General features: G+C 42.3%; 1 protein-coding gene across 1 annotated transcript; it reads right to left on the minus strand.

The window, feature by feature from the left end:
- Positions 1-10,231: 10,231 nt before the first annotated feature.
- LOC126151783 (allergen Cr-PI-like) lies at positions 10,232-89,943 on the minus strand. The gene is made up of 11 exons (XM_049915965.1): positions 89,939-89,943; positions 87,704-87,915; positions 70,739-70,869; positions 70,483-70,641; positions 44,972-45,149; positions 29,838-30,145; positions 29,600-29,755; positions 21,433-21,597; positions 21,217-21,345; positions 20,815-21,127; positions 10,232-10,958 (listed from the first exon to the last, which is right to left on the minus strand). The coding sequence occupies exons 1-11, from the start codon at positions 89,941-89,943 to the stop codon at positions 10,576-10,578; spliced, it is 2,139 nt and encodes a 712-aa protein (XP_049771922.1). The 3' UTR covers positions 10,232-10,575.
- Positions 89,944-144,179: the final 54,236 nt, after the last annotated feature.

Raw genomic sequence — 144,179 nt, forward strand, 5'->3', positions numbered from 1 at the left:
AGACCACTTTGGGGGTTGTGGAGACCTGGGTATTCAAAAGCCTCATAAAACTTTAAACCACGATTTCTCGAAAACACTTAACAAGTATACAAAAGTAGAGCAGCATTTATTAATCTAAATACGTCCTATAACCGTGTGAAAGATGAGCGAAAGCGGTGATCCGTTGAATGTATGCTACCCTTGATAGCATAAATGCTGTAACTGTCAGGTTGAAGATAGAGAAGATTGATGTAGATGTCTCCTAGCTACCAACTTACAATGACAACATCTTATACTAAGGATTAATTTACCATTAATTTGAAGAAATCATGTTGCGCTTTAGTCAAACAAACTGTCGTGACCTACAAGTTACAGATTCAGGCTCCTGCCACAAGCGCTTTCAGGAAACTGCTGAGAATTCATTTATTAAGTAAACATCTTGAAGCGACTCGAATAATCCTATTTTAGCGGAAGTATAAGCAGTATTGGATTTAGTCATGAGATGTACTTATTGCTCCATGGTTCCATAATAAGAAGATCCTGAAGGATGCAAAACTTGTCACCAAACGAGAACATATAACACTTATTTACAAAACATTAAGGGATACGTTAATTTCTTATGGATGTACAGTAAGCCAAAAAATTTAAACATACTGTGCCGATGGTGACAGAAGTAGTGCCGTCATGTCTGTGCAATCGATAGTAAACACAACCCATGAATATATAAATACAAACTCACAAGTTGGCGTAAGATACTGTGCAGTTTTTTTCTGTAGTAACATATGTAATTGTAGTTTGATAAAAATACATTAGTAGCTGGTAATACAATAACCCCCCCATGAACCATGGACCTTGCCGTTGGTGGGGAGGCTTGCGTGCCTCAACGATACAGATAGCCGTACCGTAAGTGCAATCACAACGGAGGGGTATCTGTTGAGAGGCCAGACAAACGTGTAGTTCCTGAAGAGGCGCAGCAGCCTTTTCAGTAGTTGCAGGGGCAATATTCTGGATGATTGACTGATCTGGCCCTGTAACACTAACCAAAATGCCCTTGCTGTTGTGGTACTGCGAACGGCTGAAAGCAAAGGGAAACTGCAGCCATAATTTTTTCCGAGGGCATGCAGCTTTGCCGTATGATTAAATGATGATGGCATCCTCTTGGGCAAAGTATTCCGGAGGTAAAATAGTCCTCCATTCGGATCTGCGGGCGGGGACTACTCAAGAGGATGTCGTTATCAGGAGAAATAAAACTGGCGTGGAATGTCAGATTCCTTAATCGGGCAGGTAGGTTAGAAAATTTAAAAAGGGAAATGGATAGCTTAAAGTTAGATATAGTGGGAATTAGTGAAGTTCGGTGGCAGGAGGAACAAGACTTCTGGTCACGTGAATAAAGGGTTATATATACAAAATCAAATAAGAGGATGCAGGAGTAGGTTTAATAATGAATAAAACAATAGGAGTGCGGGTAAGCTACTACAAACAGCATAGTGAACGATTTATTGTGGCCAAGATAGACACGAAGCCCACGCCTACTACAGTAGTACAAGTTTATATGCCAACTAGCTCTGCAGATGATGACGAAGTTGATGAAATGTATGATGTGATAAAAAAAATTATTCAGATAGTGAAGGGAGACGAAAATTTAATAGTCATGGATGACTGGAATTCGACAGTAGGAAAAGGAAGAGAAGGAAACGTAGTAGGTGAATATGGATTGGGGGTAAGAAATGAAAGAGGAAGCCGCCTGGTAGAATTCTGCATAGAGCATAACTTAATCATAGCTAACATTTGGTTCAAGAATCATGAAAGAAGGTTGTATACATGGAAGAACCCTGGAGATACTAAAAGGTTTCAGGTAGATTATATAATGGTAAGACAGAGATTTAGGAACCAGATTTTAAATTGTAAGACATTTCTAGGGCCAGATGTGGACTCTGACCACATTCTATTGGTTATGACCTGTAGATTAAAACTGAAGAAACTGCAAATGCGACCTGGATAAACCAAAAGAACCAGAGGCTGTACAGAGTTTCAGGAAAAGCATAAGGGAACAATTGACAGGAATGGTGGAAAGAAATACAGTAGAAGAAGAATGGGTAGCTTTGAGGAATGAAATAGTGAAGGCAACAGAGGATCAAGTAGGTAAAATGAAGACGGGTAGTAGAAATCCTTTGGTAACAGAAGAGATACTAAATTTAATTGATGAAAGGAGAAAATACAAAAATGCAGTAAGTGAAGCAGGCAAAAAGGAATAGAAAGGTCTCAAAAATGAGATCCACAGTAAGCGCAAAGTGGCTAAGCAGGGATGGCTAGAGGACAAATGCAAGGATGTAGAGGCTTATCTCACCAAGGGTAAGATAGATACTGCCGACAGGCAAATTAAAGAGACCTTTGGAGAAAAGAAAACCACTTGTATGAACATCAAGAGCTCAGATGGAAACCCAGTTCTAAGCAAAGAAGGGAAAGCAGAAAGGTGGAAGGAGTATATAGAGGGTCTATACAGGGGCAATGTTCTTGAGGACAATATTATGGAAATGGAAGAGGATGTTGATGAAGATGAAATGGGAGATATGATACTGCGTGGAGAGTTTGACAGAGCACTGAAAGACCTGAGTCGAAATAAGGCCCCGGGAGTAGACAACATTCCATTAGAACTACTGCAGCCTTGGGAGAGACAGTCCTGACAAACTCTACCATCTGGTGAGCAAGATGTATGAGACAGGCGAAATTCCCTCGGACTTCAAGAAGAATATAATAATTCCAATCCCAAAGAAAGCAGGTGTTGCCAGATGTGAAAATTACCGAAGTATTAGTTTAATAAGTCACAGCTGCAAAATTCTAACACGAATTCTTTACAGACAAATGGAAAAACTGGTAGAAGCCGACCTCGGGGAAGAGCAGTTTGGATTCTGTAGAAATGTTGCAACACGTGAGGCAATACTGACCCTAGACTTATCTTAGAAGAAAGATTAAGGAAAGACAAAACTTAGAATTCTAGCATTTGTAGACTTAGAGAAAGCTTTTGACAATGTTGACTGGAATACTCTCTTTCAAATTCTGAAGGTGGCAGGGGTAAAATACAGGGAGCAAAAGGCTATTTGCAATTTGTACAGAAACCAGATGGCAGTTATACGTGTCAAGGAACTTGAAAGTGAAGCAGTGGTTGGGAAGGGAGTGAGACAGGGTTGTAGCCTCTCCCCGATGCTATTCAATCTGTATATTGTGCAAGCAGTAAAGGAAACAAAAGAAAAGTTCGGAGTAGATATTAAAATCCATGGAGAAGAAATAAAAACTTTGATGTTCGCCGACGACATTGTAATTCTGTCAGAGACAGCAAAGGACTTGGAAGAGCAATTGAACAGAATGGACAGTGTCTTGAAAGGAGGATATAAGATGAACATCAACAAAAGCAAAACAAGGACAATGGAATGTAGGTGCTTAGGGATTTAGATTAGGAAATGAGACACTTAAAGTAGTAAAGGAGTTTTTCTATTTGGGCAGCAAAATAACTGATGGTGGTCGAAGTAGAGAGGATATAAATTGTAGACTGGCAATGGCAAGGAAAGCGTTTCTGAAGAAGAGAAATTTGTTAACATCGAATATTGATTTAAGTGTCAGGAAGTCGTTCCTGAAAGTATTGGTATGGAGTGTAGCCATCTATGGATGTGAAACATGGACGATAAATAGTTTAGACAAGAAGAGAATAGAAGCTTTCGAAATGTGGTGCTACAGAAGAATGCTAAAGATTAGATGGGTAGATCACATAACTAATGAGTGGGTATTGAATAGAATTGGGGAGAAGAGAAATTTGTGGCACAACTTGACTATAAGAAGGGATCGGTTTGTAGGACATGTGCTGAGGCATCAAGAGATCACCAATTTAGTACTGGAGGGCAGCGAGGAGGGTAAAAATCATAGAGGGAGACCAAGAGATGAATACACTAAGCAGATTCAGAGGGATGTAGGCTGCAGTAGGTACTGGGAGATGAAGACGCTTGCACAGGATAGAGTAGCATGGAGAGCTGCATCAAACCAGTCTCAGGACTGGAGACCACAACATCGACAACAACAACAACAACTATACAATAATAGGTTCATCCACAAAGATTTAGATTTCTCGATATTTTGCCGAGTCGCCCAGTAGTTGGATAGTTAATTACAATTACAATATCAAATTTTTAACATATGTTTGAAACCTGTACAGAATTATGTTGTCTCGATACTTACCGAGCTACACGCTAAATGGATGTCTATTAATGATGCAGAATACAAATGAACTCCTTGTGCATAATATGACCCCATGAACCATGACCCTTGCCAAAGTGTAGTGACTTTCGTGCCATAATTCGTAGGTGGAACCATAATCGAGGAATATCTGCGGAGATGCCAGACTCGGTTCCTGAAGAGGTACAAACAGCCTTTTCAGTAGCTCTACGAGTAAGTCTGGATTACTGACTGACCTGACCTTGTAATATTACCCAACATATCCTTACTGCACTGCTACTGAGAACAGCTGAAAGCAAGGGGAAACTACAGCCGTGACTTTTTTTTCGCAGATGCGTGTTGCTCTACTGTGTGGTTACAAGATAATGGCATCCTCTTGCGTATAATTAGCCAGAGGTAAAATAGTAGCCCATCCGGATCTTTGGGCTGGGACCACTCAGGAGGAGGTCATCAGGACAAACAACACTGGTATTCGATGGGTCGGAGCATGAAATATTTAATCCCTTAATCGAGTGGCAGGACAGAGAATTCAAAAACGGGAATGTAACGACCGAAGTTAGAAATAGAGGGAATTAGTTAAGTGTGGCGGCAGTAAGAACAGGACTTCTGGCGACGTTAGTACAGCGTTATCAATACAAAATCAAATAGAGGTAATGTAAGAGTAGGTCTAATAATGAATAAGGAATGTTGGTAAGTTATTATGCATAGCATAGTAAAAGCATTACCACAATCAAGACAGACCAAGAAGAAAACACCCACCGCAGTACTACAATTTTATATGGTAACTAGCTCCATAAATAATAAAGAGATTAATGTATTTGATGACACAAAGGAAATTATTAAGATAGTTAAATGAGTTCAAAATTTAACTGTTGGCTGATATGAATTCGGTAGTAGGAAAAGGAAGAGAAGAAAAAATTATTAGGAGAACATGACTATGGGAAAAGAATGGAAGAGGAAGCCATATAGTAGAATTTTGTAAAGAGCATAATTTAATCACGACTAACACTTGGTTTCAGAATCATGAAAGCAGAATGTATATTACCAAGAGACCTAGAGACACCGAAAGGTTTCAGATTGGTTATATGATGATAAGTCAGAGATTTCAAAACCACATTTTAAACTTAAGACATCTTTATGAACATAGGGAGTCAGGATAAACTAAAGGAATCAGAGTTTGTTGAAAGTTTCGGGAGGAAGCGTTAGGCAACGTCGGACAGAATCAGAAGGAAGGAATACAATAGAAGACGAATGGGTACCTTTGAGAAACGAAATGGGGATGGCAGCAGAGGAACATATGTATAAGGAAAAAGCCCCAGCAGAAACCGCGGATAACTCAGAAGATACTGAAACAGGAACAAACACAACATCAACAACTAACCAACTTTATTTGATTGCCACTGCCGGTTTTGGGCCATCATGCCTACCTTGAGATCGCTAGCGTTTCTGCTTGCATTAACGTTTATGTCGCCAGTACGTCGTCCTTACCCGCGCTGCACATGAATATTTGAATTGTAGCGCCACTTTCTAACTTGTTTCGATAGCTAAAACATGCTTATGTTCCTGTATTCTATTACATATGAAGGGTTTATTTCAATAGTGGTACAAGTCCACTTTTGTTCATTCTGAGATACAGAGTCCTGAAGTTAAATGAGCGCTGAAAAATCTGCAGTTGAGATACCAGAAATATTCAGGCATATGGTTTCTTGCTAGAGATGAACCTTTCTTTCTGTTTTTTGGACCATTAATGTCAGAAGCGTTATAGACAGAATACTGGAGGTAATGGATTTGTACAACTATTGAAATAAGCCCTTCATATAAAACATAACATAGTTGTATGCACTTATATATGTTCTGGTGGATGGCGTCTTATCTTGTTTTGGTCATGATGCATTTTCAGGACGATTTACAAAGTGCTGAGTGCAAACAGTACACATATTTTCAGTAAATCGCTGTGGCACACAGAAACTTGAAACTATTTTTCCTGTTAGTTTCAGTTTCCGAAAAGTGCTTTAAATTCGATGTTTTTGTTTATAACACAGAGCATCCATAAATCAAAGATATAATTCATTCCCTATTAAGAAATATCTAATTTAAGCTAAAGGCGTAGGAGTTGCGATCTTAATAACAGAAAAATGTAAATTCAAGGCCAAAAAGAAAACTTGTTTCAAAAAGCTTGTTTTTTCAACAAAACATTTCAGAGCTATCAGAGTCATAGTAATTGATACTACAAGTCAGACATGTATGCCCCACATGCACCCATCCACCCACCCACCCACCCACCCACCCACCCATACATGCACACACCCACACCAGACATGTATGCCCCCACATGCACCCATTCACCCACCCACCCACCCACCCACGCACACCCACACACCCACCCACACACCCACCCACACACCCACACACACACACACACACACACACACACACACACATATATATATATATATATATATATATATATATATATATATATATATATATATATGAGATCCTTGTAATTTAGAAGTTACTTGAGGACACAAAAATTTCAAAAAATGGGAGGGACAGCAACATATTTACTCTATATCACTTTACATTACTTATACTGACTTTATAAATAGATTCTCTCAAATATAAATATTTGAAAGTTACAATTAAATAATGTTCTACAAAAATTAAAAATGGATGGTTATATTATCATTGCTGGAGTATTTGTTATTACGCTATTCTGAGTGCCTGTCTAGAGTCTGATTTTGGTCTCTGTACCTTTTATTCTATGGTTTTTGTTAGCATGCTAAGTAATTTAGGAGCTGTTCTATTTTAGTGAAGATCTTGTTCTGATTTCAGACTCTTGTGGGTCGATATTGTGGTTAATTTTCTGTGAAGGGCCCAAGAATAACATGTAGAAATCGTTTGTTAGCGAACTCCAGTTGCTCATTTAGAAAATAATGTGATGAAAAGAAGGGGTGAATATACGTTTCAGGTTTTTTTCCTATGAGATTCATTATGTTGCCTTTGTTAACGATGTGTAATATCTGTAATGTATCTCTAATGTTAGAAAAAGAGTCCCCTTTGGTGGATGTGAGTTGCAATTGATGATACACTTAAATATTTTAGTCTTATTGCGTCTAGGGGTTTAATGTATCTTGTTGCAAAGTATGTGGCAGTCTGGCAAAGACGAAAGCTAGAGCAATTGTTAGAAACATCTTGTAAGTTCCTGAATTGTGTTTCGGAAGGAACCTTTAATTTTGTTATAAAAATTATCAACTATTTACGGTTATATCCATTATTTTTAGCTTTTCTTTTGATAGTATTGGTTTCTTTTTCCTTGGCAGATATACTGAGCAGAGTTTCATGCATGTAATCTAACATAGATCTTAAATAGTGCATTGCATTTAATTATTTCGATACTGTTATGGATAGTAATATTTTTTACATTTTCGCAATGTGCATGGATGCAATCAGCCATTGTGTGGTATGCGCACTTCAGCGATGTCATTGATAAATTCTTACAGAATTATCATGGAAAACTTAAATGTGTCTGTGTAAATCTTTAAGCTTCTTTGAGATCTAGTAAACAGGTCTGTTTCTTGAATTAACAGTGGGATGTGTTGTGCAATGAGGATTGTAAATTTTTAGTTGAAATCTTAGTTTAGGTGGTAAGGGGTTCGTGATTATGCTATGTTTGACATCGACGTCTTATAAAAAGTATCTGGAAATTTCTAAGATAGGCATTTAGATTTGTGGCCAGTTTTCGGTTCCTTTATGTTACTTTGAAAAAAGAACTGCAACTTTTTTTGTAATTGTTTGTATACATGATTATAACAAGAGCTTCATTATTCAAAATTGTGTATTTATTTTGAATCAGGACCAAAGACGACTGAAAATAATCGTTCAACGTGAGAGAAGAGCAACCCTTCCGCAAATTTCTGCAGATTCCATTGCTGAGCTATCAACAAGTGTCAGCGTGCGAATCATTCAACGCAACATCATCGATATGGACTTTCGGAGCCGAAAGCCGACTCTTGTATCCTTGATAACTGCATGACACAAAGCTTCGCGTCTCGCCTGGTCCCATCAACACCGACATTGGACTGTTGATGACTGGAAACATGTTGTCTGGTGGGACGAGTCTCGTTTCAAATTGTTTCGAGCGGATTGACGTGTACGGGTATGGAGATAACCTCATGAATCCATAGACCCTGCATCTCAGCAGGGGAATGTTGAAGCTGGTAGAGGCTCTGCAGTTAAAGTGGTACGGGACCCCTGATACGTCTAAATATGACTCTGGCAGGTGAAACGTACGTAAGCATCATGTCTGATCACCTGAATCCATTCATGTCCATTGTGCATTTTGACTGACTTGGCAATTCCAGCAGGACAATGTGACACCATACACGTCCCGAATTGCTACAGAGTGGCTCCAGGAAAACTCTTCTGGATTTAAACACTTCCGCTGGCCGCCAAACTCGCCAGAAATGAACATTGTTGAGTACAGCTGGGATGCATTGCAAAGTGCTATTCAGAAGAGATGTCCACCCTCTCGCATTCTTACAGATTTATGGACAGCCTTGCAGCATTCATGGTGACAATTCCCTTCAGTTCTACTTCAAACATTAGTCGAACCCATGCTAAGTCGTGTTGCGGCACTTCTGCGTGCCGTACACAATGTTAGGCAGGTGTACCACTTTATTTGGCTCTTCAGTGTGTATAATTTCACTCTTACATTAAAAGCATTTTTCCATTATTGATGTCTTGGAACTCCTACATTTTTTTCTTTGCTTAGTTTTAATCTTTGCTTAACAGAGAATGAATGATAACTTTGCTTTATGGGTGTTCTTTGCATTATAAACAAAAATATCGAATGTAAAGCGCATGCCACAGTTATCCATTTCAAAGATGTGTACTGTTGACTTGTCAACATTTTATACATTGTCCTGGAAAAGCACCAGGACCAAAACAAGATAAAAAGCCATCCACAGTAATGTATATAAGTACATACAAGTATTTCACGTTGTATCTAACAGAATACAGGAACTTTAGGAAGTTTTTGATATCGAAACGAAATGAAGGTGACGTGTACCTTTGTGCAGTGCAGGAGTGGGGGACACGTTGGTGACGAAAATATTAATGTAATCGGAAACGTAAGCCATTTCGAGATGAGCATGATGGAGTGAAATTGGTTATGGCATAGAAATAAAGCTTTGTGACCACTTGCGTTAATCAAGATTAATCCTCAATGGCTGGCGATTTTACCAGATCCAGCGTGGACTACATAAAGTTAATGAAGTCTTGTTTTATACATTTTGTTAAATTATACTGTATGAATTAATATTATTATTGTGTGAATAGAGAAACAAATTTTAAAAGAAGGTACTGTCATGTAAAGACTTTTTTACGTCATTGTCTTTGGGCCTCTGTCCCACTTCAACGTGGGGTCGGCCTTCTTACTATGGATTTGGCGATGTTAATGTCGGGGGGCGGCCGGATGCGCTCCTGTCGCCACCCCGTACCCCCTGGGACGAAATTAGTGGACTCCAGCTGTCTGCGTCTAGTGTAAGACATAACAGAGTGCGAACGTTTTCAAATGTCTGCGAGTCATGTTACTGAGGCGGGACATGGGAACCAGCCTGGTATTCACCTAGTGGGATGTGGAAAACCGACTAAACACCACATCTGGGCTGGCTGGCACAGTGGCCCTCGTCGTTAATCCGCATTTGTGCCCTCCGCTGACCTGGTGGGTCCATGTAGAGACTTTTCTACGTTATATGTTTATGTTCTGTATGGGTTTCTTTAGATTTACACGAGGGAATATTGCCAGAATGCAATAAGTAGGTATTTGAATATTGTTGTTTCAATATTTAGTATTTACTCCACGATTAGAGCTTCAGGTTTGAAAAGAAATATTTACAGAAAGTATATTCGTAGGGCGAGTGTCATTAAGGGGTTAAGATAGTGGAAGTTCAAACAACCAACAGCTCGTATTACACGCGTTTCTTGGGCAATCTACAGCAAAAACAAGTATCAAAATTACACAAAATTAACAACAATTAATTTTATTTTTCATTAAGAGTACAAACACAAACAGTCTTACTATCTGAAGTCTGTGAGTTGAAAAATTTTATTTTTTTAAAAAGTTACAAAGCAATCTTGCAGGGACACCCAAGTAACCATATGTAATCAATTCTTATGAATGTCTGCCAACACAACACGACTGAGAGGCAAGTTCATTAATCGCCTCTAGTCATACTATCACGGAATACAAACGGTGTGCGGTGCTCCATAATAACAACAATCGGGCAACACTCTGATACCTCACTGTCTGGTGTAGGAGCTCGGCGAAGGAGGCCACAGCGGCGAACTTCAATCCTCTGACACGTTGAGCTACTTCACGCTGCGATGGAAGATATTCACGTGCTCGACGTGCGCGTTCGGCACGGTCTCGAGCTCCCACATGAAGAGCCTCCGGTCCATGGGGAAGAAGGGGTCCCGGTGGTCGGTGATCCCGTGGTCCTCCCAGCCGCTGCCCTTGGAGTCGGTCACGACAGCGACCAGCGTGGCTGGCAGGCCGTTGCGGCGGCCCTGCGGCAGCAGCAGGCGGCGGGGGAAGCCGCCGTACTTCTCCTCGTCCGCCCCTGGCGACAGCTTCTCTCCGCCTTTCAGCGACGCCTCCACCTTGTTCAGCATCTGGCGGAAGTCCATTGCCTCTTCCGACACGAAGAACATTGGTCGCGAGCTGCGCTCGATACTGTTCTCACCACTATTCACTGTCGACAAAGAATGATCGGATTGGAGCAGAAACGCTCATCAACAGCACATGAAGGTACGAGTCAACACACACAACAGGGTGTTTCCATAAGAGCATGCAAAAATTTAAGAGGACATAGGGGATGGTCCACTGAACAATGTGAGGTGGGGAATTTGGGTTCGGACACGCCAGGAGGGATTAAGGAGGTACTTTTTTATTTACACTAGTTACACTTAACTGCATATACCATCATTGACACAATGAACGTACCATCTGTACCCTATCTTACAAAATGTGCTGAAACTGGCTACCACAAACTTCAATGCAAGCATGACATCGGCGAACAAGACTCTGACGCATCCTGTCAAACACCCCTGGTATGTTTCGAATCGCATCACAGGTAGCTACAATTCTGGCAACTAATTCTATGTCCGCATCCACTAGGGTCTCATACACAAGTGACTTCAGATATGCCCATAGGCAAGAATCAAGGGGATTCAGGGCATGTGACCTCCCCTTCCAATCCAGCGACCAGCAATGAGATGGTTGCGGACATCCACAATGAAGTGAGGCGGTGCACCGTCATGTTGAACGGGTCTGTGATTCATAATAGCACGTTCTGTCATGAGACAATGTAAATACGATAGAACAGAGCCACCTTATGGACAAGTAAAGTAAACAAAACCTGAATCATGACTTCCTAGCAATCAAGATCGTCCCCCTTGTTTCCTTGCAGGTAGTAAAGAATGTACCTTGTTGTTTCCTTGCAGGAAATAAAGAATGTGCATGTAAATAAACAGCACAATATGTGTAATACTGTACTTATATTAGTTGTAAATAAGCTGGAAAACAGTAATACTAGACAAAACGGTATACAAGTTTACTTCCGTATCTCCTAAAGTTGCACGACCCCAAGTTCCCTATGTTAAATTGTTCAGTGGAGCATTCTCTATGTCCTGTTACGTTTTTGTATGCTCGTACGAAAACGCCATACATTCAGGGTGAGGCATTTAAAACTGTTTATCGGAATATATGGTGAAATAGGCATCGGATTAAAAAAATGTGGTAATAAACATTGTTCACCTCGAAGATGGAAGCTGAGAGGGATGGTGACTTTGAAATCATAAATAGGAACCCCTATGTTTTACTGCAGATTTGGACTGGTGGTGAAGTCCCATACTCTTTGACAGAGCGTAGGGGAACGATGCGGGAGACCTGTACCGCTGTACTAGGCAAGGAGAGATTAGAGCCCACACAGAGGCATACCGACAATCCTTCTTTCCACGAACAGTACGACACTGCAATAGAAGGGAGAACCGATACAGGTACTCAAGGTACCCTCCTCCACACACCGTCAGGTGGCTTGCGGAGTATGGATGTAGATGTAGGTAGATGTCCTAATGGATGTGGTTTGCCATTGCCTTCCTCCGACCGTAATGATGATAAATCATGATCATGAAGACAACACAATAACACCCAGTCATCTCGCGGCAGGTGAAAATCCCTGACCCCGCCGGGAATCGAACCCGGGACCCTGTGCTCGGGAAGTGAGAATGCTAGCGCGAGACCACGAGCTGCGGACAGATTTGGATTATCCGTGAAAAAATATGTAACCCTTGTATAAAACATTTCTTTCGTTTCATGATAGATGGCGCTATAATCGGCAAACATGGATATGGGATGACAATTGTTCTGAAACGGTAGTATCTCACGAAAATACACATCCGATTACGAAAATCAAAGTAAGTTATTTGATATTTGGGAAAATTCTATCATGTGACACGAGCCCCTTACCTCTCACTATCTCAGGGTGCTTGGTTACTGTGAGTCCCGTCGCTTCTCACTACCTCGGGGTGCTCGATTACTGTGAGTCCCCTTGGCTCTCATAAGTGTTTCAGTGCAGCAAATATTCGAAATCTTGTCTATCGCGTTTAATGCGTATTGCTACTCTGTGTCTGAATGACAGTCCGACATGTATTAGTGTCTCTGCGCCAATTTTTGCACATTCATTGCGAATTCACTGCCGCATGTCTTCGGGGGTTCGTTCAATCCATCGACCTCAATAGTTTTGATTCAAAACTCCTCAAGCTAGTCGTGAATAATGCGCTAGGCATCCATCGTATTGAAACCATATATCCATTCTCGTTTGAAGTGAAACATCGTCCATTAGCCTGAGTAGCACATTATCCACAATGTCGCTGTACATTTGACCCGTCAGATTACCTCCTATGAAGTACTGGCCAATTACCTGCGTACCTAAAACACCGCACCAAACGTTGACACTCCATGAAAGTTGAAGTTCAACTTGTCTTACCCAGTGGGAATTCTCCACTGACTAATAATGAGTATTATGTCGATTCACTTGACCACGATTCGTAAAATTTGATTCACCGGGGAAAAGTATCTGTGAAACGAAATTATCGTTGCAGAACTTCAGGCGACTGTGAAAATTGTCACCATGCAGTTCTTGATGCAGCGATAAATGAAATGGGTGCCATTTGTGTATGCAGTATGCATAGGACACTTCTTTGTGAAATTCCTCACCCTCGCACAATTTTCAGAGAACTAATGTGAGGATTTGCAGCAACCACAACTAAAACATTCTCTGTGTTATTTTTGTTTGTCACAGGCCGTAGCCGGACTCTCTCTCTAGATTTAACATGCCCGTTTCAGTAAACAAGTGGACAATACTGCGAAACGTCGTTGCAGACGGAACATTTTTATCGGGGAACAGAGTAGCATACCTTTGACGAGCTCCATCAAAATTTCGACGAGCCTCAAAATACGCGGCAATTATATCGGCCCTCTCTGCAATCGTTAACATCGTGGAACAATTGTGAAGAGATGTGTACAGTCAGGGTCATTGAAGTAACATGCACAGTCTGACCGCGGACTGAGTGCATGATCACGGTCTGTACTTCATTTGATTGTGGGAGGTGACACACGACAGCATTACCAAAAATATCGAAAAAGTACTTCCATTGTATTAATCGGGTGTGTATTCGATTGAGACAGTACCGTTTTGCAACAATTTTCACCCCACATTCACGTGTACCGATTATTATCTATTATTAAACGAAATAAATGTTTCATGTAAAAGTTACATATCTTTTCACGGATAATCCAAATCTGCAATAAGAAATAGGGGGTTCCTATTTAACATTTCAAAGTCACTCCCTCCCCGTTCCCGGGGGTGATGTAAGTGGAGTCGAGCATTTTGTTAGGGATGTCCCTCTTCGAGGTGAACAACGTTTATTACCACTTTTTTCAATACGAAGTGTATGTATTCCGACAAACGAGTATATAAGATAAAAAAGTCTGTGCTTTACAAGCGTAGACGGTATGATTTGCATAGATTATTTTATCTTTAATTTAATTTTCATATTGTCCACAGACTGCAACACGTATTAAACTTTTTTCACAGCAGTTAAGACCATAGGAGCATAGTCTTTTCCGAATGTATTTGTGACCAAAGGCGACTCTTGCAGCTGGAGTCAGAGGTCTTTGTTAAACCTGCCTTTTGAATTTTTCTGGTGATACTTCCATAGAAACTATCATACCCTTACACATACCGCTTTAGAAGTCATATTACAGTTTTGATAGATTCAGCTTTAAAAATGTTTTAATATGACGAAATATTCTCATAAAAATTGCCATCTCCTATTTCACCCCCTTAGTGGTTGAATTTCCAAAACCACTGAGCCCCTATTTTTTATTTATTTATTTATCAAATACCTGTTTGCAGATATATAGCTTTAAAAATGCTTTTATAGTACTTTAATAATTATGTATTTCGAAAATAAACTTTCAGCTACTATTGTACATCCCTTAGTGGTTAAATTTCCAAAACTGCAGAAGCATGTATTTTTTTTATTTCTGACTCAGAAACCAAATACCAGTGTTCACCGATATACTTTCAGAATTACCTTAATAGCGCCATATTTTAAAAAAACTTTTCATTCCTTACTTCTCCCCCATAGGGATAAAATTTCAAACAGTCTCTTGCTAAACGGTGCCGACAGTATAAGCCCTCTCCAAACTTCAAGCTTCTATCCTTAGCCGTTTTGACATTGAGATGATCTGTCAGTGAACCAGTCAGGCCCTGTTTCACCCCCGTAGTGGTTGAATTTCGAAAAGCATTGAAACACAAAAATTCTTACTTGCAACAGACAAGCCAAATTCAGATATTCACAACTTTGAAATTGCTTCTATAATGTAGTATTTTCGTAAAGCGTTTCATCCTCTACTCCACACCCTTATGGGTGGAATTTCCAAAAATACTGAAATACTTACGGTATTTTTTGCATTTCTGATTGAAACGCCAAATATAAAATTTCATAGATTTGGCTTTAAAACGTTTTCATAATGAAAGATTTTCATAAGACTTGTCATCCCTTGTTGAACCTCTTACAGGGGGTTATTTTATTTCTGATTGAGATACCAAATTCCAATTTTCATAGTTCTAGCTTCAAAATTGCCTTAATAACGACATACTTCCAGAAAGCGTTTCAACCCTTATTTCAATCCCATAGGGTTGGAATATCCAAGAATCCCTCCTTAAAAGACGTTCACAGTGGAAGACCAAAATCCTCTGCAGATTTCAAGTTTCTATTCTTAGTGATCTGGTCTGTGCGATGATGAGTCAGTGGGTGAATCAGTCAGTCAGGACATTGACTTTTTATATTACACTGGGTGATTCACCTGCCCTACGATTGGTTTTATGCAATCCGCAACACCAATAAATAACACGCACAAGATTTTCATATTCTCTCTCTCGTTACGTGCACACTATTAGTCTTACAGAGAAACGAGCACGATCTTTTTGTAGGAAATTTAATGTAGTTAAGTTTTGTACTTGGATATGTTTTTTGGGCGAATGATTCAACAAAAGCGTACAGAAGTAACCCTCAGACGTATTTCTCTCGAATAACTCTGAATGACCCTGTTTCTTCTAAGAGACATCGGACGCATTTTCTCTGGTGTTTCAGGAGACATTCGCAATTTCGTTTTTGTATTGCATAGCTTGAGTCAGCCCAAATAATTACTGCTCATCACATTTGAGGCTTTGTTCAACAGAAAGTCAACTTGATGTTTTTTGTTCAGAATCATTAATACTATCACCCTTTAAAGTATTTTCCTTCTCTCCTGACCTACCCTGTATATACAGGGTGACCCACGCAACTCTGCCACCTCATATCTTACTTAAATGAAACAAAATGTGAGAAATGAAATTGGCGAGGGATGCACCTTTGTCATGGTCTCACATAATGGGCAGGTATGCGTAATCTATAGAGGTGAACGAATACCACTTTCAGCACAAGTTAGATTTTTTAAATGGCATATGTACGTTTTTCTGTACGACAATGAAAACTAGAGGTACGATTAGTGATAGCAGACTTGGTTGAAAAATATTAGACTATAAAGGTGGCAAAGACGCCACGATATCTGCCCTATAAGCAGGGAAAGGGTTTCTGCACTGTTATGCAGTAAAGAAACTTCTGACAATACGCAAGTTCTATCTACACCGTCCAGTTTAGAGGTTAAGCATTCCTGTCCATTATGTAAGCCGCTGACATAGGCGCATCACTAGCCAACAGCATTTTTTGCATTTTCTTTCTTTTCGGAAACGTACGAGGTTGTAGACTTACGTGGTGTATAAAATAATATACCAGTTATAAACGGCCATAGCTATTTAATACTTAGCCATACCAAAAATCTGAAAAGTAGCACAGGTCGCACAAATACTCAAGAAAGGAAATAGGTATAATCCGTTACATTACAGACCCATATCACTAACATCGATTTGCAGTATTATTTTGGAACTTCTAACATGTTAGAACATTACGTAATAACTCGAAGAGCTATTGACACATAACAAGCGAGAATTAGGAAAATACCGTCCTTGGTAAATGCATCAGGCTATATTTTTACGCTAAATAGTGAATGGTGCAGATAAGGGATCTTAGGTGATTCCATGTTTCTACACTTTCAGAGTTTTTTGTTACCGTTCCTCACAAGCGGCTTCTAATGAAATTACGTGTAGTATCATCTGAATTGTGCATATGGATTCACGATTTCCTGTCAAGAAGATAGATCGTGGTAACTGGTGAGAAGTGATATAGTGAAACCGAAGTTATACCAGATGCTTTCCAAGGGAGTGTTCAAGCCTCTCTTATTCCTAATCTACGTAAACGATTTAGGAGAGAATGTGAACAGACCATTTGTTTGCAGATGATGCAGTCGTTTACCGCCTAGTAAACTCACCAGAATATCAAAACAAATTGCAAAATGATTTAGAGAAGATAGCTGTATCGTGCGAAATGTGGCAATTGACACTAAACAATAAAATGTGTGAATTCCTCCATATGACTACTAAACAATTTCCATTAAATTTTGATTACGCGATAAGTCATAGAAATATAAGGATCGCTGTTTCTACTAGGATACATAGTGATTACAGTTACGTACAACTTAAACTGGAACCATCACACAGAAAATGTTGTTGGGAAGACGAAACAAAGACTGACGTTTGTTGCATCAAATCTGCTGAAGAGACAGCCAACAAAACGCGCTTCTGTGTCCTCTTCTGGAATAGTGCTGTGCAGTATGGAATCGTTTCCAGATAGGATTGACGGCGGAAATTGCGAAAGTTGAAAGAAGGGCAGCTTGTTTTGTGTTATCACAAAATAGGCGAGAAAGAGTTACGGAGATGACACACAACTTGGTGTGGCAATCATTAAAGCAAGATATCTTGTCACGAAATTTCAATCCCCAACTATTTCCTCCGAATGTGAAAATCTTCTTGTGAGTCCCACTTCCGCAGCGACGAATAGCCATCGTAATAAAGTAAGAGGAATCAGAGCTCGCGTGGAAAAATTTAGATGTTCCTCTTTCCACGTGCTTTTCGAGAATGGAACTTCAGAGAGACAGTCGGAAAGTGGTTTTGTGAGCCCTCTACCAAAAGTGTAAGTGTGACTTGCAGATAGTCAAATAGATGTAGATATAGTAATAAAAATTACAGAGGATGTAACAGAAAATACAGAATTTCGATTGACGTGCAAAGCGCAGTGGTATAAAAGGAAGTTCATAGTTCAAATCGTTGTGTATACGCACTGAACCGGAAGCAGTCACCTGTGAGATGATGTCTAAATGAAAAGTCCTGTGTTAGACGTTAAAATTGCGATTCCGTTCACAAAAGCATTCTCCGCGCAGGAATTTAACAACTGCCGTTCTGTTATCATAGCGCAGATTTTGTCGGCGATACAATCACCTCAAAATAGTTCAAATGGTTCAAATGGCTCTAAGCACTATGGGACTTAACATCTGAGGTCATCAGTCCCCTAGACTTAGAACTACTTAAACCTAACTAACCTAAGGACATCACACACATCCATGCCCGAGGCAGGATTCGAACCTGCGACCGTAGCGGTCGTGCGGTTCCAGACTGTAGCGCCTAGAACCGCTCGGCCACGCAGGCCGGCTACCTCAAAATGTCAACAACATTTGCAAAGGGAGGGAGGGAGAGGCGTAAATGAAATCGCTCGGAGCCGGCCGCGGTGGTCTCGCGGTTCTAGGCGCGCAGTCCGGAACCGTGCGACTGCTACGGTCGCAGGTTCGAATTCTGCCTAGGGCATGGATGTGTGTGATGTCCTGCCGTTAGTTAGGTTTAAGTAGTTCTAAGTTCTAGGGGACTGATGACCACAGCTGTTACGTCCCATAGTGCTCAGAGCCATTTGAACCATTTTGAAATCGCTCGGAACTCATTTACGCTACGGCAATCTTGGAAGCCACGGAGGAACAAACGTTTGCTAATGTCTCATTTTAAGCCGTAGGCATCGTTCCACAATTCGGAAGGTAAGATTCCCCAGCACAACATTGAAATATGGGTACAGGAAATTCCTTGGTGTGTAACTGAACATCAGCGTGATTCACCGAAAGTTCATTTGTTCTCTGCAGTGTTAACGCAAAAACTGTACGTTCCATTTTTCTTCATCGAGCTAAATGTTTTAACAAACCCCTATCTAGACATACTTGAACACTGGTTGACGCTACAGTTTGACACGTGTTCCATAGATTACATCTTTCAGGAAGATGGAGCACCGTCAATTCCTAACCACTGAATTTAGCTTTCTGAACATGCTGACACTATGTTCTGCTCTTGAGCTATTTTTATGGGGTTATGTGAAAGACCTTGTGTACGAGTAGGTGCCATGTTTGCCAAAAACAGTTCCAAAACTGAAAAGGTGCATTTGTAATGTACTCTCGCCGGTGGTCCACATATTATTCAGTAAGTGCGGCGTACAACGAATTATTGCTTAATGTCTGTGTGACTAAGAGTACTCATGTAGGATAGCCACAATGTATGCAAAAATAAAATTGAAATTTCTCTCTGTAATTCTTCACCAGGTATCGCTATGTGTTAAATTTTTATAGCTTTTTGTAATCGCTTTATTCATTTTGTAGTGTCATATACAGAACCTAGAGGAAACCGTAAGAACGGAACACCAAGTCGGAAGCCCTTGTGTTAGAAAGGGTGTAGCGGCGGGATGCATTCTTTACCCTGTATTGGACAAGTTGTCCAGGGAAGAAAGCATGCCGCAAACAAAAGAAAGGTTCAGGAGTGAGATTAATATTTAGGACATCAACGATAAGATTCAGTGATGATATTGCTGTCCTTAGCGAAAGTGACGAGGAATTACAGGACGTGTTGAATGGAATGAATAGTCTAATTGGCATAGAACATCGATCGAAAGCAAACTAAAGACAGTGAATGTAACGACGAGGAGAGGAAATGAGATTACAGATAAAGTTATCAAAGTCAGAAGGAGAGGAAGCGAAGAAATTCTTCTACCTTGGAAGCAAAATAACGCATTACGAAGCAAACAAGGACGATATAAGAAGTAGCCTTGCGCGGGCAAAGAGCATAATAATAGATGGTATATATCCAACAAAGAATTGAGGACTTGAAAGATCATGAGTGTCTTCTGCAAGCCCCAGTTGTGTACTCTCAAGGAAGATCCTGTAGGCATTGACTAAAGGTGATCACCGAGCATTGCGCTCATGGTAAGGTATAGATTCAAGACTGTCCGAGCAGTTTGTGGAATGTAGTTGTTGAAGGAAAAGAGAACACGCAAGTTTATGACTTAGTTGTCTCTTCGATGGCTTTAAGTGAATCAGAATTTTGAAAAAAACATCGCCAGCTTTTTGTAGAGACAGTCCACGTTACACTATACGTCACCTGTTTTATTCAGACAGTTTCAGTTTATACCTATGAAGCCGTTCCTAGATGAATGAAAGGTCTTTAAACGGAAGCAACAGAGTATAAATAAGAACAGAAAACGAACAAACATTATTATGAGGCTAACTTGGTCAGGAAATAAACAGCAGAAAACAGAAATATACACACTCCTTCGGCAGTCATAAAGGCATAAAACGCCGGAGGCAACTGAAGCATTAAAATGAAATAACTCAAAAGAATCCTTTTCTATAAGAGTAATCTGCAAGTGATAATATCGGACTTACTGATGTCCTGTTTTAGTAATCCTCGTAACATACTCATGGAAGAGCAAAGGCAAGCATCACGGCTCCTCACCATCACGAATCTGAGTGAAGCAGTGTTTGCAAGTGAGGATAATACAAAGCCAAACCCAATAACCAAACGCAGGCAGGTTTCATAAATGTCTCGCGATTATGTAGTGAGCACCAGACAGCAGTCATTTCTGAGGTGTAGAATAGTGGAATTCGTAAACAAGTTACCGAACGCGTAATACAAAGAAGTGAAGAAAAACCAAAAGTAAGGAACGAATAGGGAAGAAAACAAATCGCACAAAGTAACAAGTGATCAAAACTGATACAAAAAGAAAGCGGACACTTACGCTTCACCTCGAAGACGTCCAGCAGGTAGAAGTGGTGCCTCATGTCGTCACCCGTCCAGATCTTGCCGGAGCCGTCGCCCGGTCCCAGGAAGAGGCGCACCACGGCATTCATCTCCTTCTCGCTGCTGATCTTCAGTAGACAAGTGAACGGTTTTTGGTTGAGCCTGTGTTGGCGCGCAATCACGTTCACCTTGCCGGCATCCTCGATCTTCTGCACGTCGATTGCGTTATCGACATGAATATCGAAGTCGTCAAAATACGTCGTGAGTTTGTCCATCTTCAAGCTCTCAATCTTTACACCCGGTACCATCAGCTACAAAAGCAGGAACAGTTCCTCTTATTCTCCCGTTTACTAGACATCTTTTTATAGATTAGGTTAAGCGGAATGGGTTAGGAACTTACGTCCTCCTTTTGGTAGGGCGGCAAAGTATTCTTGTGTCCGTCCATTACCTTCCACATGCGCTTCAGGACTCTGTAGAACAGCGGGTCCCTCGTCATCGTTTCCGGAATCTCGAGAGCGGTTGGCGTCATCTGCAACAAGTTGAGAACCCTCGTTAGTCCATTCACACTTTGGGAATGAGAATCTTCATTGTCATTGTAATATACCGGTTAACTTACTCCCAATTTGTGATACGGATCCATCAGATGCCCGAAAATGGTGAAGAGCCCATAGTATACGGAACCATAGTACTTTCTATTCGGTGAATCTTCACCGCCTTTGAGCATGAGAGAAATCATTTTCATTGCGTTCTCTTCATTCAGTTGCTGGATTTGTACTTTATCCTAGTAATAAAAAGAAAACAGACCAGGTAAAACAGTTTTATTCGTGTCCCATCCAAATAGCAATATGATACAAACTAATTTACGGAGAATTGTAAATAATGTACCATAACGGCTGATTGTGAGGACGTACAGTTATTCACTACCCTATATCTTGATGTTTCTTCTTATTATCGTTCTTAAGATTAAGTACTAATACGTTGAAAAATGTGTTACAGGACTGATCTCACTTGTTGTAATTATCTCTCAGTCACTGAAGGGTCCATGTTTTGAAACAGTTTAATGTAATCGCCTCTGAACCTTTCAGTCTTTGCATACTTTCTTTATCCCTCACTTTTAGTACTGGATGATTCAGATTCCAAAATTGCTCTTCTACATCGACATCTACGTGGATACTCTGCAAACCACATTTAAGTTCATGGCAGAGGGTTCATCGAACCACCTTCACAATTCTCTATTATTCCAATCTCGTATAGCGCGAGCAAAGAATGGACACCTATATCGTTCCGTACGAGCTTTGATTTCCCTTATTTTATCGTGTTCATCGTTCTTCCCTCTGTAGGTTGGCGCCAAAAAAATATTTTCGCATTCGGAGGAGAAAGTTGGTGATTGAAATTTCGTGACAAGAATCCATCGCAACGAAAAACGCCTTTCTATTAATGATGTCCAGCCCAAATCCTCTATCATTTCTATGACACTCTCTCACATATTTCGCGATAATACAAAACGTGCCGTCTTTCTTTGAACTTTCTCGATGCACTCCGTCAGTCCTATCTGGTAAGGATCCCACACCGCACAGCAGTATTCTAAAATAGGACGGACAAGCGTAGTGCAGACAGTCTCCTTAGTAGATCTGTTACTTTTTCTAAGTGTCCTGCCAATAAAACGCAGTCTTAGGTTAGACTTCCCCACCACATTTTCTAAGTGTTCCTTCCAATTTAAGTTGTTCGTAATTATAATACCTAGGTAATTAGATGAATTTACGGCTTTTAAATTACACTGATTTATCGTGTAACCGAAGTTTGAGTTCCTTTTAGCACTCATGTGGATGACCTCACACTTTTCGTTATTTAGGGTCAACTGCCACTATTCGCACCATCAGATATCTTGTCTAAATAGTTTTGAAGTTTGTTTTGATCTTCTGATGACTTTATTAGTCTATAAACGACAGCGTCATCTGCAAACAACCGAAGACGGCTGCTCAAATTGTCTCCCAAATCGTTGTCTACTATCCCGTCGATCACCGAAGGTTGTTTATGAAAGGCACTGGAAAGTTAATTCTACATCTCAGCAGGAATTTTAACTTTAGAGGCTTAGGTTCACCACGTCCGTGGCATTCGATAAGCCTCACGTGACCTCTGTGTCTTGCAAACCGGTGAGCGCCTTACGAACCTTAACCTTTATTGGCTGGCTACGAATGGTTCGACGAACTTGACTTCCTCAGTTGCAGACTGGTATCTCTGTACGATCCTACTGCGTGAATTATTTTCTGAACGCGAAATTTAAAAATTCAGCCTCTCTTTTGCTATCTTCTATTACCACACCAGACTGTTCCACGAGTGGATAAACTGAGACCTGTGACCCCCTTAGAGACTAAATGGCACGTTGCTCTAAATGTGGAATAATGTAAGTCAATGTCTTTCAGTAGGAAAAGCAACCATGTAATGTTCGAGTACAGTATTACTGGTTTATTGCTTTCACGGACACGTCTATCAAATATAAAAGCACAAAATTGGAAAGCGACTTGAAATGCATTAAGCATGTAAGGTCGGTTGTAGGGAATGTGATTGGTCGAGTTCGGTTTATTGGAACGATTCTAGGTAAATGTAGCTCATCTATAAAGGCTTGAGTACTGCTTGAGTGAAGAACATTATTACTGCCAACAGCTGCTATAAAATTTCTTTCTTGAACAACGAGTTTCGGTCCATCAAAAATGGTTCAAATGGCTCTGAGCACTATGGCACTCAACTGCTGAGGTCATTAGTCCCCTAGAACTTAGAACTAGTTAAACCTAACTAACCTAAGGACATCACAAACATCCATGCCCGAGGCAGGATTCGAACCTGCGACCGTAGCGGTCTTGCGGTTCCAGACTGCAGCGCCTTTAACCGCACGGCCACTTCGGCCGGCTTCGGTCCATCATCGGGTTCATAAAATCATTTACAACATCACACTAGACGATATAAAATCAACAGTGTCGGATAAAATAAAATCCATGAATTTGACGCGTGGTGATATAGATTACATCGTCTGTCACAGAATGTGCCAGACAGTGGTATACCAACAGTCAGCATTCACGCTACGAATGGAGGCATTCTACGTGCTGTCTACTCCGTAGCTGACTATTGTGTACCGGTTGAACCAAAGAGGTAAGCAGACCTTTCTTACGATCTGTGGGGCACTGACGTCTGAAAATATCCTGCTCGAATGTTTGAGATACCGACCAGGTCGGATTAAAAGGAAAACTGGAGTTCAACGTCTCGTTAACAGTGGTGTCAATGGAGACGGAGCTGAAGCTCCGAATGTGGAAGAACGGGGAAGGATATCGGCCGTGCATTTCAAACGAACCATGCTGCCATGTGCCTCAAGCGGTTGAGAGAAGTCACAGCGAATCAAAACCCGGATGGCCTGACACGGAGTTCAACCATCGTCCTCCCGAATGCGAGTTCAATGGGCTAGCCACTACGCCACATATATCGGTAGCTCGGATTGTAGGAAAACATCGAAGGAATTCACTGGTAAGCTGCTAAATTTGTTACCAGTAGGTTCGATCAACACGCGAAAACTACAACAACTCAAACGGGAATTGTTGGAGGGAAGAAGCCGTTCTTTTATCGTCACACACTACTGAGAAACTCAGTGGTCAGCGCAACAGAATGTCAATCCTCAGGGCTCGGGTTCGATTCCCGGTTGGGTTGGAGATTGTCTCCGCTCAGGAACTGGGTGTTGTGTTGTCCTAATCATCATCATTTCATCCCCATCGACGCGCAAGTCGGCGAAGTGTCGTCAAATCGAAAGACTTGCGGCCGACTGAAGAACTACGGCACTGCCGCCAGGCTTTCTACCAAGCATAGGTATTACTTCGCACTTAGAAAGCCAAGATTTTACTTGTACTCATAATATCTTCGGACAGCTACATGAATGAGCCTTTCGATGACATCTCCTCGTCCTCTAAACGGATTTGGCTATGCCCACGTTATTTAAAGCGACTCCTTGTCATTGACTGCTTCGAGCAAGAGTATGGCGACTCTCAAAATAGTGTTTCAAGCGTGATTGTCTTCAATTGTGTTGAAGATGAGGGATACTATTCTTAAATTCAAAGAAATGGTGATGTTTGTGTGTCCCACATTTGATTTTCGGTGTAACTTATTGTGATACCAAAGGATCGTGTAAGCACAGTCCCTAAAAGCACTAAATGTTTTAAAATGTACTATCCATATTTCGTTGGAAGCAGACCGACCCTGTGTGTTCCCGGTTTCCAGTGTCTATTTGCTACCTCGGCTTGACTTGTGGGTGCACGGTGTATGGGTTAGCGAGACCCTTCTATTTAAAAATGTTGAATATTGTGCACAATGAAGAAATTAGGTAGTTCACCGGGGTCTTTAGAGCCAGTTCTATACCAGGCCTCTACTCTGATGTTGGTGATCCACCGCATAACATCAGAAGCCGACTGCCCACTGTGCGACGATGTTGTACGACAACATCTGATCCACAGGCGCCTGCATACCATACCGTTCGTATCCCAGTAATGGGTAGTGGATAGTCTTTCTAATTATTGAACCCTATGGCATCTGCGCGGATGTCTGCCTTTTAGAGAAGAGTGTGGTTGATTTTAAAGTTTTACTTAACGTTTGAGCAGATTTCCAATTTCTGACAAGGACCAGAATTACTTTAGATTTGACAGATTTTAAAAGAGAAATAACTCCAGATGCAACCTTTAAATCTTTGGTTTATCCCGTTTTAGACAGATATCATGGTCTCAAAATAGTGTCTACTCATCAGTATAGACACGCCTACCTGTTTCATAGTGTCCTTCTACCGTTCCCTTAAATTTTGCCTTCCCAATGAATACAGTCTGTTTGTTGCAGAGATACGTGCCGTCCTGAAGACAATGGAGCAGACAAGGAGTCTTCAAAGCCAAACTTTTCTCATCTCCTATAATTCCCTTAGTGCGCTACCGGCATTACAAGAAATGTACCAAGTGGAGAAAAAGTCGCGAAGTCGCGCCTTCTTCAACAGGATGGAAACAGTGTCATTCTGATGGGTTCCAAAACACTTGCGAATCTGAAGAACGGAGCAAGCAGGCAAAGCAGCGAAGATGTCCTAAGGGGAATATAACGTGCCGCAATGCGCCACTCCCTGCAGCGAGTCGTTTTGCTGTTGAATCGGAAAGCCATGCAAGTCTGATTGCAGGAATAGCTGATTACGGAAAATAGAGTTCTGTCGCTGAAACAAGGTGTCCGGCCATTGACGAGATGAAGTAAATCTTACTCGCCTCTTAAAACGACACCGTCCATCCACACATTGCTTAACACTGTGGCAAGAGGATTATTCAGTCTGTGATGTCTGTGACGTACTAATCTCTGCAGGCCACATTTTAATTGAGCAAAATTTAAATACGAATTTGTCATCTACTTTATTGAATGATGAGGAAGGTGTGGTGGGGCATTTAAAATATTGCGTAGACTGGACTCCAATCTTACGTTGGAGACGTTAGTTCGTTGACCGGTCCTTTTTATTCCGAAGATCAGTCAGCCACACTTACATTTTGTACTGTTTCAGTTACTTTTTTTTAATTTATTTATTTTTATCATAAACTTTACAATGGCTTAAAGTCGATTTTCGTCTCTCTCTCTCCCTCTCTCTCTCTCTCTCTCTCTCTCTCTCTGTCTCTCTCTCTCTTTCACACACACACACACACACACACACACACACATACACACACACACACGCACGCACACACACTCTCTCTCACTCTCCTCTCTCTCTCTCTCTGTGTGTGTGTGTGTGTGTGTGTCTGCCTTTATGGCATTTTTAAATTTTTGTCCAAGTTGCCACATTTATCTATACCTGTCCCATAAAAGCGTTTAGAAGAGGCGTTAAACACCTTGCTGTCCTGCGGCCCAAACAACACCATATAGTCCCGTCGACATCCGACTTGAAGCCCGATCATTGTGCTGGATCACTGGTTGGATTAGCAGCGACTGACAGTCTTTGAGTAACACTGTACTGCGGCAGACAGACGTTATGTAGAAATACTGCACAGTTTTAGCAATAAGATCCGTTATTTCATTTTCGAATGTTAAGAAATATAGGGCATACATTTAGCATGGAACATCCCATGCCCGCATCTCGTGGTCGTGCGGTAGCGTTCTCGCTTCCCACGCCCGGGTTCCCGGGTTCGATTCCCGGCGGGGTCAGGGATTTTCTCTGCCTCGTGATGGCTGGGTGTCGTGTGCTGTCCTTAGGTTAGTTAGGTTTAAGTAGTTCTAAGTTCTAGGGGACTTATGACCACAGCAGTTGAGTCCCATAGTGCTCAGAGCCATTTGAACCATTTTTTTTTAACATCCCATAAAAACAATCTTTCGTCCGAGATATCTCCCTTGAGCATAGGGTTTAGAAATCTCGTGTCATAGCTGTTGTTTCTCTTCTGTAAAGAAAGAACTTCAATTTCTTATAAAATAGTGGACAAACTCTGGAGGATGGTTACTGACCTCTTATGCTGGACAACATGAAAGAAAGCAAGCTACACGCAGAGAACACGAGGCAAAAATTAGCTGCCCGTGGAATGCGATCCAGGAGGTGTTAGATGCCTATTCATCTGCACAGTTTTCAAAATACACTGACGGCAATAAAAATTGTAACACCAAAAAATAATTAACGTAGAGTAATGAAATTTCGGGAATAAATTTTTCTGGGTAACATATTTAAGTGATTAACACTGAAAGATCACCGGTTAATGTAAGCGTGAGATAAACCATTGCAAATGCGAAATGCTCGCACATTAATAACCGGTATAACCGACTGACGTTGAATGTAAAGGTGCAAATGTGCACGGATTTTCTAGTACAGGTGTCGGACTTCCGTTTGTGGGATGGGGTTCCATTCCTGTTGCACTTGATCGGTCAATGGCTCAAATGGCTCTGAGCACTATGGGACTTAACATCTATGGTCATCAGTCCCCTAGAACTTAGAACTGCTTAAACCTAACTAACCTAAGGACATCACACACATCCATGCCCGAGGTAGGATTCGAACCTGCGACCGTAGCAGTCGCGCGGTTCCGGACTGAGCGGATCGGTCAATACGGGAACGGTTAACGCAGGTTGAGAATGACGCTGGAGTTGTCGTCCTATGATATCCCATATCAGACAGATCTGGTGATCGAGCAGCCAAAAGCAACATATCGACACTGTGTAGAGCATGTTGGGTTACAACAGCGGCATGCGGACGAGCGCTCTCCTATTGGAAAACAGTCCCTGTAATGCTGTTCATGAACGAAAGCACAACAGGTCGAATCACCAGACAGGCGTACAATTTTGCCGTCAGGGTTCGTGGTGTAACCAGGAGTGTGCTCCTGCTGCTATAAGAAATTTCAACCCAGACCGTAACTTCAGTTGTAGATCCAGTGTGTCTACATCGTAGACAGGTTGGCTGCAGATCCTCAACTAGCCTACTTCTAACCAACACACAGCCATAAGTGGCACCGAGGCAGAAGCAGCTTTGATCAGAAAACACAACAGACCTCCACCCTGCCTTCCGATGAGCTCTCGCTTGACACCATTGAAGTCGCAGATTGCGATGGTTTGGGGTCAGTGAAATGCACGCTACAAGGCGTGAGCCTCGGACCTGTCAGTGAAGTAATCGATTTGTAACAGGCAATTGTGTCATTGTGGTGCCAATTATTGCTCATATTGCTGCTGCAGATGCAGTATGTTGCGTCAGAGCCATATGCCAGTGCCATGTGGCCGTCTGGACTCCGATCTTCTGACGTCTGTACATTCTCGTGATAAGCGCTGACAGCAATCGTGTACATTGGCCACATTTCTGCCAAGTCTTTTTGCAGTATCACAGAAGGAACGGACAGCTTCTCGTAGCCCAGTTACACGACCTCGTCCAATATCAATGAGAAATTGTTAATGGAGACCTTCGTCACTTGAAAGGCATTCTTGACTAACATCAGCTCATCACGTCTGATCTCAAAAGGTCACTAACGCTCATGACCACCCCAGCGTGCATTTAAAGCAAACCTGATTTGCGTCCTCATATTAGCGTTACTAGCGCCACTCTTAGCGACTGGTGCGAAATTTGGGTAGACATCATCATTCAGCATTTTGATTTGCAGCTCGTTGTGTTGGCCGTGTTTGCAGTTAAAATTGTTGGATGTGAGGTCCGCCAGTTATGCAAAACACCGTTTTTTCTCAGTACCCGAACATGTTTCGGCACCACTGTGCCATCATCAGTGGGTTTTACGTTTTTATTTACTCTGCAATGTGAACATTTTTCTTGAATGATTATAAAATTATGGGCGTCTTTAGTTCAAACAATAGATGCACATAATTTTATAATCATTCAAGAAAAATGTTCACATTGCAGAGTAAATAAAAACGTAAACCCACTGATGATGGCACACTGGTGCCGAAACATGTTTGGGTACTGAGAAAAAACGGTGTTTTGCATAACTGGCGGGCCTCACATCCAACAATCATCATTCAGGTGTGCAAACACGCCTACCAACCTTCGTTTATGTCACAAAACTCCTTCCTGGTGCTGTGATTTTATTTACATCACTGTATTATTTTGTGTCGCGCTACTAATTAATGCGATGTGTTCACCATATGCAGGAGTGTGAATTATGTAACTTATTTTCGTCACTATCCTATTATAGCTATTAATGTTTATTGTTCATATCTCGTTAAGAAGCTTCATAGCGCCACAAAACTGGAAGTAATCTATGTAACATACTGATTTATGTAGCTCGCAGCTGCTGCTGCTGGGTACTTACGTCCAGGTAAATTGACATGGCGACGCCGTCGCGAATTCTCCTCTCCCAGTCCATGAGGTCTTCCATGGACAACACGTCAGTACTTCTCGGCTTGAGGCCCTCCGGGCGGGCTGGGAACGCGTGTCCACTTTGGTGCCTGATCTCCGGATCGTAACCCTGTAAGAAGAACCATACCCATCTGATTCACCACTCTGGAGGAACTGTTACGTATTTACTTCATGCAGGACTTGTTAATCACCTCAACGGGCTCCCAAAGTTCGACCGGCCACACGGGTGGCATGCCACGGGAGTATCTCTCCATGTCGTAGCGAGCCAGAAGGTTCCGGATCAGGATGTAGAAGAGCTGGCCCCGGAACTGCAGCATGGGCTGGCAGCTCGCTGTGGTGCTCACCCAGAAGGGGAACTTGTATCCGAAGAACGCCCAGTAAGCAGCGAGCCCAACATCTTCCCGGAAGTATGACAGTACGGATTCCGTGTCTCGCGCCTCCATCCAGCCCGTGTAGTTGGCTTCGATGATGTACGGGGCATCCTCTTTAGTATCTAGGCCTGTGTGCATGAGGCAGATCCTAAATTAAGAAGTGTTTATAATTTCATTTAGCAATATTCTTTGTCACGATAGGTACACAAGTAAGGTACTGGATGCAGAGAAAATGAAAACGGAATGTATCAGCAAACCTTAGAATTTTTTTGACATTGTGAGATGCTGGCTGAGCTGTTTAGCATACACCTGAGATGCTACAGATCCCTATCAGGGATGGAAAGGTCCCCATATGATCATTTCAAAAGAAACGAGGCTGCACAACGGATAACGTCTCATTAAGTGAAAATTGATAGTGATGGGGCAATGAAAGATGAAAATTTGGACATCGAACCTCACACAAACTTATTAATAATGTTATCCATCAAATTATGAAAGGAAACTAATGGTCACTATAACAATCTAGTTTACTGCAAAAAAAAAAAAAAAAAAAAAAAAGAAAAAGAAAAAAAAAAAAGAAAACTGTCCACTGAATCAAAGACACTACCATTTAACAATTGGAGAAGGCATAGCAAATGCCAACTATAACCTTGTCGCAGAAGGGTCGCTGCAAAAAACGACAGTAAGAAACTGTGTTATGAATATGGCCAATGACAGTGAAAAAGGCAAGTGATTTAAAGAAAGGCCCTACAAAAAAATGAAGAAACATCGGTAATTGCACGATGGTTGCAGTTAGCTAGCTGTGAATATTATATATGCAGAATGAAACCATGATTCAGATTAAGTGACCTCACCTTGGGCAATGGAAGAAATGAAAGCCCATGCTTCCCATTCTTAAGTTGTGCAAGAGCAGAAGACGGCAGTAGTAGTAGCTGAAAATTCTAAGTTCAGATCTACAGCTCTAAGACCTAGTGCTCTGCCTAAAGCTGTGAAACCAGTGTCCTCTGCAGCAACCCCGAAGCATGAGTGTCCCATCTCTACGAAACTTAGCTGGTTCTGACATCATCAGAATCTCGCCGGCTAAGTTCAACAGACTTTGTGAGTTATAAAGATAATTTAATAAACAAGTTTAACAAATTTCTACTCTTGTGGATTTTGCTGGGGTTAACCAATAAGTTATACACTGGCCCGATGTAAGAGAGGGCCTGATGCCCCTAATCTGATCACGTTAAGTAAATAAATAAATAACCGATCAAGCGGTCGTCGATATTGCGCGTGACGTCAAAATGACGTCATGTTTGCGGTAACTGTTGCGACTGTTGACGCGCATCCGTTCGCCGACACCGAACTGGATAGCGCAGTGGTTAGCACACATGACTAGGATGCGGGAGCACGACGGTTCAAATACGCGTCCCGACACCCTGATTTGGATTTTCCGTGATTTCCCTAAAAATGCCGGGCTGGTTCCTCCGAAAGGACACGGCCGCTATCCTTCTCCATAATTCCCTAAGCCGTGTTTGTGCTCCGTCTCTAATGACCATACCGAGCGAGGTGGCGCAGTGGTTAGCACACTGGACTCGCATTCGGGAGGACGACGGTTCAATCCCGTCTCCGGCCATCCTGATTTAGGTTTTCTGTGATTTCCCTAAATCGTTTCAGGCAAATGCCGAGATGGTTCCTTTGAAAGGGCACGGCCGATTTCCTTCCACATCCTTCCGTAACCCGAGCTTGCGCTCCGTCTCTAATGACCTCGTTGTCGACAGGACGTTAAACACTAATCACCACCACCACCACCTAATGATCATGTTGTCGACGGCACATCAGACACTAATCTCCTCCTCCTTTCTTCGCTGCTAGGCAAGGGAAGCCACGCTGACAGTTGAAAGACGTGCGTTATTTCGCAGTCTTTTCATACTTTTATAATATTGAAAGGTGGCTACACTGAGCCACAGCGCCAATGATCGCGCCAGAGAGTATTATTCCGCCGCCTCCACTGGCAGTGATTATTGAGAAGTAGCGGCAGGCAGTTCTTGCCGAGACGTTGTTGTGGACAGTTCTTGTTCAGATGTAGTGGAGAGTGCTTGTCATGAAGTCGGAGTGGAGAGTTGTTGAGATGTGGTAGTAGTGAGTGTTTGTTCCATGTTTTATACAGATGTTTGATGGGAGAGATAGCAGATGTTATTCTAATGGAGATATTGTAATGATCAGAGTGCATTTCGTCAATATACACTCCTGGAAATGGAAAAAAGAACACATTGACACCGGTGTGTCAGACCCACCATACTTGCTCCGGACACTGCGAGAGGGCTGTACAAGCAATGATCACACGCACGGCACAGCGGACACACCAGGAACCGCGGTGTTGGCCGTCGAATGCCGCTAGCTGCGCAGCATTTGTGCACCGCCGCCGTCAGTGTCAGCCAGTTTGCCGTGGCATACGGAGCTCCATCGCAGTCTTTAACACTGGTAGCATGCCGCGACAGCGTGGACGTGAACCGTATGTGCAGTTGACGGACTTTGAGCGAGGGCGTATAGTGGGCATGCGGGAGGCCGGGTGGACGTACCGCCGAATTGCTCAACACGTGGGGCGTGAGGTCTCCACAGTACATCGATGTTGTCGCCAGTTGTCGGCGGAAGGTGCACGTGCCCGTCGACCTGGGACCGGATCGCAGCGACGCACGGATGCACGCCAAGACCGTAGGATCCTACGCAGTGCCGTAGGGGACCGCACCGCCACTTCCCAGCAAATTAGGGACACTGTTGCTCCTGGGGTATCGGCGAGGACCATTCGCAACCGTCTCCATGAAGCTGGGCTACGGTCCCGCACACCGTTAGGCCGTCTTCCGCTCACGCCACAACATCGTGCAGCCCGCCTCCAGTGGTGTCGCGACAGGCGTGAATGGAGGGACGAATGGAGACGTGTCGTCTTCAGCGATGAGAGTCGCTTCTGCCTTGGTGCCAATGATGGTCGTATGCGTGTTTGGTGCCGTGCAGGTGAGCGCCACAATCAGGACTGCATACGACCGAGGCACACAGGGCCAACACCCGGCATCATGGTGTGGGGAGCGATCTCCTACACTGGCCGTACACCACTGGTGATCGTCGAGGGGACACTGAATAGTGCACGGTACATCCAAACCGTCATCGAACCCATCGTTCTACCATTCCTAGACCGGCAAGGGAACTTGCTGTTCCAACAGGACAATGCACGTCCGCATGTATCCCGTGCCATCCAACGTGCTCTAGAAGGTGTAAGTCAACTACCCTGGCCAGCAAGATCTCCGGATCTGTCCCCCATTGAGCATGTTTGGGACTGGATGAAGCGTCGTCTCACGCGGTCTGCACGTCCAGCACGAACGCTGGTCCAACTGAGGCGCCAGGTGGAAATGGCATGGCAAGCCGTTCCACAGGACTACATCCAGCATCTCTACGATCGTCTCCATGGGAGAATAGCAGCTTGCATTGCTGCGAAAGGTGGATATACACTGTACTAGTGCCGACATTGTGCATGCTCTGTTGCCTGTGTCTATGTGCCTGTGGTTCTGTCAGTGTGATCATGTGATGTATCTGACCCCAGGAATGTGTCAATAAAGTTTCCCCTTCCTGGGACAATGAATTCACGGTGTTCTTATTTCAATTTCCAGGAGTGTATATGAAGGTAACAAAACACTATTTTTTTATTATTTCTGTGTCTTAAATAATACGTCATTACAGGTTCAGTCAACAAAGCATCTGGCTTGTGTTCTTTTATTAGAGTGTAATTCTGGTTTTCTTGCGCAATTATAGTATTTCTAATTTTTTTAATTACTTCAATATAAATGGTACTTGAAATTTCTTGTCTTATTGGAGAAGAACCGTGCCAGATGTGTACATTGAGTCACACTTCCACACAGAACAGCTACACTTGTGTTTGTTGTTTCGTAGGTTTATAGTTGCTGGGGACTTAATTAATTAATTGTGTTAACGGAAGTTTTCTTTGATTCTTTGTTGTTATTCCATGCAGTCAGATTGCGTACAAATACTAGTCAGGGCCATCCGTTTACGAGACTGCGTAATCGGACATACAGCGACAGAAAATTAAAAAGCATTTGCATTGCATTCATATTGTTTTTAATTAAGCCCCCATGCAATATTTTATCCCGTGATTGTATCATTATCATTTGATTATCTGGCCATCTCTCTGATATGTGAAACAGGATGGGGACAAGGTATTTATTTTCTCAAAAATAGCAGTCACTCTCAAGTAGCCATAATGGAGTCCTTTCCCCGCCGAGACCGTTCAGTTGACTGTGTGGCTTGTTTGTCGGGGCCGAAGAATCCCCCTTACTTACACTGATAAGCCAAAACATTATGACCACTGCGACCTCGACACTGGATGACGCTCGGTGACGTTGCGTGGGAGTTACGCGATAGCAACAGTATGTAAGCGGAGCACACACGTACAAGAGGTCACCATAGCGAAGATACGGGCTGCATATGGGAAAATCCATTCAGATAAGCGACTTAGAAAAAAGAGCAGATTATTAACACACACAACCTCTGAACGAATATGTCGAAAACGGCGAAGCTGATCGAATGTTCATTGCTACTGTTTTGAGGATCTACCGAAAAAAGTAGGAAAGTGAAACTACCACTAGGCGATACGTGGTTGGACGTCCGCGGCTCTTTACAAAACGTGGGATTCGGAGGCTTGTCTGCTCTGTAAAGTTGGACAGATGGTGATCTGTGACATCTCTGCTTAAAGAGCACAATTCTGGTGCATACACAAGTCTTTCGGAGCACACCGTTCATCATAGGAGCTCCACAGCAGACCACCCTACGTGTTCACATTTCGACCCAACGAAATCGTCAGTTACGATTGCAATGGGCAAGGGGCCATCCAGACCCGACCATCCATCAATGGAAAGATGTCGGCGCTTCGGGTGAATTACATTTGTGCGACACTAGGTCGACAGTCGTCTCGACAAACGCCGTCATCGAGGTGAACGGCGGCTCGACACTTGCAGCGCGCCACGGATTCTGCAGTATTATGCTATGGGAGGCATTCTCATGCGCTTGTATGACACCTACGGTGGCAACTGAAGACATGCAGACAACTGCGAACCACCTGCTTCCCTAAATGCTTGATTTCTTCCCCGATAGCGTTGTCATCTTTCAGCAGCACGAGGTGTGGCTAGAAAAAAAATCGGACTAGTACTGGTGAAACAATAAAACGAATGCAATAAGGCTGAAAGTCGCGTGGCCTGTCATGTGACTCTCGCTCCGCCTACTGTTCGAGTTTCATCTGCCTCCTGCACTCAGTCTGCCCGTGGCGTCTGTTTTAAGTAGTTGACGTTTTGTCTGTGCGTCGGAAAATGTTGAGTGTACAGAAATAACAGCGTGTCAACATCAAATTTTGTTTCAAACTAGGAAAATCTGCAAGTGAAACGTTTGTAATGTTACAACAAGTGTACGGCGATGATTGTTTATCGCGAACACAAGTGTTTGGGTGGTTTAAACGATTTAAAGATGGCCGCGAAGACACCAGTGATGACACTCGCACTGGCAGACCATTGTCAGCAAAAACTGATGCAAACATTGAAAAAATCGGTAAACTTGTTCGACAAGATCGCCGTTTAACAATCAGAGCAGTGTCTGAGTTAACAGGAGTTGACAAGGAAAGTGTTAGGCAGATTCTTCATGAAAGTTTCAACATGAACAAAGTGTGTTCAAAAATGGTTCCAAAGTGTCTCACAATTGAACAGAAGGAGCGCCGAAGAATGATTTGTTCTGACATCCTGGAAAACATTGAAAGTGATCCCACCTTCTTACAAAATGTTATTACTTGCGATGAATCGTGGTTTTTTACTTACGATCCCGAAACTAAACGCCAATCGATGCATTAGAAAACTCCTGGTTCTCCACGACAAAAAAAGCACGAATGTCAAAATCGGAATTCAAGGCAATGATGATTGTTTTTTTTTTTGACATCAAAGGGATTGTGCACATTGATTGGGTACCAGAGGGACAAACAGTGAATCAGCATTACTACATTAGCGTCCTGGCTACCCTACGTGAGCGAGTACGGAGAAAACGGAACGATTTGTGGAGAAAAAAGTCATGGATCCTTCACCAAGACAATGCCCCAGCTCACAGTGCGTTGTCAGTGAAGACTTTTTTGGCAAAACACAACGTTCCCATCTTAGATCATCCACCCTACTCACCTGATTTGGTCCCCTGTGACTTTTTTCTTTTCCCTAAAGTCAAGTCAGCTTTGAAAGGAACTAGATTTGAGACTGTTGAAGCAGTAATAGAAAAAGCGACGGAAGTAATGTATGGACTTACCGAAAATGATCTGCAGCATTGCTATGAACACTGGAAAATTCGTATGGAGCGGTGTAGAGACCGAGGAGGAGAGTACATTGAAGGAGATAACATGAAATTATAAATAAATGTTTTTTCCAGCATCAGTCCGGTTTTTTTCTAGTCGCACCTCGTATAAGTCTCCTGTCTCGGACCCATAATCATGCTACTGTGATTTGAGGAGTATTATGGTGAACTCACGTCGATGTCTCGGCGACCAAATTCACCTGATGTAAGTGCTATGTAACCAATCTGGGTTGTTATCGAGCGCCGCCGACGCGTACACAAATCAGCGGCCCGTTACTTGCGCGAATTACATGACCTGTGTGTAGATGTCTAATGCCACAGACCCAGCAACAAACTGTCGATCCCTCATACGCAGAATCAGTTACGTATTTCGTTCAAAAGACGGACAAACAAGCTACCAAGCAAGTGGTCATAATGGTTTGGCTCATCACCGTATTCTTCCAGGTTGAAATATTGGCTCTCCTGCATATTTGCTGATGCAGAGAGACTCTTCTCTCTACATTTGGCGAATCACGAGCCATTTTGCTGCATTCGGGCTACATGTCAGAAAAGCATGTAGTTCATGCGGCAATTTGGCACCGCCTCGTTGGCCAGAATGGCGAGCGCCAGTTTCTGTCGCCATAAACTCAGGTCTCCATTATGAACAAGGGAGAGAAGCCGACTTTGGTTGGTGAGTAAGCATGTGTTCCTAGTGAACACAAATTTACACCAATTCGTGATGCGTGTATTAAGTCAGGAATCCCGTAAACATGAAAGCTTCAGCGCACTTTCTTGTTCGCCTATCTATTCTTACCTCAATTTTGTTTTATCCATTTGTGCGTGAAATTCATTGAATTTTTATCTGTGTTGGACACAGTACCCGAGTTTCTCTCTGTTAGTCAGGTCTCACGAACACGGAGACATTTGATAACCACGTTGAGTAAATTCATCCGCTTTCCACGCATTTGTTTAGCCTTCAGCGAGTCTTATATGGAATACAGTGTGTCGCGAGTGAACCGCACATTTTTGGAACTGTCAGTTTTAGTAACACATGATGTTGTTGCTTTGTTGCTGATCCTAAAACCACGCGGAACACTTGATAATCGCGTTAAGTAAATTCATCCGCTTTTCAATAATTTTTTTCCCCTTCTGTGAATCTTGTATACGATTCAATATTTCCCGAGTGAAATGAATATTTTTAGATCCATCAGTCTTTGTGAGACATGTTGTTGGTTTGTTCCTGGCCATAGGACCAAGTGGCTCGCGATTAGCTGGAGTATTGCCTAACAGAACAGTAATTATACGTGGCTGAGGCATCTATCATGTGCACTGCAGTAAGCTACAGCTCGTGTGATGAATGCTCCAGTCATTTACCTAACCTGCTGTTGGGATCCTCCTTAACTATTTTTCCTCTCCTATAGCGAATTATTTCACGGTGGCTACATGTTAATCCTCTCCCATTTCTTTGCAACCACTAACGTAATTCTGTAGTATTAACGGTCAGGCTCCGTCATTCTCTCCTTTTTCCCACTCGACTCACTAAAGAGAGAATTGACTACTGAAATAAGTGATCATACACATATAATGTTAAATTATGGTAGGATAATCATGTCGTGGTTGTAATCAATACTGAGATATGCTGCAATAAACTAATATTGGAAATTCCTTCTTTTAATAACATACAACCCATAACAAGCCGTTGATGAAACGTATTAAATTGAAAAGGTGTGAAGGTGTGATAGCCTCCGTAAGGGGAACAAATAAATTCATAACATTAACATGTGGTTTTCGTACGGTCGTCACGGATCACGCTTTAGCTTTGTGCTGTTGTTGCTAAATTAAATTGCAGATAGTATTCAACACATCCCCCCCCCCCTTGAACCATGGACCATGCCGTTGGTGGGGAGGCTTGCGCGCCTCAGCGATACAGATAGCCGTACCGTAGGTGCAACCACAACGGAGGGGTATCTGTTGAGAGGCCAGACAAACGTGTGGTTCCTGAAGAGGGGCAGCAGCCTTTTCAGTAGTTGCAAGGGCAACAGTCTGGATGATTGACTGATCTGGCCTTGTAACAATAACCAAAACGGCCTTGCTGTGCTGGTACTGCGAACGGCTGAAAGCAAGGGGAAACTACGGCCGTAATTTTTCCCGAGGGCATGCAGCTTTACTGTATGGTTAAATGATGATGGCGTCCTCTTGGGTAAAATATTCCGGAGATAATATAGTCCCCCATTTGGATCTCCGGGCGGGGACTACTCAAGTGGATGTCGGTATCAGGAGAAAGAAAACTGGCGTTCTACGGATCGGAGCGTGGAATGTCAGATCCCTTAATCGGGCAGGTAGGTTAGAAAATTTAAAAAGGGAAATCGATAGGTTAAAGTTAGATATAGTGGGAATTAGTGAAGTTCGGTGGCAGGAGGAACAAGACTTCTGGTCAGGTGACTACAGGGTTATAAACACAAAGTCAAAGAGGGGTAATGCAGGAGTAGGTTTAATAATGAATAGGAAAATAGGAATGCGGGTAAGCTACTACAAACAGCATAGTGAACGCATTATTGTGGCCAAGACAGATACGAAGCCCACGCCTACTACAGTAGTACAAGTTTATATGCCAACTAGCTCTGCAGATGACGAAGAAATTGAAGAAATGTATGATGAAATAAAAGAAATTATTCAGATAGTGAAGGGAGACGAAAATTTAATAGTCATGGGTGACTGGAATTCGAGTGTAGGAAAAGGGAGAGAAGGAAACGTAGTAGGTGAATATGGATTGGGGCTAAGAAATGAAAGAGGAAGCCGCCTGGTAGAATTTTGCACAGAGCACAACTTAATCATAGCTAACACTTGGTTTAAGAATCATGATAGAAGGTTGTATACATGGAAGAACCCTGGAGATACTAAAAGGTATCAGATAGATTATATAATGGTAAGACAGATATTTAGGAACCAGGTTTTAAATTGTAAGACATTTCCAGAGGCAGATGTGGACTCTGACGACAATCTATTGGTTATGATCTGTAGATTAAAACTGAAGAAACTGCAAAAAGGTGGGAATTTAAGGAGATGGGACCTGGATAAACTGAAAGAACCAGAGGTTGTACAGAGTTTCAGGGAGAGCATAAGGGAACAATTGACAGGAATGGGGGAAACAAATACAGTAGAAGAAGAATGGGTAGCTTTGAGGGATGAAGTAGTGAAGGCAGCAGAGGATCAAGTAGGTAAAAAGACGAGGGCTAGTAGAAATCCTTGGGTAACAGAAGAAATATTGAATTTAATTGATGAAAGGAGAAAATATAAAAATGCAGTAAATGAAGCAGGCAAAAAGGAATACAAACGTCTCAAAAATGAGATCGACAGGAAGTGCAAAATCGCTAAGCAGGAATGGCTAGAGGACCAATGTAAGGATGTAGAGGCTTATCTCATTAGGGGTAAGATAGATACTGCCTACAGAAAAATTAAAGAGACCTTTGGAGATAAGAGGACCACTTGTATGAACATCAAGAGCTCAGATGAAAACCCAGTTCTAAGCAAAGAAGGGAAAGCAAAAAGGTGGAAGGAGTATATAGAGGTCTATACAAGGGCGATGTACTTGAGGACAATATTATGGAAATGGAAGAGGATGTAGATGAAGATGAAATGGGAGATACGATACTGCGTGAAGAGTTTGACAGAGCACTGAAGGACCGGAGCCGAAACAAGGCCCCCGGAGTAGACAACATTCCATTGGAATTACTGACGGCCTTGGAAGAGCCAGTCCTGACTAAACTCTACCATCTGGGGAGCAAGATGTATGAAACAGACGAAATACGCTCAGACTTCAAGAAGAATATAATAATTCCAATCCCAAGGAAAGCAGGTGTTGACAGATGTGAAAATTACCGAACAATCAGTTTAATAAGCCACAGCTGCAAAATACTAACACGAATTCTTTACAGACGAGTGGGAAAACTAGTAGAAGCCGACCACGGGGAAGATCAGTTTGGATTCCGTAGAAATACTGGAACACGTGAGGCAATACTGACCTTACGACTTATCTTAGAAGAAAGATTAAGGAAAGGCAAACCTACATTTCTAGCATTTGTAGACTTAGAGAAAGCTTTTGACAATGTTGACTGGAATACTCTCTTGCAAATTCTAAAGGTGTCACGGGTAAAATACAGGGAGCGAAAGGCTATTTACAATTTGTACAGAAACCAGATGGCAGTTATAAAAGTCGAGGGACATGAAAGGGAAGCAGTAGTTGGGAAGGGAGCAAGACAGGGTTGTAGCCTCTCCCCGATGTTATTCAATCTGTATATTGAGCAAGCAGTAAAGGAAACAAAAGAAAAATTCGGAGTAGGTATTAAAATCCATGGAGAAGAAATAAAAACTTTGAGGTTCGCCGATGACATTTTAATTCTGTCAGAGACAGCAAAGGACTTGGAAGAGCAGTTGAATGGAATGGATGGTGTCTTGAAGGGAGGATATAAGATGAACATCAACAAAAGCAAAACGAGGATAATGGAATGTAGACGAATTAAGTCGGGTGATTCTGAGGGAATTAGATTAGGAAATGATATACTTAAAGTAGTAAAAGAGTTTTGCTATTTGGGGAGCAAAATAACTGATGATGGTCAAAGTAGAGAGGATATAAAATGTATACTGTCAATGGCAAGGAAAGCGTTCCTGAAGAAGAGAAATTTGTTAACATCGAGTATAGATTTAAGTGTCAGGAAGTCATTTCTGAAAGTATTTGTATGGAGTGTAGCCCTGTATGGAAGTGACACATGGACGGTAAATAGTTTGGACAAGAAGAGAATAGAAGCTTCCGAAATGTGGTGCTACAGAAGAATGCTGAAGATTAGATGGGTAGATCACATAACTAATGAGGAAGTATTGAATAGGATTGGGGAGAAGAGAAGTTTGTGGCACAACTTGACCAGAAGAAGGGATCGGTTGGTAGGACATGTTCTGAGGCATCAAGGGATCACGAATTTAGTATTGGAGGGCAGCGTGGAGGGTAAAAATCGTAGGGGGAGACCAAGAGATGGATACACTAAGCAGATTCAGAAGGATGTAGGTTGCAGTAGGTACTGGGAGATGAAGAAGCTTGCACAGGATAGAGTAGCACGGAGAGCTGCATCAAACCAGTCTCAGGACTGAAGACCACAACAACAACAACATTCAACACATCGCTCTTAACGGAACAAAATCGACAGATGTAAAGGTAATTTCTTCATTACGCCACGGAGGTGTGATAGGTGCGTTACTATTTATAATATATACAAATGATCTAGTAGAGAACGTCTGATGCTCTTTAAGGCTGTTCGCAAAAGATGCGGTTATCTATAACAAAGTAGCAACTCCAGAAGACAGTAATGATTTGCAAAATGACCTACAAAGAACTGATGAATGGTGCAAGCTTTGTCAGTTGATGCTGAACGTAAATAAATACAACATACTGCGCCTATAAAGGAAAAGAAATCCAATATTCTACAGCTACGCTACTGATAACAAATCGCTGGAAACATTATCTATCGTAAAATATCTAGGAGTAACTATCCAGAGCGACTTTAAGGGGAATGAACACATGAAACAAATAGTGGGAAAAGCAAATGCCAGACTATGATTCATAGGAAAAATCTTATGGACATCTAACTCGTCCACGAAGGAAGTGGCGCATAAGGCTCTTGTTGGCCCGGTTATTGAGTATTTTTGATCTATCTGGGATCCCTACCAGCTATGAGTGATAAGAGTGCTACGGAGACGCTCAACAAACTCCACTGGCAGACGTTACAACGCGTTGTGCATTACGGAGAGGTTTACCATTGAAATTTCGAGACAACACTCGCCAGGAAGAGCCGGACAACATATATCCCCCCCCCGCCCCCCCCCCCCGGTCCCCACATCCGTCGCCCGTAACGACCGCGGTGAAAATTCGAGGAATTAGAGCCAAGACAGAGGTCTACCGACAATCATTCTTTCCAAGCGTTATTCGTGAATGGAACAGGGTTGGAGGGCTCAGTTAGTGGTACAAAAGTACCCACCGCTACACACTATTATGTGACTTGCGGAGTATGATGTAAATGTAGATGTAAACCTAGAGGTTCCGGCCATAGCACATACGAAAGACTACATCGTCAGTGTGAATGCTGTCTTGCTGAAAACAAGGCTATTCCAGAAACAAAGTTACGTGACTTACGATTCTGCGGAGCTGAGCAAACAATACATCGCCCGCCCATATACACTCCTGGAAATGGAAAAAAGAACACATTGACACCGGTGTGTCAGACCCACCATACTTGCTCCGGACACTGCGAGAGGGCTGTACAAGCAATGATCACACGCACGGCACAGCGGACACACCAGGAACCGCGGTGTTGGCCGTCGAATGGCGCTAGCTGCGCAGCATTTGTGCACCGCCGCCGTCAGTGTCAGCCAGTTTGCCGTGGCATACGGAGCTCCATCGCAGTCTTTAACACTGGTAGCATGCCGCGACAGCGTGGACGTGAACCGTATGTGCAGTTGACGGACTTTGAGCGAGGGCATATAGTGGGCATGCGGGAGGCCGGGTGGACGTACCGCCGAATTGCTCAACACGTGGGGCGTGAGGTCTCCACAGTACATCGATGTTGTCGCCAGTTGTCGGCGGAAGGTGCACGTGCCCGTCGACCTGGGACCGGACCGCAGCGACGCACGGATGCACGCCAAGACCGTAGGATCCTACGCAGTGCCTTAGGGGACCGCACCGCCACTTCCCAGCAAATTAGGGACACTGTTGCTCCTGAGGTATCGGCGAGGACCATTCGCAACCGTCTCCATGAAGCTGGGCTACGGTCCCGCATACCGTTAGGCCGTCTTCCGCTCACGCCACAACATCGTGCAGCCCGCCTCCAGTGGTGTCGCGACAGGCGTGAATGGAGGGACGAATGGAGACGTGTCGTCTTCAGCGATGAGAGTCACTTCTGCCTTGGTGCCAATGATGGTCGTATGCGTGTTTGGCGCCGTGCAGGTGAGCGCCACAATCAGGACTGCATACGACCGAGGCACACAGGGCCAACACCCGGCATCATGGTGTGGGGAGCGATCTCCTACACTGGCCGTACACCACTGGTGATCGTCGAGGGGACACTGAATAGTGCACGATACATCCAAACCGTCATCGAACCCATCGTTCTATCATTCCTAGACCGGCAAGGGAACTTGCTGTTCCAACAGGACAATGCACGTCCGCATGTATCCCGTGCCACCCAACGTGCTCTAGAAGGTGTAAGTCAACTACCCTGGCCAGCAAGATCTCCGGATCTGTCCCCCATTGAGCATGTTTGGGACTGGATGAAGCGTCGTCTCACGCGGTCTGCACGTCCAGCACGAACGCTGGTCCAACTGAGGCGCCAGGTGGAAATGGCATGGCAAGCCGTTCCACAGGACTACATCCAGCATCTCTACGATCGTCTCCATGGGAGAATAGCAGCCTGCATTGCTGCGAAAGGTGGATATACACTGTACTAGTGCCGACATTGTGCATGCTCTGTTGCCTGTGTCTATGTGCCTGTGGTTCTGTCAGTGTGATCATGTGATGTATCTGACCCCAGGAATGTGTCAATAAAGTTTCCCCTTCCTGGGACAATGAATTCACGGTGTTCTTATTTCAATTTCCTGGAGTGTAGTTCCGAGGCTGATTTTATTCCTGGAGTATAAGTGACTTCGGCGCAGTGACTGTAGTGGCAGCTTGAATCAACAACTGCAAGCAATAGGTGTGCATTCGACCAACGAGTGGAGACCAGGCAGCGTTAAGTAGTGAACGGGCCGGCGTAGTCTGTCAACGTTGGTGTATCACAAATCGCAATGGACGAACATATCTAAATCAAGTGTTCGAGGACTCTCTAGATTGCTTCGAAGAAGAGATACGTGTGTGCTAAGTTTGTCCCGCACACCATGAATGGAAAAATATCGTCCCAAGTGACGAACATACCACGAAACAGCGAAGTGCAGGAAATCAGATGAAGGAGCAACAACTTGAAGACATGACTGACATACAGACCAACGTTACGCGCTAGTTGAACAACATTCCAAAGGAGGACTTCTCTGGCAGGTTCACATGGCTGTATGAATATTCCGTGCCTTGTTCTCATGTGGAGGCGTGGGGTGGAGGAGACTATATAGAACACTTTCAACATGGAAACCAAAATCTGACTCACTGATAACATGAATTAACACAATCTCCAACTGACAGGGTAGGTCTGTCCTCTCCAGCGCTAGTCGCATGGGGACATTGAGATCCTCCCCCGATCGAATTCCTGCAAGTGGTGGTAGGCAGTATGCGTTTTATACGAGGCGTAGTATGAACTTCTCACAACCAACGAACATTCAAATGCGATTTCCGCATAACAACCCACGGAGTAATGTTTAGAGAAAATGTAGATGGCGTTTTTCTTGCAAGCCTTGTGCTGAGATGCCGATAATTCACATATCCAAGAATGTAGCACACTTCACGCCGATTTGGAGATTGTTTGATGCCAGCTTCATGGTGTTACAATTTTATTGATCATCAGCGCAGATTGCCAGTGTGGCTAAGCTAATTGTCCTGTAAGTGCCAGAGATGCGCCGCAGCGGAATGGACTCACCTCTGAGATGGGCGTCGTAGGCCATTTGCATGACGTCACTGGTGACGAAGTACTCGGGGAAGACCTCGTAGGGCGGCGGCAGCATCATGTGGTGCGTGTCCTCGCGGTGCAGCAGGACGGTGTACAGCGCGTGCGCGAACATCCTCGCGTTCATGTGGTAGCGCATCCACACCGCCATCTGCAGCACGTGCAACAAGAGATCGCTGACCACTCTGCCAGCGGTACTGATCGGCACCCTATTGACACTCTAATATCCAAATGACGGAACGTATTAAGCACTGTCACTTGGAACGCGTTGGGGATCCACAGCACAAGTTACCACTACCAGTCGCTCTATGACATATGCAAGTGTAGCGAAGTAATCCTCACACGAAGCGGCTACTATAGCAGAATCTTGTCGGGAGGTTCCTCGCAAACCGGCAAATAAATTCTGGCCATAGGTAGATGATGACAGTGACAACGAAGTTAGTGTCCAGACACTTATTGCTGACACACGAACTTAAATTGAGGGGAGCAGAGCGAAAGCAGAAATGCCGAACTCCGTTTTCAAGTGCCCCTTTGCAAAGGAAGATACAGTACTGTCCCAGTTTACTTCTCGCTAAAATTAAACAACGCCCAAAGGCCCTCTAGGATTCTGTCATGTTCTATAGACAATTTGCAGCAGAGCTAACTCATATTTTAAGAACAGGTCACACTCATCTAGAAAAGAAATCTGTATGGTGCGAAAATTGGCAATTAACCCTAAATAATGAAACGTGTGAGTTCATCCATATAAGTGCTAAAACGAATCAGTTAAACTTCTGCTACACGGTAAATCAATCAAATCTAAACGCAGTAAATTCAACTAAATACCTAAGAATTACAATTACAAAGTACTTAAATAGGACAGAAGACGTAGAAAATGTTGTGGGGAAGCGGACCAAAGACTGCGATTTATTATCACAGCATTCAGAAGATGCAACAGATCTACTGCGGAGACCGCTGAGGAAATCGGTCCCCTAAGCCTACACACTATTTAATCTAACTTAAACTACCGTAAGGTATGCTTTCTTACGCTATGGTTCCTCCCGAGGGAGGACTCAGACCTCCGACGGGGGGAGCCGCACGGACCGTGACAAGGCGCCTTAGACCGCCCGGCTACCCCGCGCGGCAACACTTAGAAGATGCAACAGATCTATAGAAGAGACTGCCTACACTACTCTCCTACGTCCTCTTCTGGAGCACTGCTGTGCGGTGTCGGTTCCTTACGAGATACGATTGACGGAATACATCAGGAAGTTCAAAGAAGAGTAGCACGTTTTGCACTATCGAGAAATAGGGGAGAGAGTGTCACGGACGTGATAAAGGGTTTGGGGTGGACATCATTGAAACAAAGGTGTTTCTCGTTGAGGCGGATCTCCCTACGAAATTTCAATCACCAACTTTCTCCTCCAAATGCGAAAATATTTTCTTAACGGCGACCTATATAGGGAGAAACGATCATCAAATTAAAATGAAGGAAATCTGAGTTCGCACGGGAAGATATAGATGTTCGTTTTTCCCGCGCGCTGTTCGAGAGTGGAGTAATAGAGAATTATTGTGAAGGTGGTTCGATGAATTCTCTGCCAGGCACTTGAGTGTGATTTGCAGAGTATCCATGTAGATGTAGATGAAGAAGGATAACAGAAGTCATCCATAATATTACCGTCCACACTCTTTCACGTCCATCTGTAGTAGAGCCATAGACAATTTTCAGAGCTCAAAACAAATGAGGCGTTTCCGATTGAATGAACTTCTGGACAACAGCCAGCAAAGACCTCTAAACCATCGATCATGCGAAATGCAACTTGTGCACTTCTCACTCCCCACTGTGGAGACCATGGATCACTGAAAAAAGGTTCAAAAAAAATGGTTCAAATGGCTCTGAGCACTATGGGACTCAACTGCTGAGGTCATCAGTCCCCTAGAACTTAGAACTACTCAAACCGAACTAACCTAAGGACATCACATACATCCATGCCCGAGGCAGGATTCGAACCTGCGACCGTAGCGGTCTTGCGGTTCCAGACTGCAGCGCCTTTAACCGCACGGCCACCCTTGAGTTCCGAAGATCATTTGCATTGGTACCACACCAACGTTTACTAAATGCAGCTATATAGGGTATCGGACAAAATTTGTGACTGGGTTGAGGATTTGTTGATGGGGAGGAAGCAGCCCGTTATGTTGGAGCGAGAGTCAACGACAAATGCAGAAGTAAGTTTAGCCGTGGCCTAGGAAAGTGTGTTAGGAGCCTTGTTGTTGAAGTTGGATATTAATGGCTTGGCACACAATATTAACAGTAATCAGACTTCTCGTAGATGATGCAGATATCTACAGTGGATTATTATCTGTAAAAAAGCTGTAGATATAATCTTGATAAGATTTTAAATTTATGCAAAGATTGTAAACTTGTTTTAAATAAAGAGAAATGTAAATTTATGCTCTTCACGAAAGGAAAAAAATGCAGTGTGCTGAAAGTATAAAATGAATTTTTCACACCTAAAATTATTCAGCTCACACAGATACCTGAGTGTGACAATTTCTAGGGCTATTAAATGGAATGAACACACAGGCTCACTCATAGGTGAGGCATTATTCACTGCAGAAAATAAGTGTGTAGTACTTATTTGACATAAAAAGCTAGGATTACATAGCAGTTCCATCATGGTCGTAGCGATTAGATAATAGTGAATAGCTTGGAATTTGATTTTACGACACAGCTAGGTAACATTTGGAGTGTCAGTGAACAGTGTACATAGAATAATTATAAGAACGTATCGTCAAATTGTGAGTTACTTTATTTTGCTTAATACAGTTATGAAACAATTCTTAGCTTCACTGGGCTCAATTTCATAAACGTCTGTAACGATCTCATGTTTCCCCAATTGACAATATTGCAAGACTTCATTAATTATTATGAGTACTTCCTCTTCTTTCGTCATGGTCAATACCATAGGCCTGTTCTGCCTTTTAAAGTATCCAGCCATTTCTGGTTGGTCTTCCTATGGATCTTGGCCTAAAGACTTAAAATTTAAGGCTTGTTTTGGATTACTCGAAACTGGCACTCTTTGTAGATGTTCTAAATAGCTTTGACGATTGGACATCATCTTCTCATTTATAGCATACGAAATTTCATTTTTGTCGCTTGATTCTACTTTCCTGCTTTTTAGTAATTGTCCAGATTTCGCTTCCAAATAACAAAGAGAGAGTGGCCATTGCCTTGTAAAACAGGACTTTTATCTCTTTCCTCGCTTTATTTCTCAATGTTCTATTGATTGTTCCATAAATCATTTGATATTTTTGCCATTTCTTGTCAATTTCACTCTGGTTGTTGTTGTGGTCTTCAGTCCAAAGACTGGTTTGATGCAGTTCTCCATGCTACTCTATCCTTTGCAAGCCTCTTCATCTCCGAGTAACTACTGCAACCTACATCCTTCTGAATCTGCTTAGTATATTCATCTCTTTCTCACCCTCTACGATTTTTACCCTACACGCTTCCCTCCAATAATAAATTGCTGATCTCTTGATTCTTCAGAAGGTGTCCTGCCAACCGATCCCTTCTTATAGTCAAGTTGTGCCACAAATTTATCTTCTTCCGAGTTCTATTCAGTACCTCATAATTAGTTACGTCATCTACCCAACTAATCTTCAGCATTCTTCTGTAGCACCACGTTTCGGAACCTTATCGTCCATGTTTCACTTCCATACATACACTCCTGGAAATGGAAAAAAGAACACATTGACACCGGTGTGTCAGACCCACCATACTTGCTCCAGACACTGCGAGAGGGCTGTACAAGCAATGATCACACGCACGGCACAGCGAACACACCAGGAACCGCGGTGTTGGCCGTCGAATGGCGCTAGCTGCGCAGCATTTGTGCACCGCCGCCGTCAGTGTCAGCCAGTTTGCCATGGCATACGGAGCTCCATCGCAGTCTTTAACACTGGTAGCATGCCGCGACAGCGTGGACGTGAACCGTATGTGCAGTTGACGGACTTTGAGCGAGGGCGTATAGTGGGCATGCGGGAGGCCGGGTGGACGTACCGCCGAATTGCTCAACACGTGGGGCGTGAGGTCTCCACAGTACATCGATGTTGTCGCCAGTGGTCGGCGGAAGGTGCACGTGCCCGTCGACCTGGGACCGGACCGCAGCGACGCACGGATTCACGCCAAGACCGTAGGATCCTACGCAGTGCCGTAGGGGACCGCACTGCCAAACCCAGCAAATTAGGGACACTGTTGCTCCTGGGGTATCGGCGAGGACCACTCGCAACCGTCTCCATGAAGCTGGGCTACGGTCCCGCATACCGTTAGGCCGTCTTCCGCTCACGCCCCAACATCGTGCAGCCCGCCTCCAGTGGTGTCGCGACAGGCGTGAATGGAGGGACGAATGGAGACGTGTCGTCTTCAGCGATGAGAGTCGCTTCTGCCTTGGTGCCAATGATGGTCGTATGCGTGTTTGGCGCCGTGCAGGTGAGCGCCACAATCAGGACTGCATACGACCGAGGCACACAGGGCCAACAGCCGGCATCATGGTGTGGGGAGCGATCTCCTACACTGGCCGTACACCACTGGTGATCGTCGAGGGGACACTGAATAGTGCACGGTACATCCAAACCGTCATCGAACCCATCGTTCTACCATTCCTAGACCGGCAAGGGAACTTGCTGTTCCAACAGGACTATGCACGTCCGCATGTATCCCGTGCCACCCAACGTGCTCTAGAAGGTGTAAGTCAACTACCCTGGCCAGCAAGATCTCCGGATCTGTCCCCCATTGAGCATGTTTGGGACTGGATGAAGCGTCGTCTCACGCGGTCTGCACGTCCAGCACGAACGCTGGTCCAACTGAGGCGCCAGGTGGAAATGGCATGGCAAGCCGTTCCACAGGACTACATCCAGCATCTCTACGATCGTCTCCATGGGAGAATAGCAGCCTGCATTGCTGCGAAAGTACTAGTGCCGACATTGTGCATGCTCTGTTGCCTGTGTCTATGTGCCTGTGGTTCTGTCAGTGTGATCATGTGATGTATCTGACCCCAGGAATGTGTCAATAAAGTTTCCCCTTCCTGGGACAATGAATTCACGGTGTTCTTATTTCAATTTCCAGGAGTGTAGCTACACTTGTAACACCACAGCTCTTATGCTGTATGGATTTATTTTGTTTTTTTGCTTTATTTAATGTTACATTGTTGATCGTCTGTAAATGTGTTTGAATCGATAACATAAAATTGTGTACTCTTTTCTTTGTCAAACCTTTGATGTCGTGATTTGGTTCTATGCAAAGTAGTGTATCTGTAATTTAAATTCTTTGTCCCATTTGGAGGGACAAAACTTACTGCATACGATTGTAATTTTGTGTGAATAATTTTTTGTAGAAATGTCAATATGTGTAAATGTTTTGTTTTATTTAATGCATTTGTTTGCTGTTATGTAAACTGCTGATCCTCACTTAGGGCTCTTAGTTAATTTGTATGCAAAAGGTGTAGTGGTTCCCCTCGGGAACGGAACTGTGTAGCGCTCGCAAATTGTGGTTGGCCTAGGTGGAAAAGGTGGAACTGATAGTCAGTCGGGGATGAGCCAGCAGTCGGAGACGAGCTACGAGTCCGTGCACTGCTATTATAAAGGTGCATATTGTGCTGATTCAGAGAGAGGCTTTTCCTGCTTCTTTCCAAGGCCTCGGATGGATGGATAAATAGCTGGAACTATTCTGGAGTTTGTATCTATCATCGCCACCAAGAAATGACAGAGTCCAGCAATTCTGCCTACAATTCCATCTACCTACATGCAGCTGCCACCACATTGCGCAATCATTGCAACGTAATACTATAATGATGTACAGTGAAGGATCAGATTAATGGATGTGTTATTGCTGAAATATAAGGTAATTTGTATCTGAATTTATGTACATACCTTGACTTTCTCCTCATCATAACACCTCTCAGGTTCCTCTCCGTTTGAGCTAAAGTGATAACCGATTGTCACTACTGAAAGAACATTTGTGACCAGAGTTTTGCTATTAAATGCCTCTTGAACTTATTAAAAAGAAAGTTAAAGTTAATGTGGCAACAGAGTGAGTTAAAGTCAATGATGCTTGCTGAAAACAATTTTCCTAGTAAAACTGCTTATTAAAGTACTGTTGCTGACTTCAAAATTAAAAGTCCTTAAGACTGAGGCTTATAAAGTAAATGAACACATCGTTGTCTGTAGTAAATTCTAAAAGGTGAGTCAGTTTCTTGCAATTTTGTCAACATTGTGTTTACGTACGTTATCACGCAGACGTTAATAAACAGATCGAAGCTATGTGTGTAGCGCGTACTAAGCAAGACAATGTAGGCGATGTTGTCGAAGACAGTGGCTATGCTGATGAATCGAGGGATATGTTTGAATCACCAAAAACTGAAAGGGAAGTAGGACTCGAACGAAAAAATGAAGTAGAACCTAAAAGTGAGAAGACACCAGATCTGACTGATTTACTTAGAATACTGTCTGCGCAATTTGCAGCGCAAAATGACAATATCAACGATAGTCTTAAGGCGCAAAATGCAGCACTAGGTAGTGATATTAGTAAACAAATGCAAGAGCAGGGTACCAGACTTAGTAAACAAATTGAAGAAGTCAACTCAAGGGTAGGAACAGTGAGTAATGAAATCAAAAGTATTAAAAGCGAAATTACTGTCATTAATGGCAATATTGCCAATGTACAAGGACAAATTGATGACATTAACGAAAGATTTGACTCTGAAGTAATTAAAATTCAAGATCAAATAGAACCCATAGTCTGTACTAAAGTGGACGAGAAGGTATTCGGTATTAAATCCGAAATACAAACAGAATGTAACGCGGAATTTGTACAGATTAAACAGTCTGTAACAGAAACAAGTAGAGAATTAACCAAACAGATTGTTACTTGCGAAAAGAAGTGTGAACATAACACTTCACAAATCCAAGGCAAAATGTATGACTTGGAAAGAAAAATACAATCAGGACCTATACATTTTACTGAAAAAATGCCTTTCAGTAAAATATTAGAGGGCGAGGAAAAATTCGACCCAGCAAAAAGACATATTGGTTGGCATCCCCTAGACTTTGTAAAGAATTGCGAAAGAAATTTTCCTGAATATTTGTCTGACCAGGAAAAAATTAATGTTGTAATCAGTGCATTAACGGGAGAAGCAAAAAGGTGGGGGTTGAATCTTGATACTAACCAGATGTATTTTGAAACGTTTAAACAAAAATTTATTGACGAATACTGGTCAGAACAAAAACAAGACCAGTTGTGGCGTGAATTTCTAATGGCCAGGTTGTATGACATCAGAGGTAGGCAAACCATGAAAGAATTCTGCGAATCATGGTACAGAAAACTGATACACCTAAAAGCAAGAAGAACTGAAGCCGAGATTGTTTGGGTTCTTTGGCAGAAATTGCCTGAGGATTCTAAACGATATGTTGGGAGTACACACAGAAGTTTTTCTGCATTTTTGGAAAGGGTAGAGGATGAAGATCACTGGCGAAGAAATCGCGAATCTCGTCCCCACAATAACAACAATTATTTGCGAGAAAGTAATGACCAAAATGAACGACCTGAAAACGAAAGATATCGTGTAAACGCGATTCAAAGAGGTCGTGCTAGAGGCAGGGGGAATTGTACTACGCGCGGTAGAGGATACATGGCACGGAATTTCCAAAATAGAGACGAAATGGAAAACTAAAAACCGCGTGTGTTACGGGCCAGATTCACGCGGAAACCGGTTTTGGGCCCAAAGAAAAGATGCCAAATATTAGATTCGAGAAGGAAAGATGTAAACTACGGGGCAGGAAGGTTAATGGTGCGCCTATGGCAGATGGGCGCGGAGTGATACATAGTGGCGTTCCCAGTGCGAAGTCACGTGACCGTTCGTGCTCGGGCCAGCGGTTGCCGGAGCAGCGTACATTGCACTTGGCAGCAGACACAAATGGCAGACGTCAGAACAAGATGGCTGCCGTAGAGAGAGACAGAAGAGGCGGGATCGGACACTTCCGATGGCCGGTTTCAGTAGTAGATGAATGTAGAAATGAAAATAAAGTTAATATGTCATATGATAAAGATAACTCGGTATCGGAATCGTGCGAAAAGACTTTATTAAAGAATAAAAGGGAGCCTGAAAAGGCGAGTGAAAAGGAGAACATTTGTACTGTTAATGATGTGTATGAGGTAAAAGACATAGATGTGGGGGAGGTTGTGATGAATAAAGAGGACAGGGAGGTAGAATATGCCACGCAAAAGACGTGTGCACAATTAATAATAGGTAAAAATGAGGTAGAGGAGGACGTTAGTAATCATGACATTATGAGCAGTGCAGATGAAATTATTGTTGATGGAAAGGTGTTTAATAGTTTTGATGCAGAAGGGTCTAGTAAGAATTTCGCACGATTACCTGAAAATGACAGCATGGAAGAAAATGAAATGAAAGTTATTGAAGTACGTGACGATTATACTAAGTATGAAGTTAAGGCTGAAATCGTTCAAAGTGATATAACAGAAGTGCCTGACTGTCCAAACGATGTGCATTGTGTAGAAAATGAGTCGGAAAACGAAGTGACTGAAACATCTAGTGATAATCTGCCTCACTGTTTAAAAGTTGCCTTATTGCTCGAATCTGATGACGAAAATGAAATTAATGATAGTTCAGATGATGAAAGGTATATGAATACAGACCAGAATGAGCATATTAACTTTCCCTATTGTTCAAAAGTCGCGTATTTAAGTGAATCTGATGGTGAGGAAGAGAGTAGGGATGACTCCAGTGAAGATGAATTTTCAGGTGTAGACGAAAGTGAATATACTTTTACTGAGAGAGGGTATGAGAAAATTAGTGACATTTTTCCAAAGCAAGATACAGAAAGTAGAAATGGGCCAAAACCGAATGAATCATTCAATAATGTAACACAGGGGCATAATTTGCAGGAACCTCCAGAGGATACTATACTGGGGCAAGCCTTAACAAATGTTTTGAAGGAGTGTTACCTGAAAGTGGATTATTGTTTTGTTGATCTTGAGGCCTGGGGCAGGTTGTTTATTTATTGTAGTGTACTGTTTGACTTTGCTTAGGAGCTGTTTATTCTCAATTGAATACTTACTGTTGCCAGCCTAATTATGAAATAGGGCCATATAGTGTAACAAAAATGAAAACTTTATGGATAATGATGCTTATGGTAACTTCATTTAAGTGCAAAGAACTCCACAAGATAATAATTTATTTCTAAAATACTTTAAGACCAGAAAGGGCTTATGTTTGCACCATGTTGTGTATTTAAAAGTACATGTCCTCTGATGAGGGTTATTAAGCCTCAGGGGACATGCACTCTTTGCATTGTCAGGTGCCTGACGAGCACCAGGAACCCGAGTCGTTGTCAGCACTACTTCCATTTCTTTTCGTGCTGCCAACCTTCCTCTTCATCATTCAGAACATTTACTATCTTCCTTCCTTCTTCTCTATCAGAGTGTATTGAATAGTGTGGAAATAATGTAGAATACTGTGGGTACACAAGAAAATGACCAAGACTAATGAAAGTATAGTGGGTACTGTAAAGGAAAAATGAAATGGGAAAGTAATTGGAAAGGGAAAAGTAGATGAGAAAAGAATAGCTTACTGAAAAGAAAAGGTAAATGAATGCCATAATATGACTAAATGTAAATGTTTTTGAAAATAGGGGTAAATATGGTGTTGAAAAACTGTATGTTGTTTAAAACTGTGGAAATGAACCTGGCTAATGTGTGTAAGATAGATATGAGATGTATATGTCTTGTGCCACAAAAAGGGTTGGCAGAAATCACTTGCAATAGGATATGAAATTATTGTCCTGATCTTGATGTATGTAATGACCTAACTGTGTGTGAAAAAAGCAATGGTAAAGGAGTAGTAAGAAATTCTTAATCCTGACATGAGCCCAAGTATGACATTTAAAGTTTTCTTGATTAATGTATATGTTACCTAATGTTGTCATTTGAAAAGAAATGGTTTTGTTGCCAGTGTCTAATTACTGTTTCAAAGTTACAGGTTTCATGTTTTATACCACTAATGCAAATTTTACCAAAAGTGTGACTGAATGATGAAAAACCTGGAAATGATGACAATAAACTGCTCAAAAATGTGTTGATGGGCAGTAAAACAAGACAAAATAATAAAAATGCTGTGGTCCTGAAGTTGAGGACTACCATATATGTGAGCAGTAGCCAAAGGACTTGCCATTGTGGGGCAAGGAGCTGATAAGTGGTCATGAACTGCCAAACCTAGAGGATGGGGCAGTGAATTAATTTAAATATGTGTTTTTTTGTGTGTTCTTAATCTAAATTGTGTTTTGTGTCTAAATGTTATTGGTAAAGACTGCCAAACCAATAATGGGCAGAATGTGTAACATGGACTGCTAGTGCTGAGGCAAGCAGTGAACTAAGTTAGGTTTTTTGAGCAATATGTTATAAACTGACTATTCTTATTGTAGTCAGTGAAAAGTTATTATAAAATATATATACAACTTATTTAAATGAATGTAGATGTTTTAGATTCTAGGTTTTTTTAAATAACTTAAAGTTTTGGACTGCCTTGTTTTAAAACACAGCAGTGATGATTAAAGATAGGCTCTGAATATGTTAGTGTGTTTATGTGCAACAAATATTTTGGACTGCTATTAATGAAGAGCAGCTTTATTTTGAAACATCCTTGCAAAGTTACTTTGGTATTTGAAGAGTCAGTTGGAAAAAGGTTTCCACAGCTGTTTGTGTGGATGCAAACTGTTATTTTCAATATTTCATTAATTGCTGAACCTTGTAAAATGTACTGTGATCATTAATATGCTTGTGTGTCTGTGAAATTTTACATTCTTTTAAAAATTATTGAGAGACAAACTTCTGTTTTGTTAAGTTAAAATGTTCTGTGCTATTGTATATGTGTTTATTCTTTTATTATATTTTGAAGGCTATACCTTTTCTACTAATATGCAGATTTATTTTGTGTACTGATTGCCTATTAATTGAACTGTGTGTGTATGAAATGAACTTGCTTAAAGATATTTTGTGTAATGATGAAAATTAGTTTCCTTAAACCAGTGTGAAATTGAAAATTGCTTTAGATGTCTTATTTTGAAAATATTTTGGAAGAATGGTATGAAGTTTCTTAGTGTATATACTGTATGTTTGTAATATGTATATTTTTTTTCTCCCAACTGAAGTTGGATGGAATAAATTTTTTTTTGCAGCCAGCACCACTTAGGTGTTATAGATGTTTCCTTGAAGTATCCCTTACAGGAAACTTCAACGAAACATGGGGCATGTGTAACACCACAGCTCTTATGCTGTATGGATTTATTTTGTTTTTTTGCTTTATTTAATGTTACATTGTTGATCGTCTGTAAATGTGTTTGAATCGATAACATAAAATTGTGTACTCTTTTCTTTGTCAAACCTTTGATGTCGTGATTTGGTTCTATGCAAAGTAGTGTATCTGTAATTTAAATTCTTTGTCCCATTTGGAGGGAACAAAACTTACTGCATACGATTGTAATTTTGTGTGAATAATTTTTTGTAGAAATGTCAATATGTGTAAATGTTTTGTTTTATTTAATGCATTTGTTTGCTGTTATGTAAACTGCTGATCCTCACTTAGGGCTCTTAGTTAATTTGTATGCAAAAGGTGTAGTGGTTCCCCTCGGGAACGGAACTGTGTAGCGCTCGCAAATTGTGGTTGGCCTAGGTGGAAAAGGTGGAACTGATAGTCAGTCGGGGATGAGCCAGCAGTCGGAGACGAGCTACGAGTCCGTGCACTGCTATTATAAAGGTGCATATTGTGCTGATTCAGAGAGAGGCTTTTCCTGCTTCTTTCCAAGGCCTCGGATGGATGGATAAATAGCTGGAACTATTCTGGAGTTTGTATCTATCATCGCCACCAAGAAATGACAGAGTCCAGCAATTCTGCCTACAATTCCATCTACCTACATGCAGCTGCCACCACATTGCGCAATCATTGCAACGTAATACTATAATTATGTACAGTGAAGGATCAGCTTAATGGATGTGTTATTGCTGAAATATAAAGTAATTTGTATCTGAATTTATGTACATACCTTGACTTTCTCCTCATCATAACACCTCTCAGGTTCCTCTCCGTTTGAGCTAAAGTGATAACCGATTGTCACTACTGAAAGAACATTTATGACCAGAGTTTTGCTATTAAATGCCTCTTGAACTTATTAAAAAGAAAGTTAAAGTTAATGTGGCAATAGAGTGAGTTAAAGTCAATGATGCTTGCTGAAAACAATTTTACTAGTAAAACTGCTTATTAAAGTACTGTTGCTGACTTCAAAATTAAATGTCCTTAAGACTGAGGCTTATAAAGTAAATGAACACATCGTTGTCTGTAGTAAATTCTAAAAGGTGAGTCAGTTTCTTGCAATTTTGTCAACATTGTGTTTCGTTGTAGTAAAAGTGAGAAAGCTGTAGTTGTGAAACGTTACATTCTCATGTTTGCTAAGTGTTTGTCTCTCTTGTGTATTAGAAGTGCATATTAATAGTAATATCAGAAAGGCCATTCACTTTATGTAAGCCTGAAAGTAATAGGGTGTTTCGGTATCTCTTATTATTTTGCAAATAGTTTGTGCTGCTCCAGTTGTTAGCTTCAATCTTAAAACATATGTGTGTCAGAGTTCATTGCACTCGCGTGTGGCTTAGTCTAGGTTGTGTTTGTCCGTTATAGTTACTTATACCTACTTTCATAAACGAGAACGTTAACCTTTCTTTTGCCTAATTAGGCTGGCGACCGTTTCCCTTATTCTATAAACAGTATAGCTAGGTAAAATTTTGTTTGTCACTATTCCAATATTAACGTTGTTCTGACTTTCATTTCCGATAAGCCACCTTCGTTAGGAACAACACGGTCAACATAACAAAATTCCTCTCAGAGGGTAACACTGCTCTGTTGCATTGTGCCATAGTTGCTTTTACAAATTAGTTTTATGTCACAACCTGTTTCTGGCATTGAGGTTATGGTACAGTAGTAGCAGAAAGGAAGAGTTATACTTTTATACAAATACTTTTAGAAACGACTTCCTAACACTTAAATCTTTTCTAGGTATTAACAAATTTCTCTTCCTCAGGAACGCTTTCCTTGTCACTGCCAGTCTACATCTTATATCTTCTCTACTCCGGCCGTCATCAGTTACTTTGCTGCCCAAATAGAAAAATTCATCTACTAATTTAAATGTCTCATTCCCATCTGATTCTCTCAGCATCACCTGATTTGATTAGACTACTTTTCATTACCATCGTTTTGCTTTTGTTGATGTTCATATTACATCCCCCTATCAAGACACTGTCCATTCCGTTCAACTGCTCTTCCAGGTGCTTTGCTGTCTCTGAGAAAATTACAGTGTCATCGGCACACCTCAAAGATTTCTATCTTCTCCACGGATTTTAATTCCTATTCCTAATTTTTCTTTTGTTTCCTTTACTGTTTACTCAATATACAAACTGAACGACATCAGGGATGCGCTACAAACCTATTTCACTCCTTTCTCAATCACTGATTCCCTTTCATGCCCCTGACTCCTATAAATGCCGTCTGGTTTCTGTACAAATTGCAAATAGCCTTTCACTCCCTGTATTTTATCTCTTCAGAATTTGAAAGAGAGTATTCAATTAACATTGTCAAAATCTTTCTCTAAGTTTACAAATGCTAGAAACATAGATTTGCCTTTTCTTAATCTATCTCCTAAGATAAGTCGTAGGGTCAGTGTTGCCTCACGTGGCCCAATATTTCTACGGAATCCAAACTGATCTTCCACGTGGTCGGCTTCTACCAGCTTTTCCATTCGTCTGCAAAGAATTCATGTTATTATTTTGCAGCCGTGACATATTGAACTGATAGTTCGGTAATTTTCGCACCTGTCAACATCTGTTTTCTTTGGGATTGGAATTATTATGTTCTTCTCGAAGTCTGAGGGTATTTCGCCTATCTCATACATCTTGCTTACCAGGTGATAGAGTTTTGTCATGGCTGGCTCTCCCGAGGCTATCAGTAGTTATAATGGAAAGTTGTCTAATCCCGGGGCCTAGTTTCGACTTAGGTCTTTCAGTGCTCTGTCAAATTCTTCACGCAGTATCATATCTCCCATCTTATCTTCATCTACATCCGCTTCCATTTCCATAATATTGCCCTCAAGTACATCGCCCTTGTATAGACCCACTGTATATCCCTCCTACCTTTCGCCTTTCCCTTCTTTGCTTAGGACTCGTTTACCATCTGAGCTCTCGATATTCCCACAGGTGGTTCTCTTTTCTCCAAAGGTCTCTTTAATTTTTCTGCAGGCGGCATCTGTCATACACCTAGTGATATATACTTCTACATCCCTACACTTGACCTCTACGTATGCATTCCTTTTCGCCTGCTTCATTTACTGCATTTTTATATTTTCTCCTTTCATCAAATAAATTCAATATCTCCTGTGTTTCCCATGGATTTCTGCTAGCCCTTGCCTTATTACCTACTTGATCCTCTGCTGCCCTCACTATTCCATCCCTTAAAAGCTATCCATTCTTCTTCTACAGTATCCCTTTTACCTGTTGTTGTCAATCGTTCCCTTATGCTCCATCTGAAACTCTCTACAACCTGTAGTTCTTTCAATTTATCCAAGTCCCATCTTGTTAAATCCCTACCTTTCTGCAGTTTCTTCAGTTTTAATCTGCACTTCATAACCAATAAATTCATGTCGGAGTCCACCTCTACCCCTGGAAACGTCTTACAATTTTAAATCTGGTTCCTAAATCTCTGTCTTACCATTATTTAATCAATGTGAAACATTCCGGTGTCTCCAAGTCTTGATTGATTGATTCTTAAACCAAGTGTTAGCGATGATTAAGTTATGCTCTGTTGCTCTGTGCAAAATTATCTCGGATGCTTCACTTTCGTTCTATATACACCCCCCCCCTCCCCCAGTTCATATTCACATACTAGTTTTCCTTCTTTTACTTTACCTATTGTCTTTTATCTCGTCATACAGTTCTTCAATCTCTTCATCGTCAGCGGAGCTAGTTGACATATAAGATTGTACAACTGGTGATGGTAGCTTATAGTATTTCCAAGGTAACTGAAATGATTAATTTGTTCAATTGTTTTATTTCCTATTATGGTCTTAATTCTCAGCGCTACTAATTTGTTCAATTGTTTTATTTCCTATTATGGTCTTAATTCTCAGCACTATTGCCCCTTTGAAAGCCATCACTCCTGTTTTTCGAATGGATATTTTCATGTTATAGACTTTATAATTTTGTTTCAGTTTATAGATGGATCTCGCTATCCTGAACGACTGCAAGGTCGCCTACGAAAAGCATAATATTAAAAAGAAATACGTTATGCGGTAATTCCAACCTCGGTTTAATTTGTTGTTTCAATGTTGTTTGAGTTCTGATAACAAAAAACTACGAAAAGTCATCTGAAAAATGTATTGTATTAAGGCTGTTCATTTGTCCTTTTTAATATAAATTTTTTTATTAGCCTGGATAGCAATTTTTTATAATGATTTGACCGGTTTTGATTGTGTTATCAGTAACCTTCAGATCTTAAAATTATCGCGTAGCTCGTCATAAGTTTTACAGTCGAAAATTAATTCATTAAAACGCCTCATCCTTTTACAGACTGAGCTTTTATGGGTGTGCAGACCGTCTCCACGGTCTCGTGGTTTGCGCCGCTGGTTACTAACGCTGAGGTTCTGCACTAGATTTATAGTAACTGTGTCATAAATTATTGTAACGAAAATGGCTCTGAGCACTATGGGACTTAACAGCTATGGTCATCAGTCCCCTAGAACTTAGAACTACTTAAACCTAACTAACCTAAGGACAGCATACAACACCCAGCCATCACGAGGCAGAGAAAATTCCCGACCCCGCCGGGAATCGAACCCCAGAACCCGGGCGTGGGAAGCGAGAACGCTACCGCACGACCACGAGATGCGGGCGATTGTAACGAGGAGGTCTGGAACGGGATCAACCCATTCGCGTGAGGCCTAATAAGAAGCTGCTTGAAAGAAAAAAGTATCAAACATGAAGAACGCGCCTCCCAAGTGGTGTCAAATGTAAACACTTGCACCAGACTGGAAGCAGAACGACATTTTCTCTTATATTATGGCTGAGAACATGCACCATCTCTCTACGAGTAACGACGAGTAGTCAATAAAGCCTGTTCACGACGTTGTTGACGCAAATTATTGTGATTGAGTTCGACCCGGACTTATTTTTCCGCTTCTGGACCAAATATTCATTAGTGGTGTCTGGCAGTGGTTGGAGAAGGCGTGATGGTGAACAGTGCCCCGTTCGTCGGTCTTAGCGCAGATGTCGTGAGATGACCTGCGAAAACCTCTCTCTACTTTATCATGAGGTGACTACATCCGTCGCAAGGGGCCTTTGAACTCATTTACTGTTACACCTCTAGTCACAGTACTTATTTTTTTGCTCACATTTAGGGTCCAGCATTTCGTGCAGTTTCTAACATGCCATGATTCGGTCTGCAGATACAGACAGCGGTTGTGCTGGTCGCAGACTGTCAGCAGAACGCCTGTGTGGCGATACACCCGGTGCTTTTATGAGGAGCTGGTAGCCCAGTGGAGTGCCATCATTGACGACCAGCCGCCATTAACGAGTAAGCATAGAGACGGTGCAAAAAACCTACTTTTCGTATCAAACGGAAACCAATCGCTACTTGAACAGCTGGGAATGCATACTGAAGCATTAGCGTTATGAAATGAGTAATACAAGGTGCAGCAAAATGTACAGCCCAAATTGCAGGACACATTCCTCACACGTAGACGAAGAAATTATGTTTTATGAACATGGATCTGGAAACGCTTTGTTTCCCTGTTACAATTCATTTTCTCCAATTCATTAACCATTCATGAACACAACACACCAGCATACCACAAACAGCTCTTTCTCGAATGAGATGTCCAATATGTACTCCATGAGCATACATTCAAGCATCAACACGCCGTGTTAGTGAATATCGGATGCGCTGATGTATCCCTGAAATATTGCTTATAGTTTCACAGCCTCCCATAATACGGGCACGGAGACTCTGAACATTTTGTACTACTGAACTTTCAAATGCTTCCACAGGTAAACGGTCAGTGGGTTTAGGTTCAAATGGCTCTGAGCACTATGGGACTTAACATCTGAGGTCATCAGTCCCCTAGAACTTAGAACTACTTAAACCTAAGTAACCTAAGGACATCACACACATCCATGCCCGAGCCAGGATTCGAACCTGCGACCGTAGCGGTCGCGCGGTTCTAGACTGTAGCGCCTAGAACCGCTCGGTCACTCCGGCCGGCAGTAGGTTTAGGAGGCTAGGCAATTGGCCCAACTCTACATATCCGTCTGTCACCAAATTTCTCGCGGTACAAACGGTGAGTGCGAGCGCCATTGTCGTCAGCTAATCCATACATCAAATATGGGCATCTGCCATCTCTGCATTCGTGTACACTGCCACTGCAAGAGACAAGTCTGTGGTCAACTCTACGCTGTAAACGATGTGCTTGTAACGGTCGTACTGATTGCTGGAACAGTTGATGTTACCAGTAAATAATCAATGACGTACATCGCGTGGCAACAGGGACATCTAAAACCAAACACTGGTGCTGCACAACGTTACCAAACGTCGCCGAGAGAGCATGTTCCCCATGATTATAACGTTCTGTCTGTGTGTATCTTTTATGATCAATGAGTTGGTGAAATTGAATTGTAACATGAAAACAAAGCGTTCCCAGACCCATGTTCATATAACATAATTTCTTCGTCTACGTATGAGGTATGTGTACTGCCATTTGTGTCGTGCATTTTTGTTATACTGTGTGTAATCTGAATCGTAAATTTAAAACAAACGGTTAAGTCTGTTAAGCTGATCATGACCAATCAGACGCTATGTTTTTACAAATATAATGATATACAATATAAGCAATAATATACAGTGTAGCCGGCCGAAGTGGCCGTGCGGTTAAAGGCGCTGCAGTCTGGAACCGCAAGACCGCTACGGTCGCAGGTTCGAATCCTGCCTCGGGCATGGATGTTTGTGATGTCCTTAGGTTAGTTAGGTTTAACTAGTTCTAAGTTCTAGGGGACTAATGACCTCAGCAGTTGAGTCCCATAGTGCTCAGAGCCATTTGAACCATTTTATACAGTGTATACTAGAACTAAGCGGGAACAACAAGAATGGAGACGATATTTCAGTTCCTGTGTTGTTGAGAAGTGCGATGTAATGTTCATTCGGACAAGCATGCATATCCGAAGAACAATGACTCGCACATCTCAACAGTACACACACTGCAATATCCTATTTATCTGCCGACATCGGGCAAGCATTAAAGTTCGGAACATTCATTTCCTCGCAACTGAAATCCGCTCCTTGGTCACGGAACTTCCGGAGAACTGCTGTGTGAACGTTCTCATTGTTGAAAAAGTTCTTCCCCCTACCCTCCACCCCCCAGAAGTTCTTTCAGCTTGCCGGAAAGATGGAAATCGCGTGGAGCAAGAACTGGTCTTCCCCATCATTCAGCTTCTCTGTGGCCGATTGGACCGATATTACTACGGCTGGAGACAACACTGCATTTGATTCATTGGCCTAGAATTTCACAGTGAATCTGTCTACAATTTCGACGTTTTGCCCACAATAACCGTACAGTACAGCGCACTTTAACTCTGGAGTAAGTTGCTAGCTCCCGCGCCTTCCGAATCGCACAGTGTGATGCGCCTGTCATTTGTACTGCAGCAGAACTGTGTCTGCAGTATACCCAAACGCGTACTCTCTTCTGACAATGTACGACTCTTCTTGCGCAATGGGTTCACCGCGGAACGTCATGCGTAATTTACTTCCTGAGGTCCCTACCTATCAGGCCACTGTACGTTAATGTGATTGAACTGCATTGAACCTCATAAAAAAGTTTATTTTGCAGCAATCCAAACGTATGTTTCGTGCAGAGCCCTTCGTTGCCAACACCAAACCATAGCAAGAAAAGTAATCATCGCCTTTTTATCTACGTGGTGAACTGAAGTGGTACGTAGTCAGAAAGTTGGCTGCGATAAGAATATGCCTCATTCAGCGACTCTGGCGCGAAATAAAGCTTCTAACTTATATCCTAATTGAAATTTATTGCGTCAATTACTAGCATGGCAATAAGAGCATCTCTAAAGAATAGTCCAGCCGTGTAGGAACTGCTGTAAATGGCAAGCAGATGTCTGTATGGATTTGACACATGGTTGTCTTATTGATATTCTAGATGATTAGGATAGGTCCCTGCGCCTCGTCTTCTTTTCGCTCCATACTCGTGGATAACAATACGAACGAACTACACTGTACGACCATGCATCGAAGTTTAACACCTGGTGCTAAAATACTCGAGGTGTGAAAATGCGGATTTCTTAGAACAGAGAAACTTCTCAAGAACCCCGATAAAAGTTACGTACCGATTTCGAAGAGAGGAGAAAAATCATCCCGTTTAATTAATGATCGTAGAATGTCTTGTTGTAGAAGTGAATACCAAAACGCTGATACACCTCATAACTAGCCCCCCATTTAAGCGGTAATAATACTCATAAAGCACTAGTAAAAGGAATATGGCTGAAAGAAGAGTAGAACGTCGGCGAAATTTCAACTTTTGATTACGATTTATTTATACTGCAAAGGTAAGCTGGACGTTAGCGCGGAGGGTGGCGGGGGGTGGGGGTGGGGGTATTACAACAGAGATTACTGTGCAGATTGAGAATGTGAAATAACTGGATGAACAAAAGTACTGGATCAGATGCGGTAAATGGGTGCTCTTTCAAAAACCCTATCACATGGCCCGCAGTAGCGCAACATTCCACGAAAATTTAGAGTAATTTCTTCTTGATTATTTTATACTATTAGATGGAGGGGTAAGCTATAGGGAATGACGGGAAATGTGCAATATGTGAAAGAGCCAAAAAGGAATAATAAGAGTGGACGACTAAGTATGAAGTGGTAGGATTGGAAAGGGTGTAAGACAGAGATATAGTCATTCGCCCCCTGTACATCGAAGACGAAACGATGGGAATAAAAGAAAGGTTCAAGAGTGGGGTTAAAATTCAGGGTGAAAGGATATCAGTGATACGATTTGCTGATGACATTGCTGTCCTAAGTGATAGTGAAGAAGAATTACATGATGTGCTAATGATAAGTCGAATGAGTATAGAATATAGATTGAGAGTAAATCGAAGTGCAGAATATGAATTGAGAGCAAATCGAAGAAAGACGAAAGTAATGAGAAGTAGCAGAAATGAGAACATCGAGAAACTTAACATCAGGATTGATGGTCACAAAGTGGATGAAGTTAATGAATTCCACTATGTAAGCAGCAAAATAACCAACGACGGACGGAGCAAGGAGGACATCAAAAGCAGATTAGAACTGGAAAAAAGGGCATTCCTTGCCAAGGGAATTCTGCTAGTATGAAACACAGACATTAAACTAAGGAAGAAATGTCTGAGAATGAACTTCTGGAGTTCAGCAGAGTATGGCAGTGAGACATGGATTGTGGGAAAACCGGAACAAATGGTTCAAATGGCTCTGAGCGCTATGCGACTCAACTTCTGAGGTCATTAGTCGCCTAGAACTTAGAACTAATTAAACCTAACTAACCTAAGGACATCACACACATCCATGCCCGAGGCAGGATTCGAACCTGCGACCGTAGCGGTCGCTCGATTCCGGACTGTAGCGCCCAGAACCGCACGGCTACTCTGGCCGGCAAAACCGGAACAGAAGAGACTCGAAGTAAAGTAGTTGAGATGTGGTGCTACAGAAGAATGTTGAAAATTAGGTGGACTAATAAAGTAAGGAATGAGGAAGTTCTCCGCAGAATCAGTGAGGAAAGGAATATATGGAAAACACTGACAAGGAGAAACCACAGGATGATAGGTCACCAGAGAATAACTTCCATGGTACTAGAGGGAGCTACAGAGTGTACAAATTATGGAAGAAAACAGAGATTGGGATATATCCAGCAAATAATTGAGGCCGTAGGTTGCAAGTGCTACTCTGGGATGTTGGCACAGGAGAGGAACCCGTGGCGGGGCACATCAAACCAGTCAGAAGACTGATGACACAGAAAAAGAAGATTGGGGACTCAAGCCATTGGGATGAGTAGTAAACACAGCGTTTCGTGTGATGTTCTAAATTCCTTATCCAGAAATAATCTTGAGTGGTTAGGGAACCCACTGAAGCTGATATCGTTTTAGATCTCATGATTACGAACAGGCCCGAACTTTTTGTATCAAATTACGTAGAGAAGGGAGGTAGTGATCCTAAGGTCGGTATAACATCACTGAATACGTCAGTAGGAATGTTCAGAAAGGTAGTAAGATATTCCTGCTAAGTAAATGCTACAAGATACAGATTTCAGTCTACCTCATCTATCAAAATCAAGCAGTCCATGAAATCTCCATTACTGAGTATAAATGGACAAAATTCGAGAGTACTGAACATCACGCCTTAAACTGACAGGTGAGAGGCATTTGAGAGTTGAGAATAATCCTTCGGATTTAACAGACATGTAGGAAAGTAATGCCGAAAACAAATAGAACTTCACCACCTAACTAAAGCGTTTCGACAAAGAGAAACAAAGTTACTCCGAAAACACAGAGAATTTCAAGACATGACCTACGCCTTTTTGACAAAGAGAATTTGATCGAAGCCAAAATGAGCGTTAAGAGAATAATGCGCAAAGGGTTCAACAAAATGGAATATAAAATTCTAAGCACCTATCTGATACAAAATCCTTTTCAGTTTTTGTTTTAATTAATGACAGCGAATGCAGCACAGTCATCTCACCAGTTAATCACGGACCATACTGACAGCAAAAACGAAAGATGATAGAGAGCTGAAATCCTAAATTTCGTGCTGCGAATCTGCTTAACTGAGGAAATTCGTAGAGCGATTACTCCTTAAAATCGTCGCACTAACAGCATAATGGCAGATATCGAATTCAGTGGCATGAGAATACAAAATCAGCTGAAATTGGTCGAATGAGATAAGACTGCTGCTCATGATGGGATTCCTGTACGATTCTAGATAATGTGAAACAGCTTTCCCCGTTTCTAAAAGTAGTCTGTTGTAAGACACTGGAAAAATTAAATTTTCCAGGTGATTAGTATAAGTGCAGGTCATTCCCTTTCTTAAGAAGGGCGGACGAACAAATGTAAACATCTCTAGGCCTATATCGCCAACCTCAACCTATTGCAGAATTTTGGAACACGTTTTGTGGACAACAAAAATCTCTATGGGAATCAATACGTGTCTACATCTACATCTACATGGTTACTCTGCAATTCACACTTAAGTGCCTGGCAGAGGGATCATCGAACCATTTTCATACTGCTTCTCTACCATTCCACTCTCGAATGGCGCGTGGAAAAAAGGGACACCAAAATTTTTCCATTAGAGCTCTGATTTCTCTTATTTTATTGTGATGATCATTTCTCCCTACGTAGGTGGGTGTCAAGTAAATATTTTTGCATTCGAAAGAGAAAGTTGGTGATTGAAATTTCGTAAATAGATCTCGCCGCAAAGAAGACCGCCTTTGTTGCAGTGGCTGCCACCCCATCTCGCGTATCATATCAGTGACACTCTCACCCCTATTGCGCGAAAACAAGAAACGAGCTGCCCTTCTTTGCACTTTTTTCGATATCCTCGGTCAATCCTACCTCATAAGGATCCCACACCGCGCAGCAATATTCCAGCAGAGGACGGACAAGTGTAATGTAGGCTGTTTCTTTAGTGGGTTTGTCGAATCTTCTAAGTGTTCTGCCAACACAGCGCAGTCTTTGTTTCGCCTTCTCCACAATATTATCTATTTGGTATTTCCTATTTAAGTTGCTCGTAATTGTAATTCCTAGGTATTTAGTCGAATTGACAGGCCTTAGACTTGTGCGAATTATCGTATACCCAAAATTTATCGGAATTATTTTAGTAGCCATGTGGATGACCTCGCAATTTTCTTTGTTTAGTGCCAATTGCCACTTTTCACACCATACAGAGATTCTATCTACATAATTTTGTAATTGGAATTGATGGTCTGATGATTTTACTAGATGGTAAAATCCAGCGTCATCTGCAAACGATCTAAGAGGGCTGTTCAGATTATCACCTAGATCATTTATGTAAATCAGAAACAGCAGAGGGCCTATGACACTACCTTGCGGAACTCCAGATATCACTTCTGTTGTACTCCATGATTTACCGTCTATGACTAGGAACTGTGACCTCTCTGAGAGTAAATCACGAATCCAGTCACACAACTGAGACGATACTCCATATGCACGCAATTTGGTTCATAGTCGCATGTGAGGAACAGTATCGAAAGGCTTCTGGAAATTTAGGAATATGGAATCGATCTAAGATCCCTTGTCGACAGCACTCATTACTTAGTGGGAATAAAGACCTATCTGCGTTGCACAAGAACGATATTTTTTTAATCCATGTTGGTTATGTATCAATAAGTCACTTTCTTCAAGGTGATTTATAATGTTCGAATACAGTATATGCTCCAAAATACTACTGCAAATTGAGGTCAGTGATAAGGGTTTGTAATTCAGTGGGTTACTCCTGTTTCCTCTCTTGAATATTGGTGTGCTTGTGCTAATTTCCAGTTTTTAGGAACAGACCTTTCGTCAAGTGAGCGGATGTATATGATTGCTAAGAAAGGCGCTATTGTGTCTGCATACTCTGAAAGGAACCTGATTGGTATACCATCAGGACCGGAAGACTTGCCTTTCTTAAGTGATTTGAGTTGTTTCGCAACATCTAAGATACCTACTTTTATGTCACTCATGTTAACAGCAGTTCTGGCTTGGAATTCTGGAATATTTACTTCGTCTTCTTTCGTGAAGGAATTACAGAAAACTGTATTTAGTAACTCCGCATTAGTGGCACCATAATCGGTGACATTTGCATCGCTATGGCGCAGTGACGGTATAGACCGTTTTTTTTCCACTGGTGTACTTTACATACGACCAGAATCTCCTTGGGTTTTATACCACATTTTGAGTCAATGTTTCATTGTGTAAACTATTAAAAGCATCTCGCATTGGTGTCCGCACTAAATGTTATGCAATCAACGATGGTGTGGAAAACAGCTTACTCTGTTCATCCACGGGAGCAAGATGATAGGTGATGCTGGAGCCCAGGTTCATCCTGTGTGCCTTAACTTTCGGAAACTTCCAATACAGTTCCGCGCTGTAGCCTATTGAACAAAATGTAAGGGTGCAGAATACCAGACCACGTTGGTGACTGAGTCGAAGAGCTACCATAAAATGGAATGTAGCATGTCGTTCTTAAGGGAAAGATAATCGGATGTAAAAGCAACTTCGTGCTTACACAAATGATAATGTCGGTAGGCTGTTCGCGGATAATGCTGTCTATACAGAGAAGATCTGCAGAGGATGAACTCTTAGTAGAGGGATTGGCGTTTAATCTTCGATATAAGCTAAAATTTAAAGTGTTGCACAAAAATAGGCGGAATTACCAGTTATTTTTCGATTATGCGTTTGTCAAAAAGTCACTAAAACAGTCACAGCTGTTAAATATCGAGGAGTACGTGTACGGAGCGATTTAAAATGGAAGGAACACATAAAAACAATCGTAAGACAGATGCGTGGCTGAGATTCACGGTAAAAATCCTCAGGAAGTGGACTCTACTCATGAATACTATAGCTTGCAAAATCTACTTTCGATAAATACTTGAGTATTGCTCCTCAGAATGAGACCCTTACAGTGTGGAACTGATAAATGAAATAGAGGAAATCCAAAGAAGAGCAACGTGTTTTGTCATGGGTTCGTTAAATAAGCGTGACGGAGGTTCGCAATAAATCCTAGTGACAGGCGCTGTGCGAGAGCGTTATGCCTCACGATGTGATTTACTGTTAAAATTGCGACTGGTACCTTTGCTAGAAGGGTCAACTAATATATTGCTTCATCTTATATGTACATGTCTTACGAAAAGACCATGAACGTAAAATTTGACAGATTTGGGGTCATACGGAAACTAACCAACTGTTGTTCTCACGCACCATTCACGACTGGAACCAGAAGAGGGAGCTTCTCCTAGTGTTTAGACATCCATTTAGATGCAATCGTATACCGGGCTACAGAACTGAGTATCTCTCTTAGATAAAGTCAGGAGTACCGACATCCACGAAAATTCATTTCATATTATTGGTCACACATCTAATGAAATAAGATGCTAAACGACGGAGACAATTGTTTACACAGCATTATAAGGGCACTCAGATCAAGAAACGGAAACAGTGCTTTACACGTTACATAATTAAACACTCTGTGGTATGTTAGCCCTGACTTCCCCTTCACACACTCTACCAGTTACGCGCTTGATGAGTCCTGATACCTTCCTCAGTCTCATTTACACTACATTATTTCATAGTGTTGATTCCCCTTTACCTTCCAAAAAGTTTCGAAGTCGGTAGCAGAATGAAGAACTTTGTACAGCTGCTTCATCTGCCACAAGTGTGCCGTATACGTCATGCTGAAGTCCTTGTTTCTCTCCAGGAACACGTGGTGGTCGTACAAGTACATGAAGCGTTCCAGCACGGTGGGATCCTGAAACGGTCAGACCCGTAACCTTACACATTTCTTCTTTAGGTTTTCTCAGTAAGTAATGCGTTCCGTTATTGTTAAGTACAACTGATATGCGTACCTTGAATTTGTCCTTCATTGATTCCCATTTAAATGCCTTCAACACTTCATCGTGTTCTGGGATCAATACCGGCTGCTGAATCTTGACAAAGAGCCTCAGAACCTCCAACTGATGATGGGCGAAGTCGGCACCTGTTGAAAATACAGGAACAATAGATGTAAGATGGAGTTGGTGTGCTAATTACTAACGGGGTAGGTCCCATTAAGTAGCAGTTCAGAGAAAAATTTCTTATTTCGGTAGATTTAGCATTGGGCATTTGATGTAACGTACTTAGGATTATATTGAAACAAACTTATCTTTTTTTAGAGGCTAGGAAGGATCCAGCATTTTGATTAGAAACGCTTTCAATATTAATGTATTGTATGAAAATCTGTTCCAAACATTTACCAGAAGAAGGAATCTGTTGTAAAGTTAATGAAGTATTTATTATTTCAAAAATAATCGCCAATATATGTGTCCCACTCTGAGACAAGACGGTTATCGCGTTCATGGAAAAATGTTTGCGTCTCCCTATTGAACCATCACGGTAACGCGGCGTGCATTTCATCTCCAAAGCGAATCGTTGGCACGATTTCTTTCTTTCTTCAGGGCGCCAGTAATATGGAAATCGCTGATGAAAAATCGGGACTGTATGGGAGATGTATAAGGGCTCCCAGATAGACTTTTCCAGCGTAGTCGAAGCAACCTGTGACAGCATATTGGCGGGCAACAGGATGTCCGTCAACCCACTGTCCACATGCAGGATCTGAAGTGCGGCATTATATCCTCCACCGCCATTCAAGGGCTCCCACACAGGCTTTTGCGTCGTAGTCAATGCAACCTGTGACAGCATATGGGCGAGCATAAGGATGTCCGTCTGCCTGTTATTCATTTGCTTTCTGAAGCACGGTGCAGGCGTCGTATGCAACAGCATACAGTTAATCAACATTTTGTATCTCCACCTGCAAGGTGTCAAGTGCGGCATTATATCCTCCACGGCCGTCGTACGCGCCTGCGAGTCACAGACGCTGATGGGAAGACGCGCTTAAACAGGAGCCGTCTGTGGCGAAGGTGTACACTCCTGGAAATGGAAAAAAGAACACATTGACACCGGTGTGTCAGACCCACCATACTTGCTCCGGACACTGCGAGAGGGCTGTACAAGCAATGATCACACGCACGGCACAGCGGACACACCAGGAACCGCGGTGTTGGCCGTCGAATGGCGCTAGCTGCGCAGCATTTGTGCACCGCCGCCGTCAGTGTCAGCCAGTTTGCCGTGGCATACGGAGCTCCATCGCAGTCTTTAACACTGGTAGCATGCCGCGACAGCGTGGACGTGAACCGTATGTGCAGTTGACGGACTTTGAGCGAGGGCGTATAGTGGGCATGCGGGAGGCCGGGTGGACGTACCGCCGAATTGCTCAACACGTGGGGCATGAGGTCTCCTCAGTACATCGATGTTGTCGCCAATGGTCGGCGGAAGGTGCACGTGCCCGTCGACCTGGGACCGGACCGCAGCGGCGCACGGATACACGCCAAGACCGTAGGATCCTACGCAGTGCCGTAGGGGACCGCACCGCCACTTCCCAGCAAATTAGGGACACTGTTGCTCCTGGGGTATCGGCGAGGACCATTCGCAACCGTCTCCATGAAGCTGGGCAACGGTCCCGCACACCGTTAGGCCGTCTTCCGCTCACGCCCCAACATCGTGCAGCCCGCCTCCGGTGGTGTCGCGACAGGCGTGAATGGAGGGACGAATGGAGACGTGTCGTCTTCAGCAATGAGAATCGCTTATGCCTTGGTGCCAATGATGGTCGTATGCGTGTTTGGCGCCGTGCAGGTGAGCGCCACAATCAGGACTGCATACGACCGAGGCACACAGGGCCAACACCCGGCATCATGGTGTGGGGAGCGATATCCTACACTGGCCGTACACCACTGGTGATCGTCGAGGGGACACTGAATAGTGCGCGGTACATCCAAACCGTCATCGAACCCATCGTTTTACCATTCCTAGACCGGCAAGGGAACTTGCTGTTCCAACAGGACAATGCACGTCCGCATGTATCCCGTGCCACCCAACGTGCTCTAGAAGGTGTAAGTCAACTACCCTGGCCAGCAAGATCTCCGGATCTGTCCCCCATTGAGCATGTTTGGGACTGGATGAAGCGTCGTCTCACGCGGTCTGCACGTCCAGCACGAACGCTGGTCCAACTGAGGCGGCAGGTGGAAATGGCATGGCAAGCCGTTCCACAGGACTACATCCAGCATCTCTACGATCGTCTCCATGGGGGAATAGCAGCCTGCATTGCTGCGAAAGGTGGATATACACTGTACTAGTGCCGACATTGTGCATGCTCTGTTGCCTGTGTCTATGTGCCTGTGGTTCTGTCAGTGTGATCATGTGATGTATCTGATCCCAGGAATGTGTCAATAAAGTTTCCCCTTCCTGGGACAATGAATTCACGGTGTTCTTATTTCAATTTCCAGGAGTGTATTTGCGCGGTTGTATGTCCGAAATGTAATAGACTATTCATTACGCCGCGAAAAGTTGAAAACGCACCTCAAGTCGACTTCCTTTCTTTCATCAGTCGCGTTTTCATTTGACTGTCCCTCGTATAAAACAGTAGTTACTCTTACGATGGATGTCACTCTAGGAAGGTAAACCCACATGAGATAACGTTCATCCGGTTTATTAGAGCACTTAATGTAGTGCGCACAACACAGGTTCCCAGAAAAGGTGAAAAAATTGTAGCGAAACTATACTACTACAACATCAAGCCATTCGATGTGTCTGGTGAGTATATGAAAACTAAGGAAAACGGGACTGATTAGTCGTTTAATTTCAAAAAAATTGTTCTGTGTGAGTAAAGCGCCGAGTTGCAGCTGCTGCCGCAGGGAGTTCATTACGGATAATATCTCTGGTTTGAAGGTACTACTTAATATGTATGTTATTTCACATGGGTGGGTGACGAGATCAGGCGTGAGGAATAGCACGTGTTTCTAGATAGATGGAAATATTTGATATTAATATTTATTGAATGTCGTCGGCAAATACGTTGGCACCACTACATCACAATAGTAGCTCCCACCAGATTCGCCGGTAATAGGCAGTATTCTGATCTATTTGGACAACTAACGCGTTTTGTTTTAAGTGGTCCACCTAGCTTGGCTTCTATGAACGCAGTATTTACATTTATCCTTATTTCGTCCTGTAATGTTAGGACAAAGAAGGTAAGACTTTAATTAGAGTGTGTACATCTTCTCTGTGGAGTGAGAAAGCATTTAACAGAGCGAACCAGAGTATTGTCCCTAAGGCCTTAAGAGGTGTTGGTGCAGACAGGAAGAACGGGAGACTGGTAAAGGAACTCTGTATAAGAAACAAATCGGTAGTAAGTGCTGTGATTAGGAAACAAATGAAACGAGTATTGGAAGAGTTGTTAAAGAAGTCGCCACCGCAGAGAAGCTAATAGACAAAGCATTAGATAAAACAAGACGCAATGTAGTAGGAGAAGAGAAAATAAAGCAGATGATGAATCGTGTTGACTGAATCAGATATATAACTATAGTTCATGACGGAGAGGATTGTGAAAGTCTGAAAAGAAGTTAGAGGACAAATGTAGGAAAACATTATGTGACGAGAATCAACAAACATTAAAAAGGTTCAAGGAAGGACTTTGGAAAAAGTAAAGCATTCAGTTGTGACAGAAAATGGAAGCTGTGTGGAGGAAATAAGAGCAACAATATCTACTGTCAGAGGAGATTTTGAAAAGGAGAGCGATTTGTTTATAGCCAGTAGAATTCCCGTTGAATTAAGGAAGAGAGTTCTTTGTCTTGACTATAGTAATCAAATAACGCTTCTCGCGGGTTTCTACGTCAGGACCGCTGGCGTAGCGGTAACTTCATTTATGAGCCGCTGCGTGGAGTTATGATTAATATTCGGACAACTAAGTTAGGTAACTGAGGATTAACTCCAGATTTTAGTGTAACTAAAAATTAAACTATTTAATCAGCGCACGCCAGAAAAGTCTGGGGAGACACGACTTGATCGACAAACATAGTCATAAATTATATGTGCAACCCTCCCTCGTGAATCAGTCTGCCTATTAGTGAAAACCGTATCAATGTCTCTAGAATAGTTCTGATATTAGCCATCAGAAAAATGCGGCGGGGTCCTTAATAGTATACTAGCGATTCGCCCGGGCTTCGCAAGGGTAGCACTAAGTACACTCCTGGAAATTGAAATAAGAACACCGTGAATTCATTGTCCCAGGAAGGGGAAACTTTATTGACACATTCCTGGGGTCAGATACATCACATGATCACACTGACAGAACCACAGGCACATAGACACAGGCAACAGAGCACGCACAATGTCGGCACTAGTACAGTGTATATCCACCTTTCGCAGCAATGCAGGCTGCTATTCTCCCATGGAGACGATCGTAGAGATGCTGGATGTAGTCCTGTGGAACGGCTTGCCATGCCATTTCCACCTGGCGCCTCAGTTGGACCAGCGTTCGTGCTGGACGTGCAGACCGCGTGAGACGACGCTTCATCCAGTCCCAAACATGCTCAATGGGGGACAGATCCGGAGATCTTGCTGGCCAGGGTAGTTGACTTACACCTTCTAGAGCACGTTGGGTGGCACGGGATACATGCGGACGTGCATTGTCCTGTTAGAACAGCAAGTTACCTTGCCGGTCTAGGAATGGTAGAACGATGGGTTCGATGACGGTTTGGATGTACCGTGCACTATTCAGTGTCCCCTCGACGATCACCAGTGGTGTACGGCCAGTGTAGGATATCGCTCCCCACACCATGATGCCGGGTGTTGGCCCTGTGTGCCTCGATCGTATGCAGTCCTGATTGTGGCGCTCACCTGCACGGCGCCAAACACGCATACGACCATCATTGGCACCAAGGCAGAAGAGACTCTCATCGCTGAAGACGACACGTCTCCATTCGTCCCTCCATTCACGCCTGTCGCGACACCACTGGAGGCGGGCTGCACGATGTTGTGGCGTGAGCGGAAGACGGCCTAACGGTGTGCGGGACCGTAGCCCAGCTTCATGGAGACGGTTGCGAATGGTCCTCGCCGATACCCCAGGAGCAACAGTGTCCCTAATTTGCTGGGAAGTGGCGGTGCGGTCCCCTACGGCACTGCGTAGGATCCTACGGTCTTGGCGTGCATCCGTGCGTCGCTGCGGTCCGGTCCCAGGTCGACGGGCACGTGCACCTTCCGCCCACCACTGGCGACAACATCGATGTACTGTGGAGACCTCACGCCCCACGTGTTGAGCAATTCGGCAGTACGTCCACCCGGCCTCCCGCATGCCCACTATACACCCTCGCTCAAAGTCCGTCAACTGCACATACGGTTCACGTCCACGCTGTCGCGGCATGCTACCAGTGTTAAAGACTGCGATGGAGCTCCGTATGCCACGGCAAACTGGCTGACACTGACGGCGGCGGTGCACAAATGCTGCGCAGCTAGCGCCATTCGACGGCCAACACCGCGGTTCCTGGTGTGTCCGCTGTGCCGTGCGTGTGATCATTGCTTGTACAGCCCTCTCGCAGTGTGCGGAGCAAGTATGGTGGGTCTGACACACCGGTGTCAATGTGTTCTTTTTTCCATTTCCAGGAGTGTAGGATGGTCGGACGACTTATGGCGTACAGACAATTTTGTTTGATGGGCACTGCGCAGAGTTATGGTTAAAATCAGGGAACGGCGTCAGGTAACTGAATTTCATCATGTTCATAAAAGTTAAACGTTTCACCAGCATACGCCACTTGCTGGCATACTGCAACGCCTAAAGGCGTGAGCGGACTGCTCGACCGCGACCCGCTAACGAGGAAAGCCGTGTATCAAAGGCTCCGCTTCCGCTGCCTTTCCTTTGTCGACAGGGCGGCAGTCTTAGTACGCCACGAGTATCAAAAAAACGTACAGCATTTTCTGAGAGTAGCCTTCACTTTTACATGCGACACATCTTCCGAAAGACGAAAACTGAATTTCGAAAACCGTTCGCGTGTTAAGGTCTGAAGCGAATTTGCTAGCTCAGGTAAATATGACGCCCGGAAAACAGCCGTTACAGTTTCTAATGTAGTCAGTGCAATTGCTGTTTCCCTTCAATTATACGAGATGTGAACAGCTTCATTCTACATTTCTACTTATCCTTCGCTGTACAAAAAGCCACTCTGTCCATATTAGCAGAAAATTTTTAAAAACAAGTCGAAATCTGACAGACCAAGCACGTTTCAGAACCGGTTGCGTTTACATAGGAGCGAAAATCTATTGCAGAATTGTAAAACGGGCAACTAGAAGTGAATTTCCAGAATCGATCTTGAAATGTTCTCATGACCACCCAGCAGCACTACTGGTTTACGAAATCCGCTTTTGGGAGCCCCATGTAATCGCTGTTATACAGACAGAAAAAACGAGGCGGGGGACTGTAATTCATCATAGTTCAGCCAATTTGCACCACATATTTTTAAGTTACACACACAGATCTTCAGTGAAAAAAACCTTATCAAAATATTTACAGTACTTCCTTCGATTAGCCATCATATGCAGACGGATCTAGGAGTAGTAAACAAAACGTCCTCGGTCCCGTGCCCCAATCCCGCCACTGCTTAAATTCTGATTAATAAACAGCACTTGGCGGCCGAAGATTCCCAGCATAAGAAGTCAGCCTCGTTCTGCCAGCGGCCTTGTGAAAGAGGACGGAGGAGCGGACAGAGGTTCAGGGCACTCTCTTGTCCTAGAGCTGGGAAACTGTCCCTGAAGCCGGAAGAATCAGCAGTGATCAGCGGCATGAAAACGCAGAAGACAATGGAAACCACGGCATTAAAGACACGTAAAGTGTTTCCACAGGACATGCGGCTCGTAATTGAAAATTGTCATGATGATCTCTCCATTGGCAAAAGAATCCGGAATAGTCCCCCATTCAGATCTCCGGGAGGGGACTACCAAGGGGGAGGTTACCATGAGAAAAAGATTGAATAATCAACGAAACGATAACTTTATATGAATCGGGGCGCGGAATATCAGAAGCTTGAACGTGGAAGGAGAACTGGAAAATCTGTAAAGGGAAATGCAAAGGCTCAATATAGATATAATGGGGATCAATGAAGTGAAGTGAAAGGCAGACAAGGATTTCTGCTCAGATAGGTATAGGGTAATATCAACAGCAGCAGAAAATGGTAAAACAAGAGTAGGAGTCGTTATGAATAGCAAGGCAGGGAAGAGAGTGTGTAACTGTGAATAGTTCAGTGAGAGGGTTGTTGTTATCAGACTAAACTAAACTGCTCCCGAACAGGTCATGAAGGCGTAACGGTACCGACCGGCCGCCGTGTCATCCTCAGACCACAGGCGTCAGTGGATGCGGATGTGGAGGATCATGTGGTCAACACAACGTTTCCTGGCAGTATGTCAGTTTCCGAGACCGACAGCAAAACAACACCGACAGCGAGAGTTCACGTATATATGCTGACGTCACAAGCTGAAGATGAGATAGAGTACATGAAGATATTGAAAGGGTAAGGGAGACGAAAATTTAATAGTCACGGGAGACTGGAATGCAATTTTGGGGGAAATGTAGAAGAAAAGGTTACAGGAGAACATGGGCTTTGGACAAGGAATGAGAGAGGAGAAAGACTAATGGAGGTTTGTAACACGTTTCAGCTAGTAATAGTGAATAATCTGTTCAAAAATCACAAGAGGAGGAGGTATACTTGGAAGAGGTCAGATGATACCGGAAAAATTTCAGTTAGACTACAGCGTGGTCAGAAAGAGATTCGAAAATCATACTGGATTGTAAGGCGTACCCAGGAACATGTATAGACTCAGATCACAATGTCGTAGTGATGAAGAGTAGGCTGAAGTTTAAGCCATTATTCAGAAATAATCATTACGCAAAGAAGTGGGATACAGAAGTACTAAGGAATGATGAGATACGATTAAAGTTCTCTGTGGATATAGATAGAGCAGTAAGCAATAGTTCAGTAGGCAGGACAGTTGAAGAGGAATGGACATCTCTAAATATGGCCATCACAGAAGTCGGAAAGGAAAACATAGCTACAAAGAAGGTAACTGCGAAGAAATCATAGGTAGCTGAAGAAATACTTCATTTGATCGATGAAAGGAGGAAGTATAAAAATGTTCAAGAAAACTCAGGAATACAGAAATACAAGTCGCTGAGGAATGAAGTAAATAGGAAGTGTAGGGAAGCTAAGACGAAATGGCTGCATGATATATATGAAGCAATCGAAAAAGAAATGATTGTCGGAAGGACAGATTCAGCGTACAAGAAAGTCAAAAGAACCTTCGGTGACATTAAAAGCAAGGGTACTAACATTGAGAGTGCAACGGTAATTCAACTGCTAAATGCAGAGGAGAGAAGGGATTGGTGGAAAGAGTACATTGAAAGTCTCTATGAGTAAGAAAATTTGTATGATGTGATAGAAGAGGAAACAGAAGTCGATTTAGAAGAGATAGGGATCCAGTATTAGAATCCGAATTCAAAAGAGCTTTGGAGGACTTAAGGTCAAATAAGGCGGAAGGAATAGATAACAGTCGAGGAGTATTTCTAAAATCATTGGAAGAAGTGGCAACAAAACGACTATTCACGTTGGTGTGTAGAAAGTGTGAGTCTGGCGACATACCATCTGACTTTCGGAAAAATATCATCCACACAATTCCGAAGACTGCAAATGCTAATATGTGAGAGAATTATCACACAAATCAGCTTAGCAGCTCATGCATCCAATTTGCTAACAAGAATAATACACAGAAGAATGGAAAAGAAAATTGACGATGTGCTAGATGACGATCAGTTTAGCTTTAGAAAAGGTAAAGGCACGAGAGAGGCCATTCTGACGTTGCGGTTGATAATGGACGCAAGACTACAAAACAATTAAGACACGCTCATAGGCTTTGTAGACCTGGAAAAAGCCTTAGACAATGAAAAATGGTGCAAGATGCTCGAAATTCTGAGAAAAATAGGGGTAAGCTATAGTGAGAGAAGGGTAATGTACAACATGTGGGAATAATAAGAGTGGACGACCAAGAACGAACTGCTCGCATTAAAAAGGGATAAGAAAGGGACGTAGTCTTTCTCCCCTACTGTTCAATATGTACATCGAAGAAGCAATGATATAAATAAAAGAAAGATTCAAAAGTGGAATTAAAATTCAAGGTGAAAGGATATCAATGATACGATTCGCTGATAACATTGCTATCCCGAGTGAAAGTGAAGAAGTATTACATGATCTGCTGAATGTAATAGACAGTCTAATGAGTAGAAACTATGGATTGAGATGAAATCGAAGAAAGACGAAAGTAATGACAGGTAGCACAAATTAGAAAATCGTGATCTTTACACTAGGATTGTTGGTCACGAAGTAGATGAAGTTAATATGTTATACTATCCAGGCAGCAAACCAACCAATGACGGACCGCAAGGAGGAGAGTAAAGCAGACTAGCAATGGCAGAAAGGGCTTTCCTGGCAAAGAAATGTCTGCTAGTATCAAACATAGGCCATGAACGCCTTAAGGACAGCATTGTACGGTAGTGAAACATGGACTGGGGGAAATCCGGAACAGAAGAGAATCGAAGCATTTGAGATGTAGTGCTACAGACGAATGTTGAAAGTTAGGTGGACTGATAAAGAAAGGAATGAGGAGATTCTGTGTAGAATCGAAAGGGAAAGGAATATGTGGAAAACACTGATAAGGAGAAGGGACAGTATGATAAGACACCTGTTAAGATATGAGGGAATGACTTCCATCGTACTAGAGGGAACTGTAGAGAGGAAAAACTGTAGAGGCAGACAGAGATTGGAATACATCTAGCAAGTGATTGAGGATGTAGGTTGCAAGTGATACTCTGAGATGAAGAGGTTAGCACAGGAGAGGAATTTGTGGCGGGCCATATCAAACCAGTCAGAAGTCTGCTGACCCCCCCCCCCTACCAAAAAAAAGATACAGGCAGAACAAGGCGGTGGGGGACTTTATAACACATGTGGAAGGAGTGTGTGTGTGTATGCACAGAGCGTTCCGTGTAGATCATCTTGTGTTAGTATTTCGATTGGGCGTCACTTTGGCGAATTGCATCTCCCTATCCAGTTATCCAACCGGGAAAAGGCGACCTACAGTTTAATACGGAATCCGAATCATATTCCGTTTGTTTTGAAGATCCAAATTATTCTGAGGTGACTGGTAGGTTAAAAAAGGAAGATAAAAAAATCAAGGCCCAGGTGGAATTCTATCCCGCAACGTTGGTGTTGCCAAAGAGGTACTTTACCACTGGATCACCAAGCCCGATTTCGATTCTACCCCTCCAAACAGCACCTACAGTTTAACATGGGATCCGAAACAGTCATCTTTCTGTCGAATGTCCACATAATTGAGAGAAAATGCTAGGTTAAAATACAGTGTAAAGTCTGTGGTTCGACCGGGATTCGATCCCGCAACCTTTGGGGTTTCAGGCTCACGCTTTAGTGGTATACCACCAGGACCGACTGTTATACTGTTGACGCTTCGTTGTTCTCTTTAGTGGCAGCAGTACCGCTAGATGGCAGTGCCATCGTTTTCACAGCAGAGCCAGACTGTAATTCATCATAGTTCGGCAATTTTCCACGATATATTTATAATATTACAAACATGACCTTTCTCGTGAATCAGTTCAACTGTTAGTCAAAATCAGATCAAACTCCCTACAGTAGCTCCTGAGATTAGGCCGAACATACTGACAGAAGTGACCAGGGAACTTCAGTTTATACATAGGTGGCAGAACATATTCTGGTTAGGCTTTGTTGCTCCCCAGAGTTGCGGTAGTTGTTTACTGCTTTTCCCGCCATAATCCGCCTTCCTTGTGGACCAGTAGCTCGTAGCTCCCTTAAATGACACAAGATGTCACTCCAGATTCCAAGTAAAAATCTGACAGACAACAATATAATAGTTCAGACAGTTTGCACGAAACATTTACTCATTGTACACACAAAACTTTCCCGTTAAGTAGTCTATACACCAGTGAAAACCGTACCAATACCCCTATAGTAGTTCCCGAGATAATCTTTCACATACAGACTGAAAAACACAATGGGGGTATTTAACAATGCGTGTAGACAGCACGGAGTCATGGGCATTCAGAAAGGGAGAGGAAAAATGCTTGTCCTGTTGTGAAGTGTGGATGTGAAGAAAAATGCTAGAAGTGGAATGGACTTAACAGAGCGACGAACGAAGAATTACATAAAAAATTGAAGAAGACTGAAATTTAGCGGGAAGGAAAGAAAAATGGAAACATCTTAACTGGGGCATACGCTGCTAAAAATTGACTGCAAAGCAGGTTCTTTGAAGGTAAGATTGCGTGGAAGGGAGCTAGAGGAAAGAGGAAGATCTGGATTGCTGCCACGAAATCAACAGATTACTCGTTGGTAAAGCAAGAGAAAGAAAGTGGAGGGCTCCATTCGAATCCTACCTTAAGTTAGATATACTGAAGATGAAGTTTATCTGTTACTGGTATGTGTTACAATGTTACAGACTGAAATGAACGGGTGTATCAAACGGGTGTATCGGTCATTTGCGACTCCTGAAACGAAACGTCAGCGGGAATATTTTGACCGTATTTGATCGTATTTTGACCGTAGCACAGAACTCTCAAGTTGGAATTGGCAAATGTTCCGATATTCGCGGGATTTTCCGATTTTAAGGGTGCCATGACGTATGGCTTTCCCGGAGCCCACATGTCGCATCTTCTTGGCACTGCTAATAATTCAAATGTAATGCGTGTGTAATTTAAAAACAGTTGAGTATACCAAAGTTACCAATCCATAAGGATGTTGTCATCAGCCAATGAACTAAACGGACGCCTCATCGCATTCCAGAATTGTGCGTTTCGAAAACACCCAGCCGTTTGGCTTCCACTGTTGTATTTTCACCGCCACACCGCTATTTCCTGAACAGTATTTCAACTTCTCCCCCATATCAGCCACTGATTGCCCGTGACCATGTTGGCGCACCAATTAGCACGTCGACCACTACACCCTCCCCGACTGCGATTCTTTAAGGAATCGACCTCAGTCCGTGTAATTTGTGCGTCATGAGTTATGTTGCCTCGGCGCTTATACACACTACCTAACTTGACCTACTGTGTTTAACTGTTTTTTCCCACACCCGACTAGGTGCACGCTGGGCTGGTATCCACGTCCGGTCTCACTTACGTGATTCGTAAAAATTTTGAAAACGTTCTCACGCTTGCAGACGCTATAACACTACACGCAGAAGAATAGAATACGCAAATACCGATCCGGAGGAGAGAATGATGCAGGCTGCCTACGGAAAAGAGTATCCTCCTCCCCTCCTCCTCCTCCCGCACAGGCCATCAAGGCCCAAAGGTACCGACGGACCGCCGTGTCATCCTCAGCCCACAGGCGTCACAGGATGCGGATATGGAGGGGCATGTGGTCAGCACACCACTCTCCCAGCCGTATGTCAGTTTACGAGATCGGAGCCGCTGCTTCTCAGCCAAGTAGCTCCTCAGTTTGCCTCACAAGGGCTGAGTGCACCCCGCTTGCCAACAGCGCTCGGCAGACAGGATGGTCACTCAACCAAGTGCTAGCCGAGTCCGACAGCGTTTAACTTCGGTGATCTGACTGGAAACGGGGTAACCACTGCGGCAAGGCCGTTGGCTAAAAGAGTATCCTGCCGTACCAATAACACCAAATCCAGAATAACTTGCCGATCCCGTGAAATCACGGGAGAAAGCAAGGAAAACGAGCTTGGGATTATACATGTAAATGAGTAGATCATGACAGCTCTTTAAATATTTAAATTCGGCCAGTAATTGAACGAAATACTGAAAAACGAATAGTCGTGTATATAAGAGGGGGGAAAATAACAGACCCGCAACATTACAGACCAGTATCGTTAACACTGGTTTACTGCAGAAATCGTGGGCGTATTTTCAGTTCGAATATAACAGATTTCCTTGTGCAGGAATAGCTTCTGAGCTTCTGTCCACGAATCAGCATGCTTTTAGAAAGCATCGCTAGTGCTGAACTCAGCTAGCCCTTTTCTCACATGCGGACTATGGGCGAAGGGCATCAGGCAGCCGGCCGCTGTCGCTGAGCGGTTCTAGCCGCTTCAGACCGGAACCGCGCTGCTGCTACTGTCGCAGGTTCGAATCCTGCCTCGGGCATGGATGTGTGTGATGTCCTTAGGTTAGATAGGTTTAAGTAGTTCTAAGTCTAGGGGACTGATGACCTCAGATGTTAAGTCCCATAGTGCTCAGAGCCATTTGAACCATTTGAGCATCAGGCAGATTTTATGTTCCTAGATGTCCGGGAAGCATTTGGCAGACTATTAAAGAAGGTACGAGCTTACGGAATAGGTACCCAGTTATGTACGTGTCTCGAAGGCTTCTTAAGAGAACCACGTACGTTGTCTTCGACTGCGTGTGTTCATCAGAGACAAGGGAAGTGTGATGGGGCTGCTGTTATTTTCTATATACACTAACGACCGTCGGACAGGGTAGGCAGTTGTTTGTGGCTGTTTGCTGATGGTGTACAGGAAGTTGTCGTTGTTGAGTAACTATAAGGGGATCAAAATTCCTAGTTAGTGTTACGAAAGGCAGTTTCTTCGAAATCTAGAAAAAGTACGTTGATGCAAATGAATGCGAAAAAAAGTCCCGCAATGTTGCAATACGGCTTAGCAGTGTGCCGCTTGAGAAATTCACATCAATCAAATATCAAGGCGTAACACAGCACAGCGATATTAAGTGAAATGAGCAAGTGAGGATTGTAGTAGGGAAGGCAAATAGTCGACTTCGGTTTATTGGGAGAATTTCTAAAGTGTGGTTCGTCTGTGAAGGAGGCCGGATACAGGAGACTGGTGCGACACATTCTCGAGTACGGTACTGCTAGAGTGTTTGGGATTCGCAACAGGTCGGTTTAAAGGAAGACATCGAAGCAGATCAGAGGCGGGGTATTAGATTTATTACCTGTAGATTCGAATAACACGCAAAAGTTAGGAGATGCTTCGGGAACTCAAATGGAGGGAAGATGGCGTTCTTTTCGACGAACATTACTGCGAATATTTAGAGAACCGGAATTCTAAGCTGACTACAGACCGATTCTGCTGCCGCGAACGTAAACTTCGCTTAAGTGCTACTAAGATACCAAATCTTTTCTGAAAGATAGGTCCGATTCGTCGAGAAATGCTAACTCCTGTAAAAATCAAAAAAGTTTTATTTGCAACAGCTACCTTCCAGCTACTTCTCTATACAGTGGTCGCTCCGACTTAGAAATCTGTCGTAACGTTGTACCAACTTTCCAATATCCTCGTCATAGGAGGCTGCCGCCTGTGGTCTTCCCCAATTCTATAAACTAGTCTACAGCTCGATGTCTGTGCCAAAATGTTGTCTTCATAGCCAGCGGTTCACGTCAGCAGAGGTGAAACTAAGGGGGAGCCAATTACGAGCTGCATTGTAAGCGATCAAACACTTCCCAATGAAAACTCTGCAGGGGCACTATCATTGCCCCTGCCGAGTGCGGCCGAGAACTGTCATGAACAAGGAAACATATTAGAGTTATGTTACTTGGGCTGTATAACATCAGGCGAAATCTCTCACCAGACCCTCATACTTCGCGGGAGACACTGTTTTCTGGGTATCTATGCGTGCTCATTGATAACTGAAAAGAGCGACATGATGCGATCGCTGGCTGCCCGACACATCTGTGTAAAGCTTCATCTGATTTCACACCCACTCAAGCTTTACTTTCCAAATAGCTCTCGTAAGATAAGCTAAAGAAGGGGTCGTACGGAGGCGTATACGGGGTGGTCCATTGATAGTGACCGGGCCAAATATCTCACGAAATAAGCGTCAGACGAAAAAACTACAAAGAACGAAACTTGTCTAGCTTGAATAGGGAAACCAGATGGCGCTATGGCTAGCCCGCTAGATGGCGCTGCCGTAGGTCAAACGGATATCAACTGCGTTTTTTTTTAAATAGGAACCCCCATTTTTATTACATATTCGTGTAGTACGTAAATAAATACGAATGTTTTCGTTGGACCACTTTTTTCGCTTTGTGATAGACGGCGCTGTAATAGTCACAAACGTGTAAGTACGTGGTATCACGTAACATTCCGCTAGTGCGGACGGTATTTACTTCGTGATACATTATCCGTGTTAAAATGGACCGTTTACCATAACGGAAAAGGTCGATATCGTGTTGATGTATGGCTATTGTGATCAAAATGCCGAACCGGCGTGTGCTATGTATGCTGCTCGGTATCCTGGACGACATCATCCAAGTGTCCGGACCGTTCGTCGGATAGTTACGTTATTTAAGGAAACGGGAAGTTTTCAGCCACATGTGAAACGTCAACTACGACCTGCAACAAATGATGATGCCCAAGTAGGAGTTTTCGCTGCTGTCGCGGCTAATCCGCACATCAGTAGTAGACAAATTGCGCGAGAATCCGGACTCTCAGAAACGTCGGCATTGAGAGTGCTACATCAACATCGATCGCACCCGTTCCATATTTCTATGCACCAGGAATTGCATGGCGACGACTCTGAACGTCGTGTACAGTTCTGCCACTGGACACAAGAAAAATTACGGAACGATGACAGATTTTTGCACGCGTTCTATTTAGCGACGAAGCGTCATTCACCAACAGCGTAACGTAAACCGGCATAAATGCACTACTGGGCAACGGAAAATCCACGATGGCTGTGACTAGTGGGACATCAGCGACCTTGGCGGGTTAATGTATGGTGCGGCATGATGAGAGGAAGGATAATTCCCCCCCATTTTATCGATGGCAATCTAAATGCTGCAATGTATGCTGATTTCGTACGAAACGTTCGGCCGATGTTACTACAAGACGTTTCATTGCATGACATAATGGCGATGTACTTCCAACATGCTGGATGACCGGCACTTAGCCCGCATGCGGTTGAAGCGGTATTCACTAGCATCTTTCATTACAGGTGGATTGGTCGTCGAAGCACGTTCACTGGATCTGACGTCCCCGCATTTCTTTCTATGGGGAAAGTTGAAGGATGTTTGCTATCGTGATCCACCGACAACGCCTGACAACATGCGTCAGCGCATTGTCAATGCATGTGCTAACATTACGGAAGGCGAACTACTCGCTGTTCAGAGGAATGTCGTTATTGTCAAATGCGCTGAGGTTGACGGACACCATTTTGAACATTTATTGCATTAATGTGCTATTTATAGGTAATCGCGATGTAACAGCATGCGTTCTCAGAAATGATAAGTTCACAAAGGAACATGTATCAGATTGGAACAACGGAAATGAAATGTTCATACGTACCTACGTTCTGTATTTTAATTTAAAAAAACCTACCTGTTACCAACTGTTCGTCTAAAATTGTGAGCCATATGACTGTGACTATTACAGCGTCATCTATCACAAAGCGAAAACAGATCTCCAACTAAAACATTCATATTTATTTACGTACTACACGAATATGTAACAAGAAATGGGGGTTCCTATTAAAAAAAATAAAATAAAACGCAGTTGATATTCGTTTGGCCTTTGGAAGCGCCATCTAACGGGCTAACCATAGCGCCATCTGGTTTCCGCCTTCAAGCTAGACGAGTTTCGTCCTTTGTAGTTTTTCCGTTTGACACTTATTTCGTGTGATATTTGGCCCGGTCACGCTCAATGGACCACCCTGTATACAGTCGTATTTCCTCACTGTGTTTGCGAGTGGATTACGGAAGGAAGTAATTAGTAGTGGTACAAGGTACCCTCCCCTGCGCACCATACGGTGGCCTGCGGAGTTCGTACGTAGATTTAGAAATAAGCGAAACCTGGACTGCAGAGCCCTCCGCGGCCCAAGCAGTTCACCCTGGCGGACGGGCGCGGCCGGCCGGTCCGTTAGACCAATGGAGGTGTGAGTGTGAGCCTTCAGAGGCAGTGACCGCGAGAGAGGCAGCACTCACCATCCGTGGAGCCGCCGAGGGCGGCGGCGGAGGCGCCGGCGAAGAGAGCAGACAGCAGGAGCGTCGACCACATGCGGGCAGCTGGCAGCGGGTGCGCGGCCTGCAGCGGGCTACCTCGCCCCGCCTTAAGTACTCTGTGAGTCCCCGCAGATAACCGTCGCGTCGGCGCGTCATCGCCCGGCCTGCCGTGGACCCGTGCGCGCGCACCGCTCCTGCAAACCGGTCCCTGTCGCCCGTGCCCTGACCTTCATCCACTCCCCCCGTCCCCCTCCCCCCCCCTGCCACCCACGCTCAGAGAGGTCATCACTGGAGAAGGTGGCTGGCAGGCCACAGCCCTGTACCTCGAGAAGTACGGCAACTAGCCACCTTTTTATATTGGGCGTTCGGAAATTCCCGTTACTGATATCTAAGACTTGTAGAGGGGAGTTAGTACATAATACACTCCTGGAAATTGAAATAAGAACACCGTGAATTCATTGTCCCAGGAAGGGGAAACTTTATTGACACATTCCTGGGGTCAGATACATCACATGATCACACTGACAGAACCACAGGCACATAGACACAGGCAACAGAGCATGCACAATGTCGGCACTAGTACAGTGTATATCCACCTTTCGCAGCAATGCAGGCTGCTATTCTCCCATGGAGACGATCGTAGAGATGCTGGATGTAGTCCTGTGGAACGGCTTGCCATGCCATTTACACCTGGCGCCTCAGTTGGACCAGCGTTCGTGCTGGACGTGCAGACCGCGTGAGACGACGCTTCATCCAGTCCCAAACATGCTCAATGGGGGACAGATCCGGAGATCTTGCTGGCCAGGGTAGTTGACTTACACCTTCTAGAGCACGTTGGGTGGCACGGGATACATGCGGACGTGCATTGTCCTGTTGGAACAGCAAGTTACCTTGCCGGTCTAGGAATGGTAGAACGATGGGTTCGATGACGGTTTGGATGTACCGTGCACTATTCAGTGTCCCCTCGACGATCACCAGTGGTGTACGGCCAGTGTAGGAGATCGCTCCCCACACCATGATGCCGGGTGTTGGCCCTGTGTGCCTCGGTCGTATGCAGTCCTGATTGTGGCACTCACCTGCACGGCGCCAAACACGCATACGACCATCATTGGCACCAAGGCAGAAGCGACTCTCATCGCTGAAGACGACACGTCTCCATTCGTCCCTCCATTCACGCCTGTCGCGACACCACTGGAGGCGGGCTGCACGATGTTGGGGCGTGAGCGGAAGACGGCCTAACGGTGTGCGGGACCGTAGCCCAGCTTCATGGAGACGGTTGCGAATGGTCCTCGCCGATACCCCATGAGCAACAGTGACCCTAATTTGCTGGGAAGTGGCGGTGCGGTCCCCTACGGCACTGCGTAGGATCCTACGGTCTTGGCGTGCATCCGTGCGTCGCTGCGGTCCGGTCCCAGGTCGACGGGCACGTGCACCTTCCGCCGACCACTGGCGACAACATCGATGTACTGTGGAGACCTCACGCCCCACGTGTTGAGCAATTCGGCAATACGTCCACCCGGCCTCCCGCATGCCCACTATACGCCCTCGCTCAAAGTCCGTCAGCTGCACATACGGTTCACGTCCACGCTGTCGCGGAATGCTACCAGTGTTAAAGACTGCGATGGAGCTCCGTATGCCACGGCAAACTGGCTGACACTGACGGCGGCGGTGCACAAATGCTGCGCAGCTAGCGCCATTCGACGGCCAACACCGCGGTTCCTGGTGTGTCCGCTGTGCCGTGCGTGTGATCATTGCTTGTACAGCCCTCTCGCAGTGTCCGGAGCAAGTATGGTGGGTCTGACACACCGGTGTCAATGTGTTCTTTTTTCCATTTCCAGGAGTGTATTTTGCATATGGACCCACGTCCGCGACTACCGTTTTCGATCTACAACGGTTTCAATTCAAATGAATAACACTTCGACGTCTGCTGTTGAAAGATGGATAGGCCGAGGTGTCCAATCGTGTGGCCGCGATCGCAAGATGTTGATCCTATTGACAACTTCTTGTGGGGTCGTATGCAAAAGCCACGTTACGCGAAGACAGAAGTGCCAGCAGTTCGTTAATCTTCCTTCAGCTACTACCAACTACAGCAGCAAGTTTCAGAGCACTGCATCGTCAGTTATTGAAGTTGGGGTTTGTCTCCCTAAAGTCTGCAGTGAACAACAGCAGATCCATTGTCGAGGTTCAACAGCTGTGTCTTTGTATTCATTCACTCACGTCATATCTATCTTGAACCAATCCAGCTTGTCTAAAGACTTAATGGAATATTAGCCTCTTGCAGGATTAATATAGTACTTTCCTAATTAGATTAAAAACAGCCGACCAGTTGCAAAGGAAAAAGTAATCTTTACCTAGGTTTCGATAGGTTTAAACCTATCGAAACCTAGGTAAAGATTACTTTATCATTTGCAACTGGTCGGCTGTTTTTAATCTAATTACGTGGAACCGTTGCTGTTACGCAGCTATGTTTAAAATAATAGTACTTCCCACTATTTTGTACTACGACTTTCATGTGTACGTGTATGTGTGTCGAATACAACACATAGTTTTTTTTGAAAATCTGGTTAATAACTACTTAAAATAATTACATTTTTTTAACCTTGTTGGTCATTTGATTACACATGATAGAAATATTTGATGAACAAACAAATTTTTCGACTAGTGGTGCTTAAGAATTTACAGGGCATAGTACTCTGCTCCCCGGCGAATGCAGGATTTGTTTTATACCCGAGACAGGGGAAGATCTGCTGGCAAGAGTTCAGGCCGGTGCAACAGCAACTGATGAGACACTGGTGCTGTGGAGAGTGCGTACCAGATCGCTTCGTAGGTATTGTGTCTCACTCTGTGCAGCTTTGTTTGATGCCAAGACGCAATACAGGTAAACGGGCAAGTAATTTTGCGCCGTCCTTCCATTTTAGGTCGCTCTGGGCGCCCACTCCTATGTGAAGTGCGGTTTTGCAGTGTAAACACTAAACCACTAAACGCGCTAACGTGCCGCTTCTGCAACTCTGGGAGGCAAGCCTCGAGGCGTACCTCGGCCCCGCGGAATAACCATGGCTGGGGTGAGCTGTCCAACCCAGATGTGGGTTTTGCTTTCTGACATTCATTTAGGCAAATACATTGATGTATTTAAAAATATCGAGAGTCCGATATATCGATATTTAAAAATATCTTTATAGCCCCTGCATGGGGGCTTAATTATAATAAAGATATATAAGAATGCTGTGCAAATACTTTTTAATTTTCTGTCGCTGTATGTCCGATTACGCTGTTTCGTAAACGGCTGGCCCTGACTAGTTTTTGTACGCAATCTGACTGCATGTAACAACCACAAAGAATGAAATGAACATTTCAGTTAATACAATTAATTAATTAAGTCCCCAGCAACTATAAAACCTACGAAACAACAAGCTCAAGTGTAGCTGTTCTGTATGTGGTAGTATGACTCAACGCACATCTGGCACGGTTCTTCTTCAACAAGACAAGAATTTTTAAATATCATTTATACTGACGTGATAAAAGAAAATTAGAAATACTATAATTGTGCAAGAAACCCAGAATTACACTCTAATACAAGAACACAAGCCAGATGCTTTGTTGACTGAACCTGTAATGACACATTATTCAGGACACACAAATAAATAGACAACATAATATTTATTACCTTCATATATATTGACGAAAAGCACTCTGACCATTACAATATCTCCATTGGAATAACATCTGCTATCTCTCCCATCACATAGCTGCATAAAACATCGAACAAACACTCACTACTACCCCATCTCATTCCAACTTCAGCAACAAGCACTGTCCACCACAACTTCTCGGCAAGAACTGCCTGTCGCTGCGTCTCAATAATCACTGCCAGTGGAGGCGGCGGAACAATACTCTCTGGCGCGATTTTTGGCGCTGTGGCTCAGTGTAGCCACCTTTCATATGCCCTTCCTCCACGGGCTAGAATTTGATGGTATTTTTGCCAGCATTGGTGGTGAAAATACCACCAAATTCGTCAAAAAAAAATACAGACTAAAATAAAAGATAATATTAATACGTAAGTATCATATAACTAGATAAAATTTTGGCTTTGCACAGACCTTACAATAGCCTAATATATAAAATACAGTAAGGAATACAAATTTTTACATACATATGACTTTACATAATAGTTTACACAAATATCATGTGGTTAAACAGTTCCATCAATAGCGTCAGCAATGACGAATATGTACAGGTAAGAGTCTCATAACTTTTCACAAACAGTAATACACAAAAAATCAGTTTATACAATATTCACATAAAATGCTTTCCTAACAAGTCGTTGACAGTTCCAGCAGTAGCACCCAGCAATGTTGAATAGGTGCTACAGCAACAAGTGACATCATCTCAGTAGAAGCAGTCCATCAGTGGCACCCAGCAATGTCGAGTAGGTGCAGACACCATCAGGTGACATCATTTCAGTAGAAGCAGTCCATCACACAAAAAATCAGTTTATACAATATTCACATAAAATGCTTTCCTAACAAGTCGTTGACAGTTCCAGCAGTAGCACCCAGCAATGTTGAATAGGTGCTACAGCAACAAGTGACATCATCTCAGTAGAAGCAGTCCATCAGTGGCACCCAGCAATGTCGAGTAGATGCAGACACCATCAGGTGACATCATTTCAGTAGAAGCAGTCCATCAATGGCACCCAGCATTGTGGAGTAGGTGCAGACTCCAACAGGTGACATCATTTCAGTAGAAGCAGTCCATCAGTGGCACCCAGCAATGTTGAGTAGGTGCAGACAGCAGTCCATAATATTCACTATCACTGATCACACAGTTCATCAGCAGAAATTAAACATGTCCTAGTGGCACCAATCATGTAGAAAAAGCACAAGTAACAGTCCATAATTTCACCATCACTAATCAGACAGTTCAAGCATGAACAATAGTTTGAATGCACATACAAATGCCTTTACAATGCTCTTACACTAAACATACAAATCATAACAAACACACAAATGATATCAGATAATTGTCATATTACTATTACAAATACACAAACATCAGTAAACCTATAATATTTATGGGTGTCAGTGCAAGCCACTACAAACAAATAAAATAATATTTAGGAGATAGGTGGGTAGGATTAGGAAAGGAAAACACACAAAACACACTCACTCATCTTTCATCCACATTAAGTACTACTGTGTAATTGGATAGTGTTAACTGTGATTCCACTTCTGTCAAAATTTCATGTTCATCATGTGTATCAAGTAGTAGTGACAGCAATGTATAACAGTCAATAATAGGTAAGTTAACGTCATAGTCATCATGTCAAGACCAATGTTTGCCAAGCCAGATCAAAATGTACGGTTGCTGAACAACTGTCAGTGTGCCAAGATATGCAACTTCCTCTCTCCAAAAAAAAGTACATACTGCTTAGTAATTTAACAAAGTGTGTGTAGACAATCTTCCTTCCATTTTAGTGTTCTAGTCTGCTATCTTCATCCTCCTTGTTCCATATAGACCAACAACAAAAAAAAAAATATGCACCTCACTTATTTTACCTCTTATACACCATAACTCCAATCAACTTCATATAATCTCAATACCTCCATAATACCTCTTCAATACGTCGATACATATAAACCTTATTGCCAGTATCATTTCACTTCCATAACAACTCTTTCCTCTAGTCAGCCTCCTCGATCGAGTACAGATAAAATCCTAATGCAAACCTCCTCATCCCATACAATCCGAAGACACACTGTCAACACACAACCTCTGTGTAATCCATCTGACCAAAATCTTCTACTCATTATGAATTATAAACAAAGAATGCATACATGACCTCTAACAGACTTAGTTCGAATAACTCTCAGTAATTAAGTACGATTACGGAGTGTGAATGATCCTAATATTTCACAGTGTGTACGCCACTTCAAGAATTATGGTAAACAGAAGCAAACATGTGGAGTATTTCTTGTGTCAAGTGTCACTTCCTATTTCAATTGCTCACGAAAAATGCAGTGTAATAACTGTGTTGGTATGTCATGTCGTTAGCTTCCTTTCTATTAGCACAAATTTATACAGATTCCATAAAACCTCCAGCTCATGTGACTTCTATGACGTTTCTAGTACTAAAGTCACTCGTCGAATTACTGCAGTTCATTTTTCTTATGTTAAAATATAAAGCACTGAGCGTAAGCAAAACAAGCAACAGCGAGTAAATATACCAGTTGTGAACATAATGTCAACAAGTGGATGCAGCACAATTTCTATAACGAGGCTTCGCCAAGCGAACAATCCGTAACCCATACCACATCGTAACCCACACTCCATGTCCGTACACTGTACATCAGCATTGCTATATACCAAATTAAAGTATAGTTATGACAACAAGCAGAAATGTGTAAATGTGCAATCCATACGCATAGCAGTAAACATATATCTTACGTACTAAACAGGTCATTAGCATCGTATCTTAATAAGTAAACATGAAGGCGCAAGCAGATAAATCACAAAGTATAACTTACATACCTAACCACATCAGCACAATTAATCAGGTGACAATTATAATTTAAATAAATAAGCACAGCAGGCACATAATAAAAAAAAATATAACATCAGTGAAAAAGCAGTGCAGCCAAGCGATGCATAATATACACAAGTAACAATCCAGTTCATTAATAATCATTGTCAAAATCAGTTAACGTACGCAAGCACGTCGCTTCACAAATAATTTCATTGAACATGTAATTAGCACAAAGTATGAATCACGTAATCGCGAGCAGCAAATTACGTCTAAAGTACGTACCTAAGTGGAAATATGTTACCTGAAAAATAAACTCAATTAATAATTACCTTTTTAGTTTATCACTTTCTTCCTCGAAATGACATTTTTCCTGAAATTTTCTCGATAGCAAGTCGTCTTAACGTCGGACACGCACAGAATTTACCTGAAGTTCTTAAATATTTTATAGAACCGTATCCTGAAAAATACTGAATGTTAATAACAGAATTCATCAAGTCACTATAGCTTTATACTGAATTTAGTCGGAGAAATTAGACTGTGTATTTGTTTACGGCTGTCAGTGCATTCGCACTGAGTGCTCGATCAGCTGTAGGCGCGTGACGTAGGAAGTGATTGTTTGCGGTCAACGACTGCCTTGTGCGGCGCGCAGACTTGACTGTTGCTTTGAGTATATGCCGCCGCCAAAACACAGCGCGGTATCCTTGTACTCTCCGTGTGTTTACATACAACTGTTAGTTTCTCAAAAGTATGTCATTCTACAAAAATTTTTCAAAAGTATATCATTCCACAAAAAATTTTACGTTAGATATATGATGTATTCCCTTAGAGCGTCGTGATTTAAGAGTTTCTACTTCAACAGTGTTATCATGAATAATTTTGCGAATTCTATATGGACCGTTATAAAGCAGAAAAAATTTGCGACACAAGCCTTTTCCTTTGTGAGACAAACGGTGAGACTTAATTAACACCTTCTGACCGACTGACAAGATTTTTAAACGACCAGGACGCTTAGCTGATTTCTCTCTTCTAGCAGCCGCAGATGCAATATTTTGTAGAGCCAGGTTGACAACTTCAGAATGCCGCAGTTTCCGTGTAGGCGGAAAAGGAACGATTTCAGAAATGTGATTTGTCGGTGCTTTGTTTTTTAATATCAGTATAGGTGGTAAAGAAGTTGAGTTGTTAGGAAGTTCATTCAGAATGTTTTGAAAAATATGAAGATACTGATCCCAAGTTCTGTGATTCTGATGACAATAAAGACGACACAATTTATTGATTTCCTTCATCCATCTCTCTGAAGCGTTAGATTGGGGGTGAAAAAGTGAAATGAAAATTGGTTTAATTTTACGACGCCGTAGAGTACGAAGCCAAATTTTAGAACATAACTGTGATCCATTATCTGATATAACCTTATCAACATGACCCACTTCTTTAAGAAAATGGTTAATGAAAGCATTAGATACTGAACGAGCTGTTGCTTTGTGTAACGGTGTAAAACACACATATTTTGATGTCAACTCCACTGCTACGAAAATGTACGCAAAACCATTAGTAGATCGAACCACTGGACCGAACAAATCAACTGCAGCCATGTCCTTTAATTTTGCTGGAATGATAGGAAACAACGGTGCTCTGTGAGAAACTGTCGGCGGCTTAGCCTTTTGACATAATTTGCATTTGGCAAGAACAAATCGAATACGTTTTTCCATATTATTGAAGTAGCAATTTTCTCGTAATTTATGAAAGCATTTTCTGGGACCAAAGTGTGCATAACTGAAATGCGTATACCAAATCAGCTTATTAACCCACTCATCAGGAATACAAACTAACCAAACAGAGTTGTCGACCGATTTTCGTTTAAAAAGAATGTCATTGCGAACTAAATAATGCTGTCTAATCGCTACGCTTTCCTTTCTCCTCCACTTCTCCTTAATGTCCTTCCAGATTGGATCCTTATTTTGCTCCTTAGCGATGTCCTGGAGCGAAGACGAAATAAAGTTCTCAAACGCAACACCTTGAATATACATCAAACAATAGTTGTTTTCCTTGCAGTCCTCTTCAGCACTTTGTTTCAAACCCATAGGTGCACGTGATAAAGCATCGGCAACAATATTTGAAGAACCCTGTATGTAAACAATACTAAAATCAAACTCCTGTAGGTACAACGCCCATCGTGACAATCTGCCATGAGTTAATTTTGTCGACATAAGAAACTCCAGAGCTCGATGATCGGTGTAAACTTTAGTATGTCTGCCAAACAAAAATGTGCGAAATTTTGTAAAAGCCCAAACAACAGCCAAAGCTTCAAGTTCCGTAATCGAATAATTCTTTTCTGATTTCGAGAGAACACGACTTCCAAATGCAATAGTCTTTTGTACTACAACGCCGTTTTCTTCTATCTCTTGAAATAAATGTGCACCTAGGCCTTTGTATGATGAGTCCGTCGCCAAACAAAAATCTTTAGATAAATCCGGGTGTGAAAGAAGTGGAGCAGCAACTAAAGCATCACGAAGTTGTTCAAATTCTGACTGAGCTTCCTCATCCCAACACCAATTAGATTTCTTTCCGGATAGTTCACATAAACGAGGTGTGCCCAAATTGTCCAATCTAACAAAGCGTCTAAGAAAATTACAGACACCAAGGAAACTACGAACATCACGTTTTGTGGTAGGAACAGCATAATTACGAATAGCGTCTAATTTTTCTGGATCAGGAAGAATACCTTCTGTAGAAATAATGTGACCGAGAAATTTCACCTGAGAACGACCAAATTCAGATTTTTCTAAGTTCACTGTAATGCCAACTCTTGCAAAAATACGTAATAATGAATCCAAAATTTTGTTGTGCTCACTCCAAGAATGTTTAGCAATAAGAATGTCGTCAACATATGAAGTAATATTGTCACGAAGATAAACAGGTAAAATTTCATTTAAGCTGCGAAAGAATGCTGCTGAAGATACAGTAAGTCCAAACGGTAATTTCCGAAACTGGTAACAGTTACCAAAGGCTAAAAAGGCAGTATATTTTCTACAATCAGGGTGGAGTTCTATTTGCCAAAAACTTGCGCGCATATCAATCGTGGATAAAACTTTAATTCCATGAAAATGTTGAAGAAGTTCATCTAAATTTTGTGGACGGTCAGTTTCAGGAATGATGATATTATTTATCTGTCTGGAATCCAGAACCTAACGAATTGACCCATCCTTTTTAAGAACAACGTGTAATGGGCTAGTATAAGGACTGACTGCAGGCTCAATAATGCCCTGATCTAACATGTACTGAAGTTCATTCTTAACCTTGTCTCTGTAAGCCAAAGGAATAGCGTACGTTTTCCCGCGAAATGGTGTGTGTTCTTTTACTTTAAATAAATATTGTAAGCCTTGTATAGTTCCCGTGTGATGACTAAACACTGTAGCATGTGAAGTCAAAATTTGGTGCAGCTCTTCTCTTGCTACGTCATCTGGCACTTCAGCTTTCTTAACCATTTCATTAATTAGTTCTTCGCTATTAATTATATCATCCATCGCGTCTCTGTATCCATTGTCATTGTCATGAATAAACACATTGTCGTCATAATGCTCAACGAAAACATCAGAAGTAAGAAACCTGAAACATTTTGTATCTGACTCAGATCTTGTTAAACACTCGAAAAATTTCAAACATTTCGGCATTCCGGCAATAGTCAAATTCACACTTCCTTCTTTAAAGTTCAAAATTGCCTTATGTGCGTTAAGAAACTCCATACCTAATATAATTTGTGTACTGAGTAATGGAACAATAATAAAATTAGCAGAAAATTTGTATCCTTGACAATTGAAATTTAGGTTGGTCTGTTGTTTAACTTCTACACCTTTTCCAGAAATCGCTCTTCGAATTGTAGTTTTAGAAATAGGTAACACAGGACAGGCAATAGTCCTTTCACATATACGAAAAACTGATTCACTAATGACGTTCAATGGGCTCCCAGAATCTAAAACTGCAGTGAACTTATTCTTACCCACACATACTTCAATAACAGGATGTCAAAATGCGTCTACATTATTTTCCTTTTCGTCTAACAAAATGTCTCTCATGTCTTCCAGGCGTACGTAGTGTAAAGTCGTAGTGTCATTACTTTCTGAACCGTCTATATTGCTGCCAGAAGCCGAAGCTGCAAGTCATTGTCGATTGTTTGCGTCACGTCTTTGATTATTCGCGTCATTTCGCGGATCCATTTCTACGATTTGCACTTGTCTCTCTGAAGTTCTGTCACGTGGAGGATGCCAATTAGGTCCCTCCTGTCTGTTAGATACAAATTCTTGGTTGTGTCTGTTATTGAAATTTCTGTTTTCCTGTCTGTCTGCATAACTACTTCTTGTGTAATTTCGACTGTCACTTCTGAAATTATTGTTGTATCTACTACCCTGGTTATTTCTGTGGTAAGAATTTCTATTACTGTATGAATAATTTCTGTCTTGATGATACCGATTACTGTTTCCGTATGATTGATCATTCCGGTAGGAATTACCGTTATTATAACTGTCTGTGTAATTTCTGTTAGAACGTCTGTTATTGTCATAAGGCTGGTATCTATTGTCCTGTCTGTTTCGTCTGTCATTCTCAAAATTACCGCTATAACGTCCGTTCCGATCACTATCCCTTTTTTCTGAAAATCTATCGTAATTACTGTTACTGAAAAAATTACAGGTAGTCCCGTCGTCATTGTCGTACTCGAGTTCTTGTAGCAAAGTCTTAAAAGTCTCAATGTCGTCTTTACATCTTCCGGCTAAAGCAATTTGTCTTATGGATTGTGGCAGCTTGGTTAAACAAATGCGAATTAATTCAGTCGGGCTATAAGGATTGGAAAGGAACTGATTCTTTCGAATCATGTCTTCAAAATATTCCGCTGGCGTGCGGAATTCAGACTGTTTGAAATTACGCTGCATGATAAGACTATGTTTGACTCTGTCTTGCGTGTTTTCGGACCAATATGCCGATAGAAATGCATGATAAACATCATTCAGATTATTACAATCTCTAATGAGTGCGCGCATCCGCGTCGCCGGTTCGTCTTCTAAATATCCACACATAAATTCCAGTTTGTGACTTAGTGGCCAATTTGGTGGGAGTGCGTACATAAATTGATCTAACCATGCACATGGATGTATGTCATTCTTAGAATTGCGGAAGATCTTAAATTTCCGAACAGTCAAAAAGTGTTTATAGTCAAAGTTTTCGCCTCGTGGCGACAAAGACCTACCGCGTCTGTCCCAGTCCCAATGTCGATTATTGTCAAGTTCGCGCGCCTGGCGCTCTCTTGTTGCATCCCGTAAATGAAACAAATTATTTTCTTCAAACCCCTCTGGTATCTGTGATTCTAAATTTCTTTTGCCGTCTTTTCCTACGATTTCGCCTTCAATTTGTTTGACTTGCTTTTTTAATGCCTCAAATTCCCTTTTCACGCGTTCATTAAATTTTCCCTGATTTTCAACATGTTTATTTATGCTCTGGTACTCTTCGGTTTCTGAAAATGGCAATGGAGCTGTGTCATCTGAATCTCTGTCCCCATTTAAACTAAGATTTGTCAATTTATCTGAAATCTCCTCCACTCTTTCCGATAAGTCACCAATTTGTTCTTTCTGTTTATTTACGTCTTCCGTAAATGTCACGACTCGCGTTTCAGTATTAACGCATTTAATAGTTAACTGTTCATACTGTTGTGTTAGGTTATTTAATCTGTCATTTGGTACGGATTCCTCGATTCTCTCAAATATTTCTTCCTTATCTTTTGCACGTTGTAAATTTAACTCTGAAAATTTCTGTACTATCACACGATCTCTTTCTTCCTGTTCTCTATCCTGTTCCTTTTGTCTAATCTCTACTGCAATTAATCTATTATTGTGAGCATTCAAAATCGGTTGTATTTCTTCTCTAATTTCTTTCTTTAATTCATCTTTCATATTTTTGAAACATGTCCCTATTCGTGAGTCTAACCGTGTTTCCATTGTTTCCATCTCTGTTTCTAAACGTGTTGCCACTGTTTTTAATTCAGATCCTAACCGTGTTTCCATTGTTTCCATCTCTGTTTTAATTGTTCCTATTTGTGTTCCCATATCTGTTTTTAGTTCAGATCGTAAAGTTCCCATCTCTGTTTTAAATTCAGATCGTATCTGTGATCCCACTGTTTTTAATTCAGATCCCAAATTTAATATTACACCCATCAACTGCTCCATACTAAATGGTTCAAAATTCTTTTCGCTCCTAACATTTCCCGCAAAACTAACTTCCTTCTGCATAGCCATAAAGCTATCTGTGTTCGATACTATTTCAGAATCTTCTATCGTTAATCTCGTATTCTGTGAATTTTCTGATTGAGAAAAATTTTGAAATGGTTCCGGACTATTTTCCCGACTTATTACATTGTTTTCCACTTCATTATTCATCACACTGTTCTCCTGTGTTGGCGAGTTCGCCATGTTAACAATTTCGTCATTCTCACTATTCATCATTTTTGCCTTTTTCATTGATCGCGTAATCATTTACAAAACATACAAAACTCGTCACTGTACGAAAATTACACACAATGCCTCCTTATGTCCAACAATACCATTCACTCGAAATGTTTCCCTCAAACACGATTGACGAACAATTGAAATAATTGCACAAAAGCGTCAAACGCGTATACAAGACAACAAATCAAATTCTAAAAAAAAATAAAATACCATTAGAAGAATGACAATTACCAAATCTACACATGCAAAATAGACTACAATTACTAAACTACAAATTACTACAACAATGCTACGGTCTACTATTTTTACAATCAGAAGATTTCCAAGGGACGATCCGAAGCAGCGGTCGCCACGTGCATGGGGGCTTAATTAAAATAAAGATATATAAGAATGCTGTGCAAATACTTTTTAATTTTCTGTCGCTGTATGTCCGATTACGCTGTTTCGTAAACGGCTGGCCCTGACTAGTTTTTGTACGCAATCTGACTGCATGTAACAACCACAAAGAATGAAATGAACATTTCAGTTAATACAATTAATTAATTAAGTCCCCAGCAACTATAAAACCTACGAAACAACAAGCTCAAGTGTAGCTGTTCTGTATGTGGTAGTATGACTCAACGCACATCTGGCACGGTTCTTCTTCAACAAGACAAGAATTTTTAAATATCATTTATACTGACGTGATAAAAGAAAATTAGAAATACTATAATTGTGCAAGAAACCCAGAATTACACTCTAATACAAGAACACACGCCAGATGCTTTGTTGACTGAACCTGTAATGAAGCATTATTCAGGACACACTAATAATAAGAAAATAAAGAACAGTAGTTAGTTACCTTAATTTATATTGACGAAAAGCACTCAGATCATTACAATATCTCCATTGGAACAACATCTGCTATCTCTCCCATCAAATAACTGCATAAACATGGAACAACACTCTCGACTACCGCATCTCACTCTGACTTCAGCTACAAGCAGTGTCCACCACAACTTCTCGGCAAGAACTGCCTGCCGCTACGTCTCAATAAGCACTGCCAGTGGAGGCGGCGGAACAATACTCTCTGGCGCGATTTTTGGCGCTGTGGCTCAGTGTAGCCACCTTTCACACCTCGATATATCGTAAAAAGGTACCGTTATATCAACGGAAAATTTATCGCCGAACCGGTCTATAAAAATATGGGCTGCACATTGTAAATAAGCTGCCGGTTTTAGATCTCTATATTTAAGTATTGATTTATTATTAGATATCTTGTACGTCAAATGGCTGGCTCTGAGCACTATGGGACTTAACATCGATGGTCATCAGTCCCCTACAACTTAGAACTACTTAAACCTAACTAACCTAAGGACAACACACAACACCCAGCCATCACGAGGCAGAGAAAATCCCTGACCCCGCCGGGAATCGAACCCGGGAACCCGGGCGTGGGAAGCGAGAACGCTACCGCACGACCACGAGATGCGGGCCCTTGTACGTCAACAAGCTAGTAGCCTGCTTAGCCCCATTAAAGCAAGAATAGAAAAGAAAGCGATTCACGTTCACCCTTGGCGATAACCACTTTGTTAAAAATGGTAACTGCATATAAGTGGCACAATAAAAGGCGTCCTATGGGTCGTCCGTCATTCGGTTTCGTCACACATCGGATTTGTCCGGAACTTTTCATGTCGACTTCATTGTTTTTTTCACTTCTGCGAACGCAAGCGATCTAGTAGCGTCAAAATTGCGTGGTGAAGCTAAAGGTTGCAGTTTCTGTTGGTAGCACCAAGCGCCGATTGCGTCGATATTTCCCTCACAAATCTCCGCCTACCGCAAAGGCCAGTCTTGTCATTTAGGTTCTTGTTCGTCATTTTCAGCAACTGTTTTTGAAGAATGCCGATGTGACGAAATAGCACACCAGTTGCGTTAAGAAATATTTTTAACGAACTGATGTGCTATATCTTCACATCGGAAATCTTGTTATTCCATTCACACCGCACCCCCCAGTGCAATCGGACATCTTCTTTGTGACCACAATACTTGCTACACCGTCGAAGAGAAAGACTGGACGCGATGAAAGCTCAGAAAGTAGTAACACTCCCTTCACGTAGAGAGAGTAAAACTGTGTTCTACTACAACGCCAAAAGAAGACTTTCGAATACTTACGAAAAATTATTAAAAAATATTATATAAAATAAAAACATCGGCACTCGATATTGCCCTTCGATATCGATATATCCGGGATGTAACACTGTCGAGATGTCGATATGTTTTGGAAATAATATCGAATTAGCCGGCCGGGGTGGCCGAGCGGTTCTAGGCGCTACAGTCTGGAACCGCGCGACCGCTGCGGCGGGCATGGCTGTGTGTGATGTCCTTAGGTTAGTTAGGTTTAAGTAGTTCTAAGTTCTAGGGGACTGATGACCTCAGAAGTTAAGTCCCATAGTGCTCAGAGCCATTTGCACCATTTAATATCGAAATATTGATGTTTTATCAACAGCCCTAGTAAATAGCGCGCTGGTACCCATGTTAGAACTCAGTCACACGCTACGAAATCATTTAGAAAACGTCGTCACACTTGCACATAAGATTTATTCAATGGTCGACCTTCAAGAGAAAAAGGGGCAATGCAACGAAGAAGAGGAAGTGCAATCGAGCAAGAATAACTGGTCTTTACGCTCACTGAAGAGCAATACGTCACATTTGGTTATGTAGATTGTCAACAGCCAGTCTCTACACCAAGCGTCAATGCTCTTCAGAATTTCCTGCGTTTCGCTACAAATTTTCGATATCTGCGACTGTAGGCGTCAGCAATAAATTTTTCCACGGGAGAAAGTGAGGTGGAGGAATAAGACTGTAAAAGTGTCAATTTTTATATAAATGAGTTGGTCAGCTTCGAGATGTGCCTTTCCATAAAGACTAAATCTTATAGGTGACACAAAAAATTATTATAACCCACAGAATTGATGCTTATCCACCCCCTTTTAGAGGTTGTTGGATATCTGTAATGAATTAAAACTCTGCACTCCAGATCGTAGGGGGAGGGGTGGAGTTTCTCCTCTTACCCCTCCTCCACCCGTCCCTCCCCTCTTGCGGACGCCTTTACTCTTCAAAAATGGCTCTAAGCACTATGGGACTTTACATCTGAGGTCATCAGTCCCCTAGACTTAGAACTACTTAAACCTAACTAACGTAAAGACATCACACACATCCATGCCCGAGGCAGGATTCGAACCTGCGACCGTAGCAGCAGCGCGGTTCCAGACTGAAGCGCCTAGAACCGCTCGTCCAAAAACGGCCGGCGCCTAAGCATCTCATTTATGTAAACTGTTCAAATTTTTTAACCACCCAAATAGTATGCATTGTCTGAATTTTTCTTATTTATTTTTTTGTTGGAAAGATGACTGATACAGCCGATCATTTAAGGCCGTAGCAATGTAACACAGACCAATAACGGCTATTCTTCTTCTTTGGCAGGAATCGAATGAAGCTCTCCACTTACCTTCTCTTCTTTAATCTACAGGTAATCTGTTGATTTCGTGGCCTCCAGCACTCCAGATCTTCTTTTCTCTATCTTCCTTCCACGCAATCTTACCTTCAGTGATCCTTCCTTGAAGTGAGTTTCTTCGCGGCTTATGCTCCAGCCAATAATTTTTTAAAATTAGAAACCCCTACTCAATGCCTTTTCTAGACGAAGATCTCGCTAAGTACCTCTCCATCTGTGCAATAGAAGGGAAATGTGAATGCATTTCAGCAGAGTGCCGTGTGTATCCAGTCGTGAATGGGACATTGCGGCTGGGTTGCACAGTTCAGTCTGTCAGCGTGCCGCCAGCCGGTGCAGCCTTGCGGTTCTAGGCGCTTCAGTCTGGAACTGCGTGACCGCTACGGTCGCAGGTTCGAATCCTGCCTCGGGCATGGATGTGTGTGATGTCCTTAGGTTAGTTAGGTTTAAGTAGTTCTAAGTTCTAGGGGACTAATGATCACAAATGTTAAGTCCCATAGTGCTCAGAGCCATTTTTTTGTCAGCGTGCCCTGAAATGTCATTTCAGCCTTACTTACACCGTGCATGCTGACGTTGTCACTCTGCAGCGAGACAGGTTGTCAACACGGGAAGTTGACCGCCGACTGGTGTACATAATAGCATCGTTCCGCACTACCTTTTTGGACGCCTGTGGGAGCATTGTGTCGACCCAGACCGTACGTGTTAAGATCTAAAAGTTTCTTACGCACAATAGTACATACGCCTAACACCGTTCTACGCGAATTTAACCTGAATATCCCCTTCGTACCCCGCGTGTTCTGTACATCATATCGACATGGTAACTTTAGTCTGCATACGGAGCTCATGTTACTCGAAATACAGAAGTGCCAATTTTTTGTTAACCTTTTTTAAGATGTTGATAACTACCACAATAAGTTTCAGCGTTCTGCATCGTCAGTTATTTAAATTAGGCATTGTTTCCCTAATACAGTAAATGTGTTCGTAGTTGTGAATATGGACAACCATCAGCTGTAGAATGTAATGACAATGAAAATTTTGGCCGGACCGGGATTCGAACACGGATCTCCCGCTTATCGCGAGTGGTCGCCTTACCATTTGGCTCTCCGAGCACAACCTACGGGCAGACCAAACCTCCATACATCGTCAGCGATGTGTGCATGTCCGAATGGCCATTCATTGTAATTTAGAATAACGCAGGCACTGCGATGTCGTGTTGTTTCCCTAACTCTTCAGTGATGAACAGCAAATCCAGTGTCCAGGTTGAACAGGTGTGTTCAAATGGTTCTGAGCACTGTGGGGCTTAACATCTGAGGTCATCAGTCCCCTAGAACTTAGGCCTACTTGAACCTAACTAATCTAAGGACATCACACCCATCCATACTCGAGGCAGGTTTTGAACCTGCGACCCTAGCAGTCAAGCGGTTCCGGACTGAAGCGCTTGGAACTCCTCGGCCACCGCGGCAGGCTAGCAGGTGTGTGTTTTCATTCATTTGTTCCTCTCTTGTCTGTCTTCGTCCAATCCTATTTGATTGTCTACAGACTGCAAATGGAATACTAACACCTTGCAGCACAAAGATAACATGATGCAGATGTTTGGTTTGTGGGGCGTTGAACTGCCAGGTTAGCAGCGGACGTACAAATTCCCAACCTTTGCTCCAATCTACCCACTTTCAGGAATGAGGATAAAATGGTGAGGACACCACAAACATCCAGTCATCTCGAGGCAGGTTAAAATCCCTGACCCTGCAGGGAATCAAACACGGGACCCCGTCCTCGGGAAGCGAGAAAGCGACCGCGAGACCACGAGTTGCGGACATTAAGATAATAGTTTCCACTGTTTTGTAGTATGAGATTCACGTGTGTGGGGGGTGTACAATACATAGCTTGTAGGAAAATCTAGTCATTAATTACAGAAAGTAATTACAGTTTATTAACCTTGTTAGTAACTTGATTATATGTGTCGGAAGTATTTGATGAATAAACAAACTTTTCGAGTAGTGGTACCGAAGAGGTTTTAAGGCGTAGATTTCTCTTTACCGACGAGTGCAGTATTTGTTTGACACCAGAGGGCTGTCGTAGAGGAGTATGGGGACTGTAAGGTACCAATGCACATCTTAGTCAGGCAGCCCCACAAGTTCATTAGTGGAGTGAGACATATTTTGGGGCGACATCACATAAAGCAGTCGAACGTGTTATAACGTCGCAGTCTGGTTAACTGACGGTAGAGCTGTATATATTGACGTTATATAAAAAATCTGTTTGGGCTGCGCTGAAATCCCACCGAGTGCGTATTATTTGTGTCGATCAGGTCAAGCAATTACGTGCTCCCCAGCGTATTTAAACACAGCTACACGTAGGAATATATTAGTTACTATTCTGGTATTAATCATAGCTTTAGTACATACATAACACCGATAACACCGATATCTCCACTAAAGTTTTTCAGTTTACGTGAGCCTAATAGTTCGTAACAGAGCGATAATTTGTTAATGCGGCAAAAAGTACTTATGCACGCCGCGTTCCTTGGACAATCAGTGTCGTCACACAGATAATTATTTACCGAGTACGCAGTATTGAATGGATTGAAAGAAGTTATTAACGCAATAATAACACTGAATGTTGGTTTATTGCATTATTTTCACATCCTAACATTGCCGTAAGTAAGTACCTTTCCCATCTCGGTGGAATTATTGACGTATACTTCAGTCCAATATATTATGCAAGTTCCAGAGCCCATTAAATGATTTTACGAGAGTCCATTCTTTTCTCACAATTCGGTTTCACAGTTTAGCCTCTATATCGGTCCATCATTAACAGTTTCTAAATTTGGGTAATGTCCAGTCTTTTATTGAAAAAATTCAGTTTAAGACAATTTCGAATCTTTCACTATATGGATTCTACGTGATATCCTATTTGAAGTCACTGATTTACTTCTTACAAGTTCAGTGCGTCGTAGTAGATCGCAAATCCTTAGCGTTCAAAAAAAAACAATCTCGTCGCACGCACGTATACGAGCACACGGTTGGGGTACGACTTGCTCCGGCAAACTCTCGTAACACAGTAACAGTGCATGGCTCTTTCTTAGGTATTACACACGATTCTCAAAGAGTACTCATTCTTTGAGATCGTTCGTCCTACTCCGTGATTTCTAATTACGGTACTTTGCGATCTACTATGATATTATTTTGAAACGAATGGGTTTCTGTCTTTTTTCTTTGATTCTTTATCAAAACAATTAGCTACTTGTCTCTGAATTTCTTTTCTGTCTACTTGCTACTATTCAACCAACATTATTCCAAAAGGGACTTTGTTTTTTTTTTCTTTTTTCCTTTATGAATTTTGGAACTTGATTTTTGGGAACTTTTGGGCTTTGGGGTATTATTTTTATATTTTTCATTTTTCGTCAAAAGGAAGCGGCGTTACAGTGTCTCATTCCTATTGAGAGTAATTTGAAGTCAGTGCAGGAACTGGACAGGGTCCTCCGCGTTTTGTCCGGTTCAAAATGGTTCAAATGGCTCTGAGCACTCTTGGACTTAACATATGAGGTCATCAGTCCCCTAGAACTTACAACTACTTAAACCTAACTAACCTAAGGACATCACACACATCCATGCCCGAGGCAGGATTCGAACCTGCGACCGTAGCGGTCGCGCGGTTCCAGACTGTAGCGGCTAGAATCGCTCAGCCATCCCATCCGGCGGGTTTTGTCCAGTCCTGCAGATAACATTTCAGGGATGGCTTTGTGTTTGAAGACGCTAATGCACGAATACATCGTGCCTACTATATGAACACTTTCGTCCAGCAGGCAAGATTCAACCGAATGATGTGCCTTGCCGAACCTGTTGACATGAACCGGACTCATCACCTTGGTAAGAGACGAAATCCCGCAGCGCGTCATCGGAGGAACACTCCTCAAACACTAGGTGGCCCCAGCAGGGCCGCTGTCGTAGGGTCCTGTTGGCATGAGCCCCAGCGTCTCGATCTCCAAGACAACATCGTGCCAAGGAGAAAGTAAGCAATTTACACGTTGCGGGATGGATAACAGTGACACAGCTCCAAACATGTTGAGCTAATTATACCTTGAAAAATGAAGGGCTAGTGATTTCCGATATAAGCAAATATACTCATAGTGTAAAATATAAGCTTTCTTACAACAGCTCCTCGTATTGGTTCACGTTCTTCGAACTTCGTATACGATAATTCTAGTATATTTATGTTACGACGAACTTCTTGTTTTTGAAGTTTAACCAAGTGAAAAAAGTAATGACGGAAATATAAAAAAATTTAGAAAACAGTTCAAAGCCTTTCTAACAGTCTGCAATTCGCTAGATCCTAAGTTCACCATGTCTGTGCTCAAAATTAAAAGTTCAAAATGGCACTGCAGATTTCAATCCCACTGAACGCAAAGTTTGTGTTCATTCTGACGGGTGCCATGTCTGAGAATATTCAAGCGTGATGGAAGCACTTAAAGCAAAGTAAAAGTATCCCACCTCCACTACTCGTCCAACAGTTACCATAAGAAAGGAAAGCTGTTTAAAATAAAAGGCGCGAAGTACCTTGACTTTGATTTCCTTTATTATACAAAAAATGACCTTACAACAACACGTTTCAAACTAAAATTATCGTACGACAACAACACGTTTTTAATATGTCCTGCTGAAGTCCTTCGACGCATTTTTATCTCTCGTATCAAGAGGTTTCTTAGTTCGTGCCAGATCTAAAGGGAAACCTTCGTGGAAATATTTTCGCAGACGGTGACGCGACTAAATGGCAGTGATACACAAACCTGTTTCGAGATACCCTAATGAAAACTAAAAGTTTGCGTTCCGTCTGAAAACCTTTATGGACACCCTTGCTCGTTATAAGAAAAATGCAAATGTTATGTTCTACTCAGGCGTATCAGAAAAATTTGAAAACGTAGTGCTTCGGAAATGTTTCCTGTTGTTCGAATCTCTTGTCCTTGCGTCCAGAACGACCGTAGCAATTCGAATATTAGTGCCACAACTTTTTTTACACCTAAATTTCACCTCTGACCTTTCAGATTCCTCAAAGAAACCTCATCCGCTACTGTCTCCTCTTGGTAACTCAAAGAAATAAACTGGTTTAGCAAGCTGTACAGCAAAGCCTCGTGAAAATTTGTTGTATTCAAACCAGGTGTTGGATTGAGAATGGTTCCCTATTTTCCTTTAAGGCAGACTCAACACACGCGCCGTTTTTGACCAGCAATTTCAGTACGACCTGTCCTAGTAAGTCTTGATACCTGCGCTGATAGCAAATCGATTTGAAGTACTGCTTGGAAGGCACAAAAGTCAGTAGACACAGAAAGAAGAAATTGCAAATAACTTTTCTTTCCGTCAGCGGTCATATGGAGGAACTGTTCAGGTAGATGTTAGAACAGACACCGGACTTGGATAGATCAGGCCTTTTCCTGAAGTCATTTGAAGCAGAACCAGGACATATTCAAATGAAAATTTCAACTTCGTCCCGATTACGTAACCACTCCACTAGACAGCAGACCGTAGGGAAGGATCGATAAAATTCGCAGAGAGTATATCTGATTTAGATTTATGGTGATTTCTGTGATGCGCAAAGCTTGATAAAAGCGGAAGGCGTCTATCCCCATTTTACTTTCATTATTTTTATCTCATGTTAACATTTGTTACAGTGTGATCGACCTTTATCATCTAGTCACAAACAAACATATTCAGCAGGGCCAATATTAACATCTAGTTGGAAAATGAACGTAAAGAGCCTCAGTCACGAAGTATTGCTGGGCAAAATAACATTTTCCAACAGCTGTTAGTCACTACAGCATTTCCTTCTTGTTGCTTCCAGATCATGTAAGAGGTCCATGATTAAGGAATTTGTTGCTAGCGCACCAGAGCAGATGTAATTTCGATGGATTACTCACGCGCTGCCTGCATTATGTAAGCTGAAAGAGAATCTCAGACCAGAGAGCAGTGTTGTATGCGGTAGGAACTGTGTAGCAGTTGTGGTAGTAGTAGCTATCAGTCGTGTGTGTGGAGTTTAGCTGGGGCGGACGTGGGGAGCGATGGCACAGCCTGAGCACTGTAGTACAAGGTAAAAAGCAACCTCGCGCATATGTGGTATCTTTATATCAAATCCCATGTAAATGTTTAAAAAAATCAATTAATAATAATCTTTCTCATAAAAAGTAACTTTTGACAATCATTCATCTCAATTTAAAGAATTTACTAATTTCTCCAATCCATGGTCATCCCGATTATTGTAAAGAAAAATCAGTTGTTTCTTTTTATACACTACTGGCCATTAAAATTGCTACACCACTAAGAAAATGTTCTAAGGACGTGAAATTTAACCGACAGGAAGAAGATGCTGTGGTATGCAAAGGATTAGGTATTCAGAGCATTCACACAAGGTTGGCGCCGGTGGCAACACCTACAACGTGCTGACATGAGGAAAGTTTCCAACCGATTTCTCATACACAAACAGCAGTTGACCGGCGTTTCCTGGTGAAACGTTGTTGTGATGCCTCGTGTAAGGAGGAGAAATGCGTACCATCACGTTTCCGACTTTGATAAAGGTTGGATTGTAGCCTATCGCGACTGCAGTTTATCGTATCGCGACAATGCTGCTCGTGTTGGTCGAGATCCAATGACTGTTAGCAGAATACGGAATCGGTGGGTTCAGTAGGGTAATACGGAACGCCGTGCTGGATTCCAACGGCCTCGTATCAGTAGCAGTGGAGATGACAGGCATCTTATCCGCATGGCTGTAACGGATCGTGCAGCCACGTCTCGATCCCTGAGTCAACAGGTGGGGTCGTTTGCAAGACAACAACCATCTGCAAGAAGAGTTCGACGACGTTTGCAGCAGCATGGACTATCAGCTCGGAGACCATGACAGCGATTACCCTTGACGCTGCATCACAGGCAGGAGCGCCTGCGATGGTGTACTCAACGACGATCCTGGGTGCACGAATGGCAAAACCTCATTTTTTCGGATGAACCCAGGTTCTTTTTACAGCATCATGATGGTCGCATCCGTGTTTGGCGACATCGCGATGAACGCCCATTGGAAGCGCGTATTCGTCATCGCCATACTGGCGTATCACGCGGCGTGATGGTATGGGGTGCCATTGGTTACACGTCTCGGTCACCTCTTGTTCGCATTGACGGCACTTTGAACAGTGGACGTTACATGTCAGATGTGTTACGACGCGTGGCTCTACCCTTCATTCGATCCCTGCGAACCCCTACATTTCAGCAGGATAATGCACGACCGCATGTTGCAGGTCCTGTACGGGCCTTTCTGGATGCAGAAAATGTTCGACTGCCGCCCTGGCTAGCACATTCTCCAGATCTCTCACCAACTGAAAACGTCTGGTCAGTGGTGGCCCAGCAACTGTCTCGTCACAATACGCCAGTCATTACTCTTGATGAACTGTGGTATCGTGTTGAAGCTGCATAGGGAGCTGTACCTGTACACGCCATCCAAGCTCTGTTTGAGTCAATGCGCAGGCGTATCAAGGCCGTTATTACGGCCAGAGTTGGTTGATCTGGGTACTGATTTCTCAGGATCTATGCACCCAAATTGCGTGAAATTGTAATCACTTGTCAGTTCTAGTATAATATATTTATCGAATGAATACCCGTTTATCATCTGCATTTCTTCTTGGTGTAGCAATTTTTATGGCCAGTATATAAGACAAATCTATCGGCCAGAATTGCACAGGGCTGTGCCAGAAAAGTTGAGTTTAATATAGGAGCAAATATATACGCGTTATCCGGCAACTTGACTGAGGTAAGAATTTTCAATTTATTCAGTATGATCTTACAGGGCCATGACGCAGCTCTGCTGACGTCGGAAATTTACCAGTTTAAATTCACAGTCAATTATTGAAAGGCTATAAGTGAGTCACATTTTTTATTGAGAGATTAGTCACATTGTATTATTGGTAGGTTACGGAATTTATCTGTTGCTAGGTTAGGCTGAATGAATGTGAATGTTATACTCATTATTTTATCTGTTGGTAGGCTACGCAGAATGTGAGTACTATACTAATATATATTATTTTTTTGTGGGGAGGTTACAATCAGAAGAGATGAAACTGGACCATTCCAAGAGTTATGGCGCTCAAAACAAATAAAATCGTATGGCATGAATGGGTGGGAAACTCCGAAGAGCAGGTTCGGCCGCCTAACCGGAAAGATATTCTGTATTCTTCGCGCCCGCAGGCACCTTTCCTTCGCGAAGTATGAGGGCTGTGTGTGAAAGTGCATGTTAAGTGTAGATGACTGTAACGGTGTGCGTTTAGTGTAGTGTAGTGTTCGTGTTGGAGATGACGAAAGAAAGGGCAGGTTGAAACCAGGTGCCGGCACACAGCCCTCTACTCTCGGAGAACACCAAACGGCTCGTCAGGCTCAATATCCCAACCCGATGGACGCACCACCAAAGTTTCGCTTGCCCTCACTTCATGAGACACTGCGGAGAAATTTGGAAGTTAATCCAGGACATTGGCGCAACGACTGCTGATCAGTGACTTCATGCCACTTTCCTTCTTGATCTTTTACCGCAAAGGCAGAGGGAAGGTTGGATACAGCACGGGCGTACCAGGACGGTAGCCTATCCGAGTACTGGTCACACACGACGACGCTTAACTTCGGTGATCTGACGGGAAACTACGTTTATTGCTGTCCTTTGATTCTGGTTCAAACGGTTCAAATGGCTCTGAGCACTATGGGACTCAACTGTTGTGGTCATCAGTCCCCTAGAACTTAGAACTACTTAAACCTAACTAACCTAAGGACATCACATACACCCATGCCCGAAGCAGGATCCGAACCTGCGACCGTAGCAGCAGCGCGGCTCCGGATTGGAGCGCCTAGAACTGCACAGCCACCGCGGCCGGCTTTGATTCTGAAAGTGGAAATAAACGCTTAGGATGGTGTAACATAAATCTGAACCGCACCGTTCTGTAAATAACGAAATGAAGTTCGTGTGTGTTACAACCGTCGTCAAAAAACGGTTCAAATGGCTCTGAGCACTATGGAGCTTAACATCTGAGGTCATCAGTCCCCTAGAACTTACAACTACTTAAACCTAACCAAACTAAGGACATCACACACAACCATGCCCCAGGCAGGATTCGAACCTGCGACCGTAGCATACGCGTGGTTCCGGACTGAAGCGCCTAGAACCGCTCCGCTACAGCGCCCGGCCAATGGCCCTCTGTCAGACGTTTAGTATACAGGGTGTTTCAGCAAGAGAGTACAAAAATATAACAGGAGATAGAGGATGCTCCACCGAAAAACTTGAGGTAGGGAACCTGGGGTCGGAGAAGCCAGCTTAAGGAGATAATAGGATTAAAACCACATTACTGTGTATTTTTTGTTTATATTATTTAACTGCAAATACCATCATTGACACAAGAAACGTACCATCTGTACTGTATCATACACATATATGTGCTGAAATTGTCGGCGATCAACCTCGACGAAAGCATGACATTGGCGAACAAGATTCTGACGCACCCTGACAAATATCCCTGGTATGTTTCGAGTCACATCAAAGGCAGCTACAATTCCGGCAACTAACTTCATCTCCGTATCCACTGCGGAATCGTTCAGAGGTGAGGCGATTCAGGTCAGGTGACCTAGCAGGTCAGGGAAAAGGACCTCCCCTTCCAAGCCAGTGATCCGGAAATAACAGCACTGAGGTGGTTTCGGACATCCATACTTCAGTGAGGCCATGCACCGCATATTGTTTCCACATCCTCTGACAAACAGGGAAGGGTACACCTCCAAGAACTAAGTAGAAATCTTTGCACGAACCTCAAGTACAGGTGGTCATTCAGACGGCCAGGTAGAAGATATGGTCCAATGAGATTGTCGCATACAATGCCGGATGATGTCTCTTAGGAAATTGTTCCCTGTACAGCCTTTCAACAGCGGGAGCGTTGCAACCTACTTCCGCATACACAAGGTGCAAAGCAGTGAGTTCTGCGAAACTGTACCGATACTGCTCCATCGTATTGTACTGTACGTCTCTGAATAGCCCTCAGTTATTAATGGGTCAGTCGTTCATTCATAGCACGTTCTGTCATGAGACAATGTAAATAAGATACAACAGAGCTGTCTTATGGGCATGTAAAGTAAACAAAATCTGTGTCATGACTCCCTAGTAACCAGGCTCGTCCTACTTGTTTCCTTGCAGGAAATAAAGAATGTACATGTAAATAAACAGCACAGTACATGTAAACTTGTACGCATGTTACTTGTAAATAAGTAGATTTTATGCCGGAGCCAAGGTAGCCCCTGAGGGCCTGCAACCCATATTACACCACAGAGGACAGGGTTGTCTATGTCCAAGGTGTACCAAAAGCCCCATGGTAATAAACAGGCTATTTACATACAAGATAATATAAAACCGACATTCCGAGCACTACTTCCTGCAAGGGGAGCTCGAGCCACGACCTGTAGGAGGTATCACTATGCCAGAAGCTGATTGGCTTGCGACCGAACCGCTGAATCTTTCCATCAGTAAATGGGGTATGTTCTCAATTGACTCAGTTGTTTTAACCCCCTCCACTGACGGAATGACCCACTTCCCAATTCCGTATGTATAAAACCAATACGGACTTGTAGCTGTCACGCCTTTGCGCTTACTGCTACGTATTTTAACTGTAAATAGCTCAGTCCCAATGGTAAGAGGCAGTAGTAAATTCACGTAGTTAATATTTGAATCCAGCACAGCTGCCACAAGCTCAGCTCACTTTTACTCCACTCCTACCCTCGCCCTTGCACCACATTAACTAAGTGCTACGTGGACCTTGCTAAATTCACTTACGTATACATTATTGACCGTTACTCGCCAGTATTTACCTAATGATTAGTACACTCCTAACCGGACTATTTCCCTAAGAACTGTGATGATTGAACGGGTTCGATCCACGGCCTACAGTGCCCTACAGTTCACACGGTAACACTGCCTACCTGACCCACTTAACTTGGTAGTGAGCTTATGTATCCAATCACCACTGCTAGCAGCAGTGGATAATCCTATCAGCACGACGAGAGCAGCAGACTTACCGTCGAATCCTCCTGAAAATACTTATAACTACGGTCGCCAGCTCTGAAGGAGCAAAAGAATAAATCAATTTTTGGGCTCGTTTCAAAGTGAAATGGCTTGAGTTGAATTTAAACTTAATTCTGAATATTACTATTTCTGATCATTCTAGATGATTCTACAAAGCAAATACTCTCTCAATTTCTGTGAGTTGGCTTGGTAATTACTACCAAGACAGGTTATGCAACTTTGGTTAACAAAATTCTATCCTTCAACTTATTTAATGATTTTGGATATTACTCTTTGGACCATTGATACAGAATTAGTTAAGTGACTTTACTTGAAAGGTTGCTCAGAAAAATTTAAGTAACTATAAATAGGCGACTCATTCTGGTGTGACCATTGCTCTTTTCAACATTCTTATACGCTAAAGTATTCTACAACCAAAAGAATTGTAAATGAAAGAGGCGATGGTGGCCTCAGTCTGATTTCACTATACTATGTTTGAGGTTACTACACATTACAATGAACAACATGTGTCGTAATTTTACTCATTACTATATTCTGTCCTCTGCACTTGCATAAAAGAAAACTGGTATTCTCCTTTTACATGTATACAAAGTGCGACTTAACAATTGCAAGCAGTCTTGCCTTGGGTAGACGTGTCGGTGCTGGTGGTGAGATGCATGTGGCTAACGCAGCTCTTCACGCCTCATGCCCTTAATGGCGGCTGGAACTATGAGCTGTAGCACTCGTATAAGCTACTGCACGTCCGCCATAAAATCTGGGCACAGGAACTCTTACAATCAGCCCCAGTGGCATAAAGGCGGCTTCAACAACCATTCGTCGCGTTTTACTCCAAAAACGGCGACGATATTCGCCTCTTCGCTGTTGCACAATCACTTTTGCGTGAGCACAGTTACGCACGTCCGATCACGTCAACACTCCCCAGGCCATTCCATTGTTTAGTCCCTGTGTCTCCAGCTACCCCTAGCTATGCTCGTATCACCAAGAGTGGGGGCGTTCCCCTACCACCTTTTTACCGAAATCATTTAGTATTTAAGAATATTTATATTTACTACCCTGGAGTCCATACCAGTCATAATAATTTACTACTAGCGCTTTACAACATTAAATTATACAGTAATAACTTATAATTACCAAGAAAAAGAATACATTTGACTCTGAGAGCTTAGTGCATTGTCTGACAGGCAGCGCTAATTCCCAGTTTCGCCAATAGATGGCATCAGGGTGCACTCCCTGGCAGTCTCACACAAGCGCGCCCGTTTCCGACACGCGGGCTCCAAATTACTGTCAGCCCACCATCATTTCAGTTCCGTTACACATGCCCCACTTCTTATTGAAGTATCTTACAGTGATAATTCAATAAGAAGTCTCTCCTATAATGAATCTGAAATGTTCGATAAGCTTTTTACCAAGGGTTTTCCCTTTCTTACTGATACACCTCGATACTTATATTACATATTTAAAATGAAACACCAATTCTTTCTCTCTTTCCTGCTAAACATTACATAAATGATTTACATATATTCTTTCCAATTTTCTTACTTCTAAACAGAGTACACTTTAAACATATTTTTTTTTTACAAAGTTTTAAATACACTTCTTTTATCTCAGGCAAGTAAAACACACGTTATGCGCCTATTACTTTGTAGCCCGTCCTTTTCACTTTACCTCCTCACTTTTCTACCTCTTCCACAACACTTATTTACACATCTATTAAGGCTTTCTTAGAAGCTCAGTCTTTCCCAGTCCGTTTAGTCTCTACTTAAACTAGAAGTTTCATTAGAATACTGCAATATATTTTAGTGAGCATTTACCTCTCACATAGAACAAAAGAAACACAACTATTTACATATTGGTTTACTTTAATATTTATTTATATATTTATTTTCAATCTGGTAGAATTCGTGGTTCATACCTTTTGAGATCCACTATGTTTCTTACTCCCAGGCGTTTGCCTGTTAATGGGTACTCTAAATAATAAGCATTCACATTGGGTATGGACACTATTTTAAATGGTCCATTATATATATATTTAAATTTTCTGATCTCGTTATTAATTTCACTTGACTTTTCATGTGTTTTTAGAAGAACGAAATCACCTATTTTGAATTTGGGATTCCTTACTTTTTCGTCGTGACGACGAATTCTCGCATCTGCTTGTTTTCTCATCTTGTCTTTTACTAAGTTCTTTTTACTATCATAATCTAATTCAACTCTATTTGGAAATTCTAGTAGGTCTTCTACTAGACTTTTACTTCTTGTCTTTTTCAGGATTTCTTCTGGAGTAAATCCAGTGCTCTCGTTTGTTAATGAATTCATGATTTCTTCGAATTCACTCACATACATGCTCCACTTCTTGTGGTTACTATGGCAGTACGTCCTAAATAACCGACCTATCTCACGCATATATCTTTCTGCTGGATTGCTTGATGGGTGATAAGCTGAGATATGTACCACTTCTACCTGTTTCTCAGTTATCCCATCCTTCCACATTTTTGAGCAAAACTGAACACCATTATCTGATAGTATTCTCTTTGGCTTCCCAACTTTCACAAAATAATCACACACCATTTTATCATACACAGCTCTGGCAGTAGCTTTTCTCAAGGGATAAAGCTTTATATACTTTGAGAAAAGTTCAACTGCTACAAATATGTACACAAAACCCCCCCATGGGTTTCGGTAATGGTCCAAAGATATCTACTGCTACTATTTCTAATACTTCATCAGGTTTTATTGATTGCATGGGCCCTTGATTAGTTGCATTTGTTACTTTCGCCTTTTGGCATAGATCACAAGATCTTATCCTCTGTGCTACCCTTCGTGCCATGTTGTTAAAGGTAATGCACTCATCTAACTTATCGGTACACTTCCGTGCACCACAATGGCCATATGCCAAGTGAACATAATCTATCAGCACTTCAGTGTGTTGTTCCGGCCAGCATACTCTCCACTTCCCTGGATTATTTAATCTTTGAAGATACAGTACACCTTTATGTATTTTATATGAAGCCCTTATGTTAGTTGCGTCCGGATTGTCAAACTTGACGTTTACCGACTTGAGTGCATCATCATCACTTTGATATCTTCGCATATTCCGACATATTTCCCAATTTTTTCTCTTCCTTCCGCTTTTTTTAAGTAATTCACCTCAAAAACATCTTCCCTATTCTTTACACTTTCTAGTGTCTCACACCCTTCCGGTAATCTCGACAAAGCATCCGGTACTGCATGTTCTTTCCCTTTAACATACTTGATCTCTATATCAAATTGTTGTAAAAACAGCGCCCATCTGGTCAACCTGTTATGTAACAATCTGCAGTCCTTCAAAAATATTAAAGCTTTGTGGTCTGTATGGACCACAGTCCTATGTCCCCATAAGAAAAGTTGAAATTTCCTAAAACCCCATACTATAGCTAAAGCCTCCTTCTCTGAAACTGTATAGTTTCTTTCGTACTTAGACATGGTTCTACTCGCAAATGCTATTTGTCTATGAGTTTTTTCCCCATCTATCATTACCTCCTGAAATATGGATACTCCCAATCCATAATCTGAACTATCTGTTGCCATGTGGAATGGTTCACACAGGTCAGGGTGCCATAACTTTATGTTTTTAGCCAAATTGTCTTTTAGCCTGTTGAATGCTGTTTCACATTCCTCAGTCCATATATACACACTGTTCTTCTTAAGTAGGTTGTTCAGATGTGGGCTATTGAACACCTGATCATCCACATACTTACGATAAAAGGGACAAAGTCCTATAAACGACTTTAGTTGTTTTTTATTCTTGGTAGCCGGACAATTTCTTATTGCTTTGACCTTGTTGGGATCCTTTTCAATTCCCTCTGGTGTTACTATGTGACCTAAAAACTTTATTTCTTTCTTCACAAACTCGCATTTTTTCAGGTTCAGGGTCATTCCTCCTTTAATTAAAGCTTTGAACACCCTGTCGCATAACTCCATGTGCTCTTCCCATGTCCTTGTAGCAATTAACAGATCATCTACATAAACCGTGATTAGCGAACTAAGTTCACTCCCTAAAATTTTGTCTAAAGCCCGAATGAACACTGAAACGGAAGTATTTAGGCCAAATGGTACCACTGTGTAATGGTAGCATTTGCCATTGAATAAAAATGCCGTGTACTTCCTAGACTCCTCACTTAATGGGATTTGCCAGTATCCTGCCGTTAGGTCTAAACTAGTCATGTACTTTACACCATTAAACTTCTGCAATAAATTATCTATGTTCTCTGGACGATCCAACTCCCTCTTCACTACTTTATTCAGAGTACGAGCATCTATCACTATTCGTACACTTCCATCCTTCTTACCTACTATCACCAATGGGTTATTATATGGGCTAGAACTCCGTTCAATGACCCCACATGAAACCATTTTATCTATTTCTTTTTGAACTGCTTCTTTCTTCGACAAGGGTACATTATATGGTGGTTTAAAGAAAGGTTCATACTCCTCTACCGCCATGCAGTACTCATAATTTATCACTCGTCCCGGTTTGTCCGAAAATACCTCCTGATTTTCCTTCAGAATTTGCCATAGATCCTCCCTTTGGGCATCAGATAGTCCTTCCGTTTTATCCACTACATTTCGAAGGAGTGTCTCCTTATTTCCATCTTCAACTATCTGCCTCACCAGAAACCAATCGAATTTTTGACCTATTCCTGAATCATGATCATCTCTAAATTCTACCCATCTCAGCTGGTTCTCTTCCATTACTCTAGATGATTCAAATGGTATTTCTAATACCGCACTATCATCTTTACAAACTATTATCCCTTTGTCACAATCTATAATTACTTTTTGTTTTATTAACCAGTCAATGCCTAAAATGATCTCGGCACTGAGCTCTGGAACTACTAAAAATGCATTAGAAAATAGCTTGTTTTTTATTTTAAATTCCATCATCACTTGATGTTTAACAGGTTTACTACATTTCCCTGTCGCCCCTATCACTTTAACACCTGTTACTGGCATCATTACTACTCCTCGTTGCTCTTTGAACATCTCAAAAAATGCGTGCGAAATAGCACTTATTTGAGCACCCGTATCCAACAATACATATAAATCGTACCCACACACATTAATAGGTAGGATTGTTTGCATCCTATTGTCCTCTTTCATACTTTCTTTATCTTCCCATAATAAATCCTTTTCCACCGCCAAGTCTTGCCATATTATTTTTCCGGTTTTTATACTGACCATTCCATCCGGAGGTTTCTTTCTCCTTTTCATCCTGAATTCTTTCACCACTTTTTCCAATAGTCCTTCGTCTAGGCTCTTTAATGCCATCTCGTTCTCATTCGAATCTGTCATGCCTGAACTCTCGGTTGCGGAATCGGAAACTTCCTCTATTTCTTTTTCTCCCTGGATGCTTTCTGATGATTCTGACGATAATTCCTCCTCCTTAGAAATATGACCTTCTTCGGGTTCAAATAATTCTCGCAAATTATAATCCATTTCTCTACTTTCCCTTTGTTGGATAGTGCATTCGCCACTCTTACTTTCATTATTTTCCCCTACTAATGGAATTCCAGTCTCACTCAACTCATTTGCTTCAGTACTACAGGGATCACAACACTCTTTCTCTTGGTTAGATACACTTTCTCTAATTTCTTTAAAAGAATCCTCATCACAGTCATGTACTCTTGCTGTCACTAGGTACACATCATAATCGGTATGGCTCTCTAACACTGTCATATTCGGGTCCAAATTAATCACTTGAGTGGAAGATCTTTCTAATTGTGCTGGCTGGCTTTTGAGCTGATGTATATATTCTGCATACGAGGCAATTTCTGAATCGGCATGCGTCTCTGCACTATTCCCCTTTTTCTTATCCACCCTTTCCTCTTTAATTACTTCTCGATGCGATTCGTCGACTATTCGTACGAACCTTTTACCATAAGTCACATCACTCCTCCCTTGCCCCTGCCTCTCTGCACAGTTGCCATCCCTACCGACAAACAACGCCTTCTCTGACTCTTCCTTCATCAATTCGTCACTCTGACCGCGAATTGTACTTATTTCATTCACGTGAGCCTTCACATCCGACCGATATTCTTTTCCTACTTCATTTCCCTTAATAATTCCTCCCTGCTCTCTCTCCTCTGTTTGTATCCCTGCATTATACTTCGCAAAGTTTCGTTTATGTAACTGCTCTTCAGGCGAACGACGCACTATCCTACTATAGTACTGCCTACTCCGATCTTCCCTATATTTGGGCCATTTCTTTCTTTCCGCGCGCGTTAGGCCCTTGACCTGCGCGGTATTTAGTTTTCCTGATTTTGATAATGCATCCTGTTTCCCTGATAGTGTCCTCTCCCTCGCTGAGAGTTACCTTCTTGACCTCTTCCTCTCATCATGTTAATTTGCGGTTCATTCCTACCACCTTTTACTATTCCATTCTGATTTCTGAAACCTCGAAACTCTCTAGTTTCACGCCACCTATCTTCATTCTCGATTTTTTCTAAAAATTCATCGAATGTTCGATGAGTGCCTCCTACATAACGCTTTGAATCGTCAGGTAGCTTTTTCCACAACTCCCACACTATCTCCGATTCTGATCTACGATCTTTAAGATACTCCAAACGCTTGAACCATCCTTCACAGTATTCTTTCATGAGCCCACGCCCATGTTCTGGCATTCTGGCGACAACGAATTCTCTCCACAACCTATCTCTCTGTTGTGTGCTCCAGAATTCCTCAAGGAACTTTTCTTTGAAGTCTGTAAACTTCAAATTGTCGATATCCAAATTCAATCCCCAACGTTTAGCATGACCTGCTAAAGCGTCTATTACTAAATTAATTTTTTCTTTATCCGACATTTCTGTTGGTAAGACACGTTCACAATTTTTTATAAAATCCATTGGATGCCATCCACCTTGTTTCTTTTGAGGATCGTATTTTTCCTCCCTACTCAGTATTTCCGATTTTTGCATTACCAATGGGATACCACTACAGTTAAGAAACGTCTGATTCTGAACTTGCTGACTTAATAATTTTATCTCATTACGCAGTGTATTTTCCTGCTCCTGCACACATGCATCAAAACTCAACATGGTATTGCGCAGTGTTTCAATATCAGCTGCCGTTTCTTTAACAACCTCTTTCTTTAGAACTGGTACTATCACCTGTAATTTACTTTCAATTATCGGTTCTAATTTTTCACTAACCAAAGGTTCCACTGATTTCTCTATTCTCTGAATTTCGGTATCAAATCTTTTCTCTATTTCTGTGACTTTTCTCTGAACATTTGTTATTTCAGCCCTAATGCTATTTACTGATTTGTTTACCTCTGTGATACGTTGGCTTTGCGTATTCAAAATATCTAAATTGGCTTTTATTTACCAGATAGGTTTTCATCCAATTGGGATACATGACTAGCCATTTCTGCTTTCAAACTAGCATTCCTTTCTTGAATTTGCGCCATCATCCTATTTAACAAACTTGTTAATTCCATATCCTCTCCCTTGTGACTTGCATCCACAGATACATTGGGTTCACTTTTCACTACCTTTGGTTTCACTTCCCGTTCCTCCTGTCTTATGGGTGTGGATTCATCTATAAGATTTTCCAACCCTACGACAGTATCTATGGTCCCTAATTCTGGGTCCGACCTTGTAATGTTTTCGTCTTGCTTGTTACTATTCGACTCCATCTTATGCTGCTGTATTTCGTGCCTAATAGAAATGTTTATTAAACCAAGTATTACTTGTTTAACTGCTACTATTGGACTTTCTTTTGCTGCTTTGCAGGTTGTCGTCTTGAACTTACCAATTGTGGTATATTTGTCTACAACAGAATTTTAAATTTAAAATTTTCTTGAAACTACAAGTTTATATAAAACACTTTTATTGCAGCCATTATTCTACAAACTTGGTTAGTCCTGTCACGGTCGCCACATGCGACCGAACCGCTGAATCTTTCCATCAGTATATGGGGTATGTTCTCAATTGACTCAGTTGTTTTAACCCCCTCCACTGACGGAATGACCCACTTCCCAATTCCGTATGTATAAAACCAATACGGACTTGTAGCTGTCACGCCTTTGCGCTTACTGCTACGTATTTTAACTGTAAATAGCTCAGTCCCAATGGTAAGAGGCAGTAGTAAATTCACGTAGTTAATATTTGAATCCAGCACAGCTGCCACAAGCTCAGCTCACTTTTACTCCACTCCTACCCTCGCCCTTGCACCACATTAACTAAGTGCTACGTGGACCTTGCTAAATTCACTTACGTATACATTATTGACCGTTACTCGCCAGTATTTACCTAATGATTAGTACACTCCTAACCGGACTATTTCCCTAAGAGCTGTGATGATTGAACGGGTTCGATCCACGGCCTACAGTGCCCTACAGTTCACACGGTAACACTGCCTACCTGACCCACTTAACTTGGTAGTGAGCTTATGTATCCAATCACCACTGCTAGCAGCAGTGGATAATCCTATCAGCACGACGAGAGCAGCAGACTTACCGCCGAATCCTCCTGAAAATACTTATACACTCCTGGAAATTGAAATAAGAACACCGTGAATTCATTGTCCCAGGAAGGGGAAACTTTATTGACACATTCCTGGGGTCAGATACATCACATGATCACACTGACAGAACCACAGGCACATAGACACAGGCAACAGAGCATGCACAATGTCGGCACTAGTACAGTGTATATCCACCTTTCGCAGCAATGCAGGCTGCTATTCTCCCATGGAGACGATCGTAGAGATGCTGGATGTAGTCCTGTGGAACGGCTTGCCATGCCATTTCCACCTGCCGCCTCAGTTGGACCAGCGTTCGTGCTGGACGTGCAGACCGCGTGAGACGACGCTTCATCCAGTCCCAAACATGCTCAATGGGGGACAGATACGGAGATCTTGCTGGCCAGGGTAGTTGACTTACACCTTCTAGAGCACGTTGAGTGGCACGGGATACATGCGGACGTGCATTGTCCTGTTGGAACAGCAAGTTCCCTTGCTGGTCTAGGAATGGTAGAACGATGGGTTCGATGACGGTTTGGATGTACCGTGCACTATTCAGTGTCCCCTCGACGATCACCAGTGGTGTACGGCCAGTGTAGGAGATCGCTCCCCACACCATGATGCCGGGTGTTGGCCCTGTGTGCCTCGGTCGTATGCAGTCCTGATTGTGGCGCTCACCTGCACGGCGCCAAACGCGCATACGACCATCATTGGCACCAAGGCAGAAGCGACTCTCATCGCTGAAGACGACACGTCTCCATTCGTCCCTCCATTCACGCCTGTCGCGACACCACTGGAGGCGGGCTGCACGATGTTGGGGCGTGAGCGGAAGACGGCCTAACGGTGTGCGGGACCGTAGCCCAGCTTCATGGAGACGGTTGCGAATGGTCGTCGCCGATACCGCAGGAGCAACAGTGTCCCTAATTTGCTGGGAAGTGGCGGTGCGGTCCCCTACGGCACTGCGTAGGATCCTACGGTCTTGGCGTGCATCCGTGCGTCGCTGCGGTCCGGTCCCAGGTCGACGGGCACGTGCACCTTCCGCCGACCACTGGCGACAACATCGATGTACTGTGGAGACCTCACGCCCCACGTGTTGAGCAATTCGGCGGTACGTCCACCCGGCCTCCCGCATGCCCACTATACGCCCTCACTCAAAGTCCGTCAACTGCACATACGGTTCACGTCCACGCTGTCGCGGCATGCTACCAGTGTTAAAGACTGCGATGGAGCTCCGTATGCCACGGCAAACTGGCTGACACTGACGGCGGCGGTGCACAAATGCTGCGCAGCTAGCGCCATTCGACGGCCAACACCGCGGTTCCTGGTGTGTCCGCTGTGCCGTGCGTGTGATCATTGCTTGTACAGCCCTCTCGCAGTGTCCGGAGCAAGTATGGTGGGTCTGACACACCGGTGTCAATGTGTTCTTTTTTCCATTTCCAGGAGTGTAACTACGGTCGCCAGCTCTGAAGGAGCAAAAGAATAAATCAATTTTTGGGCTCGTTTCAAAGTGAAATGGCTTGAGTTGAATTTAAACTTAATTCTGAATATTACTATTTCTGATCATTCCAGCCGGCCGCGGTGGTCTAGCGGTTCTGGCGCTGCAGTCCGGAACCGCGGGACTGCTACGGTCGCAGGTTCGAATCCTGCTTCGGGCATGGGTGTGTGTGATGTCCTTAGGTTAGTTAGGTTTAAGTAGTTCTAAGTTCTAGGGGACTTATGACCTAAGATGTTGAGTCCCATAGTGCTCAGAGCCATTTGAACCATTTTTTTGATCATTCTAGATGATTCTACAAAGCAAATACTCTCTCAATTTCTGTGAGTTGGCTTGGTAATTACTACCAAGACAGGTTATGCAACTTTGGTTAACAAAATTCTATCCTTCAACTTATTTAATGATTTTGGATATTACTCTTTGGACCATTGATACAGAATTAGTTAAGTGACTTTACTTGAAAGGTTGCTCAGAAAAATTTAAGTAACTATAAATAGGCGACTCATTCTGGTGTGACCATTGCTCTTTTCAACATTCTTATACGCTAAAGTATTCTACAACCAAAAGAATTGTAAATGAAAGAGGCGATGGTGGCCTCAGTCTGATTTCACTATACTATGTTTGAGGTTACTACACATTACAATGAACAACATGTGTCGTAATTTTACTCATTACTATATTCTGTCCTCTGCACTTGCATAAAAGAAAACTGGTATTCTCCTTTTACATGTATACAAAGTTCGACTTAACAATTGCAAGCAGTCTTGCCTTGGGTAGACGTGTCGGTGCTGGTGGTGAGATGCATGTGGCTAACGCAGCTCTTCACGCCTCATGCCCTTAATGGCGGCTGGAACTATGAGCTGTAGCACTCGTATAAGCTACTGCACGTCCGCCATAAAATCTGGGCACAGGAACTCTTACAATCAGCCCCAGTGGCATAAAGGCGGCTTCAACAACCATTCGTCGCGTTTTACTCCAAAAACGGCGACGATATTCGCCTCTTCGCTGTTGCACAATCACTTTTGCATGAGCACAGTTACGCACGTCCGATCACGTCAACACTCCCCAGGCGATTCCATTGTTTAGTCCCTGTGTCTCCAGCTACCCCTAGCTACGCTCGTATCACCAAGAGTGGGGGCGTTCCCCTACCACCTTTTTACCGAAATCATTTAGTATTTAAGAATATTTATATTTACTACCCTGGAGTCCATACCAGTCATAATAATTTACTACTAGCGCTTTACAACATTAAATTATACAGTAATAACTTATAATTACCAAGAAAAAGAATACATTTGACTCTGAGAGCTTAGTGCATTGTCTGACAGGCAGCGCTAATTCCCAGTTTCGCCAATAGATGGCATCAGGGTGCACTCCCTGGCAGTCTCACACAAGCGCGCCCGTTTCCGACGCGCGGGCTCCAAATTACTGTCAGCCCACCATCATTTCAGTTCCGTTACAGGCTGGATACAGGTATTTAGGGGCTAGAACCAGCGCTGAAGTTCAGTTCACTCCTGATGCTGACCTCGTGGACTTCGACCGCTGAACATTACGTCTTCGTCAGACTTTTGTGAGTGTGTGTGTGTGTGTGTGTGTGTGTGCGTGTGTGTGTGTGCGCGTTGCCACGAACCTTTGTGGAAAATTAGAAGTGAACTTTTTTTGCCTCAGTTTTACCGGCATCGTTATTGTTATCTTTCTTTTGTTGTTCAGTGATCAGCCTTGTAAACTTACATAAATAAAATTTGTATTTGTGAAAAATTTCGAATTGTCAGTCACAACACTAGACAAAGCGGTTGACAAGTTTACTTCCGTATCTCCTTACGCTGGCTTCTCCGACCCCATATTCCCTACCTCAAATTATTATTATTCAATGGAGCATCCTCTATGTCTTGTTAAATTTTTGCACACTCTTACGGAAACACACTGTAGATGGTCAATGTGTGGCCAGTGTTCCCACTTCCCAGTAGCAGTACTATTGCGGGTACCATAGGGAAAGAACAGAGGTGCTGGCAATAATTGAAAAAGCAGGAAACTAACCCCTTCGCCAACAAATTACCTTTGTTACATGATACGGCAATAGCGAAGCTTTTCTTAATTGATACTGACAAAAATATACTTGGTGTCAAGAAAGAATAGGCAACCCATTTGCAAAATGGTTATTATTTATTTAATTTGTGGTGCGCTAGACTCTTACATGAGCATCATCAGAAATCTGGGGGAAAATCAATATTCCCCAATACAAATTTAGGAGCCAGGAATCAGCTATAAAGGTACATTATCAGTGAAATAAATCAACTGGAACACCGCGACCAGAGATGTGAAAAGAGCGTAACCAAAGACAAAATCACTGGTCAAAAAGACTCGTTGACCACTGGCAAGTGTACAGAAAGTCCCGCAACCACCAAAAATGGCACATCATCCAATAAAATATAGAGGACACATCCACCTTCCGAAATAAATAAGAATATGTTTCAAGGCGAAGAGCGGTAATCGGAACAAACATGAGAAAGCACACAAATAAGGGTGGAGATAAAGGAACAAATATTGAGTGCTAAGAGACTTTGGCTCACAGAGTATGTGGCAATATAAGAAATAAACCGTACAAGGATCACACATGACCTGTGTCTACGCGTAATCGCTCTTAACGCAACACGGGGCGTGTTTACAACATAGGCCAGGTGTATAAAGCGTTCTTATGGTACCCGTTTACGGCTTCTACTGCATAGAAATGAATCAAAGTGGCCGATATCGTACTCGGTGCCGCCGCCAGACGGAAAAACAGAGAATGTGTTCTCAGAATAATGGTAAGCTTAGATCCATTGTCTAAGATAACGTAACGCGTGAGCCTGTACGATTTTATTCCTTCTATTACTCGCATACTCTGTGAGAAAAGATCTCTTAGCACTCAATATTTGTTCCTTTATCTCCACCCTTATTTACGTCCTTTCTTATGTTTGTTCCACTTACCGCTCTTCGCCTTGGAACCTACTCTTATTTGTTTCCGTAGGGGGATGTGCCCGGCATATTTTATTGGATGATGTGCCATTTTTGGTGATTGCTGGACTTTCTTTACACTTGCCGGTGATCCTCTAGTGTTCTTACCCGGTGAGTTTGTCTATGGTTCCGCTCTTTTCACATCTCGGGTAGTGGTTTCTCATTTGCTTTGACTGACAATGTAGCTTTATGGCTAACTGGCTGACACATTTTCACTGAGGAAACTTACCTTTTCCCCAGATGTCTGATGATGCTCCTGCGAGAGTGAAAAGCGTCACAAATTAAATAAATAAATAACCGTTTTGCAACCGAGACTGCGTACTCTTTCTTGATCATCTCAGGAGGTTGCTGTACCATTAGCCCAAAGATGGAGCGGTGTGGTTTTTACTTACTGTCATGTCTCACACGTGACATGTTAAGATTCTGTGCGTGACCGAGGCTATAAATGTGGATCACGCTATTCGCGTGCAGTGCGCCGCCAACCACGCCATACCAGCACTCTTGCCATTCCGACTCAACTTGTCACTGGCTCCTTCTCTGTTCTGCCAAACTCCACAGAAGTTCATTCACGAAGCTGTAAGGCTAGGGCCCCCTTTAAGAAGGATATATCCTCGGATTTGGGATTGTTGCTGGAAATTTGTTCTCTAACTCAAAGAGAAGTATTTGAAGTGATATTATCATAGCCCTCTCCTACAAAATTTGTTTGGAATTAGCACCTCTTGCCCTAACTCATCAATTTTCGTGTCCATATCGAGAAATCCAAGTGGTTTGCACTCCTCTGAATGGGATGTTTTTAAACACTTAGTAGTCACATATCTGCCACAGACGCCTTGCATTCTTCAAAATAAGAATTCAAGATAGACAATTGCCTACAAATAGAAGTCCTGAACGGTATCGCAACGTGAGCCGTACCCTTGACACTGCACGCGCTGGGATGATGTGATAGGGATGTCCCCGCTATCCCAGAGAAATTCGCGACTCAGCGCAGCGAAAGGTACACTGGGAGCAGAGGCGGAGAAATGTGATAAACGCCAGACTATGTAACGCGACTGTGTCGGGCACTCGAGTGCGATCGTCAAGGTTCACCTAAAAGGCCTCACCTAGCGAATCGGGTCACATATATTTTAACATCGGTGATCAACAGTGAAGCATGACAAAACACGACGTATTCCGATAGCTTACAGTGACATCTACCGACGTTCTTATGAGTTGGTTCGTTATTCATTAAAGCTGTCTTAGGCTGCTGCCCCTGCAGTTTCAAAATTGGGTCTCTGTAATGCTTTTGGATATAAGACAGGGTTAGCAGCCTAATCTGTAGGGTAGTTCGTGGTGCAGGCCAACCAATGTGTCATTTGTTGATCTGTTCAGTTAATGATTGACAAATATTCAATCATCAGAGATTACGCATGTCTTTCCCCTTGAAGGTGTCCATTGTGTTACATCCAGTTCTACAGGGTGTTCGGAAATTCCCGTTACATACTTCTAGGATATGTAGAGGAGAATGAGTACAACATAATTTCAGTAGGAAGCCACATCGGGAACCGCACCGCCTACGTTATACGACGGTTTCAATTCAGATGTTTTAACTCATCCACGTCTGGTTGAGGAAATTAATTAGGCGGGACGCAGTACAGTTATTAGGTAACAACTCGAAAGGGAACATAACGAAACATCGATTTATCATTTAAGGACTTTTTTTGTATTAACACTTAAACATTACGTGTTTACGTTATCCCAAAACAGAAAAGAACCCAGAATACTCTACTTACAGAACAGCACTGATGCATAACAACAGCGGCTTGAAGTAACGACCACCAACGTTATTACAGACATTGTACTGCGAAGCATGTTCTGGTACAACTGGTGTCTTAACTTTATTGTGCTGCGGCCAAAACTCGTGCCAGCAGAACTTCCTGTCTCTACAGGAGTCCCGTAAATCAAATTTTGTTTACGACCCCACAAACGGTAGTCCATAGGAGTGGTAACGGTTGTAAGTAGGCTGTTTAGGTTTTTATATTGGTAACTTCACATAGCGCTCTGTATGAAAATCACTGGCTGTGCTGTGTGCAGTCTGCGACTGGTTGGCATTGTTGTAATGTTCGCCATTGTAGTGTTGGGCAGTTAGATGTGAACAGCGCGTAGCGTTTCGCAGTTGGAGTTGAGCCGCCAGCATTAGTGGATGTGAGGAGAGAGATGGAAGAGTTTTTAGAGCGGATGATTTGGACGTGTGTCCATCAGAGACAGTAAATTTGTAAGACTGGTTGTCATGAACTGATATATATATATATACTCCTGGAAATTGAAATAAGAACACCGTGAATTCATTGTCCCAGGAAGGGGAAACTTTATTGACACATTCCTGGGGTCAGATACATCACATGATCACACTGACAGAACCACAGGCACATAGACACAGGCAACAGAGCATGCACAATGTCGGCACTAGTACAGTATATATCCACCTTTCGCAGCAATGTAGGCTGCTATTCGCCCATGGAGACGATCGTAGAGATGCTGGATGTAGTCCTGTGGAACGGCGTGCCATGCCATTTCCACCTGGCGCCTCAGTTGGACCAGCGTTCGTGCTGGACGTGCAGACTGCGTGAGACGACGCTTCATCCAGTCCCAAACATGCTCAATGGGGGACAGATACGGAGATCTTGCTGGCCAGGGTAGTTGACTTACACCTTCTAGAGCACGTTGGGTGGCACGGGAAACATGCGGACGTGTATTGTCCTGTTGGAACAGCAAGTTCCCTTGCCGGTCTAGGAATGGTAGAACGATGGGTTCGATGACGGTTTGGATGTACCGTGCACTATTCAGCGTACCCTCGACGATCACCAGTGGTGTACGGCCAGTGTAGGAGATCGCTCCCCACACCATGATGCCGGGTGTTGGCCCTGTGTGCCTCGGTCGTATGCAGTCCTGATTGTGGTGCTCACCTGCACGGCGCCAAACACGCATACGACCATCATTGGCACCAAGGCAGAAGTGACTCTCATCGCTGAAGACGACACGTCTCCATTCGTCCCTCCATTCACGCCTGTCGCGACACCACTGGAGGCGGGCTGCACGATGTTGGGGCGTGAGCGGAAGACGGCCTAACGGTGTGCGGGACCGTAGCCCAGCTTCATGGAGACGGTTGCGAATGGTCCTCGCCGATACCCCAGGAGCAACAGTGTCCCTAATTTGCTGGGAAGTGGCGGTGCGGTCCCCTACGGCACTGCGTAGGATCCTACGGTCTTGGCGTGCATCCGTGCGTCGCTGCAGTCCGGTCCCAGGTCGACGGGCACGTGCACCATCCGCCGACCACTGGCGACAACATCGATGTACTGTGGAGACCTCACGCCCCACGTGTTGAGCAATTCGGCGGTACGTCCATCAGGCCTCCCGCATGCCCACTATACGCCCTCGCTCAAAGTCCGTCAACTGCACATACGGTTCACGTCCACGCTGTCGCGGCATGCTACCGGTGTTAAAGACTGCGATGGAGCTCCGTATGCCACGGCAAACTGGCTGACACTGACGGCGGCGGTGCACAAATGCTGCGCAGCTAGCGCCATTCGACGGCCAACACCGCGGTTCCTGGTGTGTCCGCTGTGCCGTGCGTGTGATCATTGCTTGTACAGCCCTCTCGCAGTGTCCGGAGCAAGTATGGTGGGTCTGACACACCGGTGTCAATGTGTTCTTTTTTCCATTTCCAGGAGTGTATATATATATATAATGACTTTTGAACACTATTAAGGTAAATACACTGTTTGTTCTCTATCAAAATCTTTCATTTGCTAACTATGCCTATCAGTAGTTAGTGACTTCAGTAGTTAGAATCTTTTATTTAGCTAGCAGTATTGGCGCTCGCTGTATTGCAGTAGTTTGAGTAACGAAGATTTTTGTGAGGTGAGTGATTCAGGAAAGATGTAGGTTATTGTTAGTAAGGCCATTCTTTTGTAGGGATTACTGAAAGTCAGATTGCGTTGGGCTAAAAATATTGTGTGTCAGTTTAGTGATGATCAGAATAAGTAAAGAGAGAAATGTCTGAGTACGTTCAGTTTTGCTCAGCTGCTTGAAAATCAAATAACGTAAGAGGTTTACCACCACAGCAATTCATAAATTTTTCTAAGGGGAGGTTTCAGGGTCATCCGATCTACCCTATTGCATACCAAAAAAAAACATATCTCAGACCTTTCTCTTTCCCTCTGTAGATTTGGATGCGTTACACACAAGAATTTAAACTGGGGTAGAACGGAAACAGCACGTTTCTGGTTCAGAATGGTTCAAATGGCTCTGAGCACTATGGGACTTAACAGCTATGGTCATCAGTCCCCTAGAACTTAGCACTACTTAAACCTAACTGACCTAAGGACATCACACAACACCCAGTCATCACGAGGCAGAGAAAATCCCAGACCCCGCCGGGAATCGAACCCGGGCGCGGGAAGCGAGAACGCTACCGCACGACCACGAGCTGCGGACCACGTTTCTGGAAATGGGTACTCACTCGCATTTTGTAACTGAACTTTCCGACCTGAACACACCGAACACGAGTGTGAATAAAATACAAATCGGAATTTTTGTTTTACGTGTTTTCTGTAACCTGAGGCCAACGTGATCTCTGCTGATTGTTGTGTTGCTTCCAGAGATTATCCTCCGTAGCTAGACCGTTGCCGCGTGTCTTTTTATTCGTAACTCAGAATAACAGCAACAGAGGGCGTAAAACCGTCTGAAATTTATAAAAGGCTTGAGGCACAGTTCGGGGACAACACCGTGAGAATGTGAAGAGTACGTAAGGCATAAACAGTTTTTACGAGGACGAGAAACAGTAGAGAATGCAGCTCACCGACGTTGCCCGAGGACCAGCATGACTGAGGAGAATATTCACATTGTTAGCAAGTTAATTGAAGACGATCACCGAATAACGTTTGCTGCAGCTGCTACAGAGGTTGGCAAACTTATTGTAGTGCTCAGGCAACCTTGAATTTTGGAAAGCTTCCGCAATGTGGGTGCCTCGTCTTCTCACCACAGAGCACAAATTTCTACATCTACATCTACGTGATTATTCTGCTATTCACTATAATGTACCTGGCAGAGGGTTCAATGAACCACCATCAGGCTGTCTCTCTACCGTTCCACTCTCGAAAAGCGCGCGGAAAAAACGAGCGCTTAAATTTTCTGTGCAAGCCCTGATTTCTCTTATTTTAACGTGATGATCATTTTTCCCTATGTAGGTGCGTGTCAACAGAATGTTTTCACAATCGGAGGAGAAAACAAGTGATTGAAATTTCGTGAGAAGATCCCGTCACAACGAAAAACGCCTTTGTTTTAATGATTGCCATTCCAATTCACGTATCATGTCGGTGGCACTCTCTCCCCTATTTAGCGATAATACAAAACGAGCTGCCCGTCTTTGTACTTTTTCAATGTCATCCGTCAGTTCCACCCACCTGATGCGGATCCCACAAAGCACAGCAATACTCCAGAATAGGGCGGAAAAGGGTGGTGTAAGCATTCTCTTTAGTATACCTGTTGCACCTTCTAAGCGTTCTTCCAATGATTCACAGCCTTTGGTTTGCTCTAACCACGATATTATCTACGTGATAGTTCCAATCTAGGTCATTTGTAACTGTAATCCCTAAGTATTTAGTTGAATTTACAGCCGTCAGATTTGTGTGACTTATCGCGTAATCGAAATTTAGCGGATTATTTTAGTACTAAATTGAATAACGTCACATTTTTCATTATTCAGGGTCAAATACCACTTTTCGCACCATACCGATATCGTATCTAAATTTTTTATTACATATTCGTGTAGTACGTAAACAAATATGAATATTTTAGTTGGATCACTTTTTTCGCTTTATGATAGATGTCGCTGTAATAGTCACAAACGTATAAGTACGTAACACCGCAGCTCTTATGCTGTATGGATTTATTTTGCTTTTGCTTTATTTAATGTCACATTGTTGATCTTCTGTAAATGTGTTTAAATCGATAACATAAAATTGTGTACTCTTTTCTTTGTTAAAACTCTGATGTCATGTTTTGGATCTATGCAAACTAGTGTATCTGCAATTTATATTCTTTGTCCCATTTGGAGGGAACAAAACTTACTGTATATAATTGTAATTTTGTGTGAATAATTTTTTGTAGAAGTGTCAATATGTGAAAATGTTCTGTTTTATTTAATATATTTGTTTGCTGTTATGTAAACTGCTGACCTTCACTTAGGGTTCTTAGTTAATCTGTATGTAAAAGGTGTAATGGTTCCCCTCGGGAACGGAACTGTGTAGCGCGCGCAAATTGTGGTTGGCCTAGGTGGAAAAGGTGGAACTGATAGTCAGTCGGAGACGAGCCAGCAGTCCGAGACGAGCTACGAGTCCGTGCACTGCTAGTATAAAGGTGCATATTGTGATGATTCCGGGAGAGGCTTTTACTGTTTCTTTCCAAGGCCTCGGATGGACGGATAAATAGCTGGAACTATTCTGGAATTTGTATGAATAATCGCCACGAAGATATGATAGAGTCCGGCAATTCTACCTGCAATTCCACCTACCAACATGCAGTTGCCACCACGTTGCGCAATCACTGTAACGTAATACTATATTGATGTACAGTGAAGGATCAGCCTAATGGATGTGTTTGTGTGCTGAAATATAAGGTAATTCATATCGGAATTTATGTTCCTACCATGATTTTACTCCTCATCATAACACCTCTCAGGGTCCTCTCCGTTTGAAGTAAAGTGATTACCGAGTGTCCTTACTAAAAGAAATTAAAGCCTAGAGCTTTGTTAAATAATGCCTCTTTGAACATAGTAAAGAGAAAGTTAAAATTAATTATGCTTGCTGAAATAATTTTCCTAGTAAAACTGCTTACTAAAGTGCTGTTACCAACTTCAAACTTAAAAGTTCTTAAGACTGAGGCTTATAAAGTAAATGATCACGTTGTTGTCTGTGGTAAATTCTAAAAGGTGAGTCAGTTTCTTGCAATTTCGTCAACTTTGTGTTTCGCTGTAGTAAAAAGTAGAAAACTGCATAGTAGGAAATTATATGTTCATGATCACTAAGTGTTTATCTCTCTTGTGTGCATATTAACAGTATAAAGACCATTCAGTTTGTGTAAACCCTGAAAGTGATAGTGCTTTTCTGTACGTGTTATAATTTTGCAAATATTTTTTGTGCTGCTCCAGTAGTTAGCTTCGATCTTAAAACATATGTGTGTCAGAGTTCATTGCACTCGGGTGTGGCTGTCTAGGTTGTGTTTGTCCGTTTTAGTTACTTATACCTGCTTTCTTAAACGAGAACGTTAATCTTTCTCTTGCCTAATTAGGCTGGCGACCGTTTCCCTTATTCTATAAACAGTATAGCTAGACAAAATTTTGTTTGTCACTATTCCAATATTTACGTAATTCTGACTTTCATTTCCGATAAGCCACCTCCGTTAGGAACAACACGGTCAACATAACAAAATTCCTCTCAGAGGGTAACACTGCTCTGTTGCATTGTGCCATAGTTGCTTTTACAAAACAGTTTTATGTCACAACCTGTTCCTAGCATTGGGGTTATGGTGCAGTAGTAGCAGCAGACAGGGAGTGTTATACGTGGCGCCGCGTGACAGGACGTTGTTCAGTTTGCACCTACAGACGGAAAAAAATTATAAGTAGTTAGCATTTTACAAACATTGAGTGAACATAAAACGTCCAGCGGCACGAACCTGTACATTAGTTGACAGAACTAGTAGTGAAAGTTCAGTTTAAATTATTAATAAAAGGTATCAGTACTTAATAATAGCTAAAATGGACAGGAAATTAGAAATAAATGTAGACACGCGAGAGCAGAATGCAACCGAGAGCAGTTCAGGCAGCACACCAACAGATGGCATGACGCGCGAGTTAAATTCCGTACGTTATCACGCAGACATTAATAAACAGATCGAAGCTATGTGTGTAGCGCGTACTAAGCAAGACAATGTAGGCGATGTTGTCGAAGACAGTGGCTATTCTGATGAATCGAGGGATATGTTTGAATCACCAAAACCATAAAGGGGTGTAGGATCTGAACACGAAAAGGCAGTAGAACCTAAAAGTGAAAAGAATTCAGATATGATAGATTTGTTAAAAATGTTGCCTGCACAAATTGCAGCACAGGGGCAACAAATTGCAGCGCAAAATGACAATATCAATGACAATATTAAGGCACAAATTACAGCACACAATGATAATATTAAGGCACAAATTGCAGCGCAAAACGCAGCACTAGGTAGTGATATTAGTAAACAAATGCAAGAGCAGGGTACCAGACTTAGTAAACAAATTGAAGAAGTCAACTCAAGGTTAGGAACAGTGAGTAATGAAATCAAAAGTATTAAAAGTGAAATTACTGTCATCAATGGCAATATTGCCAATGTACAAGGACAAATTGATGACATTAACGAAAGATTTGACACTGAAGTAATTAAAAATCAAGATCAAATAGAACCCTTAGTCATCACTAAAGTAGACGAAAAGGTATTCGGTATTAAATCCGAAATACAAACAGAATGTAACGTGGAATTTGCACAGATCAAACAATCTGTAACAGAAACAAGTAGAGAATTAACCAAACAGATTGTTACTTGCGAAAAGAAGTGTGAACATAACGCTTCACAAATCCAAGGCAAAGTATATGACTTGGAAAGAAAAATACAATCAGTACCTACACATTTTACTGAAAAAATGCCTTTCAGTAAAATATTAGAGGGCGAGGAAAAATTCGACCCAGCAAAGAGGCATAACGGATGGCACCCCCTAACTTTGTAAAGAATTGCGAAAGAAATTTTTCTGAATATTTGTCTGACCAGGAAAAAATTAATGTTGTAATCAGTGCATTAATGGGAGAAGCAAAAAGGTAGGGGTTGAATCTTGATACTAACCAGATGTCTTTTGAAACCTTTAAACAAAAGTTTACTGACGAATACTGGTCAGAACAAAAACAAGACCAGTTGTGGCGTGAGTTTTTAATGGCCAGGTTGTATGACATCAGGGGTAGGCAAACCATGAAAGAATTTTGCGAATCATGGTACAGAAAACTGATACACCTAAAAGCAAGAAGAACTGAAGCCGAGATTGTTTGGGTTCTTTGGCAGAAATTGCCTGAGGATTCTAAACGATATGTTGGGAGTACACACAGAAGTTTTTATGCATTTTTGGAAAGGGTAGAGGATGAAGATCACTGGCGAAGAAATCGCGAATCTCGTCCCCACAATAACAACAATTATTTGCGAGAAAGTAATGACCAAAATGAACGACCTGAAAACGAAAGATATCGTGTAAACGCGATTCAAAGAGGTCGTGCTAGAGGCAGGGGAAATTATACTACGCGCGGTAGAGGATACATGGCACGGAATTTCCAAAATAGAGACGAAATGGAAAACTAAAAGCCGCGTGTGTTACGGGCCGGATTCACGCGGAAACAGGTTTTGGGCCCAAAGAAAAGATGCCAAATATTAGATTCGAGAAGGAAAGATGTAAACTACGGGGCAGGAAGGTTAAGGGCGCGCCTATAGCAGACGGGCGCAGAGTGATACATAGTGGCGTTCCCAGTGCGAAGTCACGTGACCGTTCGTGCTCGGGCCAGCGGTTGCCGGAGCAGCGTACATTGCACTTGGCAGCAGACACAAATGGCAGACGTCAGAACAAGATGGCTGCCGTAGAGAGAGACAGAAGAGGTGGGATCGGACACTTCCGATGGCCGGTTTCAGTAGTAGATGAATGTAGAAATGAAAATAAAGTTAATATGTCATATGATAAAGATAACTCGGTATCGGAATCGTGCGAAAAGACTTTATTAAAGAATAATAGGGAGCCAGAAAAGGCGAGTGAAAAGGAGAACATTTGTACTGTTAATGATGTGCGTGAGATAAAAGACGTAGATGTGGGGGAGGTTGTGATGAATAAAGAGGAAAGGGAGGTAGAATATGCCACGCAAAACACATGTGCACAATTAATAATAGGTAAAAATGAGGTAGAGGAGGACGTTAGTAAACATGACATTATGAGCAGTGCAGATGAAATTATTGTTGATGGAAAGGGGTTTAATAGTTTTGATGCAGAAGGGTCTAGTAAGAATTTCACACGATTACCTGAAAATGACAGCATGGAAGAAAATGAAATGAAAGTTATTGAAGTATGTGACGATTATACTAAGTATGAAGTTAAGGCTGAAATCGTTCAAAGTGATATAATAGAAGTGCCTGACTGTCCAAACGATGTGCATGGTGTAGAAAATGAGTCGGAAAACGAAGTGACTGAAACATCTAGTGATAATCTGCCTCACTGTTTAAAAGTTGCCTTCCTGCTCGAATCTGATAACGAAATAGAACCTAGTGATAGCTCAGACGAAGGAGAGACGACAGATTCAGATACAGATGAGTTTCCGGAGGTCGACAAACATAATTATACCTTTACAGAAAGAGGTTACGAAAAAATTAACGACATCTTTTCGAAACAAAATCCGGAATGTGTAACTGAAACAAAACCGAAAGAGCCGCCGGATGATTCTATATTAGGGCGGGCTTTACTAAATGGAATGACAGAAATAGATTTACAGAAACCTAAAAAATGTTCAGAGATAAATATAGTAGACCGTGAAATGTTAAAGATCTGTAAAGATGTAGAGGTCCACAAACCCAAAAAGCCACCTGATATACAACTGAAATCAGTAGGTAATATTTCCTGGGAAGACAGGATTTATTATGGGAAGAACAGGAGGAAAAGGAACAGAGAATTATTAAACAAACTATAATACCTGTAACTGTTTGTAACACTGAACTGCAAGTACTTTTAGACACAGGATCCCAAATCAGTGCCATATCAGAATCTTTCTTTGATCATATTTCATGTAAACCAGGGTTAGTAATAATGTCTGTTAATGGAGTGAAAATTATAGGAGCTACTGGTAGGTCTAGCAAGCCCATTCGAAAACAAGTATTGATGGACTTTGAAATAGGAAGCCAAAAATTTGAACATGATTTTTTAGTGGTCCCTGAACTAAGTGCTGAAATGATTCTAGGTATTGATTGGCTAGACAAGGAAAAAGTAATTTTAGATTGTGGTAGTGGAACTGTTATGATTAATAGGGAAACCGAAACAATAGAAATTAAATTTGAAGGTGACAACCAGGTCCAAGCTGTGAATGTAGAACCCATTTTATTAAAAATAGAATCTGAAAATGATGGTTTATCCCAACTACATAAAATATACCATGTGAGAGGTTTATTGCAGGATGATCAAAAAACTGACAGTTTTAGGGAAATTGTTGATGTTATCCAAGAAATATCATGTGAACAGAAAGATGATTTATTTAATATCGTGAATAATAATAAGAAAGTGTTCTCTGATAAACCAGGTGTCGTAAATAACTTTGAATACCGTGTGGATATCCTGGAACATGAACCATTCTTTGTCAGACCATATCCAATACCTATAGCTAAGAAAGAGGCACTACAAGCTGAAATCGATAAAATGTTGGAATGGGGGGTAATAGAAAGAAGCAATAGTGAATACAATAGTCCACTTATTATAGTCAACAAAAAGGATGGAGGTGTAAGAGTAGTCATTGATGCACGGACATTGAATAAAATTGTCAGGAGAGAAGTAGATAGGCCTGAAAATTTAGATGATTTATTACTAAAGTTCCATAATGTGAAATATCTAACCAGTTTAGACCTTACTGCTGGATATTGGCACACCCCATTACACAAAGATTCTAGGAAATATACAGCTTTTTTGTTTGCAGGAAAATGTTACCAATACAAAGTTGTACCATTTGGTTTGAATACTTCTGTTTCTGTTTTCATTAGGGCTTTGGATTCTGTGTTGGGAAAAGAACTTTGTGCCAGATTGACTGTATATGTAGATGACCTATTGATTGCTACTGATAACTGGGAGGAGCATTGCGACCTGTTAAACAAAACCCTTATTGCTCTTCAAGCAGGGGGCATGACTTTAAAGTTAAAAAAGTGTGAATTTGTGAGACAAGAAATTAAGTTTTTAGGACACATAATAACCACATCTGGGATTAGCAAGGACCCAGAAAAGCTTAATGCTATTGAAAAGTGCCCTCCTCCAAAGAACAGGAAACAGTTGAAAGCGTTTTTAGGTCTTCGTGGGTTTTACCGCAAATTTGTGAAAGGGCAAGCTTTTAACAGCCCACATTTGAATAACTTGTTAAAGAAAAATAGTGTATATATATTTGGACATCTGAATGTCAGAAAGATTTTGAAAAATTGAAAACTGAGTTAGTAAGGGAAAACATTTTGCATCACCCAGTTTTAAGTGAGCCATTCCACATGGTTACGGACAGTAGTGCTTATGGTATTGGTGTTGAAATATTTCAGGAAAACACAGAATCTGGGGAAACTGAACATAATACCATTGCTTTTGCTAGTAGAACTTTAACTAAATATGGGAAAAACTATACTATTTCAGAAAAGGAGGCTTTAGCAATCATTTGGGGATTAAAGAAATTTAGGAATTATTTATGGGGACATAAAACTATAATTCATACAGACCACAAGGCATTAACCTTTTTAAAAAACTGTCGACTGTTTACTGGCAGGTTGAGTCGATGGGCCCTGTACTTACAACAGTTTGATTATGAGATATTATACATTAAAGGTAGTGACAATTATGTAGCTGATGCTTTATCACGGTTGCCTGAGGGTATGAACAACTTACCAAGGGAATATAATGAAGATGGCAAATTTCATGTAAGATATATTAAGGAGGTTCCAGGTAGGAAAAGAATTGAGCAAATTTGTAAAAGTATGAGGTTCCACCAGAATGAGGATGAAATTTGGAAGTCAGTGAAAGTTAATTTTAGTAACCCGAATTACCCAAAAATCTGTAGATTTTACAAGATATTTAATGGAATTTTATACAGGAGAAGAATACCAGCACTGAAAAATGGAAGGTGTGTTGGCCTAGGCAATTTGAGACTGAAGTAATTGATTATTTTCATCTTGCCTTAGGGCATTGTGGTCCCAAGAAGTGTATCGAAAAATTAACTGATGTGGTTGTGATTAATGTAGGTGCTACTAAGAAAATTACTGAGGGAATAAGATCTTGTGATGTATGTCAGAGGGCAAAAGTAACAAACAAAAAAAATCAAGGTTTCATGCAGAATACAGTACCAAAGGACACATTAGAATTATTGTCAGTGGATTTGTATGGTCCTTTACCTAAAACCTTAGGTAATTGGTCTTACATTGTTGTAGTGTTGGAAGTGTTCTCCAAATTTATTAAATTATATCCAATCAGGAAAGCCACTGCTAAAGCAGTCTTTAGCAAGATGACTGAGTATTTTAACACCATTGGTAAACCTAAAGCAGTTTTGTCTGATAATGGACCACAGTTTACCTCAAAAATCTGGAAGGAAGGTATGAAGCAACATGGTGTTCAAGTTAAATATATTTCAGCTTACCACCCGGCTAGAAACCCTGTCGAAAGATATATGCGTGAATTAGGAAGGTTAGGTAGAACCTACTGTCACCATAACCATAAGGCTTGGGGCAGATTTGTAAATGACTTTGAAAAGACCATGAACAGCTTATACCATGGAACCACAGGTTTTACCCCTGAAGAAATTTTGTTGGACCATAAAAGTAAAAGTATTATTGAAGAGATCTTGCAATTCCCCCCTATTGTAGGAATTAACCTGCATGAGAAAAAAGAGTTAGTTAAGAAAAGAATGAAAGAGAAAGCGGCCGCTAGATCCAAAAGGCATGATAATAACCTTAAAACAACTAAATTTAAGCTTGGAGATTATGTCTTAGTGAAGACCCATGAAAAATCAAGTGAAATTAATAATGAAATTTCTAAATTCAAATACATTTACAATGGGCCTTTTGGAGTGCAAGGAACTCCACATGCAAATGCTTATTTTCTTGTGTACCCTAGGTCAAGGAAGCCTTTAGGAGTTAGAAATATAGTCGACCTGAAATTATATGTCCACAGAAGCCAATGATGAATTAAATGTAAAACCCTCAGGGGGCAATGCACTCTTTGCATTGTCAGGTGCCTGACGAGCACCAGGGACCCGAGTCATTGCTAGCACTACTTCCGTTTCTTTTCGTGCTGCCAACCTTCCTCTTCATCATTCAGAACTTTTACTATCTTCCTTCCTTCTTCTCTATCAAAGTGTATTGAATAGTGTGGAAATAATGTAGACTACTGTGGGTACACTAGAAAATGGCCAAGAATAATGGAAGCATAGTGGGTATTGTAAAGAGAAAATGTAACGGAAAAGCAATTGGAAAGAGAAATATGGATAAGAAAAGGTAAGAATACTGAAAACAAGATAAATGAATACTATAATATGACTAAATGTAAATGTTTTTGAAAATAGGGGTAAATATGGTATTGAAAAACAGTATGTTGTTTAAAACTGAGGAGATGAACCTGACTAATATGTGTAAAGTAGATGTGAGATGTATGTGTCTAGTGCCATAAAGGGTTGGCAGAAACCACTTGCAATAAGATATGAAATTATTGTCCTGATCTTGATGTATGTAATGACCTAACTGTATGTGGAAAAGCAATGACAAATGAGTAGTAAAAATACTTTATCCTAACTTGATCCTGAATATGACATTTAATTTTTTTCTCAATTAATGTATATGTTACCTGATTGTGTCATTTGAAAAGAAATGGTTTTGTTACCAGTGTCTAATTGCTGTTTCAAAGTTGCAGGTTTTATGTTTTATACCATTAAAGCAAATTTTACCAAAGATGTGACATAAAGATGAAAAAAACCTAAAAATGATGACAATAAACTGCTCAAAAATATGTTGTTGGGCAGCAAAACATGACAAAAGAATAAGAATGCTGTGGTCCTGAAGTTGAGGACTACAAAATATGCTATGTGAGCAGTAGCCAAAGGACTTGCCATTGTGGGGCAAGAAGTTGATAAGTGGTCACGAACTGCCAAACCTAGAGGATGGGGCAGTGTGTCAATTTAAAAATGTGTTTTTTTTGTGTGTTCTTAATCTAAATGGTGTTTTGTGTCTAAATGTTATAGGTAAAGACTGCCAAACCAATAGTGGGCAGAATGTGTAACATGGACTGCTAGTGCTGAGGCAAGCAGTGAACTAAGTTAGGTTTTTTGAGCAATATGTTATGAACTGACTATTCTTATTGAAGGCAGTGAAAAGTTATTATAAAATGTATAAGGAATCTTATTCAAATGGATGTAGATGTTTTTGATACTAGGTTTTTTGAAATAATGTAAAGTTTGGACTGCCTTGTTTTAAAACACAGCAGTGATAATTAAAGTTAGGGTCTGAATAGGTTAGTGTGTTCATGTGCAGCAATCATTTTGGACTGCTATTAATGAAGAGCAGCTTTAAAGTTACAGATTTGAAACAAAAACCTTGAAAAGTTACTTCGGTATTTAAAGAGTCACTTGGAAAAAGGTTATCATAGTTGTTTGTGTAAATATTTGTGCATATCTGGATACAAACTGAAATTTTCAACATTTCATTAATTGCTGAACCTTGTAAAATGTACCGTGATCATAAATATGCTTGTGTGTCTGTGAAATTTTACATTCCTTTAAAATTATTGAGAGACAAACTTCTGTTTTGTTAAGTTAAAAATGTTCTGTGCTATTGTATATGTGTATTTTCTTTATTTTATTTGAAGGCTATACCATATTCTACTAATATGCAGATTTATTTTGTGTACTGATTGCCTATTAATTGAACTGTGTGTGTATGAAATGAACATGCTTAAAGATATTTTGTGTAATGATGAAAATTAGTATCCTTAAACCAGTGTGAATATGAAAATTTCTGTAAATGTCTTATTTTGAAAATCTTTTGGAAGAAATGTATGCAATTTCTTAGTGTATATACTGTATGTT

This window comes from Schistocerca cancellata, chromosome 2 (assembly GCF_023864275.1).
Source record: "Schistocerca cancellata isolate TAMUIC-IGC-003103 chromosome 2, iqSchCanc2.1, whole genome shotgun sequence".
Lineage (NCBI taxonomy): Eukaryota > Metazoa > Arthropoda > Insecta > Orthoptera > Acrididae > Schistocerca > Schistocerca cancellata.

Excerpts from the sequence above, each read along its gene's own strand:
- LOC126151783 (XM_049915965.1), bottom strand. Across the intron at positions 70,642-70,738 it reads CAATGAAGGACAAATTCAAG|GATCCCACCGTGCTGGAACG; the intron begins GTACGCATATCA and ends TGACCGTTTCAG. Across the intron at positions 30,146-44,971 it reads CTACGACGCCCATCTCAGAG|GCCTAGATACTAAAGAGGAT; the intron begins GTGAGTCCATTC and ends TCATGCACACAG.